This window comes from Diadema antillarum, unplaced genomic scaffold, assembly GCF_040938485.1.
Source record: "Diadema antillarum isolate AM-2024a unplaced genomic scaffold, OU_Dant_1.0 seq00002086_RagTag, whole genome shotgun sequence".
NCBI classification, from domain to species: domain Eukaryota; kingdom Metazoa; phylum Echinodermata; class Echinoidea; order Diadematoida; family Diadematidae; genus Diadema; species Diadema antillarum.
The window spans coordinates 6,271-143,000 of NW_027272732.1; the positions used below are offsets into that span (position 1 = coordinate 6,271).

General features: G+C 39.3%; 6 protein-coding genes and 1 pseudogene across 6 annotated transcripts; 2 read left to right on the top strand and 5 right to left on the bottom strand.

Moving 5' to 3' along the window:
- The first annotated feature begins 2,339 nt into the window (after positions 1 to 2,339).
- On the top strand, positions 2,340 to 8,857 carry LOC139713872 (2-oxo-4-hydroxy-4-carboxy-5-ureidoimidazoline decarboxylase-like). The gene is made up of 3 exons (XM_071625575.1): positions 2,340 to 2,464; positions 4,204 to 4,467; positions 8,499 to 8,857. Exons 2-3 carry the CDS (start codon positions 4,281 to 4,283, stop codon positions 8,855 to 8,857), a joined length of 546 nt encoding a protein of 181 aa, XP_071481676.1. The 5' UTR covers positions 2,340 to 2,464; positions 4,204 to 4,280.
- Positions 8,858 to 14,614: 5,757 nt separating this feature from the next.
- LOC139713876 (vacuolar protein sorting-associated protein 37A-like) lies at positions 14,615 to 22,427 on the bottom strand. The gene is made up of 9 exons (XM_071625578.1): positions 22,228 to 22,427; positions 21,607 to 21,681; positions 20,609 to 20,723; positions 19,991 to 20,085; positions 18,606 to 19,017; positions 17,840 to 18,035; positions 17,293 to 17,420; positions 16,230 to 16,373; positions 14,615 to 14,698 (listed from the first exon to the last, which is right to left on the bottom strand). Exons 1-9 carry the CDS (start codon positions 22,335 to 22,337, stop codon positions 14,615 to 14,617), a joined length of 1,359 nt encoding a protein of 452 aa, XP_071481679.1. The 5' UTR covers positions 22,338 to 22,427.
- A 3,357-nt stretch (positions 22,428 to 25,784) lies between these two features.
- Positions 25,785 to 29,834, top strand: LOC139713873 (MIT domain-containing protein 1-like). Its single transcript, XM_071625576.1, has 5 exons — positions 25,785 to 25,926; positions 26,365 to 26,466; positions 27,291 to 27,514; positions 28,534 to 28,643; positions 29,290 to 29,834. The coding sequence occupies exons 1-5, from the start codon at positions 25,785 to 25,787 to the stop codon at positions 29,441 to 29,443; spliced, it is 732 nt and encodes a 243-aa protein (XP_071481677.1). The 3' UTR covers positions 29,444 to 29,834.
- An 8,014-nt stretch (positions 29,835 to 37,848) lies between these two features.
- LOC139713877 (uncharacterized) lies at positions 37,849 to 38,378 on the bottom strand (annotated as a pseudogene).
- An 18,730-nt stretch (positions 38,379 to 57,108) lies between these two features.
- LOC139713886 (F-box/LRR-repeat protein 21-like) lies at positions 57,109 to 117,630 on the bottom strand. The gene is made up of 5 exons (XM_071625589.1): positions 117,005 to 117,630; positions 86,651 to 86,841; positions 66,359 to 66,627; positions 59,449 to 59,728; positions 57,109 to 58,312 (listed from the first exon to the last, which is right to left on the bottom strand). Exons 2-5 carry the CDS (start codon positions 86,826 to 86,828, stop codon positions 57,657 to 57,659), a joined length of 1,383 nt encoding a protein of 460 aa, XP_071481690.1. The 5' UTR covers positions 86,829 to 86,841; positions 117,005 to 117,630; the 3' UTR covers positions 57,109 to 57,656.
- LOC139713884 (uncharacterized) lies at positions 97,066 to 99,992 on the bottom strand. Its single transcript, XM_071625586.1, has one exon. The coding sequence runs from the start codon at positions 98,419 to 98,421 to the stop codon at positions 97,411 to 97,413; it is 1,011 nt and encodes a 336-aa protein (XP_071481687.1). The 5' UTR covers positions 98,422 to 99,992; the 3' UTR covers positions 97,066 to 97,410.
- LOC139713883 (uncharacterized) lies at positions 98,277 to 101,866 on the bottom strand. The gene is made up of 2 exons (XM_071625585.1): positions 100,332 to 101,866; positions 98,277 to 98,412 (listed from the first exon to the last, which is right to left on the bottom strand). The coding sequence occupies exon 1, from the start codon at positions 101,666 to 101,668 to the stop codon at positions 100,337 to 100,339; it is 1,332 nt and encodes a 443-aa protein (XP_071481686.1). The 5' UTR covers positions 101,669 to 101,866; the 3' UTR covers positions 98,277 to 98,412; positions 100,332 to 100,336.
- Positions 117,631 to 136,730: the final 19,100 nt, after the last annotated feature.

Below are 136,730 nucleotides of genomic sequence, written 5' to 3' on the forward strand. Positions count from 1 at the left end.
GCAATATACAACGTTGTTTAGACTGCATTATATGATTATTAAACGAAGAAACATAGACAGAAAATGATATAATTTAAGAGAAGTGATCATGCACGTCTGTGTGTACTCGTTCTCTTAGAGAGTTTGATTTTACCTTAGAAACAAGCAGCAGCGATCTACAACTAAAATATGAACGGAAAAGTGACCTATACAAGAGTACATAGGATGCATTATATCTAACATATACATAGACATCCCCTGTGTTGTTGACTCATCCCTATCGCGCTTCATTGATGACATACGTCATCGAAAACCACCCAAGCGATGGGAGGGAGGGGAGGGGACAACGATCGAGCCCAGACAAGTTTGGAGTAGAATCTTATCGGGACAATAGAACTCCGAAGCTAATCGATAAACGCTGTCGTTCGCGTACGAAGAGGTCTTCAAGAATAAAAATCGAGCGGTCAGAATGGAATCGGTAAATACTGCGTTACTAATAATCATTGAAATAATTTGACGAGGTCATGATGAATACAGACAAACTAATGCTAGAAAGTAGTGGATACTAGTGATTGGATAATTGGTCTATGGGTTTAGTTATCTGCGAAGCTTCATGGGCACCCTTCAAGTACGGACATGCCATTATAGCTTGACATAATATCATACCCTCAATCTTGAGCTCATATTGTTTGCATCTAACTATTATCTAATTATCGCTATTCGAGTGATTACTGCCAACCATCCCCCATCCCTCTACCTCAGTTGGTGTTGATGATGGGATTGGTCCTGCGTACTATTCTATACCATCATTATCTCCTCTTTATATCCTCACAATTTAATCTTTTACTGGATTCACTTTTTTCTTCTCGGCGACATACCATCATTTTCCTCACCTCATTTGGCCTAAGAGCATATTATACCCTCAAATATTGCTCCTCCGTATACCCTCACTTCCGTACCTCCTATTGTTCTCATTACGTAATCTATTGTTATAAGGGATTATTTTCTGCCTCGATATACCCTCAAAACTTCTAACTCCTATTGTTCTCGAACTGCTTACGCAAATACCCCATTGTTCTCTTATCTCTCTCTATTGTTTGGGGGCATTAAATTATCGATTTTCGGCGATATACCCTCAATTTCTGCGCCTCAAACCTCCCGAAAATGGTACCTATAACACTACTGGGGACACCCCCCTCCCACACCCTCCCCCCCCCCCCCCCCCTCGCTCGCTCCGCTCGCTCGGGCTCGGTCGCTTCGCTCCCTCGCAGACTAACCGCCCCCCCTAAGATGAAATCCTGGCTACGCCGTTGGGCATACTTAAATCGGAATCTCAATTTTTGGCGGCCATCATTGATACACGATTTGCATCCGTCCAGATTTGAAATCAGCACCCTTAAGATAGAGTAAACCATCATTATTCTAAAATATATTAAAATCTCATTTTTTAAATTATCATTTGTGTGTGTGTGTGTGTGTGTGTGTATTGTTGTTGTTGTTGTTGCAGCCAATTTGGATATCTCAGAACCATAAAGTTGCTCATTCATATTAAGATTCAGTCCCTTGAATACTAGTATGTGTTACCAAACAAATCGTGTCAAGTTTTCAGCATTTTTAACTCAAAATCCTCAAGAAAGTCGCATCAAGATTCGGATTGATCAGCCCCCTCGAAACATTTCACAAGGGAAAAAAGTTCAATTTTTCACAATTTATAAGGAATATAAATTATACCAGTATACGAATTTCAGATTTGGGGAATCATAATTGATTATCTCAAAACCCTCAAGGATGCAAGAGTTGCATCATTCAAGATTCGGATTCAGCATCTCGAAATAGCTAGGGTACTGAGTAGCAATAATTAATTCCAAGGAGGTACTAGGTGAGCTCGCCTAGTACCTCCTTGGTATACTAGTAAATAATTCAAAAATCAGACTTATTTGGACAATCGATGTGTACATGTACGAGTATTATAGTACCCAGACTATAGTAACTTCGTCGAGAGAGGGAGTGCGTCGCTTACATGTCTACCAGCAGCAGCTGCTTCTCTATGCATACAGTTGGTACGCATCTCGTGCGCCAGAGACCCAGCCAGTCAAAGCCTAGCCGGGCCGCGGGCGCGGCCGGCCCGGGGTGGGTGCCGGTGAGCAAGGGCCTAGAGATCAGTGTGCCAGCTGCTGCTGCTCTAGCTCTGGTAATTTATGCCGGCCGGACGAGGATCCTCGCAGTGAGAATCTCGGATATTTGAGAGAGCCGCCACAGAATCCAGGCGCCTCAACCTCAGTTGTACCTGAAATTTTACTATTTAGTGACAATGTTTGAAACCAAGCTATAAGTATTAAGTAGCACAACCACAGCCTTGTACCAAGTACCCTAACTAACTCTACTCTTGCAGTCTTCCTCTTGCCTTGGTTTGAATCCTTCTTCAACTCAGTCCCTGCCCATGCTGCCTGAGCTGAGCTGAGTCGATCTGCACGAACTGTGAAGTGTAAGTTAATTTTCAGCTGCTGTAACTTGTATTAATGTGAGGTTACTTTGTATTTCGGGGGTGTATACAGTGTAGTCGTACTATTTGGCAGGTCTGGTGTGGTGTATCATCATCATGTATATGTATGTGCAGTGACTTTTAAAAAACACATTCGTTACACTTTACAGCTTAATACTAGGGTCCTAACTGCTAGGTCTATGTGCATCTAAAAAGCAACGCTCCTCTGCTAGTCTCTACTAACGAAGCAGAATGCTCTGCACTCCTGCTTGAAGAGGTATGCAGAGGTTGTGGTGACTAGTTCTTCTTGCAGGGTGTTCCATAACTGCGACCAGCAGCCCCAACGTACAACGTACAGTGTTGGGGCTGCGCCGTTTTGGCATCGAAATTTTAATGTTGTACCAAACGGGTGCCGTTCCGGCGCTGTATTTCCTTAATTTTTCAACAAAAACTACTGGGAATACTTACATGGGTCGATTAAACCTAAATGATTCTTATCGGCGACTGTTTGATGCATTTCATTGCTTATGATGCAGAAAATGCTGTCTTATAAGGCAAATATCTTCAGCTCACCGATGCTCACTAAAACTCTCAATCACTTGCACATGCGCACAGCATGCATTCAGTCGGTCCATTGACAGCTGTATCGCTGGCTACATGATGCATATTCATTTCACCTTATATGCACCGTGTGATGATGCATTATTCATATCCTTGAGCATCCGTAACGGTGACGTCACTGTTTACGCATGCGTAGATGCGTACAAATGGATATACACGTTCAAAATAGCAGCAAAGCTCTCCACTAGGGCAGGCCGCTTACTCCTAAAAAATGTGGAATATTTTGCAGTTTCCAGATAAATTGGTGAGAAGAAACAAGGCAATGGGGTAGTGTATATTTCATTTTTTATTGTCACTGTGTTTATGATAGAAATTTAGCCATGGTTTATTTGTGAAGTTGCCGTATATGTGGCAATAGGGAGTTGTTCGTGATTCTCACTTTAACGAAACTGCGAGGTAGCCGCCAGGACCCCGCCGCAGAGCGGCGGGTCTCCGGGGCTAGGTGTTCCATAACCTAACTGTGTAACCTGACCAGGAGTTGGAAAAAAAATCTAGGCATCTCCGAATAACAATGTACAGAAATGATAACCTTAATAGATCTCTCTTCTGCGTACATACCTGGTACCTGACATACTACAGTACATAGTTTATATGCAACAGTTCACATTTACAAATGTTTAATATTTCCAGCATTGCCCTTGCTTAGATCCAGTGCCTCAGTGGCAATGACCGGTCACTAACATTTTAACAATGACCGTTTATACCCTTATAAAACCTGAATACTTTATCATGCGTGTTATGCCTGTCATGAAAATCATAAATGCAGGATCGACCAATGCTATGAAAGTGTGTTTATTTGGCTTTGTAGGCTGTGTGTGTGCAAGTATGTCTACAAATATGTTGTAGGTATTCAAATTCAAGCAACTGTCTCTTCTTTGTTCGACTTTGACAATAAAAAAGTGGGCTTATTTACATGCACTGTAGGTATTCAACCAATTCACTGACTCCTTTGACAGTAAAAAAAAAGTACAAGCATGTGTAATGTTTCACTATCTAAAGAATAATCCGTGACTTCCATATTTTATTTTCTCTGCAGCTTTTAATTTCAATGTTTCAGTTCAGGTAAAGTTATAGAAATAAATAGATAGATGTCATCTTGTTTTTTCCTTGGTTCTTTGCAGGTTTCAGCACCAAGTGAAGAGGGAGGAGTTTTTCTTTTTTTTTTTCCTTGTTCTCTCTGTGTTTCTCATCTGAAACCATGCCTGCTAAGATAAGCATTGAAGAGGTGAACGCACTTGGTTATGAGGAATTCATCGCCCGTTTCCAGAGCGTCATTGAGCATGGCATGCTCATTGCTGGTGCAGCATGGTCGTATCATCCCTTCCAGGACTTCCGGCATCTCCACAAGTCCTTCTGTGATGTCATGGATTCATTGCCAATTTGTGGTACAACTTTCTTTACCATCCTTCTTCCTGTTTCTCTGCAGTTGTATAGGTTAAAATGCCGCCTTTTGCATAGAACTGTTTCTTCTCACTGACCCTCTACTTTTATTTTTATAAGTGCTTGAATTGAGAGCCTAGTGTGTTTTATTAATTGCCATTAAATGAACATTATTCAAAGATGGACAACCTGTCACAATAGTTATGGTTTAAGCAATCTTCACGCAACACAAACTGCCTGCCGGAGAGGGGTGAAGAATATCGATCTCAAACACTGCCTGTAAGTGGGCAGCATGACACACTAGTGAATGTCATTAAAATACTGTATTTGCCATATATTTAGTCATTATTTTCGCGTGTCTTTAGTTTCGCGAGTAGCACCTGACTCGCTAAATTTGCGAAAATAAAAACCTCATGAAATATTCGGCGTATACAGTACTGGGTTAAGTGACAGAACGGTTCATGGATCAGATAGTGTGACATACTGCAGAATGTGATTGTCCAGGTGAATGTGAATATATATATATATTTTTAAGAGGGTACCAGGGTACCCAGTGCCTTGCATATGGCTGAGGCTGTGTTATGGAGAATGAGGAATCCAAGAAGCCCTAGCAGACTAATAATAGCAAAAAATAAAAGAAAACAAAAAGCAAAACAAAAAGAACAAACGAAGAACAGTACAAACTAATATGAAACCAACTGTGTCCAGTTTTAGATACCTATCTCCTGGCAATGGTAAACAATATAAGACACATGATTGTCAATTTGTGCCTGTGCATCACAAAATCAACAAAATGTTCGCACACCCTCATTTTATGTGAGGACTCAAAATAGATGAAAAATGGGTCAACCTGGTCATTCTCAAGTTTGACGAATAATTTGTTTGACAAGGCGTAATTTACCATTTGCACATGTAGGGACAGTGATTTTCCGCGATCGCGGAAAACGGACGGAAAACGCGGAAACGGCCTTTTGAAACGGAAAAAATATTCCACACGGAAAATCACGGAAAATCACTTTTTAACAAAATAAAACACATAAAAGTAAAAATAAATCCAACAGAAGCTGTGAATTAATCATTATTACATGTCCACGATATTCACAGACTGCGGAAACTGAGTTTCTAAGCCAAGTTGTGTTAGTTGCAAGTTCTAGCGATGTCTAACGCAACGGCGTTAGATCTAGTGATGTCACGATTTCAATAACTGTTGAACACTTACTCAGTTTGATCCAACACCAACAATCATAACCATAGAAGAAAGTCCATTTATATTCCAAAACACAACGTGTGTCTCGCCGAATAATGTGTGATGATAAAGCCAGTATTTTGGCAGTAAAAGTAGCGGCAACAGAAGAAACTGTCTAACTGTCTAACTGTTATCTGCTCGCGGTAAGCTGTCAGCAGGTGAGTGGAGTGGTGACTTGCTATGTAGCTATGCCTGCCTAGCCTAGCCTGCTATGTCGTGTGTAGAGCACAGCGCACAATTTCAGGAGAGAAGAGTGATCAAACTCCAAGTTCACGCAGAAAAAAGAAAAATCCCACGATGCCAAGGTGCCATGCCAGACTGGCATGGGTGGGGTGGAGAGAGAGAGAGACCAATCAACAGAAGAAACCGCGCGTACTGGCGCATTCTTGGAGGTCATGAACTGTCTGGGGTGTTGGAGATGAACAGGGAAAGGGGCTGTTCCCAGGCCCTCTCTCCAGTCAAGAAATTGACACGCGCGCGCAAATTCTTCTGCCAACCAGCCAGCTGTCGGAATGTGCTTTGAAGTTTATTGGCAGCCTGGCCTGGCTGGCATGAATGGGTGTTGAGTTTCAATCAATATCTACTGCTGTTTTATTTTTGTATTTGAACATGTCGTTTCACCTGACAGAAACACGGAAATCGGGAAGGTGTAGGGGAGAGGTTTTTGTTGTGTTGAAATGTGTGTGTGTTTTCCTCGTTTTTTTTTTTTTTTTTTTTTTTTTTTTGGGGGGGGGGACTTGTCTGGATTATTGACTGAAGAAAGATAAATTGATTGTTCCTTTAGTGCTGAAATTTTTCATCTGTTTAGACCTTCTGAAGGAATATAAAGACTTGACTAGACAGTAGTACACTGTAAGTCACTTGACTAGCAAGTCAAGAAAGAGGACATTCATAATGATAGTTGTTGATACTGTGCAGGCCAGGCTTTGATAGTGATACACAAATATGTACTGTCCCACGGCATGATTAACTGGATTACAATGTATTGACTGAAGAAAGATTCAGGTAGATTGATCGTTCTTTTAGTGCTGAAGTTTTTTATCAACACTGCTTATTAAACTGATTATCATGTATTCTGTTTGCAGCTTCTAATCAAAGGAATAAAAACACCTGACTAGCATAACGTCACTAGCTGAGACTCAGAGACTTATTTTACTTTGTATATTTTTTTTCTAATTTGTAGACAGCAGTGTAAACAGTCGTGTAAACAGCAGTGTAAACAGCCCTCTTTATCATCGCCATAATTAACCTTGCAGATTTACACATTATGCAATACTCTTCGAACATTATCACTGTGGCAACCTATTTGTTAAACCGCCATTTGGCAATCTAAAAAACTCTATAGGTTGCCCGGCTGGCAACCAAGGAAAAAAGTTAAGTGACAGCCCTGTGCATGTTTTGACAGTCGAAATAAATAAATTGTCGTACTGATGTTTCATTTCATTTGTCTTCATGGGTGTCTGGTATGTACAGAGGTTGGAAATCATCAGGTATACACTAGGCATAACATGTATGAATGTATACACGATTACACAGGCACACAAACTTCAAATAGCAATCTTTTAATTTTTGTTCATTTTTGCATGCAAATACATGTAAACGGAATTTGCATTTTTTGTATGTACAATTCATATGGGAAAACGGAATTTCCGTTTTTTCACCATTTTGAAACGGAATTCATGATTTTGTGAAACGGAAAAGGCAATTTTTTGAAACGGAAAATCAATGCCCCTACACATGAAACAAAAACCCAGCATTAGCGCTTTAAAATAGTTCTAAAATTTGAGTTAGGGATAGAAACAACCACTAAAAATTTGAATCAGTAAAATCGATTTTAAGTATTGTTAAATATACAAAATGTGAACAATAGTTATAATAAAGATGTTTCCAGACTAAACCGTCTACAGTTCTGGTTTATTGAGAAAAATACTGATATCTCCTTATATTATGGGCTTTATTGTGAAATTTTTATATGGTAGGACGTTTTGTGGTACAACAAACCTACGCATATGCATCAAGTGTGATATCTTTAACATTTTTAAAACCACTGCTCCCAAAGGTAAACAGGACCTTTAATATTTCTGAAAGAGCAATTCTTCTTCTTTAGTTTTCTGTAGTTTGAGACCACAAAACGAATGGGACATTATTGTCTTTTTAGCAGTTTTTCTAAAACCTTTTCTCAGAATGGTATGTTAGGTTGGTCTCAGAGCCCCCTACTTTCATTTCTTTAAAAACCCTTTTCACTTCACTTTCAACTCTAATTAATTTTGAAAGGATGATGCAAAGTCTTTCTTTGAAAGTTTGTATTAGTCATGAATAGAATTAGTAGAACATAGAATAATGGAGTTTGGACATTCTGGTTGGCTCATTCATTGCACAGCTTTGTAGGATTAAGCACTTGAGTAGACCCTATAATTCGGAGCCTCATTTCAGTGCACAATTTTTCTAAAGTGTGTGCCTTCTTTGCAATGTTTAGATAGGTTAGGAAAATCCATTCGAATTGAGTTCATTTTAAAGTCTGCTCCTTCAAAAACTTGCTCATAACTAAAAATTCATGCCTTACGACTTTCTGTTGGTTTTGTGATGCAGAGTCAACATTTGAAGCACATCCACTAAAAGTTGGAACTATAGGAATACTTTCGCATTCAAGCTGATAAATTCAGAAAGATATTGAGGTAAGCACAAGATGGTAACCAGTTATTTCAATGAGGCAAACAATGAAGAAACTAGGAATATAATCATGATGTGTTTTTCATTTCGTTCATTGATTTGCTTTATTGTTGTGAACAGGCAAGCAATCCATTCTAAGATGTCATCCAAATCTTGCCGGGAAACTGGCCCAGCAGGGAAAACTGACAGTGGAGTCTCAACGCGAACAAGCCGGAGCTGGGCTCCTTGGGCTGACCGATGACCAGCGTCAGCTAATGAACGAGCGCAACGATGCGTACCGCAACAAGTTCTCATTTCCCTTTGTCATCTGCGCGAGAGAGAATAAAGTTGAGGCCATCCTGAACGGTTTGGAGAATCGCATTAAAAACACGGAGGAAGGAGAGATTCATACAGGAGTGGAGGAGGTGAAGAAAATTAGTTATTATAGACTTCTGGACCTTGTGCAGGAAGGGAGCAGTGAAATTTCTCCTAAATTATGACATTGAGGATACGAAGTCCTAGTGCTTTTTCCCTTCTATCTTTGTCCTTCCTGTATTCATTTGTTGTTGGTTTGTTTGGGTTTTTTTTTGGGGGGGGGGGAGGGGGAGGGGGTAGCTGGGTTCAATGTCTCTGTTTGTGTGGGGTTTTTTTATGCTTTCATGTGTAACTGCTTTTTATTACCATATGATGGTACCTGTTTGCTGTATTCTAGGGTTCCAGACTGGTCTTTGCAACATTAATTGAAAATTGCAGCCCCAGTAACAGGTTGAAGATTCAAAGTTTAAGGCAGATTGATAAAACTATTGAAATGCGCACGTTCCAGCAGGAACTACATTTTATAGTTCTACTTGGATTTCCATGGAAACAGCTTCATGCAAATGCAGGCAGTGGAAAGATATTTCAACCCAAACTCATTGTGATATGAGTAGACTTAAGGTAACCCATTCCTTACGGGAACCTGGTGTACCAGGTTCCTGTGGGAGCAACTGATAAACGGGAACATGGTATGTTCCCAAAATGAAGACAAGAGTGCTTGCTTTCGTGGCCTAAATTCATGTTTCTTTGTGTTACTGTGTAATGCCAAGAAAAATGGATTTGATAAAAAGATGAGAGTTTACTCTATCAGTATTTGTTCTCTTTTTGTTGGAAAATGCGTATATGACAGTATTATTTACTTACTTTCTGATTTAGTTTGTGCTTGCTCTGCTATAAAACTCGTATGAACATGTACATAGTGATCAAAGCTGAGCTCAGTAGATTTCTGTGTTCGCTGATCCCAGTCTTCCCATTCAGGTGCCTGGTTTTGTGTAGAACAAAAGAGTCTGTGAGCCCATCAGCGCACGCCATATTCATGCCTTGCACCCGATCGATATTTTCATTGTTCGATGGCACATGTAGTTGACCCTGGAAAGGGGATATACGTACTGCTTGACTGCTTTCGCACAGGTGGATTACCAACCTGTCCGCTATCTCTGTGGATTGGTGAAAAGAGTCTCATTTGGGGGCATTAAAGGCACCCAGAGAATTGCGGAAGGAATGCATTAAGATGTTGTAGTGAGGTTTTCAACATTCATGGATGTTGGTGTACATTTTTTGTATCATGCACTACACACACACACTAGCAATCATTGAAAAATCAGAGTTCCATTTCACACAATTCAAATGTGAAATTGTGGCGTCCGCTGGACTTTTATTCAGAGGAAAAATGATATTTAACAGATGGAGTGAGAGTAATCTTCACTCCATGAGCTACTTGAAGATGTCGAATATATTTTAGAATCTTGCACCCTGGTTTTGTACCAGACTCTCAAACTTCATGCATATGATTATGTCATCCAGTCCGCCCCTTGTGGCAACCAGTGTAAGATATGACATTTAGTATATCACATACATGTAGATGTCCCTCCCCTTGCCAATACTTTTAACCAATCATATGAATGACCATTGGTCATCTGATGCATAATCAAGCAGTGGTCACTCAACAAGGCACTATCAGCCTAAGGACCGATGTCAGCACATACATTACCCCATGTCATATTTTTTTTTTTATAAACAAAAATATTTCACGTTGAGGGATAATGTATACATGACAAAGTTATATGCAAATGATGAGATGAGTCTACCGTTTGGATTTTTTTTTTTGGTGGGGTATACCTTCATTTCTAGGATAATCAGATGAACCTTTGCCTTGATCGTTACCTTGATTCTCCTTTTTAGATGGAGGAATATGTCAAATTGTGTAAATTGCATTTCCCAGCAATTTCTTTCATTAATTGTATTTTGATAACATGGAAACATGTGAGTCATGCTCAGTCTAGGGAAAGATGCACTATGGTGTCTTTGGCAATCATGTTACATTGTATTACATGCAGTAATTTAAAAATGATTGACAGTTGATGTCACAGGCAGAATCTTGGTTTGCATTATAGAAGGGTTGTTTTTTTTTGTGGGCGTATCCAAGTAATATTTAAAAAATTAAAAAATGTAGTACAAGTTGTTTATGGCACAAATATAGGTATCAATTTTGCCACATGAAGTGATGTTGAGGGCATCATGAATCAATATACAAACAAGTCGACATGCTGTTACACATAATGCATAGTTCTTTCAACTGAAACTATAACTGTCAGATTAATTTGATTCCACTCTCACTCGCATGTGACGTAAAACAAAGATTGAATTTTAACTCGAAGTATAATGTGATGTAATTACTAGTACATAGCTCAAGCTGATATATCTTTCCTGATGTTTACTTTTGCTCTGATATTTTAAACAGTCCTTGTTACCACCTTCAACTTGTATTATTTCTATTGACCCGTTGAGGACGAGTCCCGAGTTACTCGGGCAAGTGTCTATGGGAAAGTGTGTTGTAGCAAAATCAAACCGTCCTCAACGGGTTATTGTTTAGAGTCTATTGCAATGTAGAGGGAAAGAATATGGATGTATATTGTATTATGTGGAATTTATTTTCAATATTGCAGTATGAGCACATGTATGTGGGATAATACAATACTGATCTTTGTATGTATGTGTGTTGTGTGTCATGTGACAAGGTTCTCTTTAAACACACGTGGAACTCAAAATAATGGAAACTTCTACCTCGATTTGAAATAGATGTTTATTGCATTATGGCACCACTGCCACTTGAACCAAATGTACATCACACATAACGTGGTGTGTAAATAATTTGTTTATAACAATTTACATGATTGTGTACAATACAAAAGTTGATACATAATAAGCATGTGATAGTAAGAAGAAATCACCTAAACATGTTTCAAATATAAGCGAACATAGTACATGGAGCAGAATCTCAGCAAAAGTTCATACATAAATATGAAAATAAGTGAAAAACTCATAACCATTTGAATGTTAGTGCCTGTTCTGTATTTGATTGTATTACTGGTATGGCATGCCATTATGTGGGCTAATACATTGAGCATAGTTCCATGACCATGATACTTTTCATGCAATACAGTCAACTTCCATTTCAATGAAGTCCTAAGGACAGGTACTAGTAGTTCTCTTTCATCACATCAAAATTTTGTTATAACTGAACAAATAGAGTACAGTACTGTATATGAAGAAGTATAGATGATAATTTTGGGACCTGAATTTTCATTTCGTTGTGACCAGAATTTTGTTGTAACTGCTTGTTATAACGAAAGCACTGTACAGTGTACCTCATGTATATCAAATTCTTGTTACAACGAAGTAAAAATTCAGGTCGCAAAATCATCATCTAGTTTTATACACTTAACTGTTCAGCTATAACGAAAGTTCGATGTAACGAAAGAAAGCCGCTGGTCCTGAGGACTTCATTATGATGGAAGTGCACTATACACCATTTTGTGAGAATCCAAGGATGCCAGTTGCAAGGTATGAGATGGACTTATTTCTTTCTCTTTTTATCACCTTCAATATCTCTTTTGTTTGAACATAAAAATTACCTTGAAAAGTCCTAGAACACATCAAGCCTGTATGAACCTCTTCAGAACAAAACAGATAAGGAGGGACAAGAAAGGGGCAAAGTTCATTTGTAGCATTTATGGTTAGGTACACATATCACATACATGTAATTGTCTTATTTCAGCATTAGAACATATATGTTCCATGTGAATCATATCTATTTCAATGCACATGAAAGATCTGTTAATGTGTTTAAAAGCAAGTGAAAGGAAATAAAACATTTTATGTCATGTCATTATACATACATGTACCTATTTGTCACAAAAGCTAATGGCTAAATTGCACTATTTTGATACTAGATGAGGTCCTTCAAGATTTGTTAAAGGTTTACAAAAGACTTGACCGAAAGATCGGTCATATCCGGTCGTCAGGGGTATGTTCCGCAGAGTTCACAGAATCCCGAGAACCAATAAAGTAAAAGAAATGATAAAAGACTCAGGAGGACAAACAATTTTTTCTTTCTAACAAAAGGCTAACAATATTATAATCAGACATGAAACATGCATCATGGTATTTGGCAAAACAGGCTTACAACCATGATTATTAAACATTCATTGAGTGTCCAATCAATGTTTCCTACGCAAACGAAATGGCTTTGGCTGCAAGCCAAGGACCAGTATATGTGCATCTGTGCTTCCACAAATAAACAGCATGCAAATACAACTTATTTACTGCAGAAAATCAGATTCTGCAGGCTTGTCATTGAGGAAATAACAAGACCTATAGTTAGCATATCGCATGGCTAGTTTCAGTTGATTTCCAAGGATCAGTTATGCATGTCTCTTTACTCGAGTAACGCAACTCAAGAGCCATTTTCCCTTGTATTAAGGCTTGGTGCACGATAAGTGAACTGAACCCTTAGTCCCATATATATAGGGAGAGAGATATCTAGATGAAAGTTTACAAAATACATTGTATGCAAATACATTTCAGCACTCTTCATGCAGTCAATATCACAGCTTTACTTGCAATGGCATGCTTGTGCCTTGGCGCGATTTGCTTGAAATTCTTTGGCATCTACAAATACATGGTACAGCACATGATATTTGCAGCTTTCTCAACTGTATCATCCCTATACCACAGTGCATGATGTGGATGGCCATTTGATAATCCCCACAAGACAATAAAATCACAGTCACAGACCAGTTGAGCTCTTTTATGAATTGTTCGGATGCTTCCAACTGAACCCCACATGCAACTAACCAGTGTTTGTCATTATGGGTTATGAGATGAGCATAAGTTCATATAAAGCCACTTGTAGTTACACAGACATCCTTTTCGACTGTCTAGCGACTACAGGGGAAACTCCATGTAATGAACACTGATGTACTAAGATGTCAGATATCACAAGGAAATTTCTGCCATCCCGCCTGTGCTTCCATACAAGTCAATGTATTAAAAGCTGCTTTAGGCAGCTGTTAAACTGTTTCCCTCATGGCATCAACCACATGATGACAAATCAGGAGTTGGTTGACCCTGGACATGCAAGCCTAAATTCCTTATCTTGAATCAGACACTGGAACCTACCACAGGCTTCAAATTATGTGACGATGTAAACTTAGTAAACATCATACATAAGCTGATGGTGTCTTGGAGACATTTCAATCCATCTCCCTATCCCAGTCTTGCAACATTTCTCATTGGTCAGGGGCAATGGTGTGCACCATGCATTCCCTCTGAGATGCAAGACCAGTCCTGGCTAACAGTGTAAGCATGATAACCCCATCTCCACGTTCCTTCAACACAGAAACATTTTTTTTTTTTTTTCTGTGTGTGTAAAACAAACTCCAAACAAAAAGAGTCACTGCCACCTCCCAAAAATGAGATGACTACCAGTCTACAATTTGACCAAGATGGCATGATAATGATAATGATGATGATTGAGAACATAGAAGTGGATGTTGATGATACATATGATGAGGGTGATCACATCAATAACAATGACGCGTAGGAGGAAGATAACAATGATATCGACAGAGACACTGTGACAACTGACAATGACGATGACAGGACAATAATGACATTGATGATGATGATAGTGGTGATGACAATGACAAAGATGATGACGGTGATGACGATGATGACTGGTCATGAGTGAAGTATGACGGTGATGACATAAAAAATGACAGACCATGACTATGGCTGAGAAAAACGACTGGTTATGAGTGAAGCAGGAAAATTGCTAGAAAACCTCCAAGAAACTGGTAAGGGTCATTTACTAGTTGGGAATGTCTAAAGAACCATGTCCACACCTTTGTCCGCTACTAGTGGCTATTTCACTCCATCCCTTAGAATCGTCCTTGAGATGGGTTGACTTGTTGGCTCAGCAGTTGTCCTAACTTCTCCTCTTTCACCCTTCTCATGTGTAACAACTGAACAAGGAAATAACATAAAACAACAAAAAACAACAATTTACTATACACAGATATTTTTTTTTTGCTTTTTTTTTTTTTGCTTTTGACAAATATTCAACAGATTCATAATTCTTGTCTGATAGAGGAGTTATGTCTATTGCAGTTGTAAGAACTACACAACAAAGCTCCATAATACTATCATACATTAAACAAGAATGCCATGCCATTTTACTGTCAATGTCATATCGTGTCTGGAATGACAAGACCTTGTACAAGCGTATCTCAAATTTTGGTGAAAATGACTTTTTTGGATTAAGAATGGCCAGATAATCATTTAACCCTATTTTAACTGGGGGGTCAAATTGACCGCCCCCCCTCTACATTTCGCGCCACGATTCCGCAACGCGCAAAGATTTTGCTGCGTCATTTCATGACTTTTTTCATTGAAGTCTCCTGCATATTTTGAGACCAAATTTGCGACGTCCAGGTACACCGTTCTGAAGTTACGTAATGTTTTGCATATGCATGTCAACCCGAAAACAGCTCAAATTCATGATATCGTGTGCAAATCCAATGCAAACTGTGTTTTTTGGTTAAATTGATACAAATTAGATTATTTCAACTTTTAACCATTCAAATTAATTGATTCTAGTGTAGATAAGCTTCAAAAAGTGCCTGCAACAAATTTTGGCAAAAAAACAATAGAAAACAAAAGGTCGAAAAAACAATAAAATAAATAAGAAATTAACAAAACAATAAAAAACAAAAGAAATTGATTTTGATTGTGCTATTTTTTTGTGTGTCTTGAGGAACTCTGACACAAAAATTTAGCAATCCTTCAGTCTTTTTAATGGAGTTATAGGTAAAAATATGATTTCATGCATAAATTTGCATAATTAATTTATTGAAAATAGAAAGCCAATATTTTTCCATTCTACGACCATGTAATCTTGTAGTTGACATCCGGCTCTATCTTTGGGCAAAATTTTGCGGCGATCGCGCGATCGATGGCCGAGATCTGAAGGGGGGTCAAATTGACCCCCCCCCCCCAGTAAAAACTTGGTCTCAAATAGCCCAGTTAAAATAGGGTTAAGTGGCGTCCTTTCCAAATCCTAGCTGTCTTACTCCCAAAATGAAGCAATTACAGCATGTCAAAGGAAAGGCTATCCCATTTGATATAGTGCTTTGGCTGCCATTTTTTTTCTTTCTCTCCTAAACATTTGACATTTTTTAGATACAAGGTCACTTCTTGGGTAGTGTGACACAGACAGTTGTCCTGCATGTTTTTGTATTCACCACAAGTTTCAGTTTTTGAAAGCTTCTATTCGAACATACAAGTATACAAGTGAAAGTGGCAATTTGTGATCTCAGTTATGATGGCATCCACTATTTAGATATTGCAGAAGGCATCTGCAGGGGAAAGTTTGAGAAGAGAAATTGTGGATTTTAAAAAAAAAAAATTGTCGAAAGAAATTGCGGAGAGAAATCAAGGAAAGAAATTGTGTGGGAAAAACAAGCAAACCTGTCAGTCGTTTGACATGACACTCACCCTCCTCTGTTCGCTGAACTGTTTCAAGAATTCCTCTAAGTTTATCTTGTCGTCGGTGAATCTCTCTGCCAGGTCATCTGACAAGTGCTCAGCATCCGCTGCAGACACTCGCATGTTGTCAAGGAGATGATGGAGGGAACATTGCTGGAAGGACAGACAACGTTAAAAAAACACGCATGAATGCTATTTGTTTCCACACCAGCTGACTTGCTTACAAGGCCTACATAAAAGCATACCATATCACATGAAGAAGTACTGTATTTGCCAAATATTTTGTGAGGTTTTTATTTTCACAAATTTCGCCATTTAGGTGTTATTTTTTAATTTAAAAACATGTGAAAATATTAACTCTGATCCCGACATAAGTGTGACGTGCATGCATACATTTCTCTGTTCAGTACTATACTCCACAATTGGGAATTCAATCACTCATGAAATTTTCCGGAAGTCCTGATTCACAAAATACTAAACTCGATAAATATATGGCGTAAACAGTAAATGTGGATGAAATTTGATGTCATAAAAGTTATCCTCTCTTATTCACTGCACATAAATTAAACTCTACTAATCTATTCACATTTGTTTTTAAATCTGATCTTACTTATGTGATTTGATAAATCACTTGATATATAACCAAATCAATTACTAGTCTATCCAATTACTTGCATACATTAGGTAGTAGGCCCTGCTCGGTACAGGACACATTTGACATGAATAAAAGGGTGTATTAAAAAGACAAAATATTTTAGAACCTTTTTTGGGTTTGTAGATGTGCAGATTGATAAGAACAATTTTTATGGGTAAGAAAATGGACATCTGTTGGTTTCCTTCCAATAAGTTATACATATCGTAATACAGGAAAACCCCATTATAACCAGCTTGCTTACAATGAAGTACCACTAAAGTGAGGTGAATTCAGCTGCCCCCATTGTCCATTACTGTATTGAGCTGGTCTCTTTTTCAATATTTACAAAAAGGTACAGGTTATGTTACAGACGTTTAATTCAGCAGTGGCTGCAATCTCGTTATAGCAAGGTTTCCACTGTACAACATGAAAGCTTACCTCATTTAAGCGTTGTTGTTGGAGACAGTTCATGTCAAATTTGTTCTTCAGCTCTGTCCTCGTCCTCACTCTTTCTTCCAGATCTTGCTGAAGCGCCTCAACTCTGGGATGGTAACTCAGATTAATTTCTGCAAATGTCACACACACACACACACACACACAAATAACAATGAATTTGATGAATGGTTTTCTCATAAGTCCAGCCATTGTGACATAAATACCTGTTTGTCATAAAGCCACTTTTTTGTTTGCTAGATTTAGTATCTTTTTATTGTAATTCAATCATTATTCATTGATGGTATTTTAAACGGTCAAATAAAAACTTGTCTGACACTTGGGTTCTACTTTGGGTGGGTACCATTGTTTTCTTCGACCGCAGAATGAATGTAAGAAATTCAATCTCAACTTTTTTTTTCCACTGTGTGATGTGTAGATAAATTTAGAGATGCTAATTCAATGGTGACAAAATGATAATTCCTGCAGAAATGTTCTGTCGTGACTTGATGGGTTCTGAGTCACCCTCCCTATGACCCGAATCAAGACTCACCAGCAATCTCCTCACAGGACCGGTAGAGCTGGGCGCGGTCGGCCAGCATCCTCTGGATCTGGGGAAGCTTCTGGAAGATGGCATCCAGCTCCTCCTCGTCACTCAGGAGCGCCTCCAGCTGATCCTGGCTGAGGTCCTTGAGGACATCGTCGAAAGACGGCGGGATGAGGGGCATGGAGTAGGCGTGCCCGTTTTGCTGCACAAGAAATGCAGTGGATCACACATTCAAGACACCATTGAGCGAGATATCAAATGACAATAAACACACCTCTCCAACATGAAATCTTTCTTAACATCTCAATCATTTCATTGACTGGAAACTCATTAATATGCACAACCTGGAAAGCAACTCTCATGTAGACACAGTCAACTTTTCATAAGTAAAAACTATTGGGACTGGCGAATATACCAGTTGTATAAACCCATGCTTCTCAACTTTTTTCAGCCCGAGGCCCACTTTGGCTCCTACAAATTTCTTTGAGACCCAGTTAGATCAATCATTAATCATTTGCATTTAATTTTTTACCAAAAATTGCTGCCCATCTGAGAAAGTCTCATGGCCCACTGATTGAGAAGCACAGGTATAAACCACATCCTGTTTATACTAACCAGGTAAAGTCACATATGAATTAAGTTCATAATAAGACGATTATTGGCCATTTTTCATTGTAAGAGCAACTGAAGATACAGACTGGAAATGTTGTACTCCGGAATTCCCAAAATCTTTCTGAGTAGTCTGTAAACATACTGAAAGAGATAAACTTACCAGCCCTCTAATGCTGGACATACCAGGCACTGGTATGTTGGGTTCTACGATAGGCAACACCGATTCAAGCATGGAACCATTCACTGCACTGGGAGTCGGTGATGACAAGGCCTGTGATGCCATGGTGGTGGTCGATGATGAGGGAATCGATGTGGCAGATGGAAAAGAAGGTACCGGTTGCTGCGGTAGGGCTTGTGTCTGCGACGGGAACTGGCCGGGTACAGGGAATCCCGAAGAGCCAGAGTGGGGGGTGGGCATCTGTATGTGTTGGGGTGTGTGATGAGAGTGGGGCGGGGCTGGTTGGAAGGGTCCCTGGGGCCCCACTGACTGTTGAAGAGGGGGAAGCTGCTGGGGTGATGTTGATGGCTGGGGTATGAAGTGCTGGTACTGGGGAACTGGTGGCATGGGCCTCCTGCAAGTCAGAGCATCAGGCATCACAGAAAAATGACAGTTTTAAATTCAATGATTTATTACGTGAGTGGATGCACTGCTCTGTCACTGTTTACATTCATAAACACAACTAAGATTTGAAAGGTAAGCTGCGCAAAGTCTATCAATATCAGGATAGATTTATTTTGGAGGGATATATGAATAGTTTCATGCATTACATTTAGTACATTTGACTGAGCAACTAATGGAACTATTTGTGGAGCAGAGCTCCTCATATTCAGATTTGCTTTGATACCTAGAGTAAAATCAAACACATGAGACCATAAAAGTTTCATTAATATTTGACTTAAAGTTATGGAATTTGCGAGTTTCAAGTATTTTCATGAAAACAGTAGTAACAATCACATTCACAAGTTCAAATTCCATATTTACGAGATGCTGTTACACAACTTCCCACTAGTTTGTACAAAATCTATATAAAATCATTCCTCTTGTCAACGCGATTTGAGTGACTATAAACATCTCTCCCTTACAGTCTACCGGTAATTGCTTTATATTGATGAAACTGTGGAACAATATGATAAGAGTATAAATTGTTCTTCAGAACTCATGTCATAAAAGTATTTAGTAAAGATTTGAATGGGAGACTGTAAGGACATAATTTCAGCACCTCATCTAATTTGCATGTAATTTGCATATACAAATGAGTCCAGAAAAATACTGTTCTCGGAAAACATGCAAAACTGTAAGGCTGCATCTTACTTCCTAATTCTGTTTGCTACTGTTTGTTTTACTCTATCTATGAAAGTTAACTGATACAAAGCTTCTGCCAAATTTGCTAGTTTGTGGTTGAATATTATAGCTTACTAATCATTGGAAACAGTTTGACTTGCTTCAATGCACCTTTAATGCAAAAACAAAGAGACAAAAAAACAACTTTTAAAATACTCAGCTCCATTCAGAGTTTGAATAGAGGGAAACATAGATTAACTCACTGTTGGGGCACGTCTGGCTGTATCAACATTGGTTGCTTGCTGAAGTCTTGGATGAGGGTGTGAATCATTCGGCCAAGGTCTGTCTGGACACTGAACTGTTAGGACAAGGACGCAGAGTACAATTACAGGTTTGACCGTCACAAATGGTCATAAATTTGTAATACCACCTAAGCTACACCGCTTGTAATGCTATTGTGATTTTATATTTTGTAATATGTTTACAATCGCTATGTGATGACAGTGAACTATCAATTGAAAAAAAAAAAGAAAAAAAGGAAGAGTGGAGGTCATAGGAAGACAGTAAACAGGTGTATCAATGTTACATGCATAAGAAGGCAAGCCTTCGGTTTTTATGTCTTTTCATAACAATATTTGCACTAAATTAGAGCAAACATCAAAAATCAAAATGCTTGAACAGTTTGGACACAGTATTTCACATTGGTGAATGATTTTGGTTTCCTGTTGAATGCTGGACTTCGTATAACTAGTAGTACTGCTCTGTATTCACATTGAACTACAGCCGAGACTTTGTGCATAAACAACAATAACAAACTAAACACAATTATCTATCAGTGCTCAACTCTGTTGTAATCTCACATGAAGTGATACTATACTTACATTGACAAGTGGCAGGTATCGGACAACTTTCATGGAGTCATCGAGAAAACCGTGTCTCATTGGTGGAGAGACGGTGATTATTGGCTTGGCTTGAGGAAATTCTGGTGGTAAATAACTGATCAAAATGAGGAAAATTTAAATCTTTTTGTCATTTCAGTTGCTAAGCAAAAGTCTATGAAGCAGTTATAGAAACATCTACTGTCTCCTTACATTTGAAGTTATCAATCATATGTGTTGCATCATCACATTACTCATATGAATTTGGAGATAACAAACAGAAGAAAAATGTGCGTAGAGTTGACTTTGGCAATGTTGGTACCCTTTACAGCTTTCTAACCTTTAATTTTTTTCTTTTACATTTTCCTTGCAATGAAGTAGCGCAAATTACATACCAAATTAAAGCTTAGCATCTAATAAATTCATATCTGCCCAAAAACTAAATATTTATTTCCCTGACATTATATGGCTTTCCTAATAATGATTCATATATCATCTTCATTGCAATCACTGATCAACATCAAAGTTTTCATCATTCTCGTCATCATTTTGGATCATCATCATGAACATTACTCATCCATACTGTGAAATTATGTACATTTCCCCCTTCCTGATGCAAAAGGAATTTGTAAGGGCAATAAGTAATTTTGCAATCTCATAAAATGAAGACAATGATACCAGTTGCTAATTATGGGTGAAATCTCATTTCAGAATTGTTGGGCCATACACTGTACCTACAACATTTTGCCTGAAAAAGAAAGCTGACACAAGAAGGTTTAACTGGAAGCAAAATAACATTCAATCAGACATTCAATGACACAACGGGGGACAAATAATAAGTTATGCAATATTTGTAAACTGAGGAATGAAACAGAATGGGTGTGTTGGGTGGGGAAGACTGCAAACAGAATGTTGTTGAACATTGTAAACAATGAATCCAGAGGGCAGCAACATATTGCAGAAGGAAAGAATGGTACAATCAAACTAGACAATGAACTCACATTGCAAAGGCAACATGGTTGCCACCACAGGTGAAAGTAACTCTGTACTCTTCATCCCGCTTCAGTTCCACAACACTGAAAAAGAGGGTAACATATATTCAAAGCTTCATTAACTTTTGTATTCATCGTTTTTAAATGAGCATTTTGATGCTGCGGCAGTCAATCTTTAGAATGTCAACATTCCATATACTGTGAACACTGAATACTAAACTCTGATGATAATAATATGATGATAGAGTACACTGATGGTTACCTTCTTAAAAATATGGGAAATATGACATAAAAAAGGGACCTTTCCTTGCTCACTTCCTACTTAAATTCTCTCAGGGAAATATCCACCCATCAGTTTATAATCTCCTCCACATAATAGTAATAGCTAGGGAAAACAAATTTTCAATTCAGCAAAAGGTAGATTTTAAAAATTTCCATTCTTCATTTTGTTTTTCCCTTTAAGTTAAAAAAAAAAAAGCTTAGTCAAAAGATGATTCCCTACATTTACAACAGTCAAAAAACAAAACAAAACCAAGTTTCATCTTCCTCATAAATTTCTACTTCATGAATGAAAATATGCTAGTAAACAGCGTAACTAAATGTTTGATGGAATCTGCCTTTTCTCCTCACTTTGGATTCACATTCTTCAGTGATTCAATTTGCTTGCTCCTCTGGGCCTGAAGGGGTGTCACACTGGGCAGATTACTCTTTGGTGCCCCAAATCCAAACCACGAAGACATGGCCAATCTGGTCTGTCTTCCAAGGAATGAGAGTCTGTCTGTCTTGCTCAAAAGTATTTACACCAGGTATTTTTACAACAGGTCAGCAATGTTTGGTGGTGGAGTTACAGGTCTGTGCTGCAACAGAAAAGACACAAAAACAGATATTTGATCTTTGTCAGATTTGATGAAGTACCGTACTCTAACTGCAATCACAGGCAGAGCTTGTGTTTCTGCCCCAATCACCTACATCAGTCCGGGAAACCCGCTCATGAGGACCGCTCATGAGGCGTTCCCCCCGGGCCTCATGAGGCGTGGGGGCGGTCCTCATGAGGTGGGGCAGTCCTCGTACGTGGGAGCGGTCCTCATGAGCGGGTTTCCCGGACTGACATGTATTGACATTGTCATAATTTTGCTTTAACAGCTCCACACTCAAGAAGTTTTGATGCAATGTAGCTGTTCAGTTCTACTGTTGGGTTGAATATAAAGAACACAGCTATCATAAGCACTTGTCTAAAGTTCTCAATTATCACTGAATGATGAAAAAGAGCACAAAACATAATATCATCCTCACTCCATCAGCCAGTGTTAACTGACATCAGTGCAGTGGTAATATAACAAATCTGTGTAAAAAACGAAGAAAAAAATGAGGAACAATGATTATTTTAAAGGCATCAACAAAATTGACTGGACATTTCATCTTGCCCATCTGAATCTCTGTTAATATCAAGATAATTCACTAATGTTAATTAACTCGCTACAAAATTATCACAGAGGATTGCGTGTAGAAATGAAATTAACAAAATACGTTGTAGAACTTAACGCAGAGACTACGTCTGGCTTCACAGAATACCCTCTATGCTCTAATAACAGTTAGACATCTAAAACGTTAGAGATAATAAACTCTTAGTATGGTAGCCCTACTACATATCGACCACCTTCTTTTAAACCGACCTTGTATAATTTTCGCGCACTGAACACTTAGTACGCACTTCTCTGCGCGCAAAGCATATAAAAAATGGATTGGCTTTGAATGTAGATGAGGATGGTGTGCGAAAACGCGATAATTCACTGTTCATAAATGGTTTTAATCAAGGACAAAATTTCGAATGAATATTTTCACCGAATCGTAATGACAGCACAATGTACTGTCTATGGAAGTTTCTAAAAGGCTTCTAAAAATCTTCGTACAACACGGTGTTCAATACAACTCGGTTTGCGTGCATTGTCAATGCAAAAACAGCGGTCGATCCTAATAACACGATTTACCGCGGGGAGCTGAAACAAGGCCACGCTAGTTTGTCGGCGATATTTTTGCACTGAAACTTCGAATCGAAGAGGGAACAACGGCATTTGATAGAGCTGGATTTTCTCAATCACATAGGTCAAGTTTTTTACGTGAATTTCAGTGTTAAATATTTTTATCAAGCAAATAAACATTAGGCGGTTGATGAGTAGTAGGTCCAACCGACTACGGAGGGCTATAAAAGTCATAAGTAAAAGATAAAAAATGACAAAAAACTCCTCTGAAGAGACAGATTTTTCTGTCCACTGCACTGCCAGTGCTATGTGCTAGTAAAGTTAATGCACAAACGTCAAAAGTGTACCGTACCGGGTAACAACGATTTCTAGCAACAGACCCCTGCCTTGGAATTTTACACTGAATGGTTCAATGGATAGACAGTACAACCTCTATTTATGAATGCTTATGAACCTACAAAAAGAGTTGATGAGCAACTTACATGATCATACCAGCACCAGTGCAGTAAATTTACCGGTAAGCACTGTAAAAATAATAACAAACAATGCAATGTCAAGTCAAGAGCCTGACCCAGCCAGGGTCCAGAGACGAGATCTAACGTTATAATTGATATCTAGTCACTTCAGCTCCAAGCTTAATCATACCGATACCCCCATGGCATAAGCTGATAAGTCCACGGCCCAGTCTTTCAAGCCCCACGGCCACGGTGTGTGACGTTTGATTCTAATCTTGGAAGTTGCCGATATCTCATTTCAGCTCCTGCCTCGGCCTTGTTGCAACACTCACCTCCTCGTACTGATGGCAAATGGCTGCCGGCTGGCTGGCTGATTATTTTGTACAGTTTTTACTACGTTGATCCCATACATGTACCTTTATTGGGCTTGCAACTTCCTAGTTTTGTGCTAGCAAAACACATTTATCTAACCAAAAATCTTACGGGGTACGTAGTACGTGCACTTGAGTACGTGTCCCTTCTGGTGGCAGTCACTCCAGAAGCCGCCAAATAGTCTACAGATATAGCCAGTGGCAGTACGCACTCGAAAGACCCTGAACAAGTAAGTTCTTTTCGGCTCTCCAGGCTCAGTAGTTTTGATTTTTTTTTCTCGAATATTTAGAACATAGAAGTTACCATAATTAAATTTCAATTGCAAAATTATGATTGAGAACTGCAGTCACTGTTTTAAGATTAGCGGTTAGGCATTATGACGGCTTCTCGTCGCTGGCATGATTTAGTGGTCCCACATATATAAAATTGTGTATCGCAGGCAAAAAGCCTTTCCAGTGTGTTGTGCACTGTGCTGTGCTGTGGCAGTGCTCCTGCTTAAGTGCTAGACGTCGTGATCTGTAGGTTAGTGTAAAACTGTTGTATAGATCATGAACGCTCGAATGGTAGGGTCTATTACAACAGACATGATCACACCAGGTTTCCAAGGCATGCGCATGATACAAGTTGTAAAAAAAACCCCAAAACAACAACAACAACAACAACAATTGCACGCCACACGTGAACCAAGTCTGTCTGTGATTCTTGACTCAGTTGAGGTTATGTCTCTTTTTGGCAATATGGGGTTAAAAGGGATGCCAAAAAAGCAAGAATTCTCTATCAAAATTAACAGATATCTCTTCAGGCAAAATTTTTTATTTTTATTTTTATTTCAATTCTGGGAAATCTTGCAGCATGTCCTGTCCAACTAAGTTGGACATTTCCGGATTATTATGCCCAGAGAAGTTACAAATCAGCCATGTGTTTTTGCTTTTTGTTTTTGTTTTTCAATAAAGATACTGACTTTACAGCATTTGATCAGAAAGATTATGTGATGGCAAAACTTGAATGTTCAATGGCAAATTATGAGTTGGGGGTAGGGAGTAAATGTAATTTGATTGCAGATTACCAATAATGCCAATGACATTTATTAAGGCCTATTCTATTCCTTTTTCATTTTCTTTCTCTCTCTCTTCCTACCCGTCCTCTCTTCCCCCTTGCTCTCCCTTTCTCCTCTCTCTTTCTTTCTCTGTTGGTCAGTCTGTCTCTCTCTCACTCTTTTGCTTGTTGGAAGCTATTGAATTATGTTTTTATATTGTGAGGTAAATATGGAAAGGAATTATGTGTGAATGAGTTGCCCATCTGTTTGTCCACGTATTTCTTAAATCTATTATTCTCTGTAGTTAGCTTCTTGGAGACTGTGGGGGATGTACCAGCAGTAAGAATGTCTTCTGCCTTGAGTGGTGTGGAGACATCAGCGGTGGGACTCCTCAAGAGAGCGGTGGAGCTGGACCGCAAGGGCAAGATGGAGGAGGCCCTCGTCTGCTACAAGGAAGGCATCAACCTCTTCATGGAGGTCTTGAAAGGTGGGCCAGGCCACTTAACTCTTTATGTGCCACGTTCGCACGCCCGACTCGATCGACGGCGTGTCAAGTTCGCATATTCTGCTCATCTGGGATTTGTGAGATGATATCACCATCTAATATCCGTGTGTGAAAATATCTTAACTTCAGCATTTAAGAAATCTGTTATTTTGCAACTTATTTAAATTCAGTCTCTGTCATTGTGTTTGGTTGATTTTACTCTGTTTCTTAAGGTGAGCTTGACTATCATGGCATGGATTAGGATTTGAATGGCATATATCCTTATTATATTATCCAAAAACAAGCCAATATTGCTTTGTAGACATTCTTGTCTATGGTTTCCGCTTCCGTAAAGAGAAATGGCCCCAGAAGTGACCCACACTTCACCAATCTTGTCATTGTAACAGCATCTCTCTTCATTTCACTTCCTGTTCTTCACAGGGACAACAGACAAGAACAAAAAGCAGACCCTCCGCCAGAGGATCTCAGAGTATATGGAGAGAGCTGAGAAACTAAAAGAATATGTCGATGCTCAGATTGAAGGTAATACCTAAAGTTCCATGATAGCTACAAAATTGGCTCACTAAAAACTGAGAACCAAGTCAGAGATTTTTTCTGTTCCGTGAAGTATGTTTTCTCTTCTCTGTAACTTGTCTCGATTGTCTTGCAGTGATCATGGTAGGATGCCATACAACCTGTATTATTTTGATTGATAAGGCGTAAAGAAGCAGAGAACAATTTCATGGTTTAAAAAAATGGTTTAAATCACACATTTCTCATCTAAAACGTACTTACACCAATGTGGAGTACTACAAACCTACTTGTGTACTTCCTGGAGGCAACTGAAACCTAATGTTGAGCAAGTGAACTGAGTAGCTGTGCTTGCCTATTAAAAGCATGAGATCCTCACCTAAATGCCAATTTGCGCAAGCAAGTGAAATATTTTAGCAATATTCTTCCCATTTCATATGATATCTTTTTTTCTGTGATTATGAGTTCAGTACATATTATTGCTATTTTCTGATATTTTGTGGTTTAGACCAAACAAGAAGCAAAATACCAATCTGTTTAAAAGACTATGACTTCACATTAATATAATTCTGCCAGAAACTTGTGTGTGTTTTAAAATGTGATAAGCAACTCCCATTCTATAACAAAGTCCTTGGGAATGGCATTTTCTTTGATCATATTGCAGTTGGGTTTTGTTAAAGCCAAACACTGAATGTATATGAAGGTATATTATTAATTTTTACCTTGTTGTGAAATGAAATTAATCATAACTGCTTGTCATAAAGGGAGTGCATTGTACCATATCTTTCTCTTTCCCTCTAACCCACCACCATATCATTTTCTCTTTACATGATTAGCGGGTAAATACCATGAGCAAATCCAGATTGCCAATGATTCCACGGGCCACAGCTACCGATCCATGTTTGGCCGTTTCCTTGACGACCTAGTGACGGAAGTGGAGGTGGAGGACCCTTACATCAGGAGCCACCACCAGGTCTGCAACTTCCTGAGATTCTGTGAGCTTATGGTGTCATCGGTCTCCCCGATTAGGAAGATTCACCTACTCACAGGAAGAGATGAGGTACAAGAAAACAGATTCCTTTATTTGCTGGTGTATTAAGTGTATCCACATGCTAGCCTTAGCCCAAAGTTCTGGCCAGTTTATTGTGAAAAAAAATATGTAAGACAGTCACAGTTAGTTCAATGTGGAGACATACTTTGGCTAAACACTTACACCGTATATTTTACCTAATTCCTCAACTGAATCCATTAAGAATAATCACATGGGTTTTGTTTCCTAATACCAGAATGGTTGTTTTGAAACCAATTCTCGTCTCTTGATATTGGTGCATGTGTGTACCTGTTACTTTGGACATTGAGGGTTAACATAAGTGTGCATGGCTTTGTGTAGTGTCCACATACTGGGCTTCATATGGGATGAGGACAAATACCAGCCACTGGTTAAGTGAGAGCCCTGCTTGAATTGGAGAAAAGTTTATCCCCAGACCCATCCCACTCAAGCTGGAGCCACTATATTTTGATCCCCTGTTTTGTCAAGTACAAGAGGAATACTTTGCATTGCACCTAAAAGATGGAATTAGTAAACTGTAAAAGCAGAAATTTTCGAGTACATGAAATCTATGTGAATTTTGCAAGGAGCCAAGATTCGCAAAATCAAAATGCATGCGAAACTTCTTGTCTACACCGTGCATTGATTGCCAGTTACCGTGAAATTCACAAATGTTTCATGCCGTGAAACAGGCTGTTGGCTCCGATTCGCAAAAAATTCATGTCATGAATATTTCTGGTTTTATAGTACCGATAGTTTAAAAAAATTACTATCATCTACAGGAGTTGAACGTTGAATATGGCATTATACTTTTCGTTTAAACAGACTGTAGTGAAAAATAGTCAAGAAAACATTTGTAGTTTCAGCAAAATCAGTGAAGAATGTGTACATTGTGGACTTCATAGTTTTGCGTGTTCAAATAAGAAAGTGTTATTAGTCGCATGTTTTTGAATTGGTGAATCTGATAGTGTATGCAAACTTGTAAAATTTTTAGTGCTTTTCAATTATTTTCTTTTGTTGTTTGATGGCAGAATTTTCAACAACAGATGACTAAACTTGATGAGCTAAAGCAAAGTCTGAAAGATCATGGAGTTCAACTGCAAATCTCATACTCAGACACACTGCACGACAGAGAAGTGAGGTAAACCAAAAGTTCCATAATTTTGTCCAATGAAATAACCAGTTCACTGAACCCTTGCTGTGCCAAGGAGTTTTGACAGCGTGGCAACTGCATTGGTGTTTTCTGTGCAAAGTGCATTCAAAGCACGCAAAAGGTTAAAACTCTTTTTAGACCTTTCAAAAAAATGGCAAAAACAGGACACTTTCTCAAAGACAGCACACAGTCTGATGAAATTAGTCAAGAACTATTGAGGAAGATGACCTCTGAAGAGTGTCATATAGGAAGAGGCTCTCTCAATCCCATCAAATATTTTTTAGATATCAGTCATAATTCATTTTACAGGTCAGCCTAAATACAAGCCTACCTTTCATCATTTCAGGATTTATCATCACTGTAGGATTTTCTCTCAGTCATGTAATAGTAGCTATGCATCATTACACTTGTAAAACATGTTTGATTGTGTTCGCTTGTAATTTTGCAATTGTTAAACATTTTCATTTTGTTTTTTTATGGAGAAAGTAAATGTAATCTAATTCTGTACTTCATACACAGTATATACTGTAAAAACAAAGGGAAATAGTTTCACGATGCTCAATGTAATGGTCAACCCAAAATTCATGGCAAACCTTTGATTTCCAAAGACCATGATTTCTTGAATCACCCAAAGGTTCAACAGCGGTTGGATCATAAAGATTGGCCGCGGACTGGACTACTTCAAAAGGACAGGCCAGTTCAACATTGGATTCTGCGACATGGACCTCAGAAGGTGTCATGAGACAACTGTGGACATTTTCCATAAGAAGCACACACGGGAAAGATGACAGCCCCTCCCACCAGGCATCTAGTTATCATGACCAACCGTCCATTACATTTAATTCTATCATTGCCAGTGCCAAGTTAACTGCTCTTGATGTCTGCAGTATCTTCTGAAAATGTGTAGCGGTGATCGTGAACGACATGACGTAAGTTATACGCGAAAGAAGAGGTGGTGAGATGGTACTAATCTAGTAATGCAAAATCTTGTCAGCTGCCATTCTGCCTTATCCTGCAGAGGGTAAATTACAAATTAGTGGGAATGTAATGGTGTAGTGGTCTAGTGGGTAGATATCTGGACTCTGAACATGAGGGTCCAAGTTCAAATCCAGCCTTGCTTGTGCATCCTTGAATGAAATATTTATTTACTCTGTTTCTCTTGATCCCATCTTTGTTAATCATTACCTGGTAATGCAAGGTAATAACAGTGGTGGGATCCTTCTGGAGAACAGTGCATCCACTGAAATGTTGATAATGGTGATAGTAAGAAGGATAATCAGGATGGTGATGACGATGATGATACAAAAACTTTCTCCCTGACAATTTCATACGTCAAGTCTTACAAAAAAAAAGGCTCTTTTGATTTCGTGGTCCCAGTCATGGTAATAGCAATTTTTTGCACCAAAGAGAGGGAAGAAATATGCAAATGTATTTAATATTAGGAGCTAGGAGCCAGCAAGCAAAAATACATGGCTCTAGCCAAAGTGACTGCTCTGTTCAAGTGAGGCATGTGAGGAAATGAGACTACTTAAAGGTTATGTTATGAATGCACCCTTGTCTATTTTCTCACATGTGTTAACTGCAAGAGCATAGCAGTGCTGGAAGAATGTAAAATTTTGAAAAAAAGGAAGGTGTGAATTTTTATCCTATGTCTACCATTGTTTGTTCACACATTTCCACTTTACAGTACTAATAGATCTATAGTCAGTTTATGATTTTAGGTCATATTGAAAGTTATGTTATCATTGATGAATGTGTATTCTGTAAATGATTTGGAAAATGTCTGTCAGCACCGCATTCTCAATTTGTTCTTATCTGCAGCCATTTCACATTCTTTGCAAGCTGGCTAATGTCTTTTGAATTCACAATGCATTTATAGATTGCATTCGTCTGGATGAGATGAATTGAAATACAGTCAGACCTACCTTAGCAGCCACCTGTCAATATGGCTACTAGTATATTTTTCCTGAGAGAAAAACAATATAAAAGACCCTGTCTGCTGTCTATAGTGGCCACTTATTTTTGCCTCCCTTTGGTGGCCACTGTAGACAGGTTTGACTCTATGATACTGTGGAAACTCGATGTAAAGAGATCTGTTACAACAGAAACCCTGATATGACAAACTAATTTCTCCGGTCCCAATGAATTTATTTCACTTGTTTTGTATTGTTTATTGACAACTGATGTAAAGAAATATCTGATATAAAGAACAAATTGTCTTGGTCTCAAGGATCTCGTTATACTTAGGTTCCACTGTATACCTACACCTTGACAGGAAAGAATTTGCTCACAGACACACAAAATTGACTGTAAAACTTCCGTGCGTACAGCTTGGCTCTTTTACATAAAGCACAAGTTGGTTTGTGTGACATTAAAGAGAAGGCACAGTCCTTCTTGTACAATAGTAAAGTAAATGAGAATATGCATTGTTTCCTCTTTCAAAGACTAATATTGATTTATTAGGCAATAGGCATGAAGGACAGCACAAAGTGAATGTACAATATCATGAAATAGAATTACAGTCAAACCTGTCTATAGCGGCCACCCAAGGGAGACGGAAAAAGTGGTTGTTATAGACAGGTGGCCGCTATAGACAGGTAATCCAACTTTGTGTGCATTGCTTACATGTACATGTATCATCGTTGTATCCTTACATGTACATGTACAGTGTAATTAGTATGTACGTATGCATACACCGTGTGTTTCATGCATTTAACCATGCCGGTGTATATGAAATTGTTGCACAGTAGCATGTTTATTGTCGTGAAGAATCGTGCATTATTATGACTGAATGAGGGATGAATGCAGCGGTGGCGATCACTGAACGTTGCTCGCACGGCTACCAAACAGAAAAATACGCTGAATTATCTGCTTGGCTACGGCTCCATTGGGTTTTTGGCCGCTATAGACAGGTTAATATCTCCCGCGGGAAACAAAATTTGTGGCCGCTGGCCGCGTTAGAGAGGTGGCCGCTATACACAGGGTCTTTAACAGGGCTTTTCTCTCGGGGGGATTTTGCAGTGGCCGCTATAGACAGGTGGCCACTAAGGCAGGTTTGACTGTATTTTGTATTTTGGTATATTTCAAAGTAAATTGCAATACTGTCCTCTTTCAAACAGTAATATTGATTTAATAGGCATAAAGGACAGCACAAAGTGTATGTTCTGTGTGATAAAATATATTTAAGATGTTTATTCAACTGTGTACATTCTTATTAGCAAAATAGCTTTTGCGATAACAATCTATGTTTCATATAAAGAAACTTGCGTTACCTTGTTCTCAGGGTATTGTGTTGAATCACAAAGGAGAGACAGTTTAGAGGGATGGTTTAGAAAGGTATCTCAGAAATGTTATAAAAGTACTAATCAAGCAATGAGTTTTACATCAGTCATTAAAGCGATTTCTGTGTATTTGATTTATGAAATAAAAAGTGTACGTATACTTATATTTCTCACTCATATGTTGCTACTCCAAATTGCATAAGTAATTTTAAACTGGTCTTATCAAATGAAGCCATAACTGCACCACATGCGTCTAATCCAGTGAAGTGACAGAGCACACAGTGCATCAATTGGCAGTCCTAATCATAATTAGAGCATAACTGTAGCCAGTGCAATTTCTAAAAGGCAGTATGAGTGTTAATTTGGTTTTTGCCATTTCAGAGACCCCATGGTGTTTCAAAGGCTGTGAGTCGTAAACTCTTTTGACCAACCTTTTCCATTTGACCAATTTTTTCCAACCTTACCCATCAGGTCAACAACGTACACCCACCCTTTTGAATAAGCTCAACCTGCCAACTAACTCTTTCCAATCAGATGATGTCTTGCATGCAGATGATGTCTTTGACATCACCCCATGTAAGGTTCACTAGTTTTTGTAAATGATTGTTGTTTTGCAGGGGGCGAGGGGGGGGGGGGGTTATCAGTGTGTACAGAGTCTCAGAAGACTCTGAGATGTTGGGTTCTAGGATGGACTGGTGGTCACATAGAAGGGGACTCGGAATTGGTATTTTTATGACCTGTTTACCAGTCTTGGTCAAAGGCAGAAGTCCTTCGAGTAGTGATTGTCTGACCTACTGTGGTAAAAATGCGAGCAGCTGTCTACTGTCTCATGTTTGCAACATCAGTCACAATCTTGTGGTCTTTGCGGGTCCTTGGTTCTCATGGCCCTCGTTCTCTCCTGAATCTGGTTGGGCAAATCGCTCTCCTGCAGTCCAATTACATGTGATTGTAGCTCTGCTACATGTGTTACAGGAGCACTAAGCTAGTTCAAAGAGGACAATTCCAACCTTACGCATCAGGTCAACAACATTCACCCACCCTTTTGAATAAGCTCACTTTGCCAACCAACTCTTTCCAAACAGATGATGTCTTGCATGCAGATGATGTCTTGGACATCACCCCATGTAAGGTTCACTAGGTTTTGTAAATGATTGATGTTTTGCAGGGGGCGAAAGGGGGGGGGGGGTTATCAATGTGTACAGAGTCTCAGAACACTCTGAGATGTTGGGTTTTAGGATGGGACTGGTGGTCACATAGAAGGAGACTTGGAATTGATATTTTTTATGACCTGTTTCCCAGTCTTGGTCAAAGGCAGAAGTCCTTTGAGTAGTGATTGTCTGACCTACTGTGGTAAAAATGCGAGCAGCTGTCTACTGTCTCATGTTTGCAACATCAGTCACAATCTTGTGGTCTTTGCTGATCCTTGGTTCTCATGCCCCTCATTCTCTCCTGCATCTGGTTTGGGCAAATCACTCTCCTGCAGTCCCATTACATGTGATTGTAGCTCTGCTACATGTGTTTCAGGGGTACTGAGCTATAGCCACCTGAGTCTAAAAAAAAATGGAGGAGAAACAACAAAGGCAGAGTTAGCTTCTTGAGCATCACGAAGCAAAGTGATGCTGCTGCTACCTACTGCATATCAGTCATTCCTCCTGACTTCTTGGAAGAAGGAACCACCATTCCTTTCGGTCAAGCTAGAACTGTAAAGAAGTTTCCTTTTTACCCAAAACTTGGGGGGGGGGGGGGAGGCAATTTTCATAGGTTCAACACCAGGCAGCTAGCAGGTGGTCTGTTTAGTCCTGTTGTATATTTTTGGTTAAGTCTCCCCAGAGACACTGCTTGGCATCTTCAGTCGGGACTGCCCTTTGGTCATAAGACTAATGCTATCGATGGCTGACAGTTCCTCAGTTGTAGATCTGACAAGATATGACGTCAGGTCCTGTCTGATACCATTGTTGAGTCAAATGATAATCTTACATAAATAAAGAAATCGCAGTGACGATGCAAAATAGCTCAGGCCTATTGTTCAGTGGGGTATCCTAGTCAATATTTAGCTGCCACAGTTGCTGGAGTAGAAATTGGCAGAATCAAGATTCCAGAGAGCATGCAAAACACATAGTAGGATGCTGTATGGGCCCATAACTTGCGTTTTGTCAGGACGATGTCCCCTGGTGCATCTCAACTTCCTTCACTCGGTTGAAAGGCTCCTACTCGCAGCAACGCAGCAAATGTGCTTCTGCTTCCTGAGATTCCGACCATCGCAACCACACTCCAATTCCCGTGGCATCTTCAGATGCATCGCTAACACTGTGGAGGGATACTTCTGGTAATGGTCTGCTTCCTCTGTATTTCTCGGGGATTAGGCAGAGTGGGATCTCAGTGATGGTGGCTCCCTCAAGATCTTTGCTGATGTGATCAAACATGCAACAAATCTCAGGTTTGTCTTGGAGGGGCGTATCCCAGTCGACATCCAGTTGCCAGAGTTTTTGGAGCAATATCTTTGGACGAAAGAGCAGACCAAAGACATTGTAGTAGGACGTAGTGTGAGCGAGTATCTTGCGCTTGGTCAGCCCATCATCTGCTATGGGTTTTACCACCTTTACAGTCAGTGTGTCAGCACAGATATTCCACTTTGTCCCTGGTACAGATGCTGACGTAGTGTCTTCATTGGCGTCACAGACTTCTTTCTGGTTTGATTGCCATTTCCAGATATTGAATTTCCCACCCTCCAGTATTTTTGTAAGCATTGGCACTTCAGGGCATCTTCAACATCTTTTACAGATTCACTGAGATCGTCCATGTAGAACTGATCTGTTACTACTTTGTTGAGCCCCTCATCGCCAAGTGCATGCTGTTCTACGATGTGTCTTAATATGACGATGGCAGCTGCAGGGGAAGGCTTGTCACCAAACGTAACCATTGTCAGTTCATAAGCCTGTATGGGTCGGTCGAGACATTCCCGGAAGACGCAGTGGTGGAATCTTGCATCTTCAGACCTGTTCTTCACGGCCTGAAACATCTTCATGATGTCTGCAATGATTTCCACTTCATTTTCCCGGAAGCGTAAGGCAACGCTGAAGATGTCGGAATTCAAATTGTCATCATACTTTGAGAGGTAATCGTTAAGGGAGTGTCCCTGGAACCTAGATTTCGCGTCATAAACGACTCACACAGGGGTTGTCTCCGAGTCCTTCTTGACAGCGAAATGTGGTAGCAACCACATCTTCTTGCCTGTCTTTCTGTCGTTCTGCAGTTCTTCCTCAGTAACATGGCGGGAGATGCCTCTGCACAGTTGATCTTCCATTTGTTTGCAGTAGACCCTCCATTCTTCAGGTCTATCTCTGAACTGTCGTTCCAACCCGATGAGCCTCTTTACCGCGTAATTTTAGTTGTTGGCAGCTCTTACGGTGACCTTTTCCAGGGCAACTGAATTTCATATGACCCGTCTTGGCGCTGGGTCACGCTCTGCTCCGTAGCCTCAATTGCACCTCCGTCGAGGAATTCGGATGCACACTTGCTCTTTTTGGGCTCCAAGCCAGCAGTCTCCAAACCAATAAACTCCTCCAGAGGTCCAATGGCTGACACATCGACATAGTTCACTGACACGGTAGAACTGTGAGCGTCCACCCTGGATGAACCATCCAAGTGGGGATCTCACAGCATCAGGTGTGTGTTGTCAACGCTGATATCCATAATTCTGGAGATCTTCAGGCAAGACTATTGGTGCTTCTCCACATGGTTTGTTAATCTCTGTCACGGTAAGTGGACGTGACCAGTTACCATCTACATCCTCAAGGACACAATCCAGGGGCGGATCCAGGGAGGACCGCAACCGGCGCACGCCCCCTCTTTATTTTTTGTTGAAACAAAAGAAATAAAAAGAAAAAAAATGGGGGAGGGCTGCGTGCGCCCCCCTTTAATTTTGTAAACGCGTCCCCTCTTTACGGAATTCCTGGATCCGCCCCTGCAATCCAACAGGCATAACTTTCTTCTGATCTTGCTGCCTCCCACAAGACTGAGATCGTGGTCTTGGTATGTATCCTGACTGGTCCTTGGGAAGATGCCTTCCCTCATGAGGGTAACTGGACTCCCTGCATCAAGAAATATGCGTGCTAATTTGCAGGTGTTGCCTCGATGTAAATATCCCACGACAGTAGGAAGAATGTTCTGCAGTTCTCCTTAATGTCCACCACTTATTGCTTTTGTATTCTCCGAGGTGGCAAGCGAACGTGGTGGTGGTGCACCGCTTTCCTGCTGAACTGGAGGATCTTGGTCTTTCTTCCTATGCACCACTGGGCAGATGGAGGATAAATGGGAGTCACCACAAGTTTAGATACTGTCCAGCCTTTCCACGGATTCTTTGGGAGGCTGACTTTCGTTTCCCTTCATTTGGTGCAACTGTTTCTGAGGTGCAAGGCACTGACGAGCAATATGTCCTGGTTCTCCACAGTTTAAGCACTTAAAACCAGCAGGCCATCTTCTTGGTTGAGTCTGGTTTTGCCTTTGTGTCGTCTCTTGTTCATTTGCTTTCTTCTGCCTTTCCATAAGGAGCTGTGTGATTGACTCCATTTGTCTGCTCTGCTGTGACAACATGTGTTCAACTTGTCTGAATCTACTTTCTGTCTCGCTGTCTAATCTTCGAACAAATTTCCCATGTCTCATTCTCTCAGTCCTCCTTTGGAATTCTACTCTTTCGAAACTTTTGGTCTCCATAGCAACCTGTATAGCCTCATCAAGTGATGTAGGACGGGCACGATGGATGCCTTCACGAATGGACTGGTGCTCTACTGCGCAATGAAGTGATTTCTTTCAAGTCTATCTCTTGCAGAGGCTGGAATTTCAGGATACGCTCTGATGGCTAGTTCGTGGATGGCCTGGCCAAGCTCTTGTAGTGACCCTCTTTGACCTTGCCTTCAGTGCCGTAGCTTCACTAAGTAATTTCTGCTTGATGTCCTCGTCCAAAACGACGATCGAGCAGTTTTACTAACTCACTGTATGAGTTTCGCAGCATAGTCGGAATGTCACATATTACACGCATTGCATTTCCTTGCAAGCTGGCGGCTAGAAAATTTGCTGCCTGTTTGTCACTCCATCCATTTACTTCAGCACAGGCTTCGTAATGTTGGTGGTAATCTTGCCATGGTGTTGTACCATCATATCTATCTGGCATCATCACTGGTCGTTCACGGCTGACTTTATTCATTGTAGAACTCTCTTTCTCAATTCATTGTAGTGGATCAAATGTGTTCAAAATCAAGTCCAGCTCATCAGTAGGTGATGAGTTGAAGAGGTTTCCTTTTGATGAGGTAGGCTCTTGCCTTTTCGGAGCAAGTGGGGTAGACATTCGGGCTGGGCGAAGTGTTGAATGCAGAGGGCTGCAGTCTTTGTCTGGTACTTGTGCAGCATAATCCTGGGAAAGGTAACCCGAGGTCTGACCTCCATATGTTGACATTGCTGGGGGGACTTTAATCTTGACTTCTGAGTCAACTGTCGCACAACATGGTTTCTCTACACTTCCCATGGGTGTGCTCGGAGTTTCGCTTCCTTCCAAGTCATGATGCATTCTCTCCTTAGTCTGCAATTTCTCCAATTTCACCTCCATTTGGGTCTCTTCCCATCTAAGGATTTTGTTCTCCATCCTTGATTTCTCTAATTCTTCCATCAGCCCCAACACCTCAGCCTTTTCACTCCTGGACAATGCCATATTTCTTACTGTCAATCAATTGTTATATGCAAATAAACAGGTTTAAGTTAACAGTAACAGTCATCAATCAATGGGTCTCCACTTGCAATATAAATGCTTCAAAAACTAGCAAGAGCAATGACAACAGGCTTGTCAGAGGTTGAATCAATAGAGTCTAATGTATGTAAGTTTAAGAAATGAGTACACTCTAGCTCTAGTGATAAAGAACTTACGCTGCTACACATCCACAACCAGCTTACTTTACTTCTCCAGAACTACAACACAACAGCCATGTTAAATATCTATCAGCGGAGTGTCGCTGCTCCGGCTTCACTTTACCACGAATGTACACACAAAGTCTGTGATGTCAACAATTTTCCCAACTTCCACCATTTCTATGTGCTTGTCAACAAACATACGATAGCCATCGTCTGACTTATGATGCTTCAACCTTTGCGATGACCACCGACATTCCACTGTTAAGTACGCAAAAACATCACCAAACGTGATTGATGGCATTTCCTTCAAGTCACTAGTCCACTATACTGTTTTGCCATTCAGATCCACTACAGAGCCGTCCTCCGCAGCAACACAGCGTCGCTTTCGCTCGGAAAGTTTGTGGTCACAATCCTCTATTTCATTGTAGAGTTTGATGGCCTTTTCGGCAAGAGTCACAAGTTCTTCCCGATGCTTTCCGTAACAAGGTATTCCTCTATCAGACAAGATTTCTTCAGTTCCGAAACTGTTTTTGTGATCCATTTTGTGGTGAACTGTAACTAAATTTGGTCGATGTTTGCAATGCGAAAGCATTTGAGGCTGGTCGCTGCAGTGTAGTTTGAAAATGGAAGTTTATTTTATATTGTTCAAAATAACGGTCATAGAAATAAAATGAAAATATATTTGCAATAAAAAATAGTTTTAATTTTATTTTTATTCAATTTCAGTAAAAACTAAATGTAAATAAAACAAACTCATTATATTTTGTGGGAGTTACGCTGATTGCCATGGTTTTCCATACGCTAGCTATAGCTGGCATGCCACTTATGCAGCGCGGTATGCAGCGCATGCATGCAGCACACAGAATCGATGTGTGTACATAGCAGACGCCGTACCGGAAGTGGGATTGACTACCCGCTCAGAGGAAAATTATCTTGTCTCGCGAATTTCGAGGTTATCGGACCTGTTTGGGGTAGCAAGAATTGGCATGGTACACAGTCCAAATGGGCTTCCATAAGTTACCACTGCTGTGCGAAACTGCGGGTTGAAATATGCCATGTTACAATTATGTTCAGTGATAGCATGCTTGATGTCTTCAAAGGCAGATTGATGGCAGCGACCCCATTCCCATACTGTATCTGGCCTGGTGAGCATGCGGAGTGGCTCAGATAATGGTTGCTAATAATGGGATAAATGTACACAGTAGGTGGCCAATCCAATGAAGCTGTTCACTTCATCATGAGAAGTTGGAAAGCGTGCAACAACTAGTGATTATACTTTCACTGGGCTTGGTGAAACACCGGTCAACAAGAAGATGTGTCTGAAGAATTCGATGGACGTCTTGTTGACCTCACATTTCGCTTTGTAGAGTGTGAGATTCTTTTCTCTCAGCCGCTGTAGGCGGTCGCCTAGACATTGATCATGCTTTGTATGATCGTGGCCATCATGGCTGATATTGATTACGCCAGGTAGTCCCATGAAAGCTGACTAGATGAAATTCTGAAACTGCTCTGCGTCGCTGTTTAGTCCAAAGTTCAGTCTTTTGTACTTGAACAAATCAGCATGAGTAGAAAACATGGTCAAATAGTGTGAAGCTTCCTCAAGTTTTCTATCTGATGATACCCACTGTCGAGATTGAATTTAGAGAAAACCCCAGCTCCATTAGCTTTTCAAAAATGTCATCGATGGTTGAAGTTGCATGTCTTTCCCGCCTAATTGCTTGGTTTACTGCTTGCATGACAACACAAATTCTGATTTGATCAGGTTGCGGGTTCTGCACAACGGGAATAGGTGAAACATATAGTGTTGGCTGATTGCCCACAGACTCGAAGACGTCTTACTGCTGGGGTCGTTCAAGTTTAGCTTCAACTCACTTGCGAACATGGAATGGTATGCGCCCGTGAGGTTGCGCGATGGGAGTAACTGACTCATCAACATGGAGCAGGCAGATTGCATCCGTAAGATTACCCAATCTGGTACCAGTAAACCAATTGGCAAATTTAGTGAGGATTGATGAGCTGACCTGGTCACTGATGTTGTAGGCAATGCTGATTAGCTGTACTGTAGTTCACTGGATGTTTTCAGGCATAGCAAAGTAGGTCCAGTATCCTGTGTACCGAGGGACATTATATGACAGCATTCAGTTTTGTAGCAAACTGGAAGGTTGATTTGCCCAAGAAGTGACGAAAGACTAGTGGATCCAAATGTTGGCTTGTGTGTCTAAATCGAGCGGAGCTGGTAGAGGAAATCTAAAAGATGCCATTCACGGCATTGTTTACCATCTTCGTGGCCGATGTGATATTTGTATGGTACAAATACACTGTAATAAATGTTACTGACTCTGGAACTGGTTATAGGTTCTGTGGTATCGTTTATTGTTTGTCACAGTGTATTGTGGCCTTCACATGTGTAGTACCTTCAAATACACAACCAGTGAATGTGCAATGGCATTGCAAAATTCCATGCTGGTGCACCATTTGAAAGACTTGCTTCCTCTGTTTCATACCGTCTTGTGATGTATGCAGATTAGATACAGTTAATGTATGCAGATTAGATGCAGTAAGGTTACAGCGTCAGGTCAATAGGTCAGTTATAGTGATAACGGAAGCCCTCCGTGTTTGCCAGAATGTTTACCCTTCAGGTTCGCCCTCTTTGAAACATGGTGCACAGATTTTTCGTCATTTCTGGACATGTCTTTTGCATTTTGGACTGCCGCTTCTTCATCTAGGGCTACTTCGATAGCTTGGGCAATCATATAGTTGTTAGAAAGCAGCTTTTTCTGAATGTTAGATGATGCTAGGCCACAAATTAAATGATCTCTTAAAGCTTCTTTCAACTGATCATTTGAGAATGCACAATGTGATGCCATTTGTTTGAGATTCGATGCATATTGTGAAATGGTTTGGCCTGGAGCTTGCGTAGCATTATGGAACTTGAACTGTTCTGTGACTGTCAATCGCTTAGGGCAATAGTGTTCTTTCAGCAAAGCACACAGTTCCCCAAAACTCTTTGCTGAAGGTTTGTCGGAAAAGGTCAGATCACGTAATGTTTTGTATGGCTCTTCCCCCACACTACTGAGCAAAATAGCATGTCTCTGGTAGCAGCTGTCTATGGAGCCACTTGAGCAAGCCTCCAAGGGAGTCACTGATATGTTTGTCTTTGACATTTTTGTAATAGGCATTGCGATGTCCCCAGGCATCTTTTGCGTGATCTCACTTGCAGAGATGCCAAGTTTCTCAGCTGGATAGAAATGGGTTACTGTGAGGGAGTGGAGCGTCCTATCCCTTCCATGGTAGGGAGCTTTTTCATTTTAGGAGTTGAAATTATGCAATTTGATGCATACCTGTTATATAATAATTTTACTTGCATAATTATAATCTAGGAATTTTTATGGCAGATAATCCTAAAAGATATAATTTTGAGCATTCCTTTGTCAGGCTTTGTCGAAGTTATTTCTTCAGTCCAAATAGATTTGACTTAGGCAAGGTTGACTGTATTGCTGTCTTCCAAAGATTTTTGCTTTCTCCCAAATATCAGATCGAATATCCCCATCTGTTAGCAACTGTACATTGTGAACTCCATATAATCCTCTGCTGATGCCTTCTGCTTTTCCAGGGAGGTTTGAGAAAATAGTTGGCTGGATGGCTGAGCAGGAGATGGGTCACTGGGTTGACTGAGTGTGAGATACGTCACAAGGGTGTGAGACTTGGCATAGGATTGGTCTTAGCATGATCTCGCTATTCAAATTCTCCAGAGATACCGATTGTTTCAGCCCACATTTCAAACACCTTTCACGAACACCTGCAAGGTCTGGACAAACCCAAACGTAGTGCTTAGGCTAATCTTGCCCTTGATATGTCATAATGGCTTAAAGTTCTTCAAGTCACATGGCAGACAATCCATAACTCTGTCTTTGTCCCCATACTTCTCACAAATACTTGCTAAGCCCTTTGTACTTCAGTACACCCATTTGTCATGTTGCATTCGTGCAAATTAATCACTTAGAGCAGCAGCACAATGTACGGAAATGCTGGTTGTCCTTGATATTACCCTTGAAGTTAATAGGAAATTTAATATTTTGAATTTTAGGTGTATTCAAGATGAATGTCAGTGCTTTGGGGAGGGTGGAGTGAGGGAGGCAGTTGGTTCTGGACTTATCAGAACCCTAAATTGAGGTTGCAATGGAGCTTGCCCAACAGATGGTGCAGAAGATTGGGGAGTCAACGTCGTAGGCTGAGAGGTGGGCGGCTTGCATGGAGAATGGTCTCCACAAACCTATTCTCACCCTGCCCCATCCAGAACTCATCTTCTTTATATACCCCTCATGTGATACATTCTTAACCAACTAAAGCATATTTACTTCCAACTTGTTTTAATTGAATATCTGCCTTTCTTAGGTTTCAATTGAATCTCTGCCTTTGCTAGGTGTCCCTTAAACATGTCAACATTACCAGGAGTGTCCTTCAATGATTTGTTAATGGATACTGATATCATATTAGTGTACAGCTGCCGTCATCATTAATTCATCACGTATGGATGCATTTAGCTCTGTAGTCATACATAATCAATGCATGCATTCATGCACTCAGAGTGTAGAGTTACAGCGCCGAAATACTCTCCTTTAATTAAAGAAAACAATCAGGAAATACCAGTTGTGTTCCGTAATAAAACACCTGAGATCCACACCTTGACAGGTGGAGTTTGATGTAACCATAGAGCAATTATTAATGTCTCAATAAAACCTTCAGTTGTGTATTTTTTGCAGAAAAAAAAAGCACTTGAAATTTATTTCATCAAAGACAAGAAGTTTGATCTGCCCTTGTTTAGAGCGAATGTGAGAAATTATGCTTTGGCGGTTCACTGTGTGATGTGATAACCCTGTTATAACCACTGGCAGCTATATGCTACATGTATGTAGTTTGTGGGTGGCATTTTGTGTGAATTAGTCTAGACATGGTTAATAGCGCAAAAGTGCATGGATTACTATTTACAGTGCTACCCAGTGGAATGAGATGAGAAGCTTGCTCAGGGTGTAAGAGCAGATGCAATTTGTTCAGCACACCATTTTACATTTGTCTATCACATCATCGTCCTTGATCAATCTGTCACACCATGGCAACAAAGCCACTCCTTTAGCAATTTTATCAGAGAAGCTTTTTCCAGTTGCAGTACAGTTTCCCCTGTGTTTAATCTTACCCATTAAGCTTGCAGCTGTTACTTTTGATGTTCCTATAGTGAATAGATAAGATACTCACCCTTTTTCTTTTCTTTTCTTTGTGTGTGTGTGTGTGTGTGTGTGTGTGTGTGTGGGAGGGGGGGGGGGATACAATCTTCCCCTGAACACAGTGAGAATTATTCATCACACCTACTCGTACCAACATTCTACAATCAATCTATCTTCAGTACATGCATATTGCTTCAGTAGGAGAAATGCTGCAAGGAAAAGACAAGCAAATGTCATGAAAAAACAATTGTGGAATGATAAAGACAGTGCTACAAATGGCACATATTCCAAGCTCTTCTATTGATTTATGAGGTATATGTGACATTTTGTATTTTAGTGCAGGTGCTATGTGCTTTATGATTGGGACATGGGCTTGCACTGAGAATGAACAGGTGTTCTTTTGGTATGTGGAGAGTTGGTTTATAGGAGTTGCCAAATGTGGTTATTGGCTTGCGGCAGTGTTGCATGTCTACGTGATGAAGCATTAAAGGACAAGTTCACCTTCATAGACATGTGGATTGAGTGAATGCAGCAATATTAATAGAACACATCAGCAAGAGTTTGAGGAAAATTGGACCATCCGTTTAAAAGTTATGAATTTTTGAAGTTTCTGCTTAGTCACTTCTGGATGAGAAGACTACTAAAGCTTGTGATGTCACATGTGTACAACTATATAAAGAAAGTATAAGGAAAATTCACGATATTTTCACTTTTCTCGCAAAATAAAAGAACACTTGACTTCCCTCTTTCAGAAGGCAAGGGGAATGATATTACCTTTAACATACGTCAGTGACGAATCGAGGATATGTGCACTTTTTTCAAAAAGTAACATTTTGTGAAATTCGCTTTATATTTTCCTTGTAACGTTGTACGCATGTGACATCATACACTCTAGTAGTCTTCTCATCCAGCAGTGACTGTGAAGATACTTTAAAAATTAATAACTTTTGTCCAATTTTCCCCAAACTTTCACTAATGTGTTCTACAAATATTACTGCATTCACTCAATTCGCATGTATATGAAGGTGAACTTGTCCTTTAATTTACATGATTCTATCTATATGTTTATCTATCTATCTATCTATCTATCTGTGTGTCTGTCTTTCTATCTATCTGTCTGTGTGTCTTTCTATCTACCTGTCTGTGTCTTTCTATCTATCTATCTGTTTGTATGTCTGTCTTTCTATCTATCTGTGTCTGTCTATCTATCTATCTGTCTGTGTGTCTGTCTTTCTATCTATCTGTCTGTTTGTGTCTGTCTTTCTATCTATGTGTATCTGTCTGTGTCTGTCTTTCTGTCTGTCTACCTACCTACCTATCTGTCTGTCTTTCTGTCTGTGTCTGTCTTTCTATCTATCTGTCTGTCTGTCTATGTATGTCTGTCTTTCTATCTATCTGTCTGTGTGTCTGTCTTTCTATCTATCTGTTTGTATGTCTGTCTTTCTATCTGTCTGTGTCTATCTATCTGTCTGTGTCTGTCTTTCTATTTACCTGTGTGTCTGTCTTTCTGTCTGTCTACCTACCTATCCATCTATCTGTCTGTCTTTCTATCTTTCTGTGTGTCTGTCTTTCTATCCGAGTCTTTCTGTCTGTGTCTGTCTTTCTATCTGTCTGTATGTCTGTCTTTCTATGTATGTCTATCTGTCTGTGTCTTTCTATCTATCTGTGTGTCTGTCTTTCTATCTATCTGTCTGTGTGTCTGTCTTTCTATCTGTCTGTGTGTCTGTCTTTCTATCTTTCTATCTGTCTGTCCATGTCTGTCTGTCTGTCTGTCTATCTATTCATCCATCTTTCTATCGATCCAACTATTCTTTTGTATAGCAAGCAAGATTGTTAACCATTTATGGTAAAAGTGGAATTTGTATACACATTTCGTGCGACCAAAAACTAATGCAAAAATAAAAGCAAGCAAGTATTTTTGTTTGTTATATGTGACGTCTATGTGATATCTTGATTATGCAAAATTACAAACATGCGAAATTCATCTTACCCGGCCAAGGGCGAAAAATTACTCACATGAAAATATCCACTTTTACAGTATTACTTGGCCGTTTTAAGAGTGATTCTGTCTGCCTGTCTGCCTGTCTGTCTCTCTGTGTCTCATACACACATGCACACACACAAAGAGAGAAATGTTAAGACTTGCCAATTCATTTCAGTGACTTCACCAATAAACTTATGAAAAGCTGAATACTGCAAAAGTGCCAATCACTTGATACAACACACACACCACACACAAATGACATGAATTCTGCTCATTAAAATTTGAATGGACAAATAGATACAGATTTGATATTACCCATTTTACAATGGTGGTATATGTGTGTACCTAATAAAGTGTATGTAATATAAATGATTTTATACACACACACACACACACACACACACATATATATACATATATATATATATATATAATATATATATATATATATATATATATATATATATATATATATATATATATATATATATATCACTATGTATTGGTGTACACCTTTTGTGCTTGCAATGTAAATTCTTTAATTCTTTATGCTCTCCAACTCAACAGTTTGGCTTGCCTTGGATCTTAAAAAAATTATTGTTCCACAGAAAATGTTGTATAATTCATTGATAATCGAAAACTTTAATCATCTCAGAACAACTGTGTCCACTCCACAAAACAGGGAATACATAATCAGATAGCATTAAGTGCAAGCATGCATATTTACAAAAGAACAAAAACATTCCCACCAAAAAACGCAACAGAAGAACAGCAATACATATAACCAAGCGTGTATTTTCTACATAATTTCTGCATATCATTGCATAAACCACTATGCACATGTTTCATTTCGAGCATCCATTTGTGCAAATAGTTGCTATGGTAACGAGACATACGCACTCTGGACTGTTGCACAGTTCCATTCAGCATTCCAATGACAAACACCTCAAATTGAAAAAGGTGACATTGCACCAAAGATATGGTTACAGTCAAGCTTACAAAACGGGGCCCCATCACTGATACAGCAACAGGGTTTGTTTTTCTTTTGTCTTGGTTTCAGCTCTGAGTTTTGAGTGTAAAGGCAAATTCCGTGTGTATCTCTACTTGACAATTAACACTCTATACATTTGCAAGCGGTTACAGTGGAACAAAGTCTAACATGAGGACTTCCTTTTGTACACTATGGGGGTGCTGGGGACAAAATTATCAGCATCTTCACAACTGAAACACTTCACCTGAAATATTTCTTCATTCTAAATTGAATGCTAAATCATGATCATTTATACATCTTCAAGACACGATAGTCACACATTACTTCACATGAAAATATAATTTTTTTATCTATCAAATCGGCCACAACCCATCCATTCAGATTTTCTCATGAAAGCTTGATTCCAATCATAATATGTAAACTATTCTACCTTCATCCTTTATCTGTATAATTGTTGTGATAGAACTGACTCAATCAAAACGTGGCTGATCAATTTTTTTTTTTTTTCTGAATGGACGTTTCAGCAAACCTACACTATACCATAACCACATGCAACAGTAACATTTATTCAAAACCTGCATGATAGATGAGGGACAATCATGGTGTTTGTTGTTGCTGTTGTTCTGCTGTTTGTTGTATGGTTGTTGTGGGTTCATTTTTTTTTTTTTGGGGGGGGGGGTGAGTAATATGAGTATTTAATCTTTACTCTGAAAAACACTTGCTTTGCCATATACTCACATGTGTTAATATCCCAAAATATCCTTTCATTCATTACAAAGAAATGCAAGGTTTTAGATTTTCCTGGTCATTTCAATAGCCAGAACTTCCGCTAGGTATTAAAGGGTGTTGTAGTTGTTTTTTTTTTTATGTTTTCATCTCACACAATGGGAAAATAGGATCCTAATTTTTCAAAACAGCCTTTTGCTTGCTACCAGTTGTGGTCACATTGGCAAATCTTCGAGAAGTTTTAACTTTGAGAACACTTGCGAAGTTTGCTAGTCCATTCACACTGGTGGCCAAACTTCTCGAAGTTTCAGTTCTCAATACATGTACGTTCTCATAAGTTTGGATCACTGGTGCACAAAGGGGAAAGCGTGTGCCGTCTGACAGCTTTATGGAGGCACCGCACACAGAATGTGAACTGGTCATCTGACAAACTTGATGAAGTTTCAGTAGTTGCCTTCAGACTGCACAAACTCCGAGAAGATTTGCGGGATTTGGGGTTCGGGTTTGGGAAATTTCCCCAGTTTTAGAGGGAAGTTTCATGAGAGGTTTTTGGGAAGTTTTCGTTCAGACTGATCAAAACTTCAAGAAATTGAACTTGCGAGAACTTGAACTTTAAGACGTTTTGCCAGTGTGACCACAGCTGTAGACGAAAAGAACATTTTTCTTATACATTCTGCAATGTAACGGTCATAAATTCCTGGTACCTTGAGTGGGAGGTTGAGCTATCATAGCATCAACCATAATTCTGACCTCACAGTCCCTAGCTCCTTGAAATCAAAGCTTATAATCAACTTTTTCGCATGGAAAAAAAATACTGAAGGTATGCATGGAAAGTGCATAAATGAGTAACACAAATGACAAAAAGGGGAAAATTGAGATGAAACCACAACAATTTTCATTTATATCAACATGTAGTTTACATTTTTCAGACAATGGTACACATTAAAAGAAAATCTGACAAAAAAATATAAGCAAGACCTGAAAATGAAAACAAAAACATATGTTGGTTCAATTGGCAATCTTAAAGAAGCACACACACACACAGACACACACACACCACTCAAACACACACTCAAAAACACACAATAGAGATCATGTACTCGTGCTGATTATTAAAGGACAAGTTCACCTTCATAGATATCGTGGATTGGGTGAATGCAGCAATATTAGTAGAACACATCAGTGAGAGTTTGAGCAAAATCGGACAATCCGTTAAAAAGTTATGAATTTTTGAAGTTTCTGCTCAGTCACAGCTGGATGAAAAGACTACTATAGCTTGTGATGTCACATGAGTACAACGATATAAAGAAGGAATAAAGAAAATTCAACATATTTCCATTTTTTCTCGCATAACAAAAGAACACTCGACTTCTCTCTTTCAGAAGGCAGGGGGAATATCATTACCTTTAACATACGTCAGTAGCAAGTCGAAGAACTGTGCACTTTATTGAAAAAGTAAAGTTTTGTGAAATTCTCTTTTTATTTTCCTTATTAGAATCATAGTTGTATGCATGTGACATCATACACTGTAGTAGTCTTCTCTTCCAGCAGTGACTGCGCAGATACTTAAAATATTCGTAACTTTTGAATGGATTGTCAAATTTTCCTCAAACTTTCACTGATGTGTTCTACTAATATTGCTGCATTCTCTCAATCCTTATGTATATGAAGGTGGACTTGTCCTTTAAATACACAGGATTTTTGCCAGCAGGCGATGCCCTATACGGAAACTATGCATATCAGGAAGATATTTTTCTTGATACCAATGCAAAAAAAAAAAGCTAACCACCTTTCTTTCCATCAAACAGTACGCACATCATAGTGAAAGTGTTCTACTTCACAACCTATCTTTACACCCCCCCCCCCCCATATTTCATAATTTCGTTTCTTTTTTTTTTTGTGCATCTTGGCAGATTTCTGCATATGGCCGATATTCACTCCAGAGTACCAATCCATCAAGCTACCAGACATCCACTAGTTACATCGTTTGAAGAACTGTACCACTACTATTTTATCTTTTCCCCACGCTGGTCTAAACAGTTCCATCACATTTGCTTCTGCAACAATTGCTCTCATGAAATATTTGCATGCTAAGCCAGACATAAATTCTACCCACAAACATAACCCTAACCCTAATCCTACTCCTCACATCAAACTGAACCTAGAACCCTCTCACAACCCTAACCCTACGTCCTTGGAGATAAAAACACCAGAGCTCCATTTTATTAAAAGATATAATCGATTGTAAATTCCCTTACCACACAGGCTGCCATAGACTTATGATAGAAATCAACTACTGTAAAACACAACATATTCGCAGCATGAAAATTTCGTGAATTGGAGCCAAATGGCCTTTTTTGCAGCATGAAATTTTCGCAAATTGCAACTTATATCCAATGCATGCTGTGAAGGCAAGACTTTTGCGTGCATTTTAATTTTGTGAATGCCGGCACTTGCGAAATTCATGAAATTCAAAATGTACGTGAACATTCCTCATTTTACAGGATATAATCAATTGTAACTCTTCGCAAGACAGGGTCCAGAGCCATTGTCACAGGAGTAAATGTTGTGTCACCAGACTCAACACCTGACATGCATTTATAATATGATGCACAAGTTAAGTCTGAACATGGACATCTACAAATCATTGTCTTCGGTTCGACCAAGGAGGTATGAGAGTTCTCTCATACCTCCTTGGTTCGACAAGTTTCATAATCAACAATATTCATGCACATGTTGTATCTTTGAATCCATGGCTGAGATAGGGGCGAGGCATGCTTTTTGTTTGCTTGTTTGTTTCAGAGAAGGCTTTCGTTACCTCTGACTTTACTCTGACAAACTGAATTGGAAATTCTTCTTGATAACAAGACACATTATCGCCTGAAGAGGATAGCAACAGCCATTTTTTCTCTCCTTTGGTGATTGATTGCTACATTATCTTCAGGATCTATCTATATACCCTGGGTACAGAGGGGGCAGATTCTTGAATAGATTGATGAATTACATTTTTGACATGAAAGCTGGTGTAAAGACAATCAATTTGTAAACTCTTTTATGTTGGATCTAATTTCACTTTGGAAAAAAAAAAGTGTTTTGCAAGCAAAATTCATAAACTTCGATGATTTCAAAGAGATGAAACACTAATTCCACTTTAAATTCAGTTTTTGCATTATGAAAGGAAAAGAATTACTACACAACACATCTAGCCTTTTGCCGTTTTAAGTTGAAATTCACTGCTATGAGGTGAGATTAAAGAAAAAGTAGATCATCAATATTACTTTGGTGCCATCCAAAAATTGCCATATCCCATAATTTGACATTTTGGGTATCAGACTGATGCACACAAACTCATTAATACAAAGGATCAATTCTCCTTTTTTTTTTTTTCAATCTCGGCTTTACATGCAGCCACTACATTGAAAAGCATGTTCTGGTTTAGAGCATTGTGTGTACAACATTGAAAAACTGGAAAGCTCTATACATGGGTGAAAAAAATTCCTGTACATACTACAGTACCATGACTGTGTCATGTACACACAATTGACCAGTTACTCAGTTTCAGGTCTAGAAAAAGAGGTTTATTAGCTCACCTCATGAGCCGAAGGCTCAAGTGAGCTATTGCGATAGCTCTTCGTCCGGCGTCCGGCGTGCGTCGTCCGTAAACTTTTTACATTTTCATCTTCTCCTTGAGAACCCCTTGACCGATTTTCACCAAACTTGGCAGGTAGCATCCCTAGGGGATAGGATCTCATTTGTGGGCACCATACGCCACCTGGGGGACCCCAGGGGGTCTAAATTTGGACCGAAATCGTCAATTTTCATCTTTTTCTTGAAAACCCTATCACAAATTTCACCACACTTGGCAGGTAGCATCCCTAGGGGGATAGAATCTCAATTCCATCAAATGGGCACCATGCCCAACTTGGGGGCCCCCAGGGGTCCTACCTCCCCCCCCCCCCCCCCCTCCTGTAAGGAACCATTACAGATTTTCTCTAGAACCAGAAATGATTGAGCTAAGTTAATACAATGAGTCAGTATATTGATAACCGTTGTTTCAAGTTTGTTCATGGGAGAATCAGGGGTGCCCTCCCCCCACCCCCTTGGGACCCAAGGAAGCAGGATGGGATGGAGGGGGGGGGGGGTCCAAATGCGGGCCTAAATTTTCATCTTCTTGCTGAAAACAACATAATGGATTTTCACCGCACTTGTCAAGTAGCATTTCCATGGGGATAAGATCTCAAAGTGTTTGAATGGACACCATGCTTTCCTTGGGGGCCCTAGGGGTCCAAACCTCCTAAATTAATGAATATTAAATAATATTTTTCTCTAGTTCTAATCAAAAGTGATAGGGATTTAAGTCTTTTTTTTTTTCCCCAAGCTGCATAATCCAACATTCTATAAAGTTGTGTACTTGGCAGGTATTTTTACCGGTGTGATGGAATATGTAAATGAACACCATGCCCCCAGCTCTCAAAGCTATCCCAACCATAAGTTTCCAATGTTCTCAGGTAAGAGTCTGCAAGAATGCATGGAAGTGAACTTGCGATACTAAGGTGAGCGCATGACCCCCGGGTCTCTTGTCTATTTTGGATTGGCAAGAGTTATCTTTCTGTTGGTCAATGCATGTAACATGTTTTTCTCACTCAGAAGTTACAGAGAAAACTAGAAAAACACTCAGAGAGCACAGGCCTCTGCCAAGCACCTCATTTCAACCCACATACATAATATATGCTGAAATGGCTCTATTTCCCAAATGAAAAACTAAACAGTCCTTTCTGGCATCTCTACCTTTGCTTCGTGCAGTGCCTCGAGTGTCCACTCCGTACACGTATGTGCGCTTCAAATGCACGCAGCTTGAATTCCCTCGTTTGTTGGCCCCATATCCTAGTGTTAAAAGAATCCTTCACAAAATTTGGATTCTAAATATTTCCGATCCAGATGGCGATCCAGATCACAACCGTAATTCAATCATCAATTCCCTGTGTCATTATCAACTTTTGCTGAACGTGCCATCCAAGTCCATTCACAACTCTTTTGAGTTATTTTGCAGACAAATATTTAAACAAACAGACCGATACTGGCAGCAACATAGCCTCCTTTGTGGAGATAACTAAAAGTCTCAAGATGAATTGATTTTGTGGTCCATCGTTCACACTGCACTGTACAGGGTTAAGGCACAAGAATATTTTTCTTCCTTTTTTGGTTGTTTACTACAGCTACAGCTGAGGTACACACATCCTCCTATAAGACCCATGTAATGGACATGAAATGGAACCAGTCCACTTCACAGAGCAAATGAACCAAACTGAAATAGCTAGACTTTTTAACATGTCACATCAATAGCATAGGAGAATATATGCCAAACATTATGACTATTTACAAATAAGACATTAATGGGAAACTGAAATGAAGTATTACTGTTTTTTTTTCCCCTTGGTGAACATATCCCCAGTGACCACAACCCACCCCCCCCCCAAAAAAAAAAACAATAATAATTTAGCTTAGAGTTGGTCCTCTCTGATACTTCGCAGTATTAGAAACATATGACTTGAAAAAAAGAAGAAGAAAAGAATGACACCTCTATCATATTAGGAATTTGTAGCCTTTGATAAAGTGGCCTGTTGAGAATATTTACATAAAGTCGCATACCACACAAGCTTTGTTTTGAGCACAGGTCATAAGTGTACTCGTAGGTCTACAGCCAGCTGCTTTTGCACGTCAAAGCCGTACACAGCCATTATCAACATACATGTACAACCAAAGCAGAATATTTAGTTAGTATAATATTTAGCGAACACAGTCACTGGGAATAATCACAGCATGCAGACATAAGTATATTTGTTACCAAGTTGTAATTACCACATATTTATTCACTCTGTATTAAAGGCCATGATTCTTTCAGGGTACAATACATGTAAACAAAGACAAGAAAAAGCCGTCTGTCCGGAGGAGTCTTTTATTTTTTTTGATGTTATCGCTCTCCTCAAGAGACATAGGAGGGGATCCGTGAAGCAAGACGCAGTCTCCGCGGAACATATCCCCGACGGCCAGACACAGACCGATCTTCTCGGTCAAATATGCATCATACAATTTGTTGAGTGAATGCCTTCCAGAAAAACTGGGCAGAAGTGCAGACACGGCATTTAATTTGATTTCTGGCTGAAAAGCCTAATGTGGCAGACAGTCAACCTTGCATATTGTCTTTGTGGCCAATCGGAATCCCCCTTTTTTTTTATTCAAAATTTTTACCAATCAACTGATATTATAAAAATGAATTACTCATGAGAACATTAATTCCTGGAAAACAAATGCAGGGTACAAGAACTCTAAGGTGAGAGGTCGCTACTCTTTCTCCCGCAAAGGGAAATTCTTATTTTTTCATTCAGTCACTACGGTGCACCATTGCGCATTCCTCCACTATCAAAGTTGTCTTGCAAATGTGAAATACATAATATGTGAATAGTGTATCGGTATTACACAGTTCGTCTTGGTAACAAAAGATGAAGCCAATTTGAACTCCAATTTAACTCGCACACGGAGAGTCAAGCATCTTCTGCATTTAGAAAATAGGCAGATTTTTTTTTCTTTTTTAGGCTTTTCTTAGGCATGTTGTTCACTTAGTCGCCACATCACCATTCTGATATGACTAACCAATGCAAGGTTGACAGTTAAAAGTTAAACACACATACAAAACAAACAAGAGATAGAAACAAAAATGTCCTTTTCCTCTCATATTTTGAAAGTGAGCTCCACAAGCAGTTTGAAAACATCCAAAACATATGTACATGATATGTACAGTATGCAAAGCTGAGCATATATATATAAAGCTTTTCATTCGGTTTTCACCTCTTTTCACCTCTAGTTTGGGCATGAACAGGCTGTACAATGTCTTGGGGACAACAGATGCTTAATGCCACAGATAGCTCTACCAGATCAGACAGCAATCCAGATGCTGTCGGGCAGTGGAGATCCTTAGTGAATATTTGAGCAAGAACATTAAACATAAACAAACAATCACAGATATAACCTACAGCAAGTTGATTCTCTTTTTCAGTCACAAAATATGATGTCATGTAAATATAGTCACAAAACATCTTGTGTCCACAAACAACACGACCACTGCTATGTTGGCATGGTCACATGTATTCATCTGACCAAAATGGCCGCTCAGAATTTCCAACATGATGCAAAATCAGATGAAAACCAGCAACCAACTTGCCCGGGCTATGTACCATACACACTACATGATTTTATGGCATACCAATGCAAAGAATTTCTGGGCATATATTTGTCCAATTTTGCTCAAATATTCACTGTTTTTTAGTTTAGTTTAGTTTTTTTTTTACGTTGCCCTCACACAGTCACCTCCCCTCTTCAACGTCACTCAGGTGCCCGCTCGCTACGGACATGCTCACAACAGCCCTAGGAGGGAAATCACAAACACGTCAAGCACAAGATAGTGAAACTGAACACGCATCGACAGACCACCTGCAAAACAGCAGTGCGTCCATATGGGGCACCATACATTTTCTGCTATAGAGGAGGGTCTGTGCTGAGAAGAGCACAATCTCGACTGGCTCGAAGCTCGTCATGCTCCTCAAAAGTCATTCATGACACTGTTGGGTGCCTACGCCGCTACTGTCCCATGTACCAGGTATGTGTTTATAACCACAAGGCAGTGTTTGGGTGACCGTCAGTGAACACCGCGATCTTGATTTAGGACCAGCAGGTGCTTTCGATTTCACCAACCTGCTTCACTGGTCCATAACCCCATCAACACCACAGCTTCACAAATACCATTGACGCCCTAGGCAATGTAGCTGTTCGCATAAACACAAGAGTTAACTTATATGAGCCACAAGCATTCTTTTCTACAGCAAAGAATTGGACCAATATTCTACCTTATACAGAGAGTCTCTTGATAGCACTTTACTCTGCAGTTCACTCTTTGTGGCTTGCAAATTAATTCACAGCCTTTGGAAACACATCTAGAGTCTACAGAGATATCAGGATCTGTCAGGGAAGGAGTTAAATATCTACCTTAGATGAACCCGGTGCTTTGCATAAGACCACAAGTTTTACCACATTCACATAAACTTTACATACATGATATTTTTCTCATGGGTTCCTGGCATCTTCTCAGAAAAAAATATAGAAATAAAAAAAAATGTGTATTTACTCCAAGAATTTTTAGGCCATTAAACTTGGCCATTCCTTCTTATTGCACAAAGTTTATACACCTCCAAATCCTAGGTACACAATGTATCTTATTTATATGGCAGCTCTCCTTGCAAAACAAAACAATTGTCCTTTTTTTTCAAGGCCTCAACTGCACTTATTCATTTTATATATATTATTTTTTTCATTTTTTTTTTTTGTCCTCCTCAGCCACTGGCAGTGATCTTCAATGAGCACTGCACATCAACACCACTATTACAGGCTGTGGTTAGTAATGCAAACTAGGACATTGAGAAGGTTTTTGTGGGGGGTGTTTTTTTCTGAATGAAAGCAGGAAAATCAGTTTGAATGGATCATTCACACTTATTGGATCCTGCATGGGGTCTTTTTGACATGGCCAAGAAGCTAAGTATACATTTTGTAACAGCACAGCAATTTGAAAAGAATATGTCCCAAATGACAAGCATACAATTAAATTCCCCTGTCTCACAGGATCTGCAAGTGCCCAAAGTCATGACCTGCTCTTACAAAGAATATCTTTTAATTACTTGCAGGTTGTGGCTGGTATTCTAATGCAAATCGACAGGCAACATCTTCAATTTGAATTCACTAAAAGCTCCATAAGTAACAACACTTTTCACCTTCAACATAAAACAGGTCAGTGAAAAAATGTTTCCTTCTATGATGAAGGAAAATGCATCAGTATCAATCTAACATGTCAATGCAAATTTTCTTTAATCCTTTTGTGTATCCTGCATTACTGCCAGAATTTACATCCTTTTACTTCTTTCCACCGTGACACAGTGTATGAAGAAATATGACTTTTATCTACAAATACATACAGATTCATGAGAGCAGACTGGCAAAGTGCATTGTGCACTGAAACATAAGGAACTGAACAAAAAATTAACATGACACTCCACAGAAATTTCACATCGAGTGGGCAGATAGCAACGTTGCTTTGCAAACATACAGAGATTCTTGAAAACTTTGGAAATGGAACAGTGACACTGAATACATAACAACTTTTTCACTGTTACAGTGTCAATGAATAATTTAGTGTGGGGCATTATTGAGGAGCTTATGGTATGAATATTTATATGGGATTTAAACATCTCTGTAACCAGAAAAAATAAACACAAGAAACAAAACAAAAACCAATCGATTACCTTTGGATGCTCATCCACCAATCTAAAACCTTGTGTGATCTTTGTTCCATAACTCTGAATTTACCATTTCTACCGATGGTGAAAGCTAAAATGCATTATGGTGATTGGCCTGTAAAGTCATGCTGCAGATTTCTGGAGTTCTTCTCTTCAAAAAGAAAAAAAGAAAAAAAGAAAAACAAACAAACAAACAAACAAACAAAAAATCATCAGTGTAAAGAAGTTTGATACAATTGAGACATACTCAAAGATAAATCAGTTTGCTGGAACTTTAACTGGCATGATCTGTTATGATTGTTGGATACCTGGAATAACTGCATAACTACTGTACATAATCTACACACATAAAATTAGTGGGATGTAATGTATTTGACTGAACATCATACTATAAAATTTGTCTTCGTAGAATCCATTCCATGTTATGCACAATCCAGGATACAATATTCCTTGAATTTGCAAAGAGAAATTTTGACGGATGTACTCAAAATAGGATGTCCTCACGACAATATAAGTGGAATGATAACATTACTATACATAGCCATAATGATGGGGGAAATAACAAACGTTGGGGGGGGGGGGGGTGAACCAAATGCACAAGGAAATTCTGCAAGTAGTATCAAAGAACATCAGGGAGAAACGACCCACAAAATATAATCTCGGTGAACTTGGTCATAGCATTCTATACATCTGTAATTTTGCTCAAATACTAGAGTATCCAAAACTCTTTTCCTTTAATTACCCTGCCTTTAAATGCTCTGATTGAGATCCACTTCTTTCAGAAGACAAATTCTTCCTGAACTTTTACTGGCTTCTAAATAGCTTGTGAGACGAAGAAACATCAAAAACATTAAACAGAAAGCACACAAGATGAAATACCTTATCAACATCAACACAGACATAGCATGATTTGTCTCTTCAAGAACAATCAGGTGTTAAATTGTATGTGTGGCATATACAATATACACCTGTAGCCCTAAATAAGAAAGCTAACCAAACATCTCCGCAATGCTGTAATCACAAACTTAAGGGCACGCTGTATTTTGATGCGTTATCTCTCCAGCCGTATTCAAACTGAGGTTCCATAATCCTCTCCTAACCTCCTTTACACAATTTGCTTTCGCAAAGCACAAAGTTGCAATATTTTCTGAAAGCATAAACAGAGACTCACACACATACACAATACATTTTCCAATTCTTTAAGACAAGAGTTACAAGCTTGACATGAAAGTGAACACAAAGACAACCAAGACGAGATGCTGCCATCATGCTCTGGGCATTCCTTCCTGGTTTAACCACAGACACATCTTCCAACCCTGTCGTGAGTGTTACACCACTGTGGGTTTAGTTCAAGGACAGGGGACAGCTATCAAACCGAAAATGCTGTTCAGCAGAGCACAGAACGTCAGTCAATGACGACCCCCAACAGGCATGGGGCCTACCCATTCCAGAAAGGCATACTAGTACACTCTCCACGCTCCAAGTCATGCCCAGATACCGGGACACAATGACCATCATGGAGTCCATATCAGACTTGTCATCCTCAACTCATCCTCTACTCATTCCAGAAAGGCATACACTCTGCGCTCCAAGTCCTGCCCAGATACTGGGACACCTTGCACATCATGGAGTCGATATCGTACTGGTCGTCCTCAAAGAGCACCTCCTCCCGGATGAAAAACTCCGTCAGGCGCTTGCCGCAGAGTCGGGCCACCTCCACAACGCAGGAGCAGGAGACCTCGCACTCGCCAAGGCCGAGGGAGTGCAGGCTGTTGCAGTGCTGCGCGATGCTGACGATGGGTTCGTCCAGGGGCTGGTTGCCGTTGGCGCACACCACCAGCTCTTCCAGCTTGGGGCAGTTGGTGCCCATGCGAATGAGAATGTCCCTGGAGACGGAGCGGCCGAAGAAGGCATGGGTGACGGGCGTCTCGTAGTTGAAGAACGGCTTGTAGTCCTTGTCGTGCAGGACGAAGAAGCACATGGCCAGGATGGTGCCCGGCGAGTGCTTAGTGAGGGCGTCCCAGCTCTCCTTCTTAATGACGTGGTGCTCCATGGACGTCTCGCTGTCCTCACAGACCACGTTGACGCAGAGCTGCTTCAGCTTGACGTGCTCCTCCCGGGAGAGGGCTAGGAGGAGGTTGTCGCTCAGGTGCATATAGTTGATGTTCAGCTCATGAAGCTGTCTGCACGTGTCGGCGACATGGAGCATACCTTGGGGACACAATGACAAATTGACTCTTGTCAACGTATTCGTATCCTATCACAAGAACGTGTGCGCCAAGGGCATAGTGTGCAGCATACGCATCAGGCACGTTATCGTACAGTAGATTACCTAAATTGCACTGTCCTCTGTAGCTAATCAAAGAGCACTAGTATTGAAATACAAAGTTTTATCAGCTGACATCACGATAAAAAAAGTTCACAGACCCATTTTATAAACCAAATAATGCACACGTTTCAGTTTGTGACATTGGCGGCGATGCAGTGCAGTCTCTTGAATTCAAAATGTTGTGCAACATGCACTCAGCTGCACTCGACTGCACCTTGTGCATGGTACAACTGCCCATTGTAAATATCCTTGTGTGCAATGCATCTCCACAAACACATTCTCACTTGTGCATTACCTGTACAATACATGTGTACCTCTCTCTTGAGAGTCCAAGCCATACTACAATACCCATAATGAACTTTTCAAACTTTTCTATGTATCAAAGCTTTGCTGAAAAGTGCAAAGGGATTATAAAAGTTTTGCACTAGGCCAATTTCAGTGAACTTCTCTCATTTAAAATCATGTATGAGACTTGATTTATCGTAGAAGTATTCTCATGTTAGAACTTTTGAGACACATAAATAAAAGGGCAAAATTTGCCATAACGTCTACATCACACAACTTTCTTTGATGCACTGTAGGATTTTCTACAATCTTCCACTGTGGATCTTTCCCATAATTCCCATAAAAGCACTGTGTGAATTATGTTTAGAGTTTGTTAAAGAAACTTTACGGTACTGAATTGTCCGCATTATTCTTTTGCAGACATTTTGGGAATGCATTATTTGTGAAAGGGGTAAGATTCACATCTGATAAGTACCAAGCCAGTGACTGCTGTAAAAGTGGACATTTTCGCGGTGTTGAAATTTTCGTACATTTCGCACAACCCTAAACTAGAACGAAAATAAAAGCACATAAATATTTTTGTCCATTATATATAGTCCAGTAGGTGATGATCTGGATTCCGCGGAATTAAAAACACGCGAAACTCTTCGTACCCAGCCGAGCGCAAAAAATATTCACGTTTACAGTAGTTGGTAATGGCAACATCTGGTGCAAGAAATCGTCAAAAGCTCACCCTGTGAGGACACTTGGGAACAGCTGTCTATTTTCAGAAGCATGAGGGAGTCCTTGTTGGACACGGCCACCTCCTCTAACCAGGGGTCATCTATTGGGGTCTCATCCAGGGCCAGTGAGGAGAGGCTGGGCGAGTTGACCAGGACCACGGTCAGCGGCGTGAGGAGCTTGACCGGGTTGACCAGGTGGAAACTCGGCCTGGCTGTCAGCATGAGCTCCAGGGTCTTGAGCGAACAGTTGACGAGCTGGGAGAGGATGTCGCAGGCTGCCTCGGCCGACTCCTGCAGTGTAGAGAGAGAAGATTCAGCTAGTTTACCAAACAGGGCTAAAAGGTATCAGAAAAATTGGACATCTGTTCAAAGGTTATGAATTTTTTAAAGTTTCAGTTCCGCCATTGCTGGACAAAAAGAATACTTACCGTTTGTTATGTCACAGTAGGAAAATGATATGAAGAAAATGCAAAGAGAATTTTACAAACTTTAGTCTTTCATGATAAGTACACAATCCTTCCCTTTATTACTGATATATGTGGAGGACAATATTATTCCCCACGCCTTCCAAATGAGGTAAGTCAAGCACTATTTCATTATGCTAAAAAGATGAAAACATGTAGATTCTCTTTTTACAAAATATGTACCCTGTATGTATAATATACAGGGCTCAACATTTGCGGCAGCCCAATGCCACTAAAAATTGGTGTCGAGCAACAAAATTCATCTTTTAGTGGCCCAATCAGGCAACAAAGATTCAAAATAGACTGTTCCTTTTGGTTTTATTTCGGGCCACTATTCAGGCCACCCAAATCGTTCCTTTTACTTTTATTTCAGCCACTATTAAGGCCATCCAAATTTTAAATTTAAAATTTTTAGGGGACCAAACGGGCCACCAGACAGAAAAAGTAGCGTCAAGCTCTGTAATACTTAACTTTCTTTATAATCAATATGCTTTCTAAAAATATGATGCTTTCAAGTTCCCATTTAAAACTAAGAATGAGAGTTAAAGCATGTCACTTCAATGGCAGTGGGTAGTGTGGGATAGGAGAGGTTGGGTGAATGACATAATTATCCAGTCAAACAACCAATAATTCCTAGAAAAATATCAAACAATTTTCATGTTTATATAACACTCTGTCTTGGGGCAACAAGAAATTTTTTGGTAACCTTTACCCCCCCCCCCCCCTTTGCAGAAAAAGAATAAAATAAAAGAATGATTATTTCAGATCGCATACTCATCAATCATATCATTCTCAGTGTAGAACTTGAAGGATATTAAGTAAGACTATGGGTAAAACATAGGATAACACTGACACAAACAAGAAAAAAAAAAGGTGTTATGTCACAAAAATATGGAGGCTTTACATAACTTAGAACCTTTAAAGACCCTACTACCCACACATTTCCTGTTTTATATTTCACACACGTCTGTCCTGTCCTTCAAATTGAGCATCTTAGGAGGCACAAAGGGAAAGTGCATCTTGGGCATTCAAAGCATGTATTTACGAAAGGGGCTCGGAATCTATACAAAACCTTGCACCTCACAATTGGACAGTAAACATCCATAAGTAGAAATAAGCTGATGTCCTGTCACATGGCCGCAGCTGGGTAAAGTTTGGAAGAACATTGAGCAAAGTCTCGCATTGGACAATTTCCATGAGGCGACACTCACTCCCTCCCCATGAAGGGATTCAAAGGTGGTGAAGTGCTGATGATTTCATGGAGCATAAGAAGTACTCACTCGTCAAATGGAACAGGCTAAAATTCAAGTTAGGTTCACATGATGTCTGTAATTCTTGAAGTTTTAAACTTCGATGATGAGCCTGTGGTTTTGAACTATCATGCACGTCCACACGACACAAGACACCATCACCACATATGCAAACTTGTACATGTGACGAGAATGGAATGATGAGAAATGCTTTCATTGCAATGTGGCATTTTGGTAATTATCGATTAGTTTGGGCAGGTTTGTGCGTTTGAGCAAAATATTATGCGAACTCGGCATGCCATTGACTGAGTCAGGCGTGCGAAAGTGGCACATAATGAGTTAAGATTAGGAACGCAGAGAGGTGAAGTTTCTCAACTGGCTGGGAGTGAGAAACTGCAATGCAGAGAGATGGTACCGACGGGGTGGTGGGGGAGGGGAGGGGGAGAGGTTAGAGGTAAGGAGTGGATGTCCCCACCTCCTCGTATTGAGCTTTTTTTATATTGGAATTAGAAATTGTGCAATGTGGCACACACTTATGATTTTGATAGCATAATTCTCTTCGATTCATTATGAAAGATGATACTGAGAGAAATTATTTTGAGCATTTTTCTCAAAAAAATTTTGGTCAAGGGGTGAATGTGTCTTGATTGTGCAACTTAGTTTAAGAGACTTTTTGGATCATTCAAATCTATAGAGGAAGATAGTAAATAGCTGTAAAATACAACTATATACAAGGTATTCTCCAGCCATCAAAAAGAATAGGGAAAGTATACTCAATTCAGCATACACGGGCTTCCCATCCAATAGTATACAAATAGTGAATAGTCAAGAGTGCGATGGTACAAGATTTCGCACGAGGTGAAAGATAGAGGTGCTCTATTCAACGAGGTGAAGCAAGTGCAAAATCTTGTTCCATTGCACGAGTAAAGACCATGCACTATTTATTTTATACAAAACCACGGAACTTCAACAGGTTTAGTCCACACAGATTCTTGAATTTAGCACAGAAATGGCAACCATTTTCTGTGAAAAACGAATGAGTAGTCGCACAGTCGCAGTCACCGTGTACGTACATACGCGAAATGAAGTTGTTTACAAAAATGAGTGACAAAAGTACACACTAACAAGCGCATTTGTAATTCTCGCTATCGCCAATGACGTAAAGGGTACCCGCATGTTGATTTAAGCGTCATTTACGGTGCATTATGGGATAGTTCGGGAGCCAAGTCACTTCCAATCGTACGCGCGTGATACGCGAATGCTCTTTACATACATATAGCTCACAGCTATACAGCCGGCCGACTGTATTCTTGCATGTACTTACCTGTTTCCTTGACTTGAATTTTAGCATCTATATGATTTGAAATTTCTCAATTCTAGAGAAATTGTTGTTAATACGACTATGGGTCGTTACTGCGAAAGCTGCCATGTGTTGGTGGCATGACAATAAATATGAACAAATCTACAGAAATATTCCTGGCATGCGAGATGTGACGTTGGTGAAGTTTCCGGGTGACTCCACAGTACGTGCGACTTGCTTGGAAGATACTGCTTCAGAGACAGGATAAGTTCGAGATCATGGTTGCCGTTCGTACCCGATTGTGTTCGCTGCACTTTGACAGAGAACAGATGAAAAAGATGGACATTCCATGATGATATCAAGGTGGGTGAATATCTTCCAGTATTATTTTTGCACAATGTATGCAGAGATGACTGATGTGTAAGTCGATCACAATGATCAAGCAGTATACCGGTATGTCTAGCTTGTATGCGTGCATGCTATCTGTATAAGGCCTAGGGCAATGCGGGGGCTATAGCTACAGTATGTATCACAGGCCTGGCTGGCTCAGGTACTGGCGCCTATCCGTCATGGCCAGCGCGGCGCTAGGTAGGTACACATACGCGCACACTAGCGCTGTGCAAAATATGCCCCACGCCGGAAGTGCCCAAGTCCCGGAAGTGCACTAAATCTTGACGAAAAAGCCACATCTGGGTACTCTTTTTGTCATTGGCGATAGCGAGAATTGTTGAGTGTGTGTGGCAAATGTTTGTTCATTGTGACATCAGAGCCATGCGATGGAACAAAAACTTCGAGTCAATCATGAGTTTAACACGGGAGTCAATGGAAATGGATGACGTCAGCCATGCGATATCCATTTTCGCTCAAACAAAATTGCATGGCTGGCAGCCAGAGCGTGCGATGGAACTTTCCACTAAATGTCACATGATGGGCAATCGACCAATCGGATAGCTACAATCTAAATAGGTGTTGTATAATCATTACCGATTCACCCACTATGTTTGTTTGTTTGTTTGTTTTATCTGGGAGGTTGAGAGAAAATGATTGCTGGGAGGGACTGGGGGAGTGGGGAGTGCTTAGTAAGCACAGATTACCAGCAAGATCCTACATGCGGCCATGAAATGGCCCCTCTGTTTACACTGGTCCCTGAGCTGAGAAGGAAATGGTGTGGGAATGATTCCCTTGGAATACACCATCAAAACAGGGCATTTTCAAATAAGCCAGTTCATCGTGAGCTCACATGCACATTGATAGAAATGACCTTTCCTTTTCTCAGCTGGTTATGCATTTCACTCCTTTTAAAAGTGACATTATATGTTTACTGTATTACAGAAGCTTACCCGAAGTAACAATATATGAAATTCATGTTCCAACAAAGAATGACCTTGCGTAGATCGGGTGACCAGAATGGTTTGTCAAGTTGATTGGGATATATCCATTTCTTATTGTTTGACACTGCATGCTTTAACAAACTTTTTCTTTTAATCTTGCCAAAATACCAGGCCTGCTGTCACAGTGTCACTTGGATGTGCTGGCAAGCACCGTTTTGTAAGGATAACATGAATCAATGCATCACAAATGCATGTCTCAGTGAATCTAAAAATCATCATGCCTCTGAACATTACACATCACTTTTTTTCTACCCATGCGCAAAGTAAAACTACGAACTGGCTTTTAAAACACCCCAGGAGCGCTCCTGAACTACTCTGAACTGTATGAACTGACAGTTAGGCCCTGGAGTGCTCTAAAGCCATGCCCCTTTTGAGGCTCCTAAAGTGCCCTAACTAAACTCTGCACAATGTATCTGTCTTCTCGCTGGCCTTCCATCTGCAACCTTGAACAGACTTCAAGCAGTACAGAATGCAGCAGCACGCTTGCTCACTGGGCTGAGGAAGTATGATCACATCACCCCTGTCCTAGCTGAGCTGCATTGGCTTCCCATCAAGAACAGAATTGACATTCAATTGCTAACTGTCTCGGAGGAGTCTGCGCCTTTGAATGTTTCTATAACAGATATATGGCGTCATACAAATGCTGTGGATCATCATCATCATCATCTGCGGTCATCAACATTTGGAGCACTCCAGAAGTGGAATGTGGTGCACACTAAGCATACAATTTGTATGTTATAATCCCTCCCCACCCCCCGCAACTTTGCATGTGGTCTCATCAAGCTGTAATTCTCTGTATGAATAGACAAAAGAGGAAAAATTGATGCTCTTCAAATATGAAAAATATGAAACAAGTACATGTGCAAAATAATGACATGGATACCTTCCCAAGTGTTAGCTGACGACCATTCTGGTCACCTGGTCTGCACACATCCATCCTTTGTTTTGGACATGATTGATGGATTTGACACATTGCTACCTCAGGCAAGCTTGTGCATTACATCGCTTTAAAAACTGAGCAAAGTGCCTGACCAACAGAGAGAATACAGAAAGGTCATTTTTATCGATGTAAACATGAGCTAATTCCAAACTGGCTTATTAGCGTAGGCTGGGAGTGCCTCAAGGTAGCCCATTACCAGTCATGTCTCAGCTGCTCCCCTCATTCTAAGGAGGCCAGCCAGGGAGAGAGCTCAGTGTGAATGCCAAGACATAGAATAAGCACAAATAAATATTAGAGAGCAGGTCACCTTCATCTCTCAATATTCAGAAACGAACTATTGTGTAAATGAAGAGACTACAGGCCTATTGACACATAAGAATTTTTTTTTTGGGGGGGGGGTGGGATTGATGAGAGGCAAACTCAAGTAAACTTATCCTGTTCACATACAGCAAAAAAAAAAAGGAAGACAAAAAAAAAAAGGGGGGAGACAAAAAAACCAATCAAGAGGGTCTCGCGCTCACCAGATTATCGCAAGTTACCTTTCCGCGCATTCTTGCTTTGAGTGATGGGGGCATAGCATCTATTTGCATATTCCATCACACTGGTAAAATTACCTGCAAAGTACACTTTACTTACAAAGTTTGACTAAGCAGTTTGAAAAAAATATATGATCAAAGCTCTATCACTTCTGATTCAAGAGAAGAACACTTTTTAATATATTCCTTAATTTGGGAGGCTTGGGCCTCTGGGGCCGTCAACAGGAGCATGGTGCCCATTCGAACAAATTTGAGACCCTATCCTCCTAGGAATGCCACCTGCCAAGTGTGGTGAAAATCCATCATGTTGTTTTCCAGAACAATATAAGGATGTACAATTTAGGACAGCATTTTGAGATCCCTCCCCCAAGCTCACAGAAGGGGGCACCCCTGGATCTGCCATGAACAAACTTGAAACTATAGTCATCAATGTCCTGACTCATAATAATAACATAGCTTTATCACTACTGGTTCTAGAGAACAACATAATTTGTAAATATTCCTTAATTTTTATTCATTTATTTATTTATCTATTCTATTATTATCTTTTATTTTTTATTTTATTTTTATCTTTATTTTTATCTTTTATTTTTTATTTATTTATTTATTTATTTTTATTTTTATTTATTTATTTATTTATTTATTTATTTTTTTTTGGGGGGGGCGGGGTGGGCCCTATGGTTCTACAGAAGAAGATTTTTAAAGGTTCCTTAATTAAGGGGGGTTGCCCCCTCCCAAGGGTCCCCAAGTGGGGCATGGTGCCCATTTGAACAAACTCACATCCTATCCCCCTAGGGATGCTACCTGCCAAGTTTGGTGAAATTTGGTCAAGGCATTTTTGAGGAGATGAAAATGTCACAAGTTTGGCGGACACCGGACACCGGACACCGGACACCGGACACCGGACACCAGACGAAGACTGATCGCAACAGTTTACTTGAGCCTGTGGCTCAGGTGAGCTAAAAACCATCTCTATCAGCATTATGTTCTAGTATGTGCATGAACAGGCCTTTCAGAAAGGGTACTGGCAGGAAGCTAACCTGATGGCTGTCCACTTTGATGGTCACAAACTTGAGGTGCTTGGCGTGCTGCTGGACTACCTGCTTGACCAGCTTCGGCGGGGTGGACTTGGTGTAGGACGTGGACTCCTGGGTGAACTCAAACTCGAACTTGTGCCAGAGGTCGGGCAGCTGGTAGACGTCGTACCAGTGCTTGCAGACCCCCGAGGCCTGGGCACGGTCCAGGAGCGACAGGTTCTTGTAGATCTTGATCATCAGGACTTCTGGGATGGTACTCCACGACAGACCAACTGCAATTCAGTGGAGGAAAATGTATACAGTCAATACCTCAACACTTCAACCCATTACATGTAGCTCCAAAATTCTAGTACGTACATTCATAGTTTGCATTTAAATGTGACTTTCAGCTCAAGGAAATAGACACTAGAATCCAGAGGTGGAAAACGTACAGTCAACATCTCTGTACTTCTACTCATTAGCTCTTCAGGGTAGTATTTTGAAATCCTTCCTAGGAAGAAATTTCTTCCTAAGTCAGGATTTTTTCCTGAGTGGTATTCTGAAAATCTTCCTAAGTTTCTTCCTACACAATGTAAGTCTGTTCCTACGTTTTTTCCTAAACTTAGGAAGAAACTTAGGAAAAGGGCAGGAGTATGCAAATTTCTGACTTAGGAAGAAGTTGGTATTCTAGAATGCACTTAGGAAAGAAATTTAGGAAGATATTTAGGAAAGTTCCACCCTTGTCCTAAGTATGTTGTTAAGAATAGCAAGCTGCAGACATCGTGATAGGTGCGCTTGTCATTCACTGCACGCACATGTACTTTGAAGCGCGAAATGAACATGAGAAAGGGGACAAGCCGTGCACACGTGTATTTGACCCTACATCATGGTAATATGCGATTGTCATTGGTTGGTTCCTTATGATACGGCATTCCGTATTGGCCTAAGAAAGGATGTGGGCGGGGATAAGGATGGCCTAATTTGCATTAAGAAGTGCCTATCATAGGAAGAAATTTCAGACTACCAATTCTGTCTTTCCTGAGCACTTCCTAAGTTTCTGACTTTGGAAGAAACTTAGGAAGAAACTTAGGGAGATTTTCAGAATACCACCCTTTAGTCTACAAATTGTCAGTACATTCCTGCTTTGCTTGTACACGCAACTGTTGGCTCAAGCAAGTAAATATTTAAAAAGTTTACGCCCGACGGATGACGGACAATGCATCTAAGTGAGCTATCGCAATAGCTCACTTAGAGCGCTAAAAATCCAGTGATGGAAAATGTAGTTAATACCCTGACACTTCAACTCATTAGTCAACCTAAATTTAGTCTCTAACCTCAAGTACATCCATTCACTGCATCTAAATGCAGCTTTAATCTCAAGGAAATTATAGATATTAAAACTGGTATCTCTAAAGTTTTCTCTCTTTCCTTGGGGAACCAATATCCTACAATGTTATGGGGCTACAAGATCAACAGCAGACGAATAATTTTTGACATAAAAAGAATGAAGATTGGCAGCCATAAACATATACAAAAACAATATCCAGATTAACGCTTTACATCAACATCGAGATCATATACAAGATCAACAGCAGCTAAATAATTTTTGACATAAAAAGAATTAGATTGGCAGCACAAACATTGAAGAAGCATCTAATAGAAAGGAGAGCTCCATCTCCTTTCATATTATAGTTGGTAACAAAACATCGTTCCCGTACATGAACCTTTTTTTTCCCCATATACTCATCAATGAAATTTTCTATCCTAATGACATTACAATATGTATTTACCATTTGCAGATGAAACAAAAACAAAACCGTGAGTTAGAGATAGAAACAACCAGTGTACAAATGTTGATCAGTATGATCAATGTTAACGTACTATTGTTTATACATAATGTGAACAATAGTTTCATTAAAATTGTTTCTAGAATAAACCATTTACAGGTATGGTTTACCGAGAATAATAGTGATATCTCCCTGATACGTTCTATTGCAAAATTCTTGTAAATATGGTAAGATGTTTTGTGATACAACTGACCTACACATATAAGCAACAAATGTGGTAACTCAAACATCTTTTAAATCACTGTTCCCTATGGTAAACAGTGGCTTGAAAGGGTGTGTACAGTTCTGGTCGGGGTGAGGATTTAGCTTTTAACGTTTTGCGAGATATTCAGAAACCACACTATGAGATGTCAAAGAGCATGCAATTCTAAGGGGTATCAAAAGTTTATTTGATGAAAATCGGTTTTGAAATGGCTGAGATATCCAAAAACAAGGTGAAACAAAGAGATCCTAATAAAGTGGGGCATGTCGCCTTTTATTATTATCACTTTTGGGGATATCTCAGCCATTTGAAAACCAATTTTCATCAAATAAACGTTGAATCCTTCACAAATCACATGCTCTTTCATATTTCATAAGAGGTTTCTCATTATCTCACTTAGGAATGTTCAAAACATGAATCCCCACCACAACCACTACTGTACAGTCCCTTTAAGCTCCATTCTAACGGCCCTTACCGCAAAACGTCACGACAACGTCAGGAGAACAAAATTCCTCGCCTCAGGCAATAAAACCGCATGAGAGAGAGCGAGGGGTACCGCTTCAACAGACACACACCAAAAACCTTCTTTGGATAGGTTTCTATAAAAGGGGTGTGTCCACGGATACAACTACCCCGCCCACCCACCAGTGCCGCGTGTATCTGTAAACAAAACGTGGTTAGAATCACTGATCTCAACTGGACAGAGATAAGTGGTTACAATCCATGCACAAGATCAGCGCGCAGTGTTTCAATCATTCCCAGTCTACAATGTTGCACATTGGTGTTGAGTATGTCAAAGGAATGTTTATACCGCAGTTCTAACAGATGAGGGTTACCCAGGTAATGTCAGAGTAATGTTAGGGTAATGTCATGGTAATTACCCTTGCTGGCTAGGGTAGAATTTGGCTAAAGTTACCACAACAACATCCGAGCAACATTTTGTGGAACTATTTTAACAGAAAGGGTAAAAAAAAAGTTTGACGCACACTACCTGGATGTTGTCTCAGTAACAACGCCCTGTTAAAATGGGCCTTTATACATTAACGTTAGAAAAATATAAGTTAGCAAAATATATGCAGCATTGAGCCCTTCATGACTAGATTTTAGCTCTAAAACTTAACACTCTGATGCTATAGAGAAATCTGTGATGGAAAGAGATGAATTATACTTTGATCAGCCACTGAATGTTCACTTTCCCAGGAAGAATACCAAGCACTGGAATGTCGTGAGACAGGTGAACAGTGTACGACCTCCGTTTCATCCTCACCCATGATGAGAACAGGATTCGTCACAGCTACTACCCCAGACTCGTGGAAACTTGATGAAGGGAATCTTATGCAACAAACACGTGCTCAGATAACAGTTGCGGGACTCCGTGGTTCCTCTCTGTATTATAATTAGCCACCATTCTCGCTCACTGACGTGACTAATGATTCTATCAATGGTTACAGTCCTGAGTAGTTCTGACAAGATCACTTGTGCATTCAAAACATGGTGCCATGAATATTTCTAGAACTTGAAAAATCAATGCCAGCATAATTGCAACTCCAACACACTATTTTCCAAAAGTAAGAGAATATTAAGCAGAGGGGTGAAGGTTGATGTGTGAATTTTCTTCAATTTGTCTCCCTTTACAGATGAAATTTGTATTCGTAAGATTGCAACTGCTGAGATATGGGGAAAGAAATGAACGTTTAAGAATTTGACCTTGAGCACATGCACCTAAATCTTTCCCTAGAGAATTCCAACCTCGTAAATTGTAGAGATATGTGGAAAATAATAAGAAGTTGAACTTGACCTTTGCCCTTGAGCAAGTGCACTTAAAGTTGATAGGGACTACTCTGTTTTCTCATGATTTTGTATATAACAAATGCCACGTTTCATTTAGATACCTCAAATGAAAGTTACGTGATTCACAAAACTGATTACGGACGGAAGGACAGATGGATGGACAACCTGAAAACATTATGCTTCCGGCAACACTTTGCGGCACAAGCAAAACAAAAAAAACAAAAAAAAAACCAAATCCAAGACCAACAATTCACCAGAACGAATCCACAGGGAAATTTATCTGATTAAATGGACAGGAAATTTTAGCAAACAATGCACGGACAACTTCAGCAAATTCAAACAAATGTTGAAGGATTGTTAAAAAAAAAAGAAGTATGTTTGAATGTCTCCAAGTCATCTTCAAAGATCACAACATCCTGTACAGTATTAAAGTCTATTAAAGGCACATGTCCACAGAGAAAATGATGCTGAGTTATCCTTGTATACAACTTGTAGGCCTACATTGTATACTGCAAAAGAGAACGTGAAATTAACAGCATACCAAAAAAACATAGTTACACGTCAAAATGATAATATGGCAACTCTTCTATAAAACCCAAGCAATGTCATGTTAAAAGTATTTCTGGACACATTTCTTGATGTTTGGGCTCTGAAGTTCAAACTCTAGGTGCAAACAGCGAATCAAAATGCAGTGTAAAACTGACAATTTAACAGCAAATAGTTTAAAAGCACACTGGAACACGCTTTAGTGGAGTACTTTATTTGAAAGATCAAAATATCCCAGATTAAAAGATAGAAAACTAACATGCGGAAATGTGCGCATTACAGAAAAATATTAGGTTTTTAAGGCGGCCTAATTTTCATTTCATTTCGCTTTGCGCATAACGAAGAAACTAGAAATACATGTTTATAATATTGAATTCTTTCCTAAACTATTCTAATCGAGAATTTCATTTAAAATTTTACGGTGAAATAAAGCTTGGAATTCAACGAAAGGTGAATTGCGTTCTTCGTCTCCGAACTTTGTCTTGCAACAAGAGCGGTGCCGAGCATGACTTAAAAGCGTAGTGGAATGCCAGACATCCCATTGTAACGCCTTGAACCCAAACATGTGTCTGCATGAACTACGAAGAGTTGCCACTCCATCTCTGTAACAACTCCCTGGTGCAAAGTTGCCTTTTCATTCCTTCAAGTCCCATTTTATCTGAGCCTTTCAAACCCGAGTTACTGCGTTAACGCTTTGGTTAATCTTCTTTACCAAGAATGTTAAAACAGTCCTTGCAAAATGTTGCTCGGATGTTGTCGTGGTTACTTTGGCCAATTCTACCCTAGCCAGCAAGGGATTACTCCCGACAACCCTTATGTTAAAATGCTCTTGCATTTTATAACATTCCTTTGATACACTCAACATGCATGCGCGATCGTCTTAACAGAATGACATACCCCTCGCTGACCACATGCATGGACTGTAGCCACACCCCCTTCTCACACGAACAGGTAGGTTGTTAGGGAAACCTACGTAAGTACCTGGAGAAGGTTTTTTGTGTGTTTCTGTTAAAACAGTACCCCTTGCTCTCTCCTGCAGTTTTATTGCCCAAGGCGAGGAATTTTGTTCTCCAGACACTATTCCGACGTCAGGGTAAGGTCTGTTAAAACGGAGCTTGATTAAATTGATTAGCTTGATTAGATTGATGAGCTTGATTAAAGAAAGGAATTGCCTTCTTCCTTAAAGGGTGTGTACAGTTCTGGTCGAGGTGTAGATTTAGCTTTTAACATTTTGCGAGATATTTAGAAACCACTCTATGAGATGTAAGGGGGACTGCAGTTCTAAGGGGTATCAAAAAATTATTCGATGAAAATCGGTTTTGAAATGGCTGAGATATCCCAAAACAAAGTGAAACAAAGAGATCATAATAAAGTTGTGGCACGTCGCCTTTTATTATTAGCACTTTTTGGGATATCTCAGCCATATGAAAACCAATTTTCATCAAATAAACGTTGAATCCTTCTTAACATTACATGCTCTTTAATATTTCATAAGAGGCTTTTCATTATCTCACTTACATGTAGGAATGTTCAAAACATGAATCCCTACCGCAACCAGTACTGTACAGTCCCTTTAAATCAGAAGACCTAAATCCTTTTCGGTTTGGGTGCTGCTTTATATATCAATATCTATTTCATTTCAGTCATTAGTGAGGGTTTCAGTCTGCCTAACAATAGTTAATTATGCATCATGACTGACATAGCAATGCATCTGACTCATTGCATAAAAATTGAATCATCTTGTCTTCCACCCCGTTTACAGTGCGAGGCTCGGCCGCTGCTGAGCCCACCTTCATTTCAGTGTAAACGCGCAAAAGGCCAAATGCGAGGCCACGCATTTGGCCACGCTCTGGAGGTGGTCTCGGCCGCGCTCTGGAGGTGGTCGCGGCCAAGCCCGGCCTTTTCTCAGCGTAAACGTAAATGGGGCCAAATGCGCAGCCAATTTTAGTCTGGCTTCCAAACCCTCTGCCTGTACTATTTCGCTGTTCAGGATGTTAACCCCCTCAATGTCGAAAACTAGCATAATCTAAGGTGGTTTTGTCATGCAAAGGATTTCTTCCTTCGGCGAAGGCCTTTGCCCGAGCGGCGACTTCGTAGCCATGGAATTCATTTGGCAAAGGGTCTGAAAACCAGACAATACCAAATTGCATTTGCTTACAAGCAGAGCGCCACTACGACAAAATATTGAAAGGCTTGAATCAAAAGCGCGGCCGAGCCCGGCAGTGTAAACGGACAAAATTGCGGGCCCGGCCTCGCAATTGAGGCTGGGCTCGGCCGCGGCTCGGCCCAGCCCCGCACGGTAAACGGGGTCTTCTTATCTTGGATGCTTCCCAAATGGCCTGTCATAAAGTGTTCTAAAACCTGAATAGGTCTTTTACAATCACAGACATTTATCATCTATGTCTGTCTGGAAATGTAAAGTCATGGTCGTATTCCTCCCCCTCCCTCCCTCCCCCCCCCCCCCCAACCCAATATCCATACCAGTGCAAACAGCATTGTTCTGGAATTTGACCGTGACCTATAGCTCTGGGAAGTAGGTGTAATGTAATGAAGGTGCCAGCCACGCTCAACACATTGAACTGCACTGTCATGGTTGACACTGGCACTATGTTTGTTTCAGTGTATGTTTCTGTCCTTACTAACCCTGTAGCCCCTACAGATTCTGTACATAATGGCCTATGATTCACTGTAAGGTACAGTAATATTGCTCTCATTTCGATAACATTGAATAATCTGAAATAGCTTACTGCACATGTACTATACTGTATATTTTTGTCTGTTATAAGTTATGCTCATTTGAAAGCCTTGAGACTTTACACCCAAAAGAACAGTGTGTCACAGTAATTCTGACATACATTTGTCGACCTTTGACTTTTTTTTTAAAAATTGCATAATCATATCATTCCATATGAAAACAGAAATATGATGGTAATAAAGCATAAAACTATGATAAAACGGACGGGTAGTTGCAGACATTTTAGGGATTTATACGACAGGCCCTTTTGGGCATTTCAGTGACAAATGAGTTAAGTCATAAATTATATCTGTAATGTACAAGATACAACCCATTGGAGCTATGTCATAGAGCCCTCCTAGTCCCTGCCCTGCTCTGATAGAAGGGCATCGAAGCTATGGAATATGTTGCAGTCTTTTGATAAACAGTTACGTTCACATGAATTTCCTAAACATAAAGAGTTGCTGAAAGTTTCACTCTTCGATGATTAGCTTGTACTTTAGCCCCACGTAGACACACTCCAGAGTAAGCAATTTCAAAGATTAGTCGATGATTTAATAGAACCACATGACATCGCCAGGTTAACGCTCCATCCATAAGCTGCAGGGGGTCCCTAAGCATGGTTTATCATTGTGCTGACACGGTAATCAATTAACCTATAAGCCAAGTTGACCTCTCCATGAACCCTATTTCCCTTCTGATTCCGGGTCAACCTCAAGAGTGTGTTGTACACTCCTGTATCCTCCCACATTGTCAGATATATTATGTACATGTAGTGTATACTTATTTCTTCTGGTTCTGTGGTTTAGTCAAGTGGGATTCTCGTTTCAAAATTCAATCTATAAAATAAGGTGTTGTGTGGATGCATACTGTAGTTTAACCCACTGAAGAGGAGTCCCGAGTATACTCGGGCAGGTGTCTCTGGGAAATGCATGTTGTAGCAAAATCAAACAGTCCTCAACGGACTAAAAACCTACAAGCTACAAGTTGTAATCATCAAAGTTCAAAATTTTGATTACAAATGTTATAATGTGAACGTAACTCTGGACGCTGGGCCTTAAGCAACTCCTATATGTATGCCATACTGTATTTAGTGAGTCTAATTTCTTGTAAATTGGAACTTCCTGCTGATTTCGTGAGTGGTTAAATTTACATTCGTGGAGTATAGTACTGAACGAAGAAACGTATGCGTGCACGTCACATCTATGCCGGGATCAGAGTGAATATTTTTGTGTGTCTTAAAATTTGTGAATAGCACCTGACTCGCAAAATTCACAAAAATAAAAACTTCACAAAATTTTGCACACATACAGTATTTTTTTTGTATGCCTTGTGGTGGCAATTATTCAATATCACTGTAAAAGTTGAAATTATTGTGTTCCAGGATATTTCTTGCCACACCTAGGAAGAGACACATGCAGAAGACTACTAGTAAATATCACTAAAGTACAGTAGGTCAAACCTGTCAATAGCAGCCACCAAAGGGAGGCAAAAAGAGCACAGGCCATTATAGACAGGTGGCCACTATAGACAGGCTCTCCAACATGTCATGTGCATCTCTCACATTCAAGCAGGTGTACAGTCATGTATTATCACTGTATCCTTTTATATGTATTCACAAGTACATGTATGTGTATAGTATGCACATGTTTCATGCATTGAATAATGCCATTATTACCTCCGCCAAGGGAGGAGGTTATGTTTTCGTTACCGTTGGTTGGTTTGTTTGTTTGTTTGTTAGTTAGTTAGTTAGTTAGTTCATCCGTGTGCAAAATAACTAAAAAAGTAAAAGCGTGTAAATTAAATCTGTTCGACTGGACTTACTTCACTCAAGAGGGGAGGGGGACTCCGACACAACCATTCACCAACATACAAGTCGGTGATACGCAAAATTCCTTGACGTACAGACAATAGAGGTAGTAACATCGCCTATTCACCCTCCACCGGTGAATGCTCGCCAGCCAGCCAGAGCTGAAGAAGTGACTCGGACGAGTCACGAAACTGTTCTCTCCGTAATTTTCACAAGTAAGTCCAGTCGAACAGATTTAATTTACACGCTCTTAGCATACTATCTGGATGAACTAGAAATATCACTTAAGGTGATTAATACCCCCGCCCCGTGACGACAGTCTTACCCAAGGAATGATCTTTCCTTGATCTTCTGCCATTTAAATGCCGTTACCATGGCAACGCAGCTTCCGACATGTCCGAAAAATATGTCTTGCACATCTTCCCACCAAGACTATTGTGTGTGCCACATTTCATAAGCTTTTGTCAAAAACTGAGGAAGTAGTTCAATCCACAAGATCTTTCCTTGATCTTCCACCATTAATATGCCGTTACCATGGCAACGCAGCTTCCGACATGTCCAAAAAATATGTCTTGCACATCTTCCCACCAAGACCAATGTGTGTGCCACATTTCATGAGCTTCAGTCGAATACAGAGGAAGTAGTTCAATCCGCAAGATCTTTCCTTGATCTTCTGCCATTTATATGCTGTTACCATGGCAACGCAGCTTCCGACACGTCCGAAAAATATGTCTTCCACATCTTCCCACCAAGATCAAGGTGTGTGCCACATTTCATAAGCTTTGGTCAAAAAACTGAGGAAGTAGTTAAATCCGCAAGATCTTTCCTTGATCTTCTGCCATTAATATGCCGTTACCATGGCAACGTATTTTCGGGTACTGTCAAAAAATGCGTCTTGCACATCTACAACCAAAGGCACACATCTGTACCAAGTTTCATGGAAATTGGGCAAAAACTGAGGAAGTAGTTTGCAACACAAAATTTTCCATCATTTTGGCTCATAATATGTGAGCTGTTACCATGGCAACATACTTTTTGTCACTGTCAAGAAATGTGTCATGCTGACCTATATCCTAAGACAAACATTCAATATGAATTCCATGAGAATTGGAAGAACACTGATGAAGCAGTTTTGCCATGAAGCATTTTGCCCTGTATTTTACCAATAACATGCCGTTACCATGGCAACGCACTTTTTGCCACTGCGGAAATATGTGTCTTGCACATTAACATATTCAGATGAACATCTGTACCTAATTTCATAAAAATTGATCAAAAACTGTGGGAGGAGTTCGCGACGCAAGATTTGTACCCATTTTTGCCCATAATATGCCGTTACCATGGCAACGTACTTTTGGGTACTGTCAAAAAATACGTCTTGCACATCTACAACCCAAGGCACACATCTGTGCCAAGTTTTATGGGAATCGGTTGAAAACTGAGGAAGTAGTTCGCGACGCAAGATTTGCAACGGACCGACCGCCCGACCGCCCGCCCGACCGCCCGACCGCCCGACCGCCCGACCGTCCGCTGATTCCTATATACCCCCTTCAAACTTCGTTTGGCGGGGGTATAATCAAAATCTACATCGATAAACTCAAAAAGTAGATAACGGATTTGGATGAAACTTGCAGGAAAGGTTTAGAATGATACAAGTAACAGATGATTAAATTTTGGTGGTGATCCAAGAATTTTTGGGGAATTTAAGAAGGATTTTTGATATTTTGGCAGGTAGGGTCAATGAACTTGGGAGTTCAGGCTGTGCGTATTTGAGGTTTGCGCATGCGCGCACTAAAGTGCGTGCTCTAGTTTCTGCTAGGGCGAGGCGCGCCGCGCATCTGAGGATTCATGATGTAACAAAGGCTTCTATGTTGGGAAATCGGGCGATTTTTCAGTGGGTTGAAATCACTGATCTCAATGGAAGAGCAAGATCACGGTGGAAAGTAGCTGCTTGGTGGAGGTCTGCGCTCTCGGAGTGCTTTTCTAGTTACCTCTGCCACAGATGTTAATTATGTTTTTGTCAGTGTTGGTTTATCGGATGTTTGTTGTTTCTTTGTTTGTTTGTCTGTGTGTAAAATATCTCAAAAAGTTGTGAATGGATTTGGATAAAACCTACAGGAAAAGTTGATGATCAATGACACAAGGTACAGATGATTTTTCACATTTTGGTAGTGATCTGGGCATATTTATGAATTTTGAAGCATATTTAATCTTTTGGCAAATAGGGCCAATGAGCCTGGGAGTTCAAGCTGCGCATATTTTAGGTTTACATACGCGCACTATAGGGCTCACATGGGTAAATAATTCCCAATGGAGACGTGTGTTAAAATTCAAAATTCAAAAAATTCTGTAAAATAGCTGGGAGAAATGAGGTGTTTCATCTTCACTAACCTGGATAAGTGAGCTATACCCTGTCATCCATCAAATTTCCACGGCAGGTTCTTCGGCTCAAACTCTGTCCAAGGGTCTGCAAAGCCAGACTACAGTTGTACGAGTCCTTTTCACTCAAAAAATCACCTATTTCCGTACACGCACCCAATGAAATATAGTTCATAATATATATATATATATACTTCAAATTCCATGAGAAAAGCTATATATATATATATACTTCAAATTCCATGAGAAAAGCGTTCATCTTCAAACCAAAATGCAGTTTGTAGAGGAATTCATACTCAATATCTGCAGCTATTCAGTTTTATGCCAAACTGCATAAATGATTTTCAATTAATTTTTTTCTCCATTTATTTTGGTATCTTTGGTACAAATTTGTGAAGGGGTCTGGGACATTCCATTTTATTTACAGGTGTGAGCCCTAAAGCGCATGCTTTGCTCAAGGTGCCATGCAGCAGGAAACTTATATGATTAAGGTAAACACAAGGCTTCTTTATCATATTAGATGATAATCAGCATGTGTGTATGGGTGGAAATGAGCTCCTTCGCACAGGTCTGCATTGTCCAAGTGCTTTTCTAGTTGATCACATTATTGCACTCTATTTTTTCACATGTGCTATTTCACTCAATTTTTCATGAGTGGATTACTACACCAGAATGATCATTGAACTGTTGGCCATTCAGAGCAGAAAAACATGCTGAACTAATGCTAATGACTTGGCTGCAGCTCCCTATTGGTCTGTGGTCGCTGTACACAAGTTAAGATCCCTGAGTTCATTATTGACAGACGTACTTCTTATTCTTAAGTGGTACAATGTAAGTAAGTTAGGACACTGACTAGCTGTGATATTTCAAACAACGAATCATGTTCGGTTGTTGGTCCACATACCCCAGTATTGGTATGTATGTGTGACAGAGTGTAGTGTAGTCTGTGAACAATACCTGTGGTATGCACTCACGTAGTTATGTTTTGACATCTTGTGGAACTTTCCCCCACCATACTGTACGTAATTCATGTAGATGATTCCAGATAAATCATGTGTTTCATAATGATTGAGGATAATCAGCTTGCAGGGTCTGAGTATAGGCATACTAACTCGGTGTACTTACTGGTAAGAATGGAAAAAGAATATGTGCCTTAGTGCAGAGAAAGCACTTGACCATTTTAGCGGCTGAATTACACTCTGGCTCCATCCGTACTTCAGAACAAATCTGATACTTACTGTACTTGCATTTCAACTAGAAGTATTTGTGAAAAGACATTTTTATACATTGGCAGTAAGGCACAGTGAGATACAGTGCAGGCTGACAAAGACATGCTTTTATGATTATTATTATGTCGTGCCAGCTACCTAGAGTTGCTGATTTCTTACTCAGAGTGAATATTGACTACCTTTTTTAATATCATAATTGTTCATGAATATGTTTATTTTTAGGACTCCCGGCTGTTGAACCAAAGTAGAGAACACACTCCAGAAAAACCCAATTGAAAGTTCACTGCTTTCTACACCAGTTTGGAGGATATTAATTGTGTGCTTCCTTATCAAGTCCGATGTACAACAATATTGAATATCCCTTTCTTAAACTCATTATCAAAAGGAAACACACGAATGCCACTGATAAAATGTAAACATTTACATTGTACCTCATCTCAAGAAAATGAACCTGGTATATATACACATATATATACCCAAGTTACACCAGGGAAATACGAATGACGAAGATTTACCAAGATTTTAAAAGGTCTGAGATTATGATCAAAGTGTGGCACAAATATCTAAAAATACTTTGTGCATGCCCCATAGTATGGTAAGCCCTATTCATTTTTTATTTCTTTCTTTTATAGGCTAAAGTAACAAGCTTCATGAAGTCATGATTATGCATTCAAGTTATCCAAAACCTCTGGACTAACATTGCTGCTTGATGACTAACAATCATTTCAGTCAATTGGTTCATTTTTATCTGTAAAATAACATCTGACAGTGAGTGGGTGTGTGTGTGTGTTACAATGTATTTGGGGGGATGAGATGCAGATGTTTTCATTGGTAAATGCAGCAATGATTGTTTTCGTTTCACATGAGAAAGATAAGAAGGGGATAGGGCAATATGCCTGAAGACAGATTTTGTTCGATCAGTTGAACTAGTGTAAATGCTGAATATTTTCGTGAATTTCTTGAGTTTAAAAAAACGCACAAAATAACAACTCTAATCGGACATGAATGTGACGTGCACGCATACATTTCTCAGTTCAATACTGGTACTCCATGATTGCAAATTTAACCACTCGCGAAAATGTCGGGAAGTCCGATTCATGAAAATTTGAACTCGCTAAATAAATACATGGCGTACAATGTGGGTCGCACTTAACTTTTTTTTTAACTAGCCAGGCGGACTACTTAGAATCAATTTTGACACTGAAGCAATATTTTGGCTAGCCAGACGGACTAGTTACTTCAGAATTTTATGATTTTTAGCTAGTCCGACATGATTTTGGGTGGCCAATGGCCAGCGGACCATCGCCAATTTCGAACCCTGATACAGTATGACATGAGATCTTTAATAGTTTATTGGAGAATTTTGTGTAACGCAGTGTTTTCATCTAGATGTATTGATAAGTTTGATCACGTTAACCCTAATCCTAACGGGTTTTTCAAAAAACTTGAAACCACCTGGGGGCCTTTTTGGCCCCCCTCCCCCTTAAGATCTCGGTCGTGGATCAAGCGATCCTCGCGAAAATTTGCACTAAGGTAGAGGCCAATGTAATCTTCAAGATTGTACAGTTAGATTTTTCAAATTTTAATTAATGTATTTCATATGAATTAATTTATGCTAATTTATGCAAAAACAATTTTTTTCCCCATAAATCCAAGACTTCTAATTTTTAGTGAACATATTCTTTTCAATATCCTGAACAATAATATTGAAGCAAAAATTTGGCTTCATAATCACTTCTTATGTATTTTATTGTTTATTGAATTTCTTATGTATTTCTTTGTTTTTTACGTTTGGTTTTATTGTTTTTTCGTCAAAATTTGTCGCAGAAACTTTTTAAAGCATAATCAGGCCAAAATAAATCATTATCAGCCATTGAAAGTAAAAACATTTATTTTTATATGAATTAATTGCAAAAAGACAATTTACCTAGGATTTGTACACAAAATCATGTTTTTGAACAATTTTTGGGTCGACGAATTTTTTTCCAAAGGGGCGTGGCTTTCAAAACAGTATGTCCGGGAGCGACAAATTTGATCTCAAAAGTTGCACGATACTTGAAAGAAAAAAGTCATAAAATGTCGCGGCGAGAGCATCACGCGTTGCGGAATAATCATGCAAAACGTCGAGGGGGGGGGGGGCCAAAATGCCGCTATAGTGAGACTTATGTTTACATGGTTGCAGATCTTTGTGCAAGTCAATATCTTTTTGTACAAATTTATTCAAACTTTTTCTCTGCATGTACAAATTCATGTGATTACGTCTTGAGTGGAATACTACAGTGGCGAATCCAAAGGGGGGGGGGGGGATGCACCAGGCATGCACCCCCTCTTTATTTTTTGTTAGAACAAAAGAAATGAAAAATTTTTGATTTTGCAAAGCCGCCACCACTTTACGGAATTCCTGGATCCGCCCCTGTACTAGGCGCATTTTTTTTTTTTTTTTTTTTGGGGGGGGGGGAGGGGATCTTACATTTATATATTTGTAAAAATAAGATATTGATATCAAATATAATTCAAACTAGAAAAGCATTCTGAGAGCGCAGACCTCCACCAAGCAGCTACTTTCCACCGTGATCTTGCTCTTCCATAGAAATCTATGATTTCCACCCACTGAAAAATCGCCAGATTTCCCAAAATAGAAGCCTTTGTTACGTCAAAACCCTCAAGATGCGCGGCGCACCTCTCCCCAGCAGAAACTAGAGCACGCATTTCAGTGCGCGCATGAAAACCTCAACAAGAGACCTGGGGGTCATGCGCTCACCTGAGTATCGCAAGTTCACCTTCCATGCATTCTTGCAGACTCTAACATTGGAAACTTATAGTGGGGGTAGTTTTGAGAGCTGGGGGCATGGTGTCCATTTACATATTCCATCACACTGGTAAAAATACCTGCCAAGTACACTGTACTTTATAGAATGTTGGATTATGCAGCTTGGGAAAAAAAAAGAGACTTAAATCCCTATCACTTTTGATTAGAACTAGAGAAAAATATTATTGAATATTCATTAATTTAGGAGGTTTGGACCTCTGGGGCCCCCAAGGAAAGCATGGTGTCCATTCAAACACTTTGAGATCTTATCCCCATGGAAATGCTACTTGCCAAGTTTGGTGAAAATCCATTATGTTGTTTTCAGCAAGAAGATGAAAATTTAGGCCCACATTTGGACCCCCCCCCCCCCCCATCCCATCCCGCTTCCTTGGGTCCGAAGGGGGGGGGGCACCCCTCATTCTCCCATGAACAAACTTGAAACAACGGTTATCAATATACTGACTCATTGTATTAACTTAGCTCAATCACTTCTGGTTCTAGAGAAAATCTGTAATGGTTCCTTACAGGAGGGGGAGGGGGGAGGTGGGACCCCTGGGGGCCCCCAGGCTGGGCATGGTGCCCATTTGATGGAATTGAGATTCTATACCCCTAGGGATGCTACCTGTCAAGTGTGGTGAAAATTTGTGATATAGGGTTTTCCAGAAAAAGATGGAAATTTACGATTTCGGTCCAAATTTAGGCCCCCTGGGGTCCCCCGGGAGGGGCATGGTGCCCATTTGATGGGGATGAGATTCTTTTCTCCTAGGGATGCTACCTACCAACTTTGGTGAAAATTCATAATGGCATTTTCAAGACAAAGATGAAAATATACAATTTGGGCCCCATTAGGACCCCTCTCCACCCCCCCTCCCCTGGGTCCCACGGGGGGCACCCCTGATTCCGCCATGAACAAACTTGAAACTATAGTCATCAATGTACCAATTCATAGTATTAACTTTAAGCTCTATCACTTCTGGTTCTAGAGAAGAAGATTTTTTAAGATTCCTTAATTCTTTTTTTTTTGGGGGGGGGGGGGGGGGTTTGGGCCCCTCTGCAGGCCCCCCAGGTGGGTTATGGTGCCCACTTGAAGAAATTGAGATCCTATCCCCCTGGGGATGCTACCTGCCAAGTTTGGTGAAAATCGGTTTAGGGGCTATTCCACAGGTTGGTGGACATGAGCTTAAAAAATCAAATTCAATATTTTTCTGTGTTATTTTCATTTTTAGTCCTTCACACATGATATTTTCAGGAACCAAAAATAAAAAGTTAATTTTCATATGTTTACTTTGGGAAAAAATGGTTGAAAGTTGTGACTTCCATCCTGTACAAAAATACACGAAAAATTGTGAAAAATGGAATATGGCATATTACCATTTCATTATTGCAACATCATGCCAGTTTATTCATTTCTGAATTTTAGAAGACTCAAATTACCTAAAATACACAACAGCTTTTCAAGTAAATTTGTAGAACTTGTTCAAAAATAAATATTGTAAGCCACTTAGGCGATGTAACGTGAGTAACCAAAAAAAACTGACTTTGTTTTCTGAGAGAACAATTCTTCACATTAAATTGGTGGGATTTGAAATTCTCTTCCTTCAAACAAACTTTGACAAGGTGATGACTACCAAAATCACAACAGAATACTAATCTTTATAAAAATGATGAAGAAAAACTGTAACGTGAGTAACCTTGTAACGTGAGTAACCATTTTGTAACGTGAGTAACCAGCAAAAATTATGAATTCAGGTAACATTTACTGTGGGATGGCAAATTTTAAGTCTTGTGGTAAGCTTTGAAGTTATTTTTGGTTCATTAAAAGTGAAATGAGAGTACCCCTCTCTGATGTGACTCTTTCCTCATCAAAAATAAACAAATAAATGAATAAATATGAGCTTGGTACATGGCATTGTCAATTTTGGAAACACATGCTCTTTTCTACAAGGTGTTCCCAGATGTCAAAGTGGGAAAGTATAGGGCCTAAGTAAAATTTACTGAACTTTGTCTCAATCATGTCCAACTTTCAAACAAGCTTCCCCACAATGTTTGTTTTTAAAATATGTAAATATCAAGAGAACTTCATATTGGAAATTAGTGCTCTTCACAAAGTATCATTACCATGTCCCATTCTGCATGAGCTCCCAGAGATCTAGAGATTCTTGTGTACATAGTGAACCTACACGTAAGTGAGCATGCTGAATGAATGAGTGCAATTTGTGCAAGGATGGTGGAGATTCATAAGAATCATGAACTCTGACAGTGCTGGTACCCAGCAGTACATTTGGAAAACTGTGCACAGAAGATAACCGATAAATGAAAGCTGTTGAGGAGAGCACCACACATGACCTAGTCGATTACAACATACTGTAGTTTGGTGCCTCAGTTCCTCCAACATAACAAGCGTCACCAGGCATAGTATATGAGGACCAGACATGCAACCAAACAACCAACAATAATTATTCTAAAGAAGCCCTCATTTAGGTTCATTTCAGCAAAAATTACACCTGTATTGCTCAAGATAAGATCCAGAGTACCTACTGGAATCAAAGGCAGGTTAATAGTCTTTTTTACAGTGGCAGTGTGGCATTCTGGGTCTCAGCACTCCCACGTCAACACATTAGACAATCTTGCCCACATAGAAGGAAACTGTGCTGGATGGCTAACCAGATCATGTGAAAAAGGATTTCTCTGGTCAGATGGCCCAGCATCATAATTAAAAAACAGAAACATGGCAGCATCACTGTACACACTGCATAGATAAACTCTAGATTTAGTGGAACTTTTTAGACACATCCGATGGCCAGTGACTAGTGGACAGGATAGCTATATTTGTGAAACATCAAATGTGGGGTAAAGTAAGGATCAGAAAAGCTAATATGTGTGATGCTACTACATCTGTTGCTGCAGTTAAGGGCATGAAGGGTGTAACAGTGGCAGTCCTGTCACAAGCTGAGATGAAGGCTAGAAATTTTCTTCATATTGGTATCATATATGAAGCCACACACCCCATTCCAGGAATCACAAGCATAAATCGTATCTATTTTTTCAAAAGCTTATAGGTGATCTCAAAATTCCTGATTTCTGCGGATGCAGCAAGTCAAGTTTAACCAGAGTCAGAGGAGGCACAAGAGAACCCATCTATCTATTAGAGACTGGTATACAGTGGAGTAAGACAGAAGAATATATCCTGGAGAAGTAATTGCTGTTGGCCAAGAGAATAAGTACATATCAAGTATAATGTACACTGTATCTGTAATGGAGCAAGTTGGGATGCATTGGAAATGGCCCAACCCTTGTAATCTTTTACATGAAATAGAAGATGTTTAATGAAAAAAAAAATTGTAGATGCACCAGCTATCAATATTGGCAATAATTGTGGACACTTTAACTTTCAATACAAACACATATCAGCTGGATAGTATGGTCAAAATGCAGGTTAAATGACATGGACAGTAGTATCAAGAACGGAGAGCTCAATGTGAACATTTGATTTGGATTTGTAGTCTATGTCTAGGGTCTATTGTTATAGCCAATTAGAAGAGTATTTAATTATGTTTGTCTATTTTTTATACTTACTGTTCTTTTTTAATTGATGCTGAAGCAAGAAATTAAATTGAATGCATTTGTTGAGTTTTTTTCATTTGCAAAGCCCATGCCAGATCTCATACAGTATAGAAATAGCATACAAACTGTCCAATTTAGTAAAAGAGAAAAGGAAACGTACTCAGAATGTTATCTTTAAACATAAACTGGTCTCTGATGTCCTACACACATTATTTCAGAAAAAGAAACTTGAATGCTACACACATTATTAATTTTTTTGTGACGTTTATATTGAGGACCATACATGGACAAAATGTGACGTGAGTAACCGTAACGTGAGTAACCACCTTATCTGCACCCCAAGAAAAATCCATGCGTTTGTTATTTTTCATACTATATACAAAGTTTGTCTCCCTACTGTACTTCTTTGAAATGGATATAATTAACTTTCATAAAGGCTTGGTATGAGGACACTTTTCACTTTTGTCGACTTTTCATTTTATGCATGTCCAAATCATGTAACGTGAGTAACCGACACATTTTAAAGATTTGCCAGGAGCATATCGAAATTTCTCAAGTTTTGTTTTTATACAAAGGATAGTCAGACTGTATACTTTGTTGTGATAAAAAGTTGTTTGGTTCATATCTATAATAAGGGAGTTACAGCTCCAGGAATGAGTGAAGGTTTCTCCAAGTGTAACGTGAGTAACCGTGGAATAGCCCTTAGGGGGTCTCAAGAAGAAGACGAAAATGTAAAAAGTTTACACACGCCGGACGAAGAACGATCGCAATAGCTCACTTCAAGCTAAAAATGCGCAGCTTGAACTCCAGTTCATTGACCCTACCTGGCAAAATACCGAAAATCCTTCATAAAATCCATAAAAATTTCCTGATCACAACTAAAATTTTATCATTTGTTACTTGTGTCATTCTCAACATTTCCTGCAAGTTTCATCCAAATCTGTGCGCAACTTTTTGAGTTATTTTGCACACGGACAAACTAACTAACGAACGAACGAACAAACAAACCAACGGTAACGAATCCATAACCTTCTCCCTTGGCGGAGGTGATAAAGAATACCACCAGAAAACAAGATTGTTTGTGTGTGTCACTGTATTTGTGGTTAACAGCATTCCCTGAGGCACTTTAATCTAGTGTTTTCCTGAATGTTACATTACTTTACAGTTGCAGTTTTTCAACAGAAATTCCCAAATCAAAGATCTTGTAAATGCCGCATTAACTTCAATTACAGCTGTGGTGGCGCCAAGAAATACCGCTAATGACGCACAAAGACAGCCCGAAGATGGCTGGAAAACCTCAAACCACCAGGCTTCGGAATTAAATTATGTAGTGGCTGCACACATACGACGCTCAGAGACGAACACACGCAATCGACTCACAGAGAACCAAGCATGGTCTACTTACCTCTGGAGGGCATCCCGACCATCTGCTTGCGAAGTCTCTCCCGGCGGTCGCCCATCGACATCTTGGAGAAGGGCGAGTAGAACGTGTCTTTCTTTGCGGTGATCTGGGGTGCGACGATGCACGTCAAGGGATCCTTCACTGTGGTTACAGCCTTCATGAAGGGGCTGTTGAATGCCATGACTCCTCCTCAACTGCAAGGCAAAGAAAGACACACACATGAACACCGAAAAAAAAAATAGTTAAATACATAAATTACATTTATGCATGAGTGAATGAAAACTTACATCATCATAAGGGGGGGGGGGGGATAAGTTTGAAATGAAGTTTCACTTGATGTTCAATTACACTTCCTCAACGGGTTAATGGCTGCAGCTTCAGCAAAGTTGTGGAATATCAAGTTTAACATATTTTCACAACATTGTAATATCCATCAGAACTAAATCTGCAACTTACATGTAGCTGATGCCACCATGTCAACAGCTCCCAAGTCCTCTACTGATCTGCAAATTGTATCTCAAACTTGAACATTCAAGTACTTTCTCGTTCTAAACCTGATTTTGATGAAGCTTGGACTATACTGTGTAGTTTTACTCTATTAACTATCAGTAAACTATACAAGGTGTGCCATTTAGGTTATATTTCCACTTCTTGAAGGTGCATCTTAAATCTTCCTTAAATCTTTACTTACAGAAAAAAAAAATACAGGGTATTGGTAAGAGTTCAAACGTCCGTATCTTCTACTGGCAAAGATTTCAGCAACAACAAAAAAGTTTGGCTTTTTTTGCTGTTGCTTTTTGAACTTTTTTTCCCATGTTGAAGTGGAACTGAAATGTGCCCCAAAATTTCAAAGAACAAAAATGTACAAAATGAAAAAAAAAAAAAAAAGCAGCTCAACTTCAGAAAATGAGTGATGATCAGTTTTGATGGCCAGCAGCAAAAGAAAAGAAAGTGAATAGACCAGTTCCACTTTGTGCACGAGCAGAAAAAGGTTATATTTGTACCAACAGGCATTTGGGGTTTGTTAATTCACTGCAAAAAGCATCTGTGAGGTGATGATTATTCATGTACATGTATCTTTTATATTGATATAGATAGTGCTTGCAAGCACATCCACCTGACAGCAAGCCTGGTATTTGGCAATATCAAAAGAAAATGTTGGTAATGCATTCAATACAATACAATGAAATGGATGCCTCCTGAAATGTCAACTGGCCATTCTGGTCACCTGGTCTAAACGCAAGTTCATTCTTTGTTTGAATATGAATTCATAAATTGTTATGTCGGGCCAGCTTATGCATCATGTAGCTTTGAAAACGAGTGAAGTGCCTAACCAGCTGAGAAAAAAAGAAAAGTCATTTGTACCAATGTGTACATGAGCTAATTACGAACTGGCTTATTATGTCTTACGCACTTAATTTCTTGGTACATCTATTTGTAAAGTACTATAAAACCACAAATTAAAATGCATATGAATTTCTTACTGTAGTTAAATTGTATTAAATGCATTGGGTGCCAACGGCAATTCGCGAAAATTTCATACTGCAAATATTTCTTGCTTTACAGTACCTGTACTGTTGCTGATTCTTATTATGGCATGCAATATTGCAAGATGTTGCCAGCTTGTGGGTGGATTTGGGGAGTTTCCAACAATTTGCTGAATTATTCTGGCGCCAATCTTCCCCTCTTTTGAAAGCTGGGATTATTGCTGGAGCCAGTTCCTTCAAGCTGAATGCTCAAGGAATAATTTTTCATGGGATCACATTACAATTTGCTGTGTGTTTTATATGAGTGCTACACAAAATGTTTTGTGTGTAACAGTTTCTTTACATAGGATTGTCCAGAACTTTGTTTATAATATTCTCCCAGGATTAAAACTGTTGATCGAATTTGAGAAGTGAAATTATTAGCCAATGCTCATTGCTTAAATCTGTCATCAGAAAAGATTCACATGTGCGTCTGCAGGCTCTGCTACAATAGAATTATTGATTGATTGACTACTAGTATGCTATTTAAAGGTACTGTTTACCATTGGGAGCAGCGATTTATTAAAAAAAAAATGTTCGAGTTATCACATTTGATGCATATCATATACATGTAACATCCTACCATAAAAAAAGTGCAATAAAGCCTAAAATATAGGGAGATATCACTGATTTTCTCAATAAACCATAATTGTAGAGAAACAATCTTAGTTCTACTGTTCACATTCTGTATAATAACAATACTTAACACTGATTATGCTGATTAACATTTTTACACTGGTTGTTTGTATCCTAACTCACATTTTAAAACTATTTTTATGCACTAAAAAAGTTGGGCTTTTGTTTCATCTGCAAATGGCAAATGATGCCTTTACAGCACTGCTTTGTCATCCGCCAAAGAGAATAAACGGAAATCTGAACATAGGGCATTTATCGCCAGTTGTGCTTTTTTTTTTTTAATCGTAGTTCAGAATTTTAAAATTGATTAATTGAAAGATGTTTTCATACAAGAGAAATTATTCCAGGTAGACCTTGCCAGTTTCATTTACATCCCAGCAAAATATGACTTTTTTTTTTTTACAGTGATGTTTTGTTTTCTCTTTCAAACTTGATATTGGCATAGCAATGTATTCATTGCCCTCAATGTGTATTCTTCCTGATATTGATCTTGGGTTATTTCAGCAATTATGCTTCCTTGGAAGTACTAAATAAAACAACAATAAAACCCTGATGTCAGTCAAAGTAGTGATGAAGAAGTCACACTGACAATGAAACCAAAGAGTAGCATGAAAAGGCATCGCTGTGCAAAGATATTGGCTTTACAATGTGGGCGAGGGAGGCTCGTTTCACATCAAATACATGATGTATTCTTGGAATATCAGAAATTAAAATGAACCTGCCATACTCCTTCTCTGAGCCTAACAAAAGCTAAATGAAATGCCACAATGAAAGGGCTTCTCATGAACAGCATGAAAAATAGAAGATAAGTCTGGGCTACATTTGGAGAGGCATTTCACTACTCTATCAAACTGTAGATACCAAGACATTTCTTGGGCTACAAGGAACTTACAAAGAGCCATTACCCGAAGTGTTGCTATGGTAATGCCAATCATCGTCCTTCACTGTGATTGCCAAATTACTTATACTACCAAGTCTTCTGAATCTTGGTATACAACTTGTAGATCTAGGAAGTGTGACACATACTTCAAGTTCAAAGAGGAAATTGCACATTGTAGTCTCCAATACTCAACTTTGGCTGTTTTCTTTTTTCAGTTAATTTCAAAGAAGCACTGACTACCTACGATTTCCGAAGGCATTTTGCATTTCACATTTGAGAGGTGCCACACATTGATCCGAATTTACATGTATTTTAATGGGAGTATCCGTTCAACCATGTATTCAAGTTATTCCTGAATATCTTGAATGAACACTGGCTCGAAGTGAAATCTGCAAATGGCCAAAACAAGCATAAAAGATAAATAGCACTGTACATGCATGGGAGACCTAAAATTGATCTGCTGCACTGTCGGATTTGTCCCCGGATACAACAATACATGTTTTCCAGCACTCGGAAGAATTCCACTTCTAGTCTGCTTCTCATTCCCGCTATTCATCAAAACCTTTCGGCACTATAAATAGCTCCGCCGATTACAGGATGGGACATAAGTACTTACATCTCACTCTTACGACACATACATAACACAGGTTTGCTGTTGCTTCACTGGAAAATGGATGTAAACAAATACTGGCATGAGGTATCATACAAAATGTATAAAAATATACATTGTACTGTGCCAAAACAGAGAAAGTAACCATCACAAATGTCAATGTATGGCATGCGCAAAAAAAAATGGGTTGCAAAGCTAAAATGAACAAATCTTGTTATGAAAGAGTTCAGGGAAAATGGTCAAAAAGTAATTTTTTCCATAATTTGATTGTGTTCACTTTAATGTCTTGTTGTGCAACAGCAAATTGTGCAAAAACGCTTTCCTGTACAGTTGTTTTCCAAAGGCTCCCCGCTTACATCATTATCCTCTGGCACAAAATGATGCATAGTCTGAACAACAACAAAACATTTGAGAAAACAGGTATTTGAATGACAACAATGACCAAGGTACTCCCTCGCCAGGCATGTAATGTCTTCAGAGTTTGCACCTATTGACACTTCTTAAATCACAAAAAAAGCATGTCAAGTATTTCTCTGACAACCTTCCGTACGCAACATGCTCAAAGGAAGCAAACATATTTTGTAATATTCCTTTTATTCATTTTGATTCCTTGTAGCATTATCCAGTCGTCTTGGGTGTAAAACATTTTATGTGTGTATTTTGTTTTGCTGTTTTTTCTGTCAAAAGAATGTTATTCTTAGCTATGCGCTGAGTGTGTGTCTACAAAAGAAGCTATTTGTGATATGTACCAAGTGCGCTGCTGATTTATATACCTCAACAGTGAACTGTCAACAATGAGTACCATCATCTATATATTAAAGTTAAATCAATCAATTCAAAGTCATTAATGCAAGGGGGGACTTAAATAAGCAAACCAGAAAGGCAATTAAACCTGATGTAACATGTAAATAAGAGGAGGGGAAATACAATTGTATGACAGGGAATTGAGATACAACATTCTATATATGGTAACCAAACAAACAAAAATGTCGGAGGCAAATATATGGTTGGAGTGATTTGCAATCAGTACAATGCAAGACCAATTAGGTTCCTGCACTGAGTGACAACTGAGGGATGACTTGCAGAATAGATGAGGTATGATGTAGGCTCACCTGCATGCTAACCTGTCTGTGGGGAATAAATAAACTCCTACCCCACCCCCATCGGCAATTACCTCTAAAACTGTCCTTAGAATTACAGCTATTGAACACAGAACACACTTTGCATTCAGCACACAGGTTCATGGAGCACATATTTTTTCGTTTATCGAGACTGAGACTTCAACTCTCCCGCTCTGTAGCCATTTTTTTTTCTCAAAACCTCACGCTCTTGCATTTCAGTTTGAATTAATGAAATACTCCTGCTCTAACTGAGGTGCAGTTTCTCCTGCCCAACTTTACAAGGCTAAGATTAGCACAAGATAACATACTATAAACCTACAGTTGCAGTACTTGAAGAAATCCGTCTCCAATTTTACCAATTTCATACAAAAGGGGAAAAAATATATCCCTGTAGAACAATGCGAAAAACGATCAAAACTGGATAAGAAATACACGTAAGTAATGACATTTTGCAATTTCAATTTTTTTCCCGAAAGCACTTTTTGTGTTATTGAATATCAAATCAGCAAGTTGATGATGTCATGCTCTCACAATTTCTTGTTCATTATTTCATACACAGAAATGACAACCATATTTCAGCTGTATTTAGTATAAAACTTGCCTGAAAACCACCCAACATAAAAAAGAACAAATATGTTAACTCAGATACATTTTGGTAAGGGAATATGCTTTTATCTGCCCTAGCTAAAAATAACAATTTTTCTGAATTCCATATGTACATACTATGAAAAATTGTGAGGGCGTGACATCTCATCATCAACTCACTCATTTGAATATTCATATGGACTGGTCAAGAAATATTTTTTCTGAAGAAATGAGAAATTTCAAATGTCATGTCTTTTTTATTTCTTACCCAATTTTTGTCATATTTCAAAGTTCTGTTAGGTTTCTTTTTTTTCTTTTTTCTTTTAGAGTTTATTAGGTTTTTTTGGGGGGTGGATTTCCTTTTTTTTAAAGCGATACAGACCACCCTACACCACGGCATGCTTTGTGCACTTGATTTTCCCTGTACACAAACATACTGTGCCCATGCGTGCATGATCAGAGTTTCCAGTTTGCAAGGGGGTCCAGGCATAAGAATCTTCCGTTTAACGAGATGCTTTTTGATAGGATGGAGCCTGTGTCAATTTGTACAAATACAAGTGTACGTCAAACCTGTCTGAGTGGCCACCTGTTCACAGCATCCACCTGTATTATGAGGCCAAAACAAACTCCCCTGCCAAAAAATTACAAGTTTAAAGGTCCAGTCTATCTTTGGGAAAAGTCATTTAAATTTTTTTCACGATATGACATTTGATGCATTGTATTTGTAGGTCAGTGGTATCATCAAACATCTTGCCATATAAAATTTTTGCAATAAAGCCTAAAATATTTATAAGGAAATATCTGCATTTTTCTCAATAAACCATAACTGTAGACAGTTTAGTCTGGAAACATTTTACAGTATATAGAACCGTCCACATTTTGTATATTCAACACAACTTAATATCGATTTTACTGCTTCAAATTTTTACAGTGGTCATTTCTATCCCTAAATCACATTTCAGAACTATTTTTGAAAAAGCACTAATACTGGGTTTGTGTTTCATCTGCAAATGGTAAATTATGCCTTTAAGCTCCAACATATAATGAGCTGCCATCTTCCATTGTACTGTATTCACCTCCCGCAGGCAAAATTTCACTGCCCATGACAGCCACAGACTCAAGACTGCACCCCATCAGATTAAATTACTACCATTCTCCCTGCCTGAGTATAACAGCCTGTCCATATAAGGGCTGTTATAAAGTAATTTGTTATCTAAGAACAAAACAACACATTATATCTTGCATCAGCTAGTTTCTACTACATAACTGGTAACACCTCATCAGATATTGTGTATTAATTTAGTGTATTTATAAGGAATATTAGTGCATTACATGTACACATAATACAGATATATGGCATTTGTGATAAAATCAAACTGACACCTTCTATGCTTTCTTTGGGAGGCTGCCACGCACAGGTTTGTGGGTATTTTGTTAAATTCACCGTACACATCAGCACAACTTTCAATTTCTACTGGGAAAAATTAACCAAGGGAATACTCTCTTTGTACAATTCAAATTGTAATATATCCAGCATTACACTTGTCTTGAACGCTGTAATCATGTTGTTGGCCCTTCGACGGCTTCAGAAGCCTTTTTTTTTAAATGCATTGATGGATCGCTGGAATAGTCTATCAAAGAACAGCTGTCATCTTAAAGACAGGTGGGAGTTAGTACAATGTCTGACAGTCTTTCTTTTCAACCTAACGCCCCTACATGGCAACTAAATGATTTCGTGATCCAACTAATCCAACACTACTCAGCTTCAATCATGTGTCTGTCTTTGTAAATAACTTGTGAATTAGAGGGGATGCACACAAGTAATGGAGTTGTTTGTGAATGAGTTCAAGAACACGTTTCTTGTCAACCACATTTATTTTCCAGTACAGATAGCAAACCTTAGTCACGTTTCTGCTCAACACGTTCCCCAAAACATGTCTGAACAATCTTGTTCTGGAGGTGTTATCCAATCATCTGCCCTCAATTCTGGGACCCTAGTGCATGTTTGCAATCTGAACAGTTTAACCTTCCACAGTGTCAGTATGGGAATTTAGTGCACTGCTTTCAAATCTTACTTCTCAATTACAAATGAGACATTTCACTTCTGGGAATGTTTTTGTTTGTATTTTCTTAAATAAAAAATTAAGAGGAGATCCTCTGGAAATGAGCATTGCTCCCCTGGCAAATGATAGGAAATTAAAGAGGCCCTTTGGTTAATAAAACTTTGTGAAAACAACCAGCAGGGTGGTCCACAAGGGATTTCAGCATGTTGCTGCAACATGCTCAAATTCTTGTGCAATATCTTCAAAAAGCCAGCAACATGCTCAAGAATTTGAAACAAGCTCGAAATAAAATGTAATCAAACATTTGAAAAACATGCAAAACATAGGAAACATCAAACTACCTGGTATTTACATATTTGTGTACATAACATGAGAGAGAACCTTGAATGTAAAATTGTATACGTGCGCTTCGCGCACACACAATTTCTGCCAAATTCTCACATCCTGAGCTTGCAACATGCTAAAATTAAAAGTTGTGGACCACCCTGCAACCAGTGTCATGCATTGAGTGAGGGGACATATCAGGGAGGTCTCTTTCCCACCTCCATGGATATATTACAGGAATGGGCCCCTATACCAACTTTGAAAAGAAAAATCTTCTTAAAGCAAGCTCAATTTATAATGTGCGAAAACTAGTAACAAATTTACACAGAGGTCTTACTCTTTGCACTTGTCACTTTAAGATCTTTGAATTTTGTCACTGTTATTCTTAAGGCAAAGTGTCTGTGGGTGAGTTTCAACTCACTTCTGGTGCAGAATTAAGGTTTCCAAACAACTTTCAGGGAGTCTTGGGCAATTGATAATCAATGCAAAGCTGTTTTGATTATGGGGTTACTGTTGTACATGTAGGAACGTGTTTCTGAAATGCCGAAAAAAGTATGACAGCATATGTGTTTTAGCCAGAATTGTAGCTTGGACCTGCCCATACTAACCACTGCCAACAACACATCTCAGCTCCTCTTGTTTAACTGTGCAATTGAGCTGCGCAGTGACAAGGCCTCTCAATCAACTCATGACAGAGTAATCAGTTGATAACGCAACAACTCAAGAAAAAATATCTGAAATGCGTTTGCAGATGCATTTTCATGGTGGATATTGAAGCATGTTTCAAACATGGGAAAGTTGATAAACCCGGCCTGTGTAGGCCTCAAGATAAAAGAGTAGTACAATGTACCTGGCATACTGTAAAAGTGAAAATTTTTGCAGTATGGAGGTTTTCACACATTTCACGCAACATGGAACTAGCTTGAAAATAACATCATGCAAATCTTCTTCTTTTTTCCGCTTATCATGGCAAGTGTCCAAGTGGGTTCTAGGTTCAAGAAGCACAAATTTTATTGGCAGCACATGCAGTAAAACAAACAAGAAAACTATGTATTTGGAAATTGTTTTTGAAATGGTTCAAGGAGGTTCAAAATATAGGTAGTGGAACAAAAAGGGGGTACCAGTGTCCCCAAGAAGCTTGTTGGGTCCAGGGACAAAAATTGGAGGGGAGAGTGACTTTGGGCTCACAATGGATAACAGTCAGCTGTATTCCTCAAATGTGGATATGCTGATCTCTAGCGTCCTACATTGTATGCCAGGACTCACCCCTGCCCCTATGCCCCAGCAACTCAGGAGAGTGTCTTCATCAGACCAAAGTTCGAAGTAGCTATTTTGCAGTTTAGGAAAATAGCCCGATATCACGAATGCGCCTCTTTATCACCTCGAAAACAACCCACTTGGGATATTTAATAGCCCAAAGTTGATGCATGCGTACTTTGCATCATTACTCGGCTCGCTCAGCCACAGAACTCTACATAGAGTTGTGTTTGGGCTCAGTGGGCAATTCAAACGATGGGATCGAGAAAATTTTGGGCTGACGGAAACACAACCTTAATAGCACGCTAACACACAAACTAGCACGCTTTTTCACAAACTAGATCAAGATTTGGGGGAAAATTTTCCTGATCAAATAGCACACTATTTGTCTCTTTATTGCACAAATAGCGGCTTAATTCCACATGATGGGGCTAATCTAATTTCCTAGCCACAAAATAGCTTGTTATTGTGAAACTATGATCTGATGAAGACAAGCCTCTAGACACAGGAGATAGAACTGTAGATGGTCAGTGTAAAAAAGATAAGATCTCTCCTGACTGTCCCCAAGACCACATGGGACCGAGTGTGAATGAGGAGAGTCGATGTGGTTTCACTTTCCTGTTTATAAGATTCAGAGTGCACCTTTACTAGTACCTAAGTGGCATATGATAAGCGAAACTTTCCTTTTTTCTCTCTATCTCTTTCCAATTTGAATGAGATTTTAATGATAATTGTGAACCAGTATAAATTTACACATGCCATTGATGTGTTTGAATTTGTTAAAGAAGTACAAAATGTGTACAGTGATGCTGCAAGTTGGAATGTAAATGATAGTGATGTGAATGTAGCCCAGGACAACTTTTTAAAGAAATTTAAGTATACATTGTATTTATTGTAATTTTTTTTTTCTAGAAAAAAGTTCGTAGAAAAAGTTCAGAAATAACCAAGGGTTTAATAAAATGCTGAAAAACAGGGAATGAATCAGATATTTGAAAAATGTACTTAAGGTATACTTGATGAATATAAACTATTACCAAAAAAAAAAGGAACTCCAGAAAAAAAATGATAAAGAATGTTGCTATGGTTGAGAAAATAATTCACACTTCATGTATCCTGATATGTGCAATATTCAATTTATCATTTATCATGAGAATTATTCCTGACTACATAAAATGGAGTCAAAAGGGGTCTGAGCTTTCGATCCTAGCAGAATCTTCGTCAGAGGTAAAATCTACACTGACTACCGGGTACATAAAAATTACAAAAGTTATTCTGTTTCAAAAGGTGTTGATAATAGAAAATTAAATGAAAAACATTGAAATTTAATTTGTATTTTATGAGTAATGGGAGGATAGAGAATTCAGCCATTGGCTGCGCATTAGCCATTGGCTGAATTTGCGTAATATGAGAGGCCGTTCCGCGCGCAATCGCCATCTTTAAAAGCTGATGACTACTGTGAAAAAATATTTCGAGATAAAATAGATCTTGTATAAGCCACATTTAAGGCTGTTCAGAGTAAGGGAGGGAGCGGAGGGTGCTGAATTCTCTATCCTCCCATTACTCATAAAATACAAATTAAATTTCAATGTTTTTCATTTAATTTTCTATTTTATCTCGTAATGTACGGTAGAGAATTCAGCCATTGGCTGCGCATTAGCCATTGGCTGAATTTGCGTAATATGAGACTTCAAAGATTTTCACAGTAGTCATTTTTCACAGAATATATTGTCAGAGAAAGTTTTTGGGCAACTTTACCTATGTTTACAGGACTGAATCTTGTCCCTTCCTAGAGGTCTGTTGTCCCAGAACTGCTTGTCCAAAAGATGTTGCCTGGGATGCCGGTTTCAGGTAAAAATTCCTGAACGTGGATTCATTTTTCCACCCAGCATGCTTGAGAATGTCTGCTATTGGAAAATGATTCCTCTTGGCAGATGAGGTTGCCGCCGATCTCGTTGAATGTGCTTTGAAGAGATCGGTGTCGATACCTGATGCTCTCAACACAGTTTTTATCCATCGAGCGATGGTTTGCTTTGATGCCTTCCCATGGGGTTGCTTGTAGGTGACAAATAGTGCATTCACCTCCTTCCTCAATGTGCTTGTTCTGTTAATGTATTCTTTAACATAGTGTACAACACAGAGTTTCTTATCCTCGGGAAAGGCTTTTAGTGTTACTTTCACTCCCACATTCCCAGGTTGACTCTGCTTTATCAAATCAGCCACTGCTATTTCCACACAATCTTTGGACGCCTTCACATTGTCAAGGGTTAGGTATGAAAGTGTTTGCACTCTTTGGGCAGAAGTCAACGCTAGTAAAAAACATACTTTGTGTGTCAGTTGACACAGCGAAATCTTATGAGCTGGAGTTACTTGTCTGAGGTAGCTCAGCACCTTGCCCACATCCCATATGAAGCTGTATCTCGGAGTGGGTGGTCGGAGATTAAAAATGCCCCTGAAGTACCGGCAAATCCAAGGATGTGTAGAAATGGTGTATTTCTCGTCCCGTAGAAGAACAACTGATGCTAGTGCGCTCCTTGATGTATTCAAGGTGCTGTAGCTTGCTCCATTTTTGTACATAGAATTAAAAAACGCAAACAAATTTCCCACCTTCGTATGGGTCCAACATAAGTGACGCTCATGACAAAACCTTTGCCACTTCCTAATATACACCATATACTGCTCCTTGGTGGATTTCCTCCAAGACGCTGCCATTATATCAGCAGTCTCCTCCGTCAGTCCTTGAGCTATGAAATGTTTGCTCCAACCCTGCAACATAAGAGGGAGAGATGTGTAAGTGGATGGGGTCTACCTGTAATGGGTTGGGTTAACAACTGGTGTTTTCGCAATACCCAGGGCTCCTCCAATAGCATGTTACGTAGTACGGTATACCAGGGCTGTGTTGGCCAATTTGGCACTATCAAAATTCCCCTAGCGCCATCTTGTCTGATTTTTTGGAGACACTTTGCAACCAAGCTAAATGGGGGAAACGCATAAAATACTAGGGGTCCCCAGTCAATAGTGAATGCGTCTACTGCCCATGCCTCTGGATCTGGTCTCCAGGAGACGTATGTTGGGAGCTGGGCATTCAGTCTGGTGGCAAAAAGGTCTACATTTGGTAACCCATACCTCTGCACTATCTCATTGAATATTGTCTTGTCTAGCATCCATTCTATATTGTCATTGAATTTCCTTGACATCGTATCAGCTTCTGTGTTCTTAGAGCCTGCCAAGTGAGATGCTGTTATCCAAATTTGTCGTCTACTGCACCAATCCCAAATTTGCAACGCCATTTCGTTACATGCTTCAGACTTGACGCCGCCCATGTTATTCAAGTATGTCACCGCTGTGGTGTTGTCTAATCTCAACAGTATATGTGCATCTCTGACATTTGAACAGAAGCTTTTGAGTCCCAAACCGGCTGCTAGCATTTCCAGATAGTTTATTTCATTACCTGCTGCTCTTGCTAATTCTTGAGCATTCCATCTACCCCCTGTCTTGGATTGCAGGTCTGTGGCACCCCAACCTTGTCCACTAGCATCTGTTCTTATTTCTTTTGATACTTTCCCTGGGTACAGGGGTTTAGACACGAGATGTGCATGGGATGACCACCAAACTAGTTCCGCCTTGGCTCTATTTGATAGGCTCATATGTCTATCGAAATGTCCTTTCTGTTTTCTCAGGGCTCTGATTTTTTCCCTTTCCAGCTGCCTGTAATGCAAGGGGCCGTACTGAGATGCTGGTAAGGCAGCCACAATCTTCCCAATGACTTTAGCTACCTCCCGGATACTAGGTTTGTTATTAGCAAGCAAGGATCGACATGCATCTTGAATGTCATTGCTTTTACTGGCTGGGAGGGTGATTCTCATTTCAGATGTATTTAATTGGAAACCCAGAAATTCAATCTCACGGGATGGTTCAAGTACCGATTTCTCTGAGTGAATAATGAACCCTAGACTAGTCAAAAGGTCAGTGGTGGCTTGCACTGCTGAGCGAGTGTCTGCTTTATTGTTCCCAATTATCAGTGTGTCGTCCAAGTACGACAAAACTGTGTGCCCCTGTTGTCTTAGTAAGGCAAGCACTGGTTTCAGTATTTTGGTGAACAGTCTTGGGGCGGAAGATAAGCCATTTGGCAAAGCTTTGAACTGCCACAATTGGTTTCTCCATACGAAGCGGAGATATTTACGAGAGTCTAAGTGAATGGGAATTGTGTAGTATGCATCACGGAGGTCTACTGAAGCCATATAACACCCTTTTGAGAGGAGTAGAATACCAGATTGAATATTATCCATTTTAAAGTGTTGGTACTGAACACTTTTGTTGAGTTCGGACAGGTCAAGAATTAATCGAACTCCTACGTTCTTTTTTGGTCTCGTGAAAACCTCTGAAATAAATTCCCCTTCTTCATGGGCACATTTTTCAATGACCTGTTTTTCTTCCAGAACAAGAATCTCATGGTCAATCTTGGCTGTTTCTTCAGCATTCCGCTTGTAAGAACGCAGAGGTTTTTCTCGAGAAGGGGGAAATTTTTCTGGGTCAAATTCTATTGTATAGCCTTGAACTGCTTGAATAATGTGTGAGTCTCTCGTGATATTTTCCCAAGCAGGGAAAAATGGCTTCAGACGACCTCCGACGACAGCTGGTGTTGTAACTAGATCGTTGTCTATGTTGTGTTCATAGTCACCTACCTGTTCTATTTCCTCCCCTGGCTTTGGCTCTGCCTGTGGTAGGTTGGCTGCTTGTTGCCACCCTCCCTTGCTGCTGTCGGTGTGTAAGTGTGAGGAGGATCTCGAGGTCTCCCCCTCCAAGCCTTCCCTAAAAAAGGCTGTGCAGATGAACCGGCCATGGGGTTGGAATGTGATGTTCGGCGGTCATAACCCCTCCCCAACGGGCGGGTGAACCCAGTCGACGTGTATTGACGGCGAGATGTCACATCCGGTTTCTTGTACGGCTGGAACCGTGATTGCTCTCGTGTGAAGCGTGATTTCATCATGCCTGACATTGTTTTCCTTTGTTCTTGGATCTCTTTCACTTGGCGCCCCAGGTCATCTCCAAACAAGTACTTTGTCACTTTGTGAGAGGGCTTGCACAGGTGGTGGAAATTTGAGTTCATGTCAGGCTTTATGCTGTCCTTTCTCATGCAGTTGAGGGAGAAGTTTGCATCGCAGAGAAAAGCCATAGCATCCTGCTGAGCTTCAGACAAAGTTGCTGGAAGGGTACGAGCAAACGCGTTTATCCCTTTCAAGAGGGATGATTGGATCATTTGTAGTTTCAGATCCCTGTGTCTCGTCCCCGTCGAGATGTTCTCCCAGATAGTGCTGTTCACTTTAGGGGTTTCTAGACATGTGCAGTTAGATGGGCAGGGGTAGCGAGTTGCTGCTTCGTCGAGAGATTTCTGGTCAAGTTTTTGTCCCATCATATACACAATGGTGTCCGCGACATCCTCATCTAGTGGTTCCCCTATCCCGGACGGAGCCACGAATTTCTGAGCCATTCGTGGTATCTTGAATTCTGGCCGTTTGTCTTTATCTGCCTCCTGTAGGCCTACGTCCGAAAACAAGCTGACCGCGTCATCGCGGTTTGCCGATAGGAAATCAGCCACGCTGCGATTATCCGCCAATTCTATGACGGGTGGTGAGCTGCTTCCCCTTTGTGTGTCGCAGTCGCCATATTCACTAAAACAATCCCGCGGCGTGTTGGCATGTTGTTCTCCATGATGAGGAGTACTCAAAGTCTCGATCATTTTTTCGAACATTGACTCGAGTTTCCCAATGCGGGACATAACCTCCGTGCTATTTTCCGCTGTAGTCACAGTCGGGTTGGGAGCGGTAGCAGCTGGTGCGGGCGGGTTCGGCTGTGCCTTCCCCGAAGCCGCGGGGCGGGATGCCTTAGGCCTCCCGCCGCTAGACAGAGTTTTGCCTGCAGCCTTCTTCTTTGCTGCCGGAGCTGGGCTGGCCTTAGGCTCACACAGCTCGGTATCTTTTTTGGCTTTTGCCTTCTCCGATTTGTCAGCTGGTTCATCCATGCTGAGAACGATAATCACGCTTGTAAGAGAGCACGAATTCAGTTCCGTATTTCCGCAGATTTCGATGATATTTTCCGATTTTTCGGTCAGATAAAAATCGCTTCGCGATCGAACATTGCGCTGGAACGAAGATGGCGATTGCGCGCGGAACGGCCTCTCATATTACGCAAATTCAGCCAATGGCTAATGCGCAGCCAATGGCTGAATTCTCTACCGTACATTACGAGATAAAATGAAATATTAAAGAATTATCACCATGTTTATTCCATCAAGTGATGTTTTCACAAATTTTAGAAAAGTTAGGGTGTGTTAGAAAATGAATGTACAGTTTTAGACAAGTGTATAGCAATATAATTACGAATAGCCAGTATGGATTCAGTACCGGTAACTCCACATCTTCTGCCATTATTGAATTTGTTCATAAAGTTGTTAATGTAAAACATAAAGATAGGAAATACTATTAACCAGATTTGAATAACATATTCAATACTATAAGTCATGCAATTTTGCAACATAAGCTTTCTAGATACAGTTGAACCTCTCGTATCCGGACAAGTCGGGACCGGGGCTCATCCGGATAAGGGATTTGGCCGGATACGGGAGACTCAATGCTTTATGTATGTACATATACATCGTATACACATGTACTGATGTAGCCCATTGTAGTACCACATGTATGTGTAGTAATGTGTATACTGCAACCTTTTCATTGTTACATTTGGGGATGTTGAAATGTCTGAAGGTAAGCAATTTGGAAGGAAATTTGATGTAATGTATGTTAATCATATTGGAAGTAATATGTAATTCATGTGTGGTTGGGCAGGAGTTCTCAAGGAGTTGGGAATCCCCCTTTCCTCCCGTAATTATAAAAAAAAAAAAAAATCACGGCGAGTGCGTCCGTATAATAGAGAGATCCAGATAAAGGGAGGCCGGATAATAGAGGTTCAATTGTATTGAATTTGTAGAATACAAATACAGACGGTACATGACTTTTAATATTTTAATTAATCATCTGTAAGTAGTATTTTCTTCAGAAGCTGTAAAAGCAGAATTAACATAGTTTTAAAATATGTGGGCTGCCAAAGGGATCCATTTTAGGCCTACTCCTTTTCCAATGAATCGCATTTATTATGTTATTTGCACATCATAAATCTAATTCATTATTTTGCACTCAGAAACACTGTATTAAGCGCATTACAAATGTAACGTACTACTATTATTAGGACACAAGTGTGTAAATGTCCCATGATGAACCAAATGTACTACAAAATATTTTCAATGAGGAATCTAATAAAACTGTCGGAACCTTGATTTGTTAATCAACTTGTGATTAACGTAAGGAGAACAAACTATAACACTTGTACAAATCAGATTGATGCAATTTTTGTAAACAACATTAAGATTATTAAAGATACATTGTAGTATAATAGACAAAGGTAATAATAATCAAAAAAAAAAATATTGGTGCCACAACTGACATAAGTTGAATTGGAATGAGTACATTCTTATCATCTGCAATAAATAAACAAAAACAAAAACACAACAAATATCGGAGTCTTTAACAGATAGAAATTTATATCACACTGTTTAACACTTCATTCTGACTGCATTTAAATCACTGCTGTGTAATGTGGGCCAATTTTTAAAGTACATATCAAACACTATACAAGAGTACTACTGCTCCAGAAGAAACTTGTTTGTTAAATCAATCACAATGATTATCATTCTAAAACCACTTCAATATTCCATCTTAAAATTTTAGTGATTCATTATCAATGTACTGTGCAATTTCATCATATAATATACTGATAATGTTTTTACTATCTGACTCCTGAAAGTCATCAGACTATCTTAAGTTAGATATCAAATGTGGATGCAATATGAGAAATGTTATATCCGCTGTTCCATTTGCCAGAACCTTTCAATCCCCAAAATAAATTTTTGTCAATGGACCTATAATAGAATATTATTATGGAACAAAATTCCTCCAGACATAATAAGAAGCCAGTCATTATGATTATTTTACAGGAGCAGCAAGCTTTACCTCTTAAAGGGACACAGTCCTCACGAAATTAAAAAAAATATGTTGTTGTTGGTACCTCCAATGAACTACTTTCACCAAAAACAAACTTTAAAATCACCAAATAAGCTCGTACATTTTGGTTGAAAAAGTGTGACTCTGCATGGTGAATATGCTAATGAGCAAGTCTTGGCGGAGAGTCATACGTCGTCGATGCACAACTCTTCCCAGCCGTGTTCTGCTCGTTATCCGTACGCTCCCTAGTTTACCCGGATGCATGAAGACGTCGGTGGCTACTCCGACTCGTATTTGACATTGTTTCTACGTTGTGTGTGTGTGTGTGTGTGTGTGTTTGTGTGTGTGTGTATGTATTGTGTATTATATTCGCACGTGTGGACGGTACAACTAGATGATAGATCTACGGTAGATACGCGTACGCACCCCGTACGCGGTTTGCCCTTCGTACTTTTCCAGTCTCAAGCGCAGCTGCAGCCCTACCTGTCGCCGCTCATGCATGTTCTATAGTACGTACAGAGTGTACATATTTGTAGGTAGAAACGATTCTACACAGGCCTGCTAGTACACTACAGGGGCGACCGCATTCAGCGTCGTCTGGTCAGGCTATCTTACATCAGTAGTTTTGCTCGAATCGTGCAGAAAATTTCCCAGGAAAATCCTTTTTTCCGTCCCAGACCAACAAAAGTATCGTGAAAGGTGAGCTGTATGGCTGGGAAATATTGGTACAACGATGCCGAACATAAGAAACTTAGGGCCTACAAAATCTCGAAATCGTGTTGTGACCTACCTGTGCGTGGACAATTTGTGAAGCGATGTTTTTACGTGGACCGGCAGGCTGTGGCCCTCGGTTATAAACCGAGAAAACTCCTGAAACCAGATGCAATCCTGACCATTTGCTCACATGAGTTATAAAACAGAAACACCTCGAGCATCGACTTCGAAGAGAACCGAGGGAAAAAAGCGTAGAGAGGTAAGGAAAGTGGCTAGCTATGTTTAATTTACCGTGGGCCTGCAGCCGGGGTTGGACTGCAGTACAGTGCCACTGAGCTAGCTGCTGCCAGTGCCGACTGGACATGCACGGCAAAGTGGAGCGAAATCATATCCCTACGACCCCCTGTGTTTACCCTTCCCGGCTCACGTCATATTTTTTTCTTCGAAGAGGCGATTATCTGACTACTTACAGAAATATTGAGATACAAACAATATTTTCTTTGAAGAATTCGACTCTCTCATGCACAGGTTATCTTCGGTTTGAATGCCAAAATCGACTGGACTTGTTCGACGGAGTCGAGTGTACTGTGTATGTATACATTGGTATGGTAAGGATTTGCGCGCAAGAGTGGTTTCTACGCTTAGAAGTATGCAACACGGACGGAAGCTAGAAAACGACCGTGCCTATTTGATGTCAAGTTCATGGTATATTTGGTTTAAAAATACATATAAATTTATGTTTACAATATTAATTTTTCGTAAATTATATATATCTAAGCTTGAAATATTTTGTTTGAAATTATAAACCACAAACTTTCACATTATATGATAAAATTGCAACTAATCATTTGAACACTTAAATTGGTTTTTAGAGGCACGGCTGTCAACTTGGTGAGTAGGGCATGCACTACGTAGCATCTTTTTGCCGGCTCTTTCACGATCGCTTGCAGGAATTATTTTTCAAAAATCGCGTACGGAGACAATTTTTGATGTCCAAGCGTATAAATTGGTGAAAGTTTATATTTTTTACTCTTCTTAATTATCAGTACAGTGAAAATCTCAGGACTGCTTCCCTTTAAATCAATTTAATGTTGTTGTTGTTTGTTCCGATTGATGGGCTGTAAGTGTGTGGGTGTGTGTACAAGGTAGGTTTGTACTATTTTGCCAAGATATGTGATGTTTTTGTTATTATCAAGAATACTTTTATAACATGATTTATGATAATGTACTGATGCAATTGATTCATCCGGAGACAAGCTGAAGCATACATTGTAGGCTATAAGGTTTTGCCTTCCTGCCTCTGTATACATGTACCTCAGACTTTCCAACTACCTTTTTCCAGTATTTCCTATTGAATGTTCTTGTAATTCTCCTGCTTTTAAATATAGGTGCAGTCAGACTGGCAAAAGATCAAGAAGTTTAAGATCACGAACTTTTGTCAGTGTGACCGCAAAATTCCAGCAAAACTTCTCACAAAACTTCCCACTCCAACTACAGTGTAGGGATATTTCCTCCATCCCCGCAAAACTTCTCTAGAAACTGAAACTTTGCAATCTATGTAACGTGACCATTCAACCACCTGTTTTTGGGCCATGCCTCGGAAGCGCACGGCTATCATTATGTCACCATCACTAGCCATCAGACTGCGCATTCTTTCATCTTCCTTGTGCACGCACACTAAAGACAAAAATTTCTTGGCTGCCACTGTGACCACACAAAAAAAAGATCGCGAAAACTCTGTGATCTTAGACTTTTTGATTTCTTGTCAATGCCAGTCTGACAGCATCTAATGTTTGTCATGCTCCCGGTTTTTTTTACCAAAAAACAAAAACAAAAAATCCATTTTAAGGAAATTATGTCAAATAAGCCTAAATCAATCAAAATAAAAGCCCTAATTTACCTCAATGTATTCAGTCTTTCTTGAAACATGCATCCATTGGAATATTTGGTTTAATACCTTGTTGGGAATTTCTTTTCAACTGTTTTCCCCACATTTTACTTGAATCGAAAATCCCACAACACTCTGCTATTTCCAGACAAACAATCAATAAGACTAATCAGGCATGGGCGGCAAGACAGCTTCACAAAGCTCGTTCACACTTGACTGTAAATACTAGAATCAAGATCAGAACAATCTTGAGTCCACAGCAAGACCCTGAATGAAAGAAAAATACCCCTACACCTATGACGTAAACATGTGTACATGATATGCCCACAGCACTTTGTGCCTGTGAAGTACCCATGAAGCCATGATAGCGTGATGATGCTCCACTGGCACCATGTGCACTATTAGATTTGAGTATTAACTCTCTTTTCTTTAACCACTGTCTTCTAATTTGTAACAATGACAGCTAAACCATGTTTACCTGATTTTCTTTGCCGTGTGTGCACAATGATAGATTAGTTTTGTAATGCACATACTGTAAAACATGATATATTCGCGGCATGAAATTTTCGCGAATTGGAGTCGACAGCCTTTTTCGTGGCATGAAATTTGCGTGAATTGCTACTGGCATTCAATGCATGTAGTGTAGACAAAAGCTTTCGCGTGCATTTTAATTTCGCGAATTTTGGCGCTCACAAAAGTCGCGAAATTAAAGTGCACGCGAAAATTCCTCGTTTTACAGTAGTACACGTATTCAGATTTTATGCATACGTTGTTTCTAAAAGTTGCCCTTTAAACAACTTTCTACATGTACTGTACAAAGCTTGCTGGTGGCTTGGCCTGCCTAGCAACAACTACATTCTAGTAAGTGAATTCCTGCCTATGGCGTGAAATGGGAGGGAGTAAGTGAATGAAATGCTTCAATACTAGGCCATAGGAAAAGAAACATACAACGTGTACATATACAATTTGCAAGTGCACACTGTCCTACATTACAGAAGCCATCTACACATACAAAGTATTGTATTTCTGAAGCACTGTACATTTGTACGGCTTGTGCCGAAAGGGTGGGTTGGGTGGTGGCGCGTCGCGTTAATGGGAACACCACCCTTCGTCCAAAGCCCCCCCCCCCCCCCCCCCAGTTTTGCCGAAAGGGTGCGTTGGGAGCGTTGGGGTCGCGTCGCATTGACTGGAACCCCACCCTTCGTCCAAAGCCCCCCCCCGGTTTTGCTGAAAGGGTGCATTGGTACTTTTTCTCATGTAATATTAAAAGACGAGTTTTGAATTTATATTTAAAGGGGATGGCTAGTAACTGATCAGTGGGAATCAGTGGAAATGCTGGAGGATGATTGTTCCAATCCTTGGGGGATTCATTTAAGAGTACATTATGTATCTATTGTTGTGTGAAAATTATTTGCTTCAGAATGGTGTCATAGAGCGTGTTTCTACTGAGAGCACCTCACATCCCTGGCATCGCCACGAATTTTGTCCAACGCAGCACCTCGTATTTTACGACCACTCGAGCTGTTTCTACTGAGCGATAAAATACGAGGTGATGCAAAGGTGACGTGCAAATGCGGCGATTCCGGAAGTCAGGTATTTTTAAATCACAGATTTGGGTCACGCGCGCATTACCTGTTAATATGATCCGAACCCTGCCTGCTTTGATTAGCCATTTCTCTTCGTCTTTCCATCCAATATACCCCAAACTAACATACTGGTATCCTGCCACTGACTGATGAGAAATCTTTGGAGATCGAGGGTCCAGTTGAGATTTTCTCAAGGCTGCGACATACTAATGTGGTACTCTCGCGATTCGAGACAATATAAAATGAAATAACGCGGTGTAAAATCAAATAAGTGATGAGGGCTTAGTAATGCAATAAGTTAGGCGAACAATAGACGATGAATGCCACAATTCTCATGTAACGTAACGTATAGGGCCTATAACACAGACACAAACGAGTTGGTACAAACAAAGCATGATGCGAACACGGTCGCTGCGTGTACACACGTATTTTGTACACATGTGTCGAAGGAGTGTGTGCGATGAACCGATTGAAAAGCGCGGGGAGAAATTCTAGACGTCCGATACACCACGAATTTCGCTACCCGGTGTGTTTCTACTGAGAATCGTCCTTCGCGTCACCACGCATCGACCACCTCAATAGATGGACGACGGAGCACCTCGCATCAGCCGGCATCGCCCACTACCCGATCTGTTTCTACTGAGGAAAAATTCGAGGTGTCACCACGCATCGGCCGGTATCGGCCGGCATCGGCCGGTATCACCACACATCGGCTGGCATCACCTCGAATTTTCGCCGCTCAGTAGAAACACGCTCATATTCAAGTAATGTGCAGTTTAATGTTTCCAGGTTAGCGTCCCTGGTCAGTGACGGGGCATTAATCTGCACATTACTTGAATATGAGACCGTTCTGAAGCAAATGATTTTCACACAACAGTAGATATATTATGATGTACTCTTAAATTAATCCCACAAGGATTGGAACAATCATCCCTCAGCATTCCCACTGATTCCCACTGATCGGTTACTAGCCATCCCCTTTAACCTTCAAACAACCATTTCAAAGAGGCTATTGTCCGGATCGGTTTACACTCTATTACCACTTGGTCTACAGCCAGTTGGTCTAATAGACTGTTTAAAGGACAAGTTCACCTTCATAAACATAAGGATTGAGAGAATGTAGCAATATTAGTAGAACACATCATTGAAAGTTTGAGGAAAATCGGACAATCCGTTCAAAAGTTATGAATTTTTGAAGTTTTTGTGCAGTACCCGCTGGATGAGAAGACTACTGCAGTGTATGAATAACTTAGATGTCACATGCGTACAACAATATAAGGAAAATATAAAGAGAATTTCACAAAATTCCATCTTTTGAAAAAAGTACACATTCCCCTGACTCGTTACCGACAAATGTTATGGGTAATATTATTCCCCCTGCCTTTAGAAAGAGGCAAGTCAAGTGCTCTTTTATTATGCGAAAAAAGTGAAAATATGTTGAATTTTCTTTTACATTTTCTTTATACTGTTGTACGCATATGACTCACAAGCTGTAGTAGTCTCCTCATCCAGCGGTTCCAACACAAAAATTTAAAAAATTCATAATTTTTTCACAGATTGTCCAATTTTCCTCAAACTTTCACTGATGTGTTCTACTAATATTGTTGCATTTTCTCAATCCTTATGTTTATGAAGGTGAACTTGTCCTTTAATATCAGTTGGTCTAATAACCAGTTGGTCTAGTCATCATTTCGTCCAATTACTGTTTGGTCTAATTGTAATTTGGTTTAATTACTATTTGGTCTACAGTCAATTCGTCTAATAACAGCCATTGGGTCTATTTTTGACCTAACACCAATTTATATCATCAAATACCGATTTGGTCTATTATGAGTTGGTCTAATTCCATTTCGTCTAATCATCAAATGGTCTAAAATAAAACCAAATTTGTCCAATATAAGTTTGGTGTACACATCATTAATTTTGGTCCATTGCCCAGTTGGTCTAGCCTCTGTCTATCATCATTTAGTCTACACCCATTTAGTCTACACCCATTTAGTCTAATAACCATTGATCTTATTGTCATTTGGTCTAATAGCCAGCCTCCTGGTCTAATCAGGTACCATTTGGTCCAATCATCATTTTGTCTATATGACCAACTGGGCTATTTTTTTTTTTTTTGGGGGGGGGGCCTTTTTCTACGACTACGAAAGCCTCTTTGAAATGGTTGTTTGAAGGTTAAATATAAATTCAAAACTCGTCATTTAAAGATAATAAAAAGTTTTGGTACCTCAAAAGCTTCCCTGAATTTCCTTGTCTTGGTTTGTGTTTCAGGTTAAAGTACGTTGTCTGTGAGAATTACTCACCCCAAAGTGCTCTCATGTCTTAGTAATCATGCAATAATGGTTTCGTACCAGAGCCGACGCTGTACAGCGTCGATAAATATTGTACGAAACCACTGACTGCGACCGGCAGCGTGCAGCCCATTGTACGCATAGCTAACTGAGACCAGCAGCCCCATACGCATAGCGTAATGGGGCTTCGCATTGAAGCATTCAGGATCATGACAGAATTAGTATCGCGGGTAAATGTCAACTTAAAATCCAAAAATTTCTTCGATTTGAAGACTTACCAATTAAGTTGAAGTATTGAAAACAGGCTTCGAACAACGTTTGGTTCTGCCAATAGTCCCTTTCTGTTCGAATTGATGACTGAATGTGACTCGGTCGAGAGGACCTTGGGAGAGCTACATACACTGGATACTATGGCCAGCGCATGCGCACACAAACATCTTATCCGTTCATGGATTTGAAATTTGTGTGCATGTGATGTGTTCGCATGCACTGGCTGTAGTATTCAGTGTACTGTATGTAGCTCTCCTAATATAAGGTCCTGTCGACCGAGTCACATTCAGTCATCAATTCGAACAGAGAGGGACTATAGGCAGAACCAAACGTTGCCCGAAGCCTGTTTTCAATACTTCAACTTAATTGGTAAGTCTTCAAATTGAAGAATTTATGGGATTTTAAGTTGGCATTTACCCTGCGATACTAAATCTGTCATGATCCTGAATGCTACAATGCGAAGCCCGATTACGCTATGCGTATGGGACTGCTGGTCGCTATGCGTATGGGGCTGCTGATTGCAGTTAATTGCATGATTACTAAGACATGAGAGCACTTTGGGGCGAGTAAGTCTCACAGTGTTAGTTATATGAAAGGTACTTTAACCTGAAACACAAACTAAGACAAGGAAATTCAAGGACACTTTTGAGGTACCAAAACTTTTTATTATCTTTAATATTACATGAGAAAAAGTACCAACGCACCCTTTCGGCAAAACCCCAGGGGGGCTTTGGACGAAGGGTGGGGTTCCAGTCAACGCGACGCGACCCAACGCTCCCAACGCACCCTTTTGGCAAAACCGGGGGGGGGGGGGGGGGGGGGGGGCTTTGGACGAAGGGTGGTGTTCCCATTAACGCGACGCGCCACCATCCAACCCACCCTTTCGGCACAAGCCCATTTGTACAAGGTAAGTACATGTAGGTGTTGACATTAATTAGTTACTCATGGTAGATTGCATTAACTTCTATTGACATATGAATATCGAATGGCAAGGTAGTTGGGGGGGGGGGGGGGGGGAGGGTTTGTAGCAAAAGTTTTGATTGAAGAACATGTGGACAAGATTCCCTGGGCTCATCTCTCCTATTCAAGTTTGCTCTCCTACTTGCTGCTTTTCAAAACTTTTCTCTTTTGCAAAGTTTATTTCATTCTTGTGCTATCAAAAGAATGTCAAAACCAATTCCATGTTGTTTTATAGGAAGATTTATAATGAAATGATTGTGGCATGGCATGTAGCAAAATAATGAATAGTATCTGTACAATTTGACAGCAATTCATGCAAAAGTTAGATTACAAGCCTAAGGAGATGTTACTCAGGTACATTGTGCATTGTACAATTGTACCATTCTTCTGACAATTTTCTGGAGTAAATCTTCTCTGAGATTGAGAAAGCTATTCCAGGATTGCATGATGATACACCATACAGTAAATGTATCATGGAAAATGCAGTGTTCAGTTTGAACTCCTAAATGCAAGATCTCTGTTGACCCCGCCCCCGAACAGATTGTCAGCAGAAACGGTGTAACTGGTGCACAACTTCATGTCCAAGAAGTAGGGTTGAAACTGGTGCGATCTCATATGGCCACATTGACTTTTCCACCATGATTGTTTTGTAGGTTGAAGTGAACAATTGTTTTTTATTACATCAATTTGTTCTTTCATGCATGTTGCCAAAAAAAAAAAAAATTAAATCCAAAATCATGACATATGATGAAAACATACAATCCTCATATTCATAGGCTGTAAATACAACATGGGAGAAGAAAATATTTAAGCAAAATTCAGGGTGAAGTCCAATATGCTGTCAGACCTTCAATTCCCCTTGCATGCATTATCCTCAAAATAAAAAATTTACAAAGTGGCTAGGAATGTGATGTCGTGATTCTTGTGTGGTGTACAGTAACAGTGTGCTTTAATAGAATCAATGTTATTGTGTGCTCTAATGCGCCTGGGTTTTTGCATAGACATGTCATGCACATGTGAGCAAATGTACAGCAAAGTTCAGCTTGCATAAATATCCAACAGCTCTTGCATCATTCATTTTCTAGTTGTTGTGTTTTTTTAAATTGGTGAAGGGATTCAAGTTTTCCACCAGAAAAATAAGGACATGCACTGAGAGAATGATGGTTGATTTAAATAAAATTAATTTATCCACATTCTAACTAAGAACTGTGACTTCTGTGTAAACAATCAACATTATACATACCATTTTGAACATCTATGAATACAGGTAAGTCCAACAAAGAAAAAGTTGAGGGAAATTCATGCTAATGTATAAATCCTGGTTCAATACATCACATTTTGAAGTCGAACCACTTTCTTCAGACCCTATTGATTGGAAGTATGCAAGGTTGACTGTACCATATGTCCCCCAAAAAAAATTACAATGGGACCTTCCGCAAAGATATCCTTAAAAATAGTAAATCAATCTAAATACAAATTCAGGGTATGAAACTATGATTCATTGCCGGTAGGAATCTCTTCCCTCCAAGTCCAGTCTATTGTATTCACACACATGAGCATCAAAGTGCTGAAATTGGAATCAGACTCATGACATGCTTCACAACAATCTACACTTCTCTGTGACCGCTTGACCAAATTGAATGAGGTTTTCTGCAAAATAGAGCTATGATATTATATTTTAAGACCCTGAAGTAGCATTTAGACAGGTCAATCATATTGGGCGTTATAAATTCGAAAATCTGATCGTAAGTTTTTTTGGGGGGGAACATACTTTACTGTACAAAGTTTGTAGCTCCAGTCCAGCTTCTGTCATGTATTTTTATGAACCTTGCCCCTGTCATCATTTTGTTGCAAGTTTTACTAGTACTTGATTTTACATGGGCTTTTGAACATACACTGTATTATACACTTTGCATCTGTAGAGAGGTTATGATGTGTGTAAGGTAAGTCCCACCAACTTTACTCAAATTACTGGTGCATTCTTTGCTGCTATCTCAATTTTGCATTATGCTACCAGCAAGCAGATTAATATCTTGTTTTTTATTAATTCAAGGTCAGTATCTGGTACATGCAAAAAGCCAAGACTAGTAATAGTTGATACAGGGTAGCCTGACCATTGGTCGATATCCTTGGACCAATTATGTAATGCCCCTCTCAGTGCTCAAGAAGAACCAAACCCAACCCCAGACCTCAGACAATTGTTCAGAGCAGGAGTATCCTTGTGTCGTCTGCGGAGAAAATGTACCTCCCAGCAAACCAGCCACTCAGTGTTACAGTACAATATATGCGCAGCTCATGGTGTCACATCTGATACTTTGGCATTTCAGCACGCAGCTACTGTATGATTATGAATTCCAAATGCTTCATCTGGATACTGTACAAAGTATATGCCGAATATTTTGCGATGTATTTATTTTTGTGAGTTTCGCGAAATTAAAGACACACAAAAATATTGATTCTGATCTGATGTGGATGTGTTCAGTACAGGACTCCATGATCGCAAATTTAACCACTCGCGAAATCGTTGGGAATTCCTGATTCGCAAAAATTTAGACTCACAAATATATATGGCGTATAAAGTATTGTATCCAATCTGGATCCACAAACATCAGATCTAGCACTCGTCTACTACGAGGACAGGATTTCACTAATTAGTAAATGTCAACAGCTTCTCTCCACTTGAAGACAGGCAGCCTGACTCTTCTGCTTCAACTACAATGTAGTAGCTTTCCAATCACTTTACTGCTTGAGAGAAGCACAAACAGGTGCACACCAACTCCTCAGCCTCACTGTTCACCCCCACAATCTCACTCCCCCAAGACCAGACAAAAGAGTTTAATGATCATGACCCTGAAGTGTAATGCCATGGTCTTAAAGGGAATCCCTAGTGCTCAAATTTCAATGCTGCACATTCCTTTGCATTCTTTAGACATTGTTTCTTGGGCTGCGAATCCAAACTAATGCAGACATCCCAGCATATACTTCATCTTTCCTGGTACAACTACATTGTGCTCAGTATTTTGCAAAGACCAAAACCAGTGTGGGGGAGGTGTTCTTACTGTTCCCACACTCACAGTCATTGAGTGCCCACATCTTCTATTTATAAACTTCTATAGTTTGGTGCACTGCTGAATTGGCAAACAAAAGACAACTCTTTCTTGGGTCATACATACTACTGCCCATCAAATGACCATCAAGCTAGTCTTACTGGGATTGGAAAACTCTCTTTCTTCCTTGATGGGGAATGGGCAGGGTAATCCAAACATCCTCATTGCAGGGGATTTCAATCACCCTGACATCAACTGGGAAAGCCAGATCACAAGCGATCCCAGCTCTGCCACAACACATCAAAAATTACTGGACATCCTGCTCACAAACTTCTTATTCCAGTTAGTATGTGATGTTATCCGCCCTTCGTCTGGAAATGTTCTTCAAAATCCTAGTTTTGTGACCAATGTAGAGGTGCTACCTGGAATTTCCCATCATCACCAAGTGAATACACAATCAACTTGAGTCTGGATCAACAGCCCCAGCCTCTTCACTAAATAGTACAATTCACCATTCAATAACGCTGATGCCAATCAACTCTTTAAGAGAACAGAAAGACAGATACATTGTACTGTAGTGTAACAACCCTTTGATATATCTTTGTTCACTGCCCACTGTGCACAATACATTTGAAAACAATGAGAAGCACATGCCTGCTATAATAGGATTGTCTGTTGATCCGTTGAGGACGAGTCCTGAGTATACTCGGGAAAGTGTTTATGGAAACTGATGCGTGTTGTAGCAAAATCAAACCATCCTCAACGGGTTAGCAAATATGCATGCATCAAAGTGTATTCTGGTCCTATGGTCCTAGTCCTATGCGAAGACTACGAAGTTGGCCAACAGAGTCTGTAAACCACTTGATACTCTTCTCTGCTTGCAAGAGCCTGTTGTATTAGCCTTCGAACCAGATGCTGTGTGAAGCAACAGGCAGCCGGCGGGCGGGTCCGGGTCCCTGCTGGGGCGGGCGGCACAACTGCGCTGGCTAGGCTGCAGCTGTGCAAGAGCGATCGCTAGCACACCACTAGCAGTTTAGCGATGTCAAACCAAAGTCCCCCAATTTAGCGGCAGTTGTAACTTTGCTATTAATTCTAAACCCATCATATCAAGCAAACACGATGAGAATGAAAAGATATCAATTATTTGTAAAATAACAATATTAAAAGGTATGAAAATGAGGTTACTTTCATCACCTTGTGAGCAAGCTGATTGTGTGCCGTTTATGTGTTTGACAGGCACGCACGGCGATCATCTTCTCCGTACCATGTGTGTATCCCTATATGTACATGTACATTACAGTCCGGGAAACCCGCTCATGAGGACCGCTCCCGTGTACGAGGACTGCCCCGCCTCATGAGGACTGCCCCCCCGCCTCATGAGGACCGCCCCCATGCCTCATGAGGCCAGGGGGGAACGCCTCATGAGGCCCCCATATTCATTTCTATTCATCTCACATCTGACATATAAATTGTCGCAACTTTGCACGGTGATTTTTTGTTACACACACATGTCCACTATCCATGATGAAAAGAAGAAAAAATCCTATCTGTTTTTTTTTTCAAAAATCGAGTTTTAATCAACCGATGCAGAGCACCCATTAAAACAGTCCTCATGAGGCGGGGCAGTCCTCGTACGCGGGAGCGGTCCTCATGAGCGGGTTTTCCCGGACTGATTACACACGAGTGTGGCTGTATCCAGCGACTCGGGCCATGGCTACAACCACACTCGTGTGGCTGGATGGTAAAGACACACGCGTGTGGTTGTATACACTGCCTTTCTTTAACCACATATACATGTAGGTGTAGATAGATCTACATTCATTGTCATTTACCCATCTACTGACTGTGCCATCTCACTCATCTTATCACTGGAAACAATGAGCCGAGTAGGGTTGGACCTACTAGTACTACTCATCGACCGCCTAATGTTTATTTGCTATATAAGAATATTTAACACTGAAATTCACGTAAAAAACTTGACCTACGTGATTGAGAAAATCCAGCTCTATCAAATGCCGTCGTTCCCTTTTCGATTCGAAGTTTCAGTGCAAAAATATCGCCGACGAACTTGCGTGGCCTCGTTTCAGCTCCCCGCGGTAAATCGCGTTATTAGGATCGACCGCTGTTTTTGCATTGACGATGCATGCAAACCGAGTTGTATTGAACACCGTGTTGTACGAAGCTTTTTAGAAGCCTTTTAGAAACTTCCATAGACATTACATTGTGCTGTCATTAAATACGATTCAGTGAAAATATTCATTCGAAATTTTGTCCTTGATTAAAACCATTAATGAACAGTGAATTATCGCGTTTTCCCACACCATCCTCATCTACATTAAAAGCCAATCCATTTTTATGTGCTTTGCGCGCAGAGAATTGCGTACTAAGTGTTCAGTGCGCGACTTAATATACACGGTCGGTTTAAAAGAAGGTGGTCGATATGTAGTTAGGGCTACCATACAACTAATTTAGGGACCTACAATTTAGATTTTACTGCCTACTAGACTAGTTCTACTGCTACTGCCACTGATAAATTACTTACCGGGTACCAATTTCGATGAAGCAAGTAACTTCAACTTGTACAATGTTTAGATGCTGTTGCTTGAAGTATCACAAGCACTGCTTGAATTGCAGTCAAAACAGTCACGACGAAGGAATGAGAACGTCTACCAATTTCAGACAATGAGAGATTAGTTCCGTTGAAGGCCCTGTCCTAGAAATCTTTGCATCCATGTTTCTGCAATTCTTGTAGAGGTCTGTAAAATGAAGTGTCTTCCAATTCAGGTAATCTGCTCAGCCTCAGGGGTCGGCGAAAGCAATGAAGACGAGCAGTTGAGTAGTGTTCTAGGCCTCAATCACCATGCTCACAAAATCAACGAGAGCTCGCTACTAACACTGCGGGGAACGAGAGGGACTATCGCAAAAACTGTGACTGAGCAAATATCTTCTGTGCAACGCTGCAACGGCAACCATCCACGGCTTGACGACACCTTGCAAATAAGTTTCCAGATGTTCGATTCCTTACTACAAAAGATATTTCCGTACTACCTGAGCTATGCTAGAAGCTGATACAATGAAATAGGTTGGTCGTGCAATTTTTAGCCCCATTTGCAGCAACACCAAGTCTCCAATGCCAAGTCTCAATCCGTAATTAGGGGGCCGGGAGTTACGCTTCAGTGTTTATACGTTTGGGCATGGCGAAAAGGCGGAATACATCCTGGGGCCGCAGCTGAATTCGTGCATGTACGCGTGAAAGAGATTGTGGTGACACGGTTCACCGTAAACAAACTCGGATGTACGCACGTAGAGAACGTCGGGCGGGCCCCTCTCTCATCCCACAGCATCAACAAGACACCCAACGCACTGTCGGTGCGGCATGTACAAATTACGGAGGCTGAGATGTGTGCAGGTGGGCGAAATTGTGAGGCCTCGCGTTGAATCCATAACATCACGTGTGCATTAACGAAGTGTGCGTGCGCTCGATCATTTCGTGCGTTTTAATTGATGTGCTTGTATGATCAGCATGTCGTGAACATGAATGAGGTTAACATACGGTGTATTACTAGTAATACACTGTAATGACAATTTTGTGTCAAGGAGATTGATAAAAATTATGTTATACATTCAAAGACGAGACACAAAGCAGTTAAAACTAAAACTACGTTTGTTCACTGATAGTAATTTCCATTTACTGGGAAATAATTGGGAAAGTGTCCTCTTTTTTTTTTCGTTTCCAATACAATCAGTCTTGTACAATACGATTGAATTGATCTAATGCATAAATGAACATTGGGGCCATGCACATTTTATTATTCAGAAAATATAGTTTGAACGTCACATCATTCGCAATTTCATGATGTAGGAAATGTTTTCCAAATTTACTTCACTAATGAGTTACTATAAAAACTACCACGCACTATATTTATCGGCAAGCTCGAGAGCTTTCCAGACTTTGATAAAAAGGGTATAATGAATCATATTGTACAATCAATATGAAAATGATGGATATAGTGGAGGGAAAAGAGTTAAAGATATCCTTATTAGCCGATACATCCACATGCTTTGTAGATGGGTCTATAAATTCTTTCAATACTTTGTTTAATTTGATGGACACTTTTGCTGTTTGTTCTGGTTGTAAACTAAATATTTCAAAATCTGAGGCTGTATGGATTGGTTCTAGAAAAGGCTCCCTTGACTTTCCTTTCTCTGAAAAAGGTCTTAAATGGACACAAAATCAATTTAAAACCCTTGGTATAACATTTTCTTTAAATGTAAATCAGTTATTTAATTTGAACTTTTTGCCCAAATTAGAATCAATTAAAAGTGTACTTAATTGTTGGCGAGCCAGGAATCTCTCTTTAATTGGGAAGATTTGTGTTGTAAAAACCCTATTGTTGCCTCAACTCCTCTATCAATTTCCAGTCTTGTGTATAAAGATTCACCATTATGTTTCTTTTGTAATAAATCGCCTGAAACTTTTTTACATTTGTTTATTTCATGCCCCCATATACTACCTTTATGGCAAAAGATAATAGATATCATAAATCACAAGGAAAAGAAAAATCATATATTTTCTAATTTTGAGAAGATGTTCGGTCTCTATGGAGACTCTTATATATCATATATTTTTTATAGTATTTTATATATGTCTGTAAATTCCAGAATAAAATCCCTACTTTGGAATCTTTCCAGGCTTACTTAAATAATAATAAAGAAATAGAATATAGAATTTCTAAAAAGAAAGGCAAACTTGGTATTCATTTTAAAAAATGGAGGTTTGACATTTGATTTGAACTGTATTGTTCTACAAGGTATTTTTGTCATATTTGATATGTGATATTTTAAGTATCCACTTTGTTTTGCTGCACTTTTTTTGTTATGTGATTCTGTAATTCGATTGATTCTTTTTTATTCTTTGCTGTAAATGGCATTTGCTTTTTTACCAATAAATACTGAACGAAAAAAAAATGATGGAAATATGAAAATCGTATATATGAAACGAATTGTATACCAAATACATTGCTTTGATGGAAGGTATAGTCAATGCTAACAGAGTGTTACAAAAGAAAAATGGATTTCAAAGTTGCAAATTAGATGAACCGATGATGTTATCAATCTAAAACTATTCCATTGATCTGAATAATTAGAAAAGTGTAGGCTATAAGTGCCGGGCCCCGTTTTATCAAAAGATAAAATCGATCTTAAGTTTCCTTACTACTCATGCTGGCATAAATAACAGTTGAAATGAACTGTATAATCAATTTTAACTCTTCATAAAACAGGGCCATGATCGATTTGTAATATTTCATTCTTCATGAAACAAATTGTTCAAAAAATGTACAATGTATTTAAATTGATTTCATAATCCTCAAACTCTGATATACCGCTTTATTTTTCTACTACATTTTTTTCTGACAATTATAATTTCATTTCATCTCCGCATACTGTATGTATATATTGTACACAGTTTTCAGGCTGAAATTTTCAGTCTTGTGTACCTGGTGGTTTTTTGTTTTGTATTTCAAAATGTGGTGTTTCTGCAATTTACAAGCAATGCTTCTCAGCAGGTCTCCTATCTTGTCCATCTGATGTGTAAATATGTTAAGTCTCTTTTCAGCTATCTGTCATTTTTGTCTAATCACTAGTATTTTTTTTCTTCGCCCAATATTTCAATGTTTGTAATTTGTTATTCTTGGTGGAATTGAACAAATAAATTGAATTGTATTGATTTTTTTAAAATTCATGTTCCATATTCCACATTTCGTACAAGTTTTATATTCCATTTGATTTGAAGCAGAAATTTTTTTCACACAATGGTCAGTTTGAACCAATAATGCACAAATGTATAAGGACATATAATTAACGTGTATGAGGAACCCACGAAAAAGCGAAGCTTGTAGGATGTGGGCTCCAAAAATATAACATATAAGGTTTTAGTATAGTATATCAAAGTCAGAAGTGACGTAACATGCAAAATTCAAGATATCGAGAATATTATAATTGAATTGAATTGAATTGACATACAATCCCTTTTTGGTACATTCATTCATCACTATAGAATGTTATATCAATGACAAAACCCGATACTCACATTCATTCTGTATACCTGACCGTAAAGGGGCATTCCAGACGATTTTCATAATTTCACATGATGAAGTACGTAAATCGACAACTCTCTGTATTGATTTGTGGAATTTATTGTGGTTCTTGAGCAGAGAAACAAAACTTTGAAAAACCTTAAACAAGTTACACTGAACAAGGATGATGACAGTGGAGGTTCACATATTTAAGAAATGTAGCAGTGTAATTCCATTACAGTACCGCTTGCTTGCGAGTTCACCTGTGTATAATCTATGCATGCCTTCTTCTTTTGTTCTGCTTCCTTGAGCCCCAACTCATGCATTCTTATGGTGACTCTGCCATGTCATCATCCTTGTTCATTCCAATATTTGTTCTAAATTTTGAGAATATTCGTATTCTTCATCCCAATTATCATATATTCTTAAACTCTGTCCTCAGTATAACTAATTTACAGTTGTTCAAATGTAAAAATCTGAAAATCATCTGGAGGTCTCCTTTAAGTGTCAATATTATTGACTGAAGTTTATTTCTGAAATAAAAAAGTACCCCTCTCCCTTGTTTAATTGATAACATCATCGATTCATCCATAATCTGCAACTTAAAGAATCAAATAACTCTTTCCATATACTGTAATGTCCGATTTTAAAGTACTAGTGTCCATTGCACCTTTGATAGACATTACTTTATTTAATACATGCATTATTGAATAACACAATGTCTTAGAGGTCCTGTTTACCTTTGGGAACAGTGATTTAAAAGAAATGTTCAAGATATCACATTTGATACACATGTGTAGGTCTGTTGTATCACAAAACAGCCATATTAAATTTTTGCAATAAAGCCTAAAATATATAAGCCTGAGATAACAGTATTTTTCTCATTAAACCATAACTGTATATACACGATTTAGTCTGGCAACATTTCTGTTATAACTATTGTTCACATTTTGTGTATTCAACAATACTTAACATTGATTATACGGATTACAGTATAGTTGTTTCTATCCCAAACTCACATTTTGAACTATTTTAAAGCACTATAATACTGGGTTTTTGTTTCAACTGCAAATGGTAAATTATGTTAACATGCTATCATAACAAAAAATATCATATATATGAGGAATGTGCAAGAAACATTTTTTTCTCTCTTTGGGGTTGTTATAAAGCAAATCTTAATTGAAGTTCAAGTTCAAATTTATTTCGTTTTTGTACAATGAAATAATGTATAATCGTAAACCTCATTTTCTTCATTGACAGAATTTTAGTGCATGTAAATTAATACAGAGAAAACAACAATAATTGAAAACTTGATATCACGACAGAATTGTGTATATAGCGATACATGGCAATGGGTGCTAGGGTATTATTAACGAAAGTGAAATAGTTGTCAATATGCAATGTGTGAGAAAACGGAGGGACCCATTGAAAAGACAATACTTGTGGAGTGAAGGTCCCTCTTGGATTAAAAAAAAAACAAAAATCGATGCAAAAATTGATTGAAAACAGCAAGAAAGCAGCTCAAAAAGTTTGGTAGGCCACTTAGAGACAGACGGACAAAATTGTTTCACACAAAACAACAACAAACAACTTAATAGACATGAAACAAGACTGGGACAGCAATAAGACTACTTATAGGGAAAAACTGACTTGACGACAAGATGATTATGAAAGACTAGCGTGAAAAAGAGGTAACAAATGGACGAGAATATCCAACAGGAGAACGATCCTCGGAGGTTTGAGGAAGAAAAAGAAAAAATGTATAAACAAACCCTTCAACTGTGATCTAGGTTACCAAAAGTCTAATCATTATAGCTTAGCTTAGGCAGTATTTAGTAGCGATAATAAAAAAAAACAACAACAGCAATGCAGATAGACGGGTAACAAAATAAGCCTGCATGGAATCCGATTCTGGGGGTCGTTATTATAAGATTGCAAACGAAAAAAAAAAAAAAAAACCAAACTTCACACCTCCTTTTAAATGTGTATATATATGAAGGGGTAGATTTTAAATCATGATTCAGGGAATTCCAATAATTTGGTCCAGTGTAAGTAAATGTGTTCTTTGCAAGAATTGGTAATATACAAGTAAGTGGTAATATAAGTGAGATTAACTCATTATGGAGCGTCGAGTGGGGTAATTAATGGAATGATTGATTTTTTTAGGAACATGGAATAAAAATAGGCGGGAGTAAACGGTTATCATGAATTGGCCTAAACTAGATTTCAAAAAAAAAATAATCATTCACTGATCATCAATAGCTTATTACAAGCAAACAATACATTCGTATGTGAACGTGTGGGAGAACAGCAAATTATATACACTGTAAAAAATGCGACATGCGACATGTTTATGAACTAAACACAGTGTTAAAAATCTAAACACTTTGTTTAACATCTAAACACCCGGTGTGTATAGCACGTGTAAAGTTGTGAGAGTTAAAGTGTTTAGCTTGGAGTGTTTAGTTGGAGTGTTTATTCTGGCTATGTCCATATAATATGAAGAAGTGTTGGAAATGGTGTGTAAATGCAATTTCTAGTTTCCTTTTATCCCGAGAAAGTGGAAACTGTTACGACATCAAGATGCACTATGAAATAATTCATGTTTTAGGCCTTTCATGGAAATGCCTAATCAAAAAGGAAAAAGGATAACCTAAAAATATGTAATACAACTGTAATAAATTTCTCGATCTATTGCTACTATAATATAGATAGCTAATACAGTACATAACTATATGCAAGGTCGGCGGAACGGGGGAGGGGGCATTTGCCCCATTTCAAAAAAAAAAAAAACCTCCCCTTTTTAAGTTAAAAAAGTGCTCATTTCTAAGTGCCCTATTTGGTCATTGAGCCCCCCCCCCCCCCCCACAAAAAAACAAATCGTTCCTCCACCCTTTGCTATACCAGCAGTTAATTTCACTAAGATAGTGTGAGAAAAGCTCAGAATACGTAATTATATGCCTGGTGACAGGACATATGCTCCGGCATTGATATCTTTCTGAAAGTAGAATTACCATCATGGGTCTGATTGGGCTTTTGGTTCTTGTAAGAAAGGCAGGGTGAGGATTAGGATTAGGGGCACCGTGGGTGTTATGATTTGGGTTAGGGTTTATGTAAGCTTCAACATTAGCATTTCGAGCTTGAACATCATGGAACCAATATGCCTACACGTACTTATAAAAATGATTTATTTCATTTCCACCACCACCAGAAAAAAAAAGAAATACAATAAAACACTCGTATACACAGATAGGACTATAGAATGCAGTCCCCTCATACAGAAAAAAAAAAATAACTGCAAAAAAAAAATACAAAAATTGACGCAGTATACTGTATCACATGCAGGGGCATCCGGCAGTCTAGAGACCAAGAGAACCCTTTGTATTGCATGGACCATGGTCGTGTTGGTCGGCTTGAAAGTATTACCTCGTTGAGAATAAAGTAATTTTTTTATATTTTCATTTTCTTTACCACTCACAATAAGAGATTGCTAGCAACTTAAATTTTTGAGTTGTTTCCTTCTCTCATCTCCGACCCCCTCATCTTTTTGCTGAAAGGCAATACGTGTTTGAGCGCTTGTTGTATACGTGTTCACGTGTCCACCACTACTGCGCTGCCCGGACCGATGCTTGTTTTTGCCCGGACAAAGATGGCGCGCGGCCTCTTCATCTCGGCACACGAGCACTGCGTACGCGCCACACGCAGTCCGCGCTCTAGTTAGTATACATCTCTATGATGTGACATGACGGCCGCGGCCACAACGCACGCAGTGGTGCCCTGTGCGTGCGCTTCTAGCGCACACCACAGAACTCGAGAGTTCTGTGGCGCACACTCATGCTATGCATAATTATGACCATAATCAATGCACATTGACGGGAAAGGAGATGTGCGCGTACGTCCTGTACGGGTGGATCTGTCTGATTGGCTGGCTGGCGCTGCCCAAGCAGCGTGATGTGCGTAGGCCTACAGTACGTGCGCATTCGTTCGAGGCTGGCTTATCTTATACACTGTCCTTACGACTCGATCGACTCTACTGATTGTACTGTCGTACTATACTGCATTAAAGCTAAAGGAGCGGATCTAGCCAAGATGGCGTCGAAGCGATAAAGTTCTAGCCTGGCCGGCCGGGCCGCGTTTTTTTTTTTAAGACGGCACAGATTGGGGCATGGCGCGTGTTAAACCTATGGGAAAAACGTTGGGTTAGGGTTTTTGGTTATGGTTATGGTTAGGGTTAGGGTTAGGGTTGGGGTTAGGTTTAGGGTTAGGGTTAGGGTTAGGGTTTGATGGTTAGGGTTAGGATTAGAATTAGGGTTAGGTTTAGGGATAGGGTCCCCGATAGATTTTTAGTTTCCCCAATCTGTGCCGTCTAAAAAAAACACGCTGGCCGGCCTGCATGAAAGCGGTATGTCTGTTAAGTCTGCTAAGTCGGTGAATAACAATATTTATTGCAAAATTGCCCTCGTTTAATGTAAACTGTAGTAGGCGTAGAAATAGGCTACGCCCTGAAAGATTTTGCTCGTTTGTTTTAGTTTTCTATTTCTAAATCTAAGTCTAACTGTAACGTGTTAGTGTTGTTAACGTTAGTCTAACTGTAACGTGTTAGTGTTGTTAATGTTACAATATTCCTACACTCTGCAGATTACCGGTACCGTAGTTATGGGTAATCTCGGCCTAGCGGGTAAACTCACTGTATCTTTAATTTTACGAAGTTATGAAGTATCTTTCATGTGAATGACGATATGGGTTAGTGACTATATTTTGAGTGAAATTCAGTTTTATTCCCTGTAAATTCTTCATAACTCAACAGGTGGTGAAAATTGAATGTAAAGCCCATTAGGATGTCTTGGAAAGGGATGCCGATGGCACCAAAGTGGGTGACGATGATGTCCTGACGACTGTTTAAATTCTGCAAGACATTACCTCTGCTGGCAGAGAACGAGGAATGGTGCAGTCAGCAGAGTAACTCAACTGGGGATAGTACATCACTGTATACTAATTACTACCCATGTGGAAAGTGGAAATCAAGTAAGTACATGTACTCAAAATTGCAGAGCCAAAAAAAAAAAAAAATGAGTTTCTATAAAATGCAGATTTTACATGCTTGAAGTTTTTCTGTTTTTTTGTTTTGTTTTGTTTTGTTTTGTTTTTTTGTTTTTGTTTTTGTTTTTTTTTGGGGGGGGGGGGGGATTACTCCCGACTCCCGAATCCAATCCATTAGCTAAAATAGATATGAAAAATTGATTTATTGCAAATATTGTTGAAAGTGTAAATTACAGATGTGAAAATCTTCACCCAAGAGACAAAGGATATAGTAATGGTCGTAACTCTGCTTGATAATGATGATGAATAAGAAAGAAGCAACAACAACAACAACAAAAAAGACTTGAATTATTTCCAGAAAATTCATCAAAGTAAGTAAAAACTAACGCAAGATACTAAGTGCTAATGTGATGAAGGGATTCTGTCATTCCTTTTAATTTGAACTTGCTTATGGAATCAGTCAACTTCTTTGCTATCCTTTCATTTTCAGAATCTATGGGAGCAGTTAAGTCCACTGTATTGGAAAGCCAACTGATTTGTTTTCCTTGTGTAATCATTTCTTTTTACCAGCACCAGTACGTCATGGAAGAATTGATCAGGGATCACACCAAACCTGTCTGGATTAGAATGAAAGATGCATGCGCTTACTTCTATACAACCCGTCTAAAAGTGCAAACATCTGAGGATTACAAGGACATCGCAAGATATACTGATATACAGTATATCTATAGGCCTACATGCCATATGAAGGAAATGAACCATGGATAATAATTTTGAATATTACTAATCATTTTCCCGCTAGCTATGTGATGTCTCACATCGTCATGATGCACTTCAGACCTATTAGGAGGCATCCCACCTGTTAGAGCAACCTTTCTATTGTTTTTTTTTTTGTCTTCACTGACAGTGTGCATCTAAACCTGTATACTAGAATAAAGTAAATCATATGGGGGATGATAGGGTTTTGTATGCGATGGGGCTTCAGTTCTCCGTGTGTGTGTATGCGTGTGTGTATTACATAATGACGAACCTCTAAAGAAATATGAAGGTAGGGGGCCTTGATATAATTCGAAGAGGAATTCAATGCTTATTTGATGAAAATTGGTTTTGAAATGGCAGGGATATCCAAATCAAAGCGATTCTATTGTCCTCTGTGCTTACGATAATGGTCACCTGCATACTTATTGCTCATAGATATGTGTAATTGTCTTTTTTAACAGCTGGTACGTAAAATTGCAATTTTATCTAACATGTAAAGACACTTGCTTGAAATCGTTTTGCACTATTAAGAAAAACAATTTTATTCACTTCATTTTATTCATCAACCAATGTCCTTGTAATTCACTGTTAAGGTATTACTCAATAAATTTGTTCGATTGGCTTTCTGTTATATTCTTGTGCAAAAAGGAATATAGAAATCAAAACAAATCAAATCAAAATATCAGCCATTTCATTTTTTTCCTTCAGGTGCTTCCAATACAATCAGCAGATATTATATAATAAGAGGCCCGTAAGTTGCATTTGTTTGGAATTCTTTGCAATTTTCTTGTAGACCTGATAGGAAATGCAGTATTCGGTAGTTAATATTTTCTTTCTGAGATATTCTTGAAATCGGTCACATGGAGAGAGGTATTAGAAATGCAGTATATGGAGAATAGGGAGGAGTCTTGCAACTGACTGACAAATTGACAAGGGAGGAGTCTTGCTGATCACATCGCGTGTTCATGACAGCCTTGCATACCCTCCCGCCTCCAGTTGCAATGCATTATTTTTTCTTTGTTCATATCCTCTTGTCTTTTACCAAAAACTCTGCTGTGTCGAGATTGAAAGTAGCCCTCCATACCATGATTATGTGGAGTATGATGAGACTGATACTACAGTAGACTCTAATAGACTATTCATGTATACCCATCGAGTTTGACTTCTTTCTCCAAGGTTCTAGCAAGGTAGGAGTTTTTCTCACTCACCCCTTGAAATCCACTAACATTCTAATATTTCTCTCAAAATAGCAAAAGTGAAAAATCCATACAGTACTGTTAGCCTACATGTACTTTCAGTAATCGTCGCAGTGAAAAGAACAATATCATGTATGTATTTAAGTTCCATTATTGGTACTGATCAGGGAGTGCAGATGTTCACCACAGGCTAAATACAGTGAAAACATTTTTTTTTTTTTTTTTTTTGGTCTCCTTATGATGGAGTGCATCATCTACACTCCCTGATCAGTACCAATACGACCATAGTGTTGTGCATGGTATAATTTGCCGTGAGCCTAATCTGGTTCGGGTACACCCCAAAGCACTTTGCCAATAATTGATGCAGTCTTCAAGGTCGGCATGGATTTGTTCACAGACTGCAGTTATGTTCCTGGAAGTGTTACATACATGTCAAGCTTCCGAAGCGTTGAGTTGCAATTCACAATCAACAAGTTTATTAGTTTGTCTTACAATACTAAGAATTAGTTCTGAATATAGTAGAAAGACGGCAATTCTTGAATGTAGGCCAAGAATTACATGTGACCGAAAAGTAATTATCTTTTTTTTTCTCCAAAATGAGTTGTGTGCCATTTCCTGCATATACAAACTTTACTGTGTGTATAGGAGAGGCCAGTGACTCCCAGGTATCTTGCATTTAACTCATTATTGTGTCGTATAGCAAAACATGGCAATATTTAAAGGGGAAATCGAGTCCAAATACAAGTTAGTCTGATAAGAAAGAGTAAAATATTAAGAGTTCATTTGTAAAATTTTGATCGAAATCGGATGTAAAATAAGGAAGTTATGACATTTTGAAGTTTCGCTAATTTTTTAGGAAACAGTTCTTGAATGGTTGATATGAATATGCAAATGGCAACGTGGGCATGTCATTCCCTCACAACTTACTTAATTTCAAGTTTTTCATTCAAACGCAATTATTCCCGAGGCTCAAGTCCTGATATATCTAACTGATCACTTTTCTGAAGTTATTCAACCAGCAATACCATAATGTTTCACATTTCATTAACATAAACATTGAATTTCATCATTTTTTTTTGTACACGATCAAGGGAAAATTGTGAGGTTATGGCATGGTCAACTCACTCATTTGCATATTCATATCCACTTTAAACTGCTTTGCAGAAATTAGCAAATCTTGAAAATTTTATAACTTCCTTATTTTTCATCCGATTTCAATAAAATTTTTACTGTTAAACTTGTAAGATTTTACTCTTTTTTTATCAGACTATCTTATTTATTGGACTCGATTTCCCCTTCAAAGGATTTTAACTTATTATTCATCAGATATTGCCCAAGCTTTGACTGATGTTTTGATAACTTGCATTCAGAGAATTGCAATTGACTCTTGTAGACAAAATGTTTGTGAAAGCTAACCCAGGTCTTCCCTGGTATTATGCGATGTAAGTGTGCTGATGATTTGGTACATGCTGGGTAAATTTAATTCTATATAAGGTTATGCGTTTATCTCATTCCATGCAAAAAAAAAGTGGAAACAATCCACTTTACATTAATAAATACATGGGAATTAACATGCATGATGATATGTCTCATTTAAACACGTAGAAATTAGCATGTATGAATGTATGATGTGTAAACATGTCTCATATAAACACGTGAAAATTACCATGCATGATGTGTAAACATGTCTCATAATATAAATTATAAACACTCAGCATGTATAAGGTGTAAACATGTATCATACAAACACTGAGAAATTGCGATGTTTAATATGTAAACATGTCACATGTTTAGTGTATGCAATTTTGTGATCGATCTAAAAATCAGACATGTGTTCTGAGAATAAACACTAAAATGGCAAATAAACATGTCGCAGTGTTTTTAATCTGTCACAGCGAATAAACATGTCGCAGTGTTTACATTGTAAACAGTGCGTCATGTTTATTTTTTGGTTCAGTGTTTAGATCTTAAACATTGTGGGCGATTATGACGTGACTGTGCGGTGTTTAGTATTTAAACACTGTGAGTGATTATGATGTAAACGTTTGGTGTTTAGGCCATAAACAGAGCAGGTGTTTAGTTTTTAAACATCAGAACCGTTTAAAACATAAACATGTGTGTGTGATAAACACCTCGGGTGTGCTGAAAATAAACACAGCATGTGTTTAGTTTCTAAACATGTTTAATAAATAAACGCGTCGCAGTGTTTTTAAACTGTCACAGAAAAGTGTTTAGTTAGGTGTTTAGAAACTAAACAAATTTTTTACAGTGAAAAAAAGGGTTTTCTTTTGCAGTAATAGCACTCTATTCAGGAGCGTCTGGTGAGTATTGCCCCCAACTAAAATTCCATGATTAAGGTAAGGGAGTTTATCAAGGAGGAGTATAACACAGGCAATGTCTTTTGTGGAATGTAAAATTTCAGTCTATTCATAGTACTTATATTACGAGAAATAATTTGGCAGATATGATCAATCATGTATAATTTCCAAGGAAGTTTATTACTGTATCTACAAAAATACTAAGAAATCTAAAATATAACACACTTTCTAAATCATAATCATCCAGAGCTGTTTCTGAATTAAGAGAATCAACAGTTTTGCTGAAATGCATATATTTTGGGGGTTTTTTTAACATTCAATGATAGCTTATTAGCTCTGACCCACTTGTTCACTTTTTTTTTCAAGTCTGTATTGACTTGTTCAACAAGAACATCGATATCGTTATGGGCAGGAAAAACACTGCGTATCATCAGCAAAATGTAAAAAGATTCGGAAGAAAAATCAAAGACATATATGTATATATATATATATATATATATATATATATATATATATATATTGAAGGCCTATTATGAATAGCAGCGGTCCTAAACGACCTTCTTGTGGAACGCCACACTTGATAATATCTCTTGTAGCTGAATTATGTATCTTTCCTCGAAAAAAATAACTCTTGACTACTCCAAGGCCCCAAATAATTTCGTCTTTTAGCGATCATTTTCGTCAGTTTTCCTTTCCCTTGTGATTTCTTGGTTATTTCTTCTTTTTTACACGAAATATACAATATTGGAAATACACCTGTAGCACAATATTGATGGAAAGTTTTTAAGTAAATTGCGCGACGAGAGGAAAAAAAATCATAGGAACATCTTTATAATGCTACTGCTGCTGTAGAATTGTAGTTGTTGTTCAGTTCAGTTCAGTTCAGTCTTTATTTCTGCATTTCAAAATCAATACAAATCAACCAATCGACAAAATGTTTACATAGTCATTTACAGAGCTGATATTCGTAACGTTTGGATCATACATACATTTTTTTTTTTAAGAACGAATATCATATATAAAAGGAAGCAATAGGAAATGATAAAAATGAAATGCAGGGGACCATCATCATAAGCTAAGCTTGGCGAGGAAGATGGCCCAGGTAAAGAGATACATAAAGAAAATCTTGCCTCTCACTGAGTGGGAGGTAAGTTTGTGCGAAGGGCACAATAAAGAGATACATAAAGAAAATCTTGCCACTCACTGAGTGGGAAGTAATTGTACGAAGGGCGTGCGGTGCAGTGCGGTGTGCATTGTGCTGGGATGAATCTTGGTTTGTACGTTGAGTGTTATTTTGTGTATCAGTGTGATGAGGTGAATGTTACTTCACAGGGGCGGATCCAGGGAGGACCGCAACCGGCGCACGCCCCCCCCCCCTTTATTTTTTTTTTTGTTGAAACAAAAGAAATAAAAAGAAAAAAATGGGGGAGGGGTGCGTGCGCCCCCTTCAACTTTGTAAACACGCCCCCTCTTTACGGAATTCCTGGATCCGCCCCTGCTGGCCGTGAACTCATTGTTTAGTTGTTGTTGATGATAATGATGATGATGATGATGATGATGATGATAATGATGATGATGATGATAATCCTTTTTTCCTGGCCCCATACACATCGGCTATAGCGTGACATCGTAGTAGAAAGAATTTTGGCATAAGAGAGCTTGATTGCTCGTATCGAATTGCGGAGATCGATTGGAAACAATAACTTCATAAACTTTTATGTATAGACTGAATGGTACGTGATTATCATGTAACTACAGCGCTCTCCAAATCAGAAAATCGTTATTCACTTTTGATGTATAGTGATGATGATTGTTGTCCATCATCAAAACTTGTTGCAAATAATATAACTATATTGTAACTCGTTCACTGTTAGCATTTGTAAGTAATATGTCATCCCCTGCCATGTGTTCAGAATAGGACTATGGACCTGGTATGTCAACACGTCCTTTGATCTGTTTTGTTTTAGCAATAAAGACATGATTACAAACAAAATACTTGAGAATTACTTTCCGCGTGCTGAATGACTACAATCAATGTAAATACATGCCACTTGTTGTGATATTGGAAATGTCAACACGGTTTCGAATCAAATGATTGGCTAGTTTGTCATCACGTGACCGTCGTTTATTTTGCCTAAAGTCTAAACTTTATATTTCACCAGGATTACGATATGGTTCTGTTACCGGTATATACTAACGACCACAGCCGTCTAGGCGTGTATTACAAATGCAATAAGTTTGCGTGTGAGTCCAGTTTAATAGCTTCTGTACAGTTGGTGCTGGGCTAGGAATGCTGCTAAAATGGATGCCGCAGAATTTAAATCACATATCACGTCACCATTTTACATGTTTTATAAAACAAGTTAATAATGTGTTGGTACAATTATTATCCAACCGCCGTAACGCAGTCTTATGAACAGTCAATAATGAAATTACTGTTGGGTGAATATTTCATACTAACGTCCTGTGTAATGCGCATTATGCGTATATAGATTACAAAAAAAAAATCCAAAATCCACCGCTAGATTGTATACTCGGGAAGGCGTTGCTGAAAATCATACACCATGAGGACGAATTGTGTCTGTTACAGTGGTAATTGTAGCAATTACGCCCTCTCTCGTTACTGAAAGACAGTTCGGTCATACATTATGGTATAGCGGTTATTCTACAGGAAAATAAAATACAATACACGACTACTCGATTATAGTTATCGTTTCTCATTATGCTATTGCTTCAACATCAGTTGTATTTTTTAGTTCCTACTTTGGTTCCGATAGTGTCAAGCCTGACTGTCTTCGTGAGCTGATTTGTTTCTCCGTTGAAGCGAGGCAGGGTGTGGGAATAGAAACCAACAAATGGACACCACAAGTTAAAAATGTTTGGAGTTATAGCTTACATTTTCCAAGGGCATCATCTTCTAAATGAAGCAAGACGTCACTTTCAAAATATTTCATAGTTTTTATTACTCCTCGCTTTCTACAAAATGTAAACACTTTTTGCCCACGGGTGCAAGTACTTTTCATATTAAACTTTTTTCCAATACCTTCTTCTTCTTTTTTTCTTTTTTCTTTTTTTTTTTCTTTTGGTCTGAGTATTAATGCCGCATATATTGTCCATTTTCGCAGTTTTTTACTTTTGCACCTTCGAAGCGAAAAACGTGTGTGATCATTCAGACATAAAGTTCCCCGTACTGTGTTACTAATATGGAATGAAATGAAATTTCCTTCAATTTGATATAATGTTACTTAAATTCGATTCTATCACAGTGTGGTATGAAATATCTGAAATTTAAAAAAGTGTTTAATTTCTTTCTTTTGCCGAGTGTATAATTATATTCGACACAATGGTCCATATATTTGGAATTACCTACTGTCCCTGAACATGTAAACCTTGTGTCTCCATATTTTCATTAGTTTGTTACAATTTGATTAGTTAATTTTATTACAGTGTTTGAGAAATACTGGCCATAACAATCTGTACTTTGATATCATGATAATTATGACTGCACTGTGTATGTACCCGAGTGCTTCCTCAACGAGTGCATCCTCAGTATTGTTTGGAAACGAAAATAAAACATGAATGAATGAATGAATGACTGGATGGATGGATGGATGAATGAATGTATGAATGAATAGCACGTGTCCGCACAATCACCACGCCACATACACCTGACCACACTTTCCAACCTTATAGCAGCATTATGGTTCATGGTTAGCCCATGCTTAACATCTGAACACGGTGCCCACTTTCGTTTTGTATAGGGCCTATGAGTCTTATAGTTATAGCCGTTAATAGGGTTATACCAATATCTATGTTCTTAAGTAATAAAAGCACAAATTGAGTTTAATCACGTCTTAATTCACAAACAATAATTGTCGTTTATATATTTATATAATATTGACTGGCCCTGAGGGAGGTACCAGAAAATATTGCCCAAACTGAAAGCATATTGCCCGAGTCGAAGACGAGGGCAATATGTTTTCAGTGCGGGCAATATTTATCTGGTACCTCCCGAAAGAAAGGCCAGTCAATATCATAATTATTACCTATCCCCCTAGGTAAATTAAGAAAATATGTAAATACGGCTATACACTATATATGATACAGATCAAGCCACATTTGACTACCAGTAGACCATCAAGATGTTGAATAATTGCAAAATTGTTCATCGATGTATATCATTCAACTCCAATTCAAAGATACATGTAGGTGTAACAGGCAAACTTCAAACTTCTGAACGTTCTTACACTTTATTTTTACTTCTCTGTTAAAAGTTTGAGAGTTGTAAAACTGGTGGTCACTGTGCAATTACTGATCACAAAATACATGGACTAGCATTGCCTAGTGCTGCTGTAAGTGGTGTGTCGACCTTGTATGAGTTGATTTATCAGCGTTCTTCTGCGGTGCGTGTACTGACACCCTGGACGTCCTGGAATGTTTTCTTTTCGTGGTCGATCGGAATGTTTATGTTTAAAGCAGGGAGGTGGGGAGAGAGATTCCACTCTTTCTCTTCCCACCTCCCCAAACCGGAAGAGTGCACTGTTTGCACATACTGTTACTGTTATACCAGGGAGGTGAGAGCAGGGAGGTGGCTCTTCCACCTCCCTGGTGAGAGGAAACACCTCCCTGGTTATACGCAGCGACGTGGCAAAAAGCATATTGACTGCTGACCTTTAACCCTGCAAAATAACAACCGGAATTGCCTCGCAAAACTCCCTCGTATAGGTAATAATTCATTATATTGTTGCCCTTTTTCCTGCTGTTAATCAATTTTTGTCAACAGGAAAGAAAAATACAAATCAACATACATGTAGTTGTAACAGGCAAACTTCAAACTTCTGAACGTTCTTACACTTTATTTTTACTTCTCTGTTTAAAGTTTGAGAGTTGTAAAACTGATGGTCACTGTGCAATTACTGATCACAAATGGACTAGTCATTGCCTAGTGCTGCTGTAAGTGGTCGACCATGTATGAGTTGATTTATCAGCGTTCTTCTGCGGTGCGTGTAACTGACACCATGGACGTCCTGGAATGTTTTCTTTTCGTGGTCGATCGGAGGTGGGGAGAGAGATTCCACTCTTTCTCTTCCCACCTCCCCAAACCGGAAGATTGCACTGCTTGCTCATACTGTTAGTGTATAGCAGCAGACTGTCGTGAAATAGGAAAATATATCTGAGGAGTTTGATCGCAAAACTTGTTAAAACATTTTATTATAATTCCGTCATCAGATCAGTGCACGCACGACGCACGCACACACACACACACACACACGCACACACAAACCTTTCTTATGATGTAGTCTTGTTGCATAACAGGGAATGCTTTTGAAGTTTTGGTAAAAATATCTCAAATTTTCTTCTCATTTTTGTCAACACAATAGTATTTGCACTTTTTTCTTTCGTTCTCCAGGATGCTTTGGATTCAGTGAAAAAACAAACAAACATAAGATTAGTTGTTATGTCCTCTGTGCTATTAGCCACTGCTCACTGAGTACACTCTAAGACAAACACTCTCTAGTAGGTTCAACTTTGCACCTTTACCAGTGTCACATTATATATAGGCGCACCATCATACGGGTGCAACTTTGCAGCCTTCAGATCACTGTCACAATGAGTGAAAAACTGGTATTATTGCAAATGGCATCGCTGAACAACGAAGCTCTGGTGAATAAGCTCGATTAATTCAAACCGTCATAAAAATCAAGAATCTTACAGCATTCCATTCTAACAACTGCAGCGTTTATTGGAAGACTTTCTTTAGACAGACAAACTATTTTACACACGAACGTAGCAGTATCCATAAGCATGAATGTGAGTACAAATTTACAAAATATTACACGTACAAGATTTAGAGTATAGACAATTATATGGAAAAAACAGAGGGAAATAGGTAATATTATTATACTTCAAGTTTTGATATTGTCATCTCGAACCTTGCGTATACACAATAAAATGATATATAATTGTAATCATGTTTCATATTCGGGTTAGTAGATAGATATATAGGACAAAATGAAAGACTACATTCAGGCTCTGTCTACAGAATATAAGTAATCTCGTCGTGTGTCATCTACATACACAGCCCGTTGACAAGTTCCCTCTGCTCTCATTATGAAAAAAAAAAATGAGTTCCGGTTTACTATACATGTAGATACACGATGCTTGCTCATTCGAGTTGTTTCCATTTCAAACAAGAAAGATGAAAATAATATGTAGTTTAGAACAGAGATAAATACTGCGTCAAATCAATTTAAAGAAAGAAAGAAATATATGTCTTGGAACATCAAAAATTAACAGATTTAATTTGTTCATGAACTCACGGTGTAGGACAATCTTTAAATTTGAATATATTCTTGTAATGTTTAAACGTTGAGCCTTTATTCGGATGGTGCAATTAGGTTTCCCGGCCAATTTATCATATAGTTTTGTCATTCAGTTTCACAGTAGCAGCAGGCATTTTCGTCAAACTCGCTCATGCATCAAAATATCGTTATCTGAGATTGTTTTTCGCTGTTCAAATTAACTAGAGCGGCAACTGATTACACATTGCACTTTGTGCATTCTAATTCATTACTCATAATTCACATATACATTTCGGCAATCTTCGTCTCAATGTGTCGCCAGCTCATTCCAAATATTCAAATATAGCAAACAAGTTCACAAAAGGAACATTTAATTTAATTATGTAAGGTGTCAATAAAAAAGTACATTACATGTATACAGTCTATTTCAATTGAATGTAAGAACTTCTCATGTGGATAGCACATGGTGAAACTAAATACGTGAAATTAAGATCATAAAAACAATATTATAATCAAATTGAAAATAAAGATGTTAAGATTGCAAAAAAAAAGTGATAATCATGATGTAAAGGACTG

What these genes read in the sequence shown, in the direction of transcription:
- LOC139713872 (XM_071625575.1), top strand. Translation starts at nt 4,281, where the DNA reads ATGCCTGCTAAGATAAGCATTGAAGAGGTGAACGCACTTGGTTATGAG. An exon ending in GGATTCATTGCCAATTTGTG is followed by an intron (nt 4,468 to 8,498) that starts GTACAACTTTCT and finishes TGTTGTGAACAG; the next exon opens with GCAAGCAATCCATTCTAAGA.
- LOC139713876 (XM_071625578.1), bottom strand. Translation starts at nt 22,337, where the DNA reads ATGTCTTCGTGGTTTGGATTTGGGGCACCAAAGAGTAATCTGCCCAGT. An exon ending in TGTCCAGCATTAGAGGGCTG is followed by an intron (nt 18,036 to 18,605) that starts GTAAGTTTATCT and finishes TTTCTTGTGCAG; the next exon opens with CAAAACGGGCACGCCTACTC. An exon ending in AACAACAACGCTTAAATGAG is followed by an intron (nt 16,374 to 17,292) that starts GTAAGCTTTCAT and finishes CTGTCCTTCCAG; the next exon opens with CAATGTTCCCTCCATCATCT.
- LOC139713873 (XM_071625576.1), top strand. Translation starts at nt 25,785, where the DNA reads ATGTCTTCTGCCTTGAGTGGTGTGGAGACATCAGCGGTGGGACTCCTC. An exon ending in CTTCATGGAGGTCTTGAAAG is followed by an intron (nt 25,927 to 26,364) that starts GTGGGCCAGGCC and finishes TGTTCTTCACAG; the next exon opens with GGACAACAGACAAGAACAAA. An exon ending in TGTCGATGCTCAGATTGAAG is followed by an intron (nt 26,467 to 27,290) that starts GTAATACCTAAA and finishes TTACATGATTAG; the next exon opens with CGGGTAAATACCATGAGCAA.
- LOC139713886 (XM_071625589.1), bottom strand. Translation starts at nt 86,828, where the DNA reads ATGGCATTCAACAGCCCCTTCATGAAGGCTGTAACCACAGTGAAGGAT. An exon ending in GGTCGGGATGCCCTCCAGAG is followed by an intron (nt 66,628 to 86,650) that starts GTAAGTAGACCA and finishes ACTGAATTGCAG; the next exon opens with TTGGTCTGTCGTGGAGTACC. An exon ending in TTCCCAAGTGTCCTCACAGG is followed by an intron (nt 58,313 to 59,448) that starts GTGAGCTTTTGA and finishes TGTGTCCCCAAG; the next exon opens with GTATGCTCCATGTCGCCGAC.
- LOC139713884 (XM_071625586.1), bottom strand. Translation starts at nt 98,421, where the DNA reads ATGTTGCAGGGTTGGAGCAAACATTTCATAGCTCAAGGACTGACGGAG.
- LOC139713883 (XM_071625585.1), bottom strand. Translation starts at nt 101,668, where the DNA reads ATGGATGAACCAGCTGACAAATCGGAGAAGGCAAAAGCCAAAAAAGAT.